The following is a 144,179-nucleotide window of genomic DNA, read 5'->3' on the forward strand; positions in this document are numbered from 1 at the left end:
CCGAAAAATCCCATGATTTATGCTACAATAATCACTTCCAAAACTATGTTTACCGCGGCTCCTATCAAATCGTCACTGATATTTTAAGTAAAAAACTGATCAATCTGTTCAGTTTAGTTGCTGGCTTGTGTGGTGTTCCTCGGCTGCTGAAACCATTCACGCCAATGCTACAATGACATAGACAAATGTAGATCGCTGAGCTCGAGCTAGTATAGTACTCTGCAGTTTCATTGAAAATCACACACTGAAAAACACGAAAAAGTAGTTACAAAATGAAGGGACCAAACACCTTCAGCACCAACTATTGTCTCGGTCCCAGCCGCGGTTTGTGTTCCTCCGTCACTAGACAAACCGTCTGACGACAACACGTGAAATGACGATCGCTGATTGGTTAACGAATTAATAAAACTGTTTTCAATTGGGTTTTTTAGCTTAACTTGTGTAATGGACGCTTCATTAGATATTATCGTTATCGTGGAAGGGGGAGGGGCTAGGGAGGTTTTTTTTCTCACTAGTGGGCAAAGATTTTTTCTCTCCCTCAATGATGCTAAATTGGGCTAAATTTTGGTCAACCACATCAAACTGAGGTAAATTTTGCAAAATTGTTTCAAATTTTGGTCAAACGGCTAAAATAGCCGAAAAAAAATGTGCTAAGAAAGTTTAAAATCGACAAAATGGTGATATATTTAGCAAAAATAATGTGCGATTTACCGCGGCGTTTTCTCATGTGACATGGGGCCTCTTACTTGGTATAAGCTGGATGATTTTACATGTAAACAATCACACATTTGATTTAAAATTATCTCATTTGGAAATGAATTTGGAGAAAACCTTCTGTTAATAAAATACTATGCTGAGCCACCAGCATGGGTGGCTCACGCTCCAGTAATTTCAGATGATTGAGCTCAGTAATATATACATCAAAGAATGTCTTCAAATTCATGAAAACAAAATAGATAATCAGCTTATCGGATTAAAAGCTTAGAGGGAAGGTCTTGCTGCTCAGCGAGTGTTTGTAATTATCAGAAGGTTTTCTCCAAATTCATTCTCTAATGTTGTTTTAATGCTGGGACAGTTAGGACGCTGGACAACCGATTGTTATTGTTCTGCAAGGCTCACTCAGTCATTTAATAACGCAATACAAACGATCGAATTTGGTATTCAAATGAACAAAATTTTGAGTTACACCTTTTCAGTGTAAATTTTTTTTCTCGGCCAAATGAAAAGCAATACTTTTCATTTTTTCAGTAAATGTCAGGAAAAACTGTAATGCTTGATACTGTATTTTTTTTCAAATCTTAGTGTTAAACTTAGTCTTGAAATTCAGTCATTTAGTGTAAGATTTTCGATTTTGATAGGCTTCAACTCTGCCCACGAGCATTTTTTGGATCACCCTTTTAGCTTTTCAAAGTAATATAGTTCGCTAAAGAAGGATTTTTTCCAACTTTTTAACGCACAACACCGTGACCGATATATCATAGTTTTGTCAGAATTTCCGTTTTGATTCCATAATTTTTGACTACCAGCTGAAAAATTTTCCAATCCACGCGTGAAATCTTAGGCTAATACTACCATTGTGGATCGATATCTCTGGGTGCCCGGCCTGGATAGAGTGTTGCCAGAACTTCAATATAGCAAGTGTTTCAATTGTCATGAAGGTGACTGGGTATAGTGCCTTTTGTTTGTGTTTGTTTGAAATTGCTTAAACCCACCAAAAGTCATAATGAAGCAGCCAAAACAATACAAGGTTAAACATGGAAGTTTATAACAACCTATTATAATGACCTAAAGGAAAAATCATTTATGGCAACAATGAGCCTTGCATTGTAAGTCATGGTTAAAATGTGTTGAGTACCCACCCCACCCCATAGGCCTACATAATATTACATACCGGTACCTTATAATATTTATATAGCACGGCTATAGCTATACATTTAGAAAGTAGGTCCTATAGCGCTAAATTATGACAAATAGGCCTACACAAACCCGAACGCAAGTCTGAAGGGTGTAATGAAAATGCCAACCCGCGATGGGGGGGGGGGTCATTCAAAATTCACCTGGAGATAGGAGGGACAGAAAATTAAAATCCCCTCTAACAACACGCGAATTTTTCTAGGTTTGGACAGTGGATTTCCCATGGACCTCATCCTAGGTAAATAAACAAACAAACAAACGAACAGACAAAATGGTTTTCATAATCATGGATTATTGCAGGCTATCACGGGAGCAAATTTCCAAAATTCACCTCATTTACCAGAATTGGGGATTTGGGCTACCAAATCGCTGGTCAGGCAATCCTGGTTTTCAATGGAAAAGGGACCTGGTTGACAACAATTGAAATATCGATTATTTCTGCTGGTTGCTCTCGAGATAAAGTACTGAGATTGACATTTTCGGAGCATGAAGGGAAAAAGGGTAAAATAAAACGGAAATTCTGACAAAACTATAATATATAGACCCACACGATGTGCTTTACAGAGGTGGGAAATATCTTTCTTTCGCAAACTATATTAGTTTGAGACGCTAAAAATGAATTCCGTAAAAAGCTCGCGGGCGAACTAAAGGCCTATAAAAATCAAAAATATCACACTAAAAGACAAAATATGATGCTTGAATTTTAACACCAGGATTTTAAAAAAATGTATATCCAAGCACTATGTCTTTAACTGACATTACTGAAGAAAAAAAAATATTGCTTTATATTTGACCGAGAAAATAAATTTCATAGCAAAAAGGTGTATCTCTGAATTGTGCTGATTTTAACATGTATCGATCGACTTTTATCGCCACTATGCATTTCTAAAGAATTGGTTGTCCTGCGTAGAGACTGGGGAGCCTATATAAAAATATTAATACAAACTCTATGGGTCTTTTTTTTATCTTTTCAGTTTTCGTTCTCGGTTTCAGATCTCGTTGTCATTAGCATGATAAGTGTGAACAATCCTTTTAATTTTATTCTAGTCTTTTGTTGCTCACTAAAAAGTTGACGGAAGTGACTGTTTGTTTTCGGTTTGTTGAGTTATGTCAATTTCTGACATGAAAACTTTAGATGAGAGGGTTGGTGCTTATCCAGACAATAGAAGTGTCTAATTTTTACGGTCTTAAAGGAACACTTCGGCAATCACAACATTATGCCTTATATGATTATAATGTAATTAATTAATATAATATAATTAATTATCAAGCACGTGGTTTTATTTGAAACAAACTCATATTGACCATGAAAACGAATTAAAACAGCCGTCTCTCAACACGCGATAATAATTCAAAATTCCCGGGCGCCGAAATTGTCCAGTGCAATGACGTCCCATTAATACAATGAAGGCTGACAACAATTGAGCACAAATAACCATGACGTCATTGCACTAGACAATTTCGGCGCGGGAATTTTGAATATCGTTATTTAAGTTATTTAAGCAAATGTCGGTCACATTTGCGATAAAACGAGAGGATGCCAATTATCTCCAAAATGTGGCGTGCAAGTGTCGATTTGGTAATCACGTTATATTGATATGCAAGCAAAGAAGGTTTATTTTATTTATTCGTAACAAAAGCAAATGCTAATCTAGCTGTCAAAGCTGATATTTGGTTGGGCATATAATTATGCGCGACTCGAGTTTATTTTAAATGTTTATTTTTTGCAGTGATTATACTGATAAATGTTTCAAAGGGGGGGTACTTGAGACTGACAGACTACTCAAACAAACCAAGAAAGGCGATTGTTTAAAAAAAAAAAAAAAAAAACTTTTAGTTCCTGCTAGTTTATTGTTCAGAAACGCAAGGGATTATATGTGAGTTGATCTGTAACTTAAATTCATTGTTAAGTTTGATGTTTGAAGTCCCAATCAGCTTATTTCAATAGAGGTGGATGCTTGCTGTTAATAAAGGCTGGATACGACAAGATTATGGAACACCCACAGTGTGTGGAACATCAGGTGTTTTAGTGGTCTTGCGCCCCTCTCGCTTTATATGTCCTCTAATACCTATAATAGGCCTTCGACAGGGCTGTCAACTCTCACGCATTGGGCGTGAGTCTCACGCATTGGGACACTTTCTCACGGTCTAACGCCGTAGGTTGCATACTATCACGCCTAGGTAGTAAATCTCACGCAAAAAGCTGGAAAATGAGTAAAATGTCACGCATCGTTATGAATAATTTGTTGTTCCTACATTGGAGTCAGCAAATCCTGGTACGCCTCTGTCTCGCGCCAAGCAATTCCAAAAAGTTGACAGCCCTGCTTCGATGTTGTTAAAGTTCACATTTATGTGACAAAATATCAATCCAAATGGAAAGGTCCACTTTTTTCTGTAAAAACGTTGAAAGTCAGCCCTTAAATTTCAAAAGGTCAACTTTTGAGCCGATCGCACCCCAATAAATCCTGGCTTCGGGCCAATGTCGCCCTTCCTTTCTGACTTGTTTGTATCAATGTAGCTCTCCCTATTTCGCTTCCTCCCCCACGAACCAGTCTCCCCTCTCCCTCCCCGCATAGGCGTAGATCCCGGGGGGATGGGAGGATTTATCCGCCCCAATATTTTGTCAGGGGGGATGGTCCATACAATCATCCCCCCTAATGTTGACACCTGTATGTGGGTTTCTGACCAAATTAGCCTCATATTTGTCCATTTTAGCCCCCAAAGTGCAAGTTTTTCGCGCTTCGCGCGAATTTATTCCCTTTTTGCACCATATTTCAACATTTTTGCTTCAAAATGGCACAATTTTTCCCTCGCTTCGCGCGCATTTGTACCATAAACTTATTTTGTCGCCAAAAGGTGCTGAATTCACTATACTTCAAAAAATTTTTCCAACCCCATCCCCCCCAATGTCAAAAAGAAATCCACGCCACAGCCTCCCCATCACATTCTCTCTCCTCTCGTGTTTCTCTTTCTTGTCTTTCCGTCTCTCCTTCTCTCTCTCTCGCCCCCTCTCACTCTCACTTGTTCAGCAAAAACTTGTTTGGCTCTGCAAAAAAACTAACATTTAAAATAAACTTGAGTCTCGCATATGTGCCCAACCATAATCAGATTAGCAATTGCCATTGTTACGAATGAATAGAAGGGCATTTGAGGTCAACTTGTGAAATAAGCTGAAAATGAAAAATAATCTCAAATGAATATTTTATTGTGCGTGGTGTTTACTTCCATGGCTTTGGATGATTGAACCGTCATCCCTATTGTTTTACTTCTTACCAAAAGCAATCGCGAAAGCAGACCGTTGCGAAAACAGGCGAGACTCGTGGCTCGAGAACTGCCTTGTTTACTACGTTGACTCCCGGGGAGGGCACTCGAATATGAAAGTGACGGGGATGTGCGGACACGACTCCAAAAGTAGGGGTCATTCGGTGACAGACTAAATGAAGAAAAAAGGAGGTCTTTCAGTGAGAGAACAAACAAAATAATGGGTCACTTGGTGAGGATGATAAAATAGGGGCGGGAATAGGGGGTCATTCAGTGAGAGCATTCTTTTTTTTTTAATGGGGTCATTCAGTGAGAGCATTTTTCCCTGAAAATGGGGTTTATTTAGTGCTCGAGCATTTATTTGGGATGGTTGTCATTCAGTGAGAGCGTTTATTTCTAAAAATGAGGGTCGTTCAGTGAGAAAGCATTTTAAAAATGGAGGTCATTAGGTGAGAGCAACATGAGCTAAATAAAAAGGGGGTCATTCAGTGACAGGTGGTTTGAAAATGAGGGTCAATGTGGCCGCACATCCCCGTCACCTATTTTTAGGGAGTGCACCCCCGCGGGAGTTGACTTAATCATGTGTTAATTTATCTTGCCATGTCGACATCCATTTTTCATTAAGTCGACTTGGCGTGATAATTTATCTCCCCATGTCAATTATATTTTTTACTAAGTCGACTAGATGTGATAATAATTCATGTCGACATACAATTTTACTAAGCCGACTTGGCATGGCAATTTATCTTGTCATGTTGACATCTAATTTTTACTAAGTCGATTTGTTGTGATAATTTATCTTGCCATGTTGACATAGAATTTTTGGTATTATATTGATAAAAAGTTGACATGTCAAAATAATTTATCTTGCCATGTCGTCAAGTCGGATGGCACTTAGACGCTTCTTTATATGAAAAACATTTTAGTGCATGATAAATTAAATGACAAATTTTTGATTCATAATTCATCGTGAATTTGTCATGCACCAAACATTTTTAGTTATTTTGCTATATATATAGTATAAATATTGCAGTCCTCTTGAACTCGATAAGGACCTCTCTCTGTTGATACACTTTCAAACCGACCATCCGCTACAAACGACTGGAGGGCGGAGTCTAATTTGCCGTCTTTAAATTCCTCTGCTCTCAGTAGATACTTATCAGCCACATTGAATATTATTACCCCACCTAAAATAACAATGATAACAAACATACAATCATCAACTGATATCCACGAAAAAAACTGAGTTCAAATAATACCGTAGAATTCCGTCTACAAGCATATATAAGCCTCTAAACGAGTTTTTTGTTGATGAAAGAGACGAAAGGCAATACGGTGACATCCCGCTATCTCTAAGGTCCGATATCTCTAAGGTTCGCTATCTCTAAGGTTCGCTATCACTAACGTGTAAAGTCTATGGAGACAGAATCCCGCTATCTCTAATAGAGAAAAATGTTCGCTATACCTAAAAAAAGGTCCGCTACTTCTAAGGTTCGATATCACTAATTTAAAATAAGGTTCGCTAGTTCTAAGGTTCGATATCACTAATTTTAAATAAGGTTCGCTATCACTAATTTAAAATAAGGTTCGCTATCACTAATTTTGAATAAGGTCCGCTATCACTAATTTATTGAAGGTTCGCTATCTCTAAGGTTCGTTATCACTAATTCCAATAAAGGTTCGCTATACCTAAGGTTCGCTATCACTAATTTTAAATAAGGTTCGCTATCCCTAATTAATTAAGGTTCGCTATCTCTAAGGTTCGTTATCACTAATTTCGATTAGGGTTCGCTATACCTAAGGTTCGTTATCACTAATTTTAAATAAGGTCCGCTATCTCTAATTTTAAAAATAAGGTCCGCTATCTCTAATGTTAAAAAAGGTCCACTATCTCTAATTTCAAAAAAGGTCCGCTATCTCTAATTTCAAATAAGGTCCGCTATCTCTAATTTTAAATAAGGTCCGCTATCTCTAATTTCAAATAAGGTCCGCTATCTCTAATTTCAAATAAGGTCCGCTATCTCTAATTTTAAATAGCGCCCGCTATTCCTAATTTTATATAAAGCCCACTATACATCTCTAATTTTCAATAAAGTTCGCTCTTTCTAATTTAAATTAACTATCTCTGACTTAAAAGTTATTTTAAATAAAGCGGGAAAGGCGCCCTCGAGTTGAATAGTTTATACGGGTGAAAATATACACATAAAGTACACGAACTCTTAAAAAAAAAAAAGCCGTTTCTTAAACACACTAAAACTAAATTACAAGATAAAGTAGTCAATAGATAGAGAATTTTGTCATGCATATTTTCATGGCCTGCTACTATAAACTTGATGTGGGAGTTACCACCTGTTGATGGAAGCAGGCTGCGGTCTTCGGATGGCTGGTAAAGCTGCCATTCCGAAGCCTGATGTGTTATTGATGTAACTGCTTTATGGTATTGGTAGGATGTTCCAAATGACACTGACCCCAAAGTGACCCCTTTTGTTGGGAAAAAATCCTTGTTTTCCTTTCCATCACATGTTGTTTGGAAGATATAAATTGCATAAAGGACCCCATGTTCTGATTTTGATGATATCAATGATATATTTAAAGATGGAAGTAACTCGACGTATGGCCTAAAAATGCGACGACCCCTATTTAGCTCCTAAAGTCTGTGGAAAGGTTTTTTTTGGGTGGTATGTACCATTTAAGGAGCATTTCCATGCGTTTTCGTGTCTTTATCTATTTTTAAATAGATAAAGACATAAAAAATGCACGTGAAAAAATGAGGACATCCACAAGCGCGTGCATGGACGCCACCAGGTTTTTCGCTGTACGTGCGTTTGCCGGGAATAGGCCTACATTCCTTTCCAATTTAAAAACAGCTCCGATTTTGGAAGAAGCTAGAAACCTTTTAATATGAGTAAAGAAGGGTTTAAAAATATAGAAAACAATGTTTATTGGTGTTTAAATTACAAAGAGACCTTTCAATGTTATTGTTAGCTGTTTTAACTATTTTTTTTTTTTTTTTTTGTAATTTAAACTCAAGTTTTGGCCTTCAATTTTGATTAAATTGCATAAAAATTAAGGTTTTTTTAATAATTCATATAGGTTTCTAGTTTGCTCTATCTATACCAATGTTTAGTGTGTTCCAAATTATTACTAATAATCAAAGTTGAATTTATATTAAAAATATCACATTTGCTTATTGGACAAATCGGGTTAAATCCGATGCTGGATGGGTGGGATAGGCCTGTTTGAGTTTCAATTTTTGATGATAGTACTTTTATTCCTAACATCTATTGATATCTTCATGAAAATTGCAAATCAGCAAATTTAATGCGTTGAATTCGCCAGCGTGTCTAAAGTATATATAAAAGAAAATAACCCAAAAATTAATGATTGTGAAGCAGTTTCCGGCAAAAGTTTATCACGCCTATAGTCCCAACTTTGCATAAAATCGTGTTTTACAGCTCTTGTGAATGTGATCTCTATAAATTTGAAAATAAAATTTGAGCAATGTTTACGATTATGTGCGCATGAACATACGAGTTCAAAACGTGGTTAGCAGTCAGATGTAGGGTCTAAATACGGGAAAATCTGTCGCTAATTTTCTTAAAAAGTAGGCCTAAACCTAAAAATGTGGTGTCATTTTCAGATATGCGGAATTTTGTTCTGATTTATGATATCAACAATATTATTATAAAGTTGGAGGTAACTCGACTAATGTCCTAAAACGCGACCCCCTATTTAGCACGTAGATTTAGGGAAAAAAGTCTGAAATTAATTGGCAACTTCTGTATTAAATTCAGACTTCCGTCCCCCATGGTTCATTTAGAATTGGGTAAATGAATCATGAAAGTACTCGTCCTTCGGAGGGGACGTTAAGCCGTCAGTCCCGTGTGCAGAGAGCCATACCTGTAGGCCTATATGTATTTCGCAGCCAGTTTCGAAAAGAGTAGGGTGTTAACCCCTGACTGTTCCCAACCCGTCCCGGTGTTCAAATGGAACCCAATGGAAATAAGCTTCAATAGAGGCTTTCTTGGGTTATCCAGGGTTGTCAAAAACCCGAACAAATCAAATCAAATAAAAAAAATTAGCATAGATTATCGTAGAGGGCAGTACACAGCCCACTGTTTTTTGCCAGGCTTATTGACAATAATCGTATGGTATTGCATATCGTATGGATTCCCCATCTCTTTTCCCCTCCTCTCCCTATCCCCCCCCCTCTCTTTTCCCCTTCTCTTTTTTCCTCTCTCTCTCCTTTTTCTCCTTTTTCCCTTCGCTAGGGGGCGGGGGCCCAAATAGCGCTAGGGGGCGCAGGGTCTGAGGGGGCGGGGGCCCAAATAGGCAATTTTTGTCATTGTCCCCCTGCCCCCCCCCCCACCGCATCACCACCCGCCAGGCAGCTACGCCACTGGATCAGAGAAGATATTCTCTGGTTTGATCAAGTAAAATAGGGTGAATAAATTATGATGCATCAAATGGCTTCAATTGGAATTAATTTCCTTAATTTTGGAAAATTTTCAAACTTCCTCAGACACCTCCCCTGCATAGACAATAGTGGATAAACAAGTCGCCGATTTCGTTTTTGTCACCCGGTACTTTATGTTTAACACAATTATTTTATAGGCCTACAATTATAACAGAAAAAAACTTGTGCCAAAATGGTCCACCAAATGACTTTAATTAGGTCTTCATTTTGGAAAGGTTTCTCACTTCTTAGGGGGACACAACATACATGTATATCCCCAACACCTGAGCGCAACGCGATCGGCTATCAATTGTAGGCCTATTATACTGGTACGCGACGGTGAACTGATTCAAATCTCTTTCTGGGTTGTTCGGACCGGACCAGTATACGTACTAGCGATCTTGCAAACTTTATCATGTTTATTAAAATAAAATTACTGATCATAGCGAACCTTACAGTACATTAGAAATAACGGGTCCTATTTTAAATTAGATGGACCTTATAGCGGGCCTTATTTTTAATTAGAGATAGCGGGCTTTATTTTAAAATAGCGAATTTTATTTTCAATTACAGATATGAAGCGGGCTTTATATAAAATTAGAGTTAGCGAACCCTATTTGGAATTAGAGACAACGAACCTTATTTGAAATTAGTGATAGCGAACCTTATTTAAATTTAGAGATAGCGAACCTTATTTAAAATTAGAGATAGCGAACCTTATTTAAAATTAGATATAGCGAACCTTATTTAAAATTAGAGATAGCGAACCTTATTATAAATTAGAGATAGCGAACCTTGTTTGAAATTAGAGATAGCGAACCTTATTTAAAATTAGTGATAGCGAACCTTAGAGATAGCGAACCTTAGAGACAGCGAACCTTAGAGATAGCGAACCTTAGAGACAGCGAACCTTAGAGATAGCGGACCTTATTTGAAATTAGAGATAGCGAACCTTAGGGATACCGGGATTGTTAAAATTAGAGATAGCGGACCTTATTTTAAATTAGTGATAGCGAACCTTAGAGATAGCGAACCTTCAATAAATTAGTGATAGCGGACCTTTTTTAAAATTAGAGATAGCGGACCTTATTTAAAATTAGTGATAGCGAACCTTAGGTATAGCGAACCCTAATCGAAATTAGTGATAACGAACCTTAGAGATAGCGGACTTTTTTCGTAATTAGTGATAACGAACCTTAGAGATAGCGAACCTTAGAGATAGCGAACCTTAGAGATAGCGAACCGTAACCAGGCAATACGTGTTTGTACAGCTGTCTGCAATCCCTCAGTGATCGAGTATAAATTCAGCTTAAGGGATCTGGAATTAGCGTTGTGAGCGTTTCGACAGTATTTTTTGTGGGACATGAGAGCACAGCAGACATATCGAATTGCATTCTGAATACGAAGAATGTCTTTCTGATATCAAATAATTTTCATTTTTTGAAATTCACGATATAATACAAATTTTATGGCAAATTATTAAAATTTGATATTTTTTACATTTTGATATATTCTTAAAGTGTATGTAGCTGGGAGGAAAAGCCGACGATCAATTGAAAATGTTGACCTTTCATATTGAAGATATGGATTTTTTCCCCAAAAAGGCCTAATTTGTTGGGTGTTTTGGGGAAAAAAATCCATATCTTCAATACGAAAGGTCAAAATTTTCAATTGATCGCCAGCTTTTCATCCCACCTACATACACTTTAAGTATAAATCATCAGATTTATAAAGTTTATTTCGAGTACTGTTAAATATCAAAATATCAATTTTTAATCATTTGCCATAAAATGTGTATTACATTGCGAATTTCAAAAAATCAAAATTATTTGATATCAGAAGGACATTCTTCGTATTCAGAATGCAATTCGATATGTCTGATATGCTCTAATGTCCCACAATAAACGTTCATACCCCATCCCTTAAGGGTGTGGTGGTGAAATTTTCAACCTACCTGGCTTTAGAATTCGAATCATTTCAGGCAAATGTTCAACTCCAAGATGTCCGGGAAGGAATGAAGCCGAAAAGAACAGGGCGTCATAAGTATCTTCAAAAAATAATGATGAAAAGCGAAAACTTAAGGCTGGTTGGAGGGCAGCTGGACCTATCGGTGTTTGCACTTAGCTATTCAGACAAATAAATCTGACACACAAGAGAATGGTATGGGTAATATAACGCTAGAACTATATAAGATTTTTTTTATCCGTCATAAAAAAATGCGCTTGTTTACGCCCAAACGACCTAAGCTAATTGCAGATCCTTTGCGCTCACTTTAATGACAACATTTTTTACCCCATCACCTTACCCGGGGGTACGACCGGCCATATCAAAAATGACCATCGAGTGGTGGTGGGGGGGGGGGGTGAGGCCCACCATTGGTTTCTACAGTAAAATCATTGATTTTCATGTCGCTCTTCTAAAATTATTCCAAGAGCTACTGACATTTTATTTGTAAGCTAGGTTGAAATAATCGTTTCCTTTTATATTTAGGAGAAAATTATGTAAAAATCGAATGTTCGTAGAATTTTTTGAAAAATCAATTTGCGTACACTTTTGTACATAGCCAGAATTGTCCAAATTTTAACAGGCGCGCTCACATTATGACGTCATAAAGACATTATGTCAAGTGGGGATTGTTTGTACTTATTTTGGTATCACTGGAGATAGAGGAGACCCACAGCTACACAGTGGTATCAAATAACGGTATATGACGTTTATAATTGAAAGCTGGTGGGAAAACAACTCCCTTCCGTAGTTCGTGTTACAAAATATGGTTCGGTAATACTTCTGGCGAGACGTCACAAGACAATTCTCCAAATAAAATATAACTGATATTAATCTACGATGTTACAAGGCCCGCCGATTACGAGCTGATCAAACTATAGTTTGACAACCTTGCAACGTACTCGTTTTGCAAATATTCGTTTTGAACAGTCTAAATAAAGATTAGATTGCACTACAATCTATGATGTTTCGTTTACGCATCAAAATAGGTCATGGTCATGGTGCTGGGACTTTTGGACAAAACATCCTAAATTCTGGAAACCATCTTTATTTGAATTGTTATCATTACATGATGATGATATGATATGTGATCTTTAGTCTGCACCAAATAGTTGTGAGGTAGACTCTTTTCATGCTCATTCACCTGTGTGAATTCACCACGTGAAATAGAGAAAGGGTTTAATAACCAATTAAGAGCAAGCTCTGAAATCCGTAAACAGTCTCATTTGCATAACAAGGAACCACTTAAGAGCCAACACCCTTTATATAAATTTAGTTGATTCCTGGTTTCTCATGATTTAATCAAACATTAAGAACGGTCAAAGGTTCAAATGCATTTTCTGAATCCTTATGAATATATGGTAATGGAATAAATAGGTATGGGTTTTCAGACAATTTAAGCAAATTTTGACATATGAAACTGTCTCTGGTTGCAGTGAAACTATGCCTCCCCCAAATGGTACCAAACCCCCCTTTTTCGGTTCTTCGATTTCAAGAACAAATTAATATTAACTTTTATACATATTTATTATGATGTTACGACAATCCATACCATCTTGAATATCAAGTTGCTTATCGGACTGGAAAGCGGCACAATAGATATGTTTGTAGATATTCTTGATTTTGGCAATATCCAGCATTCCCTGAGATGGTTCCAAAGCGTCTATGTTTGTAAAACCCTGCTGAAATACCTATATGAAAAAAATATGATGAAAAGTGTCGAGTTAGCACGCATTACCATTTTGCATATCGGTGGAATGCGCGGGTTATTTATTAGTGCAAATTAACGAGGTCGAAAACATTTTTTGTTTGCTGGGGTAGCACCTTTTTGTTGAAATTTGCCAAGACTTTGTACACAATACTTGCACAGTATTACTTACATATTCTGCTCCCGCTCCCGTTCCAGCACCACATTCAAGAAGTCGAGCACTTTTGTCGGAAACAGCTCTAGAAACAGCTCTTGCAAGGTGTTCTCTTCCCGGATTAGAACGAACCAATCCTCGAGTCTGTAAGAAAAACATAAAGAGTCATGAAGGGAGAGCGTTGCCTATAATATCAGTTTAGAGCATGAGGTTCCTATTTCTGAAAAAATGCTGCAATAGCAAGCAATCCGCCGTAGAAGTAGTGATGCACAGCGTCACCACCATGTCAATAATTACATTTGTACAGACGGAATCAATGTGTTCTCTTCCCGGATTAGAACGAACCAATCCTCGAGTCTAGATTTTGTAAGAAAAACTCAGAGTCATAATGGAGGACGTTGCCTATAATATAGTCTGTAGGTCTATACCTTTCTCTAGTCAGTAATTTAGATATTGTATTTTATTGTACTTTTTATTGTAGAGTATTTGAGCATAAGGTTGCTGTTTCGGAAACAAACGCTATTCAAGTTCAATAGCAAGCAATACAACACGTCAGGTGGACTTGCGGTCTTCTTTTTTTGGGTTTAACCACAACCCACTTTGTCACCCCACAGAGACCACAGTGTGGGGGTTTAGGTCTCAGTATTATGTGTGTATATCAATGGATGATTGATTGATTGATTGTTCATTAATCGATCAATTGATTGATTGTTGACTGATCGATGTACCTGCATGTCATGATGATTGACAACATAGTAGCTAGCCACCCGTCTACCCGTCATTTTAGACGTGCAGTTTGCTCCTGGGACGGGCAAAATTTGACAAATGCTACATTATAAATGTAGGTGTTGAGAAAGGCTAATAAGGAGTCTGCGAGTTCAGGGACTCTTTTTTTGTGTGGCCATTTTGGACTCTGTAAATCACAAATTGAAAGTGATCAAACTTACTTACTTACTTTACTTTAATCCACCACTTTTGCCTTTCATAGCGTCGTGGGAAATGTAACTTTCTTTCCTGGGCGAGTCGGGTAGCCTCACTCATGGGAATCCCATAACTTGCGAGTACTTCCTTTACTCCATCTGCCCACCTCTTCCTTGGTCTTCCTCTAGCCCTAGTTCCTGTTGTTTTGCTGTTATATGTTCTTGATGCAGGTTGGCTAGGGGCCATTCGCATAAGGTGACCGAACCATCTAACTTGTTGTTTTGCAACATATTCTGTGATTGGTGTGGTGCCCACCATCTTCCTGATGTCCTCATTCCTGATTTTATCCCTCCTTGACTTATTAGCTGCTCTTCTTAGGCATCTCATTTCACAGGTGATGAGCTTTTGGGTTGTTCTTTTGTTGAGAGTCCATGTTTGGCACTGGTAGCAGAGAGTTGGGAAAAATATGGCATTGATGAGTTTTGCTTTTGTATCCATCGGTATTGCAGGATGTGTAAGAAGTGGGCCTAGTTGGTAGATAATATTATTGGCCTTTTGACATCGTGTCTCTATTTCTCTGGTGATACTTCCATCCTCAGAAAAGATACTTCCCAAGTACTTAAACTCCTTTGTCTGTTTAAGCTTGCTGTTGTTGATGGTGATCAAAGGGTCCGATAAAAACTGTACATGGACTCCTTAATTTTACGATGCACGGAGGCGTAAATCAGTATACCCAGCAAACACAAAAACTTTAAAATAAGTTATATTTTGGCTTTTGGTTTAGGTAAAAACGTTTTAATAACATTAAAATGTCGGGTTATATAAAGGTCATGATGACGTTTTAAAACGTTTTGTATGAAAACACACTACAACAATATTTTTAAATGTTTTCAAAAATGTTATTGTAAACTATTTTTGCAAACATTTTTGTCAAATATTGTGCCAATACTTAAATAACATTATGTTAAAATATTTGAACCCAGCAAACACAGAAATGTTCTTAAAATATTTTTTTCAAAACCTTTTCATAACATTTAAATGTCGGGTTATAAAGGCTATGAAAACGTTTTTAAAACGTTATTGAAAATATTTTGGGCAAACATTTTTCGCAAAATATTTTTTCAACCCCAAAATAACATTCTGTTTAGAATGTTTTGTATAAAGTTTTCAAGAATGTTTTTGGAATGTTTTTGGAATGTTTTTGGAACGTTTTTGGAACGTTTTTATACCCTTTATATAACCCGACATTTAAACGTTTTCTGTAAAACATTTTTGTTTGCTGAGCAGTAGATTATCAAAAAATGTTTTTAAGGTTATGAAAACGTTTTATACTCTTAATATACCCTTTATATAACCCGACATTTAAACGTTTTCTGACAACCTTTTATAACCTTTTGCGAATGATGTCGAAAACGTTTTGTGTTTGCTGGGTAAGTATCGTTGATTTAAAATAAAAAAATAAAAAGATCAGTAAATCTTCCGAATTGCCATAGGCCAACGACACTAATAATTTCACTGGAATATTTGACCAGGTCCATAGTTTAGAATTTCGGACAAGTGGACTCCTTAAATTCTCGTTGAACCCCTAAAATATTGGTTTTGCAGATACCAAAGGGTCCAGAAAAATTAAATTGGACACTTTGATATTTTATACTCGCGCTACCCCTGCCCAGATTTGCAAAACAAGGGCATAGCAACACATATTTGAACTCTTTGAAGCCTAAATGGGCTGTCGAAGTCTCTCAAATGTTTTAAAAATCAAATTAGGACAGGCAATATATTCAAATGACGGGCAAACCTCAATTGCTATAGCTAATCTTTAAAATCTCAATAAAGGACTGCGGCTTCTGTTAGCAAGTCAACAAATTAAGGTTGATCTTAACCCTGGAATTATGGAAACTTTAACTGCTAAATTGATGGTCTGAAGATATAAAAGATATTTAGAATAGCAAAAACTTGATGAATCCATCTTTGAAGTTATATTTAACTGCTCAGTTTTGGAGAACATCTCCCAAAACTGATTTTTGACCCAAATTTCTTTCTGGAAAAATATTCTTGATTAAAAAAAAATCGTGGTTATGGTTTCGCTACAGTACGGTATACGTGGTGTGTCTTGAGAGAGCTTTTCAGTGATATGACATTCTTGACATAAAAATTCTGTTGAGCATTAGTAGTTAAGGTAGACTTTTTCGTACGCTAGGTCAAAGGTCACGATGACGTCACTTCCGGGTCAAAGGTCAACCGAGGTCAAAGGTCATGGGTCAAAGGTCACGATGACGTCACTTCCGGGTCAAAGGTCAACCGATGTCAAAGGTCACGGGTCAAAGGTCACGATGACGTCACTTCCGTGTCAAAGGTCATCAGGGGGTCAAAGGTCGATTTGCATATTCATGAGATGGGCGTGGCTTATATGAATATTCATGAGATGGGCGTGTCTAATTTGAATATTCATGATGTGGGCCTGGCTAATTAGCATATATGAATATTCACGAGATGGGCGTGGCTAATTAGCATATATGAATAAAATTTTGAAAAAAAATTTCAAATAAAATTTCAAAAAAAAAAAAAATTTCTAGAAAAAATTTCAAAAAAAAAATTTCAAAAGAAAATTTCAAAAAAAAAATTAAAAAAAACAATTTCAAGAAAAAAATTCAAAAAAAAATTTCAAAAAAAAATTTCAAAAAAAATTATAAAAACATTTGTGAAAAAAAAATAGAAAAAATAATTTTTTTAGAGTGACCCTTGACCCTGAAGTGACCTTTGACCCGAAATGACCCGTTTTTGTTCTAGAAACACCGAAATTTTAAAAATAAGGGAAAAAATGCCTAAAATAACGCGTCGTATCGGGCGTGTTACGGAAGGTATCGGCTTCAAACTCGGTATATACGGTAAGGGTCGAATTACGAGCTATCCGCGGGGGTCGAGGGGGTCGAAAGGTCAATGCGCTTAAAAAATTAATTTTGTCTAGGGAAATGTCGTATTTTTCGTTTTATATTACGTATTGAGGTAAAACTCCCTCACCATGCTACACGGAAGCAACCCTCGACCGGGAAGTGATGCTTGGCCCGGAGCGACCCTTTGACGAACTTTGATCCCTACGTGTCCACGTACTCGTATAAAATGACTTATGATCGGCGTGACATAGAACTGGATTAAAACCAGTTAGAACCAGTCCTACCACCTCCCACTACCACCATCACATACAGCAAAATACACCAATGCGTCGATCGCGTAATGAAATGATCGATCGCGTAATGAAATGCGTCAAAGCGTAACGAAATGCGCCGATTGCGTAACGAAATGCGCCGATTGCGTAATGAAATGCGTCAAAGCGTAACGAAATGTGTCAAAATGCGTCGATCGCGTAACGAATTGCATCAAAATGTGTCGATCGCGTAACGAAATGCGTCAAAGCGTAACAAATTGCGTCAACAATGCATCATTGCGTCCTAAAATACGTCAAATCGTAACAAATTGCTTAAATTGCGTAGTAACAAATTGCGTAAAAAATGCATCATTGCTTCCTAAAATGTGTCAAAGCGTAACAAATTGCTTAAATTGCGTAACAAATTATTTCAAAATGCGTCAAAAATAGAGTGACTCTTTACGTAATTTAAATCTGACATCGTTTCCGGTACAAAATGGCGCACTTCCGATACAAAATGGTGGAACATTTCAAAATGCACTTCCGGTTGACCTTTGACTCGGAAGTGACACTTGACCCCTTAATTGCGTCTTTACGTAACAAATTGCGTCAAATTACATCCATGGCGAGACAAAATGCGTAACGCGAAAGGGATGTTAGAGGTTTAAAATTGGGGTAATAACGACTAAAAGCGGCGATATTTTGTTTCTCTACTTTTTATTATCTTTAAAAATATTCGCGGGTTAATCTTCATCGTCTTCGCCCATGGTGGATTCCTCAACATCTTCATCATAATGGAACAGCCCATCAAATTTAGAGCGATGTTTAGCCATCGTTCTCAACACGGCTTTATCCACCTCGACGCCATTCTCCATTTTCTCCTCGAGATCGTCCGCGATCTCCGCGTAAACTCTGTCGTCTTTGAGAAGCGCGTGGCTTCGTAGAAACGCGCTGTACCGCTCGAAAAAGTCGCGTTTTACGGCCCATACCGTTTTCAAATGGGCCTTTTCCCTCGCCATCTCCGGATCCATGCCGTCGCCGACGTACTTTTCGTATTTTTCCCTCCTCATATCTTCCGTGGCTTCTTTAGCTCCCGCGTACCATTCCCGATAAGCCTCGTTGTCTTCCAGTTCGTCGCCGGATTCTCTGTCCGAGACAACCTCCGAGTCGTTATCGTCGGACTCCTCCTCCTCGTCTTCATCATCATCCTCTTCTTCTTCAAGGTGTACGTGTCGCTTGTGTCTCTCGAGATCGTACTTGCGCGAGAACGTCCTGCCGCACACGGAGCAAGGGTAAGATTTAAAAGTATTCATGTCGACTTTTCGGAAGTTAGGATCGAAATGATCGAAAGGTTTAAAATGACCGACTTATATACTAAACTTTTGCGTTACGCTAATCATTACGCAATTTACGCATTAAACTGCTTAATCAACGCATTTTAAAGCAATTTATTACGCTGTGACGCATTTCAATACGCAATTGACGCATTTTGTTACGCTTTGACGCATTTTGTTACGCTTTGACGCATTTTGTTGCGTAACTGACGCAATTTGTTACGCAATTGACGCATTGATTAGAGGTTAATAACTGCGCATCGGTTATTTGGAGGGCATTGTGAAAAATCTAAACATTTTGCCTTTGAACCGAGGAATATCCCGAGGGCGCAGCCCCGAGGATATTCCGAGGTCCAAAGCAAAATGTTTAGATTTTTCACAATGCCCGACATATAACCGATGCAAAGTTATTAACCTCATTCATAACCGTCACTTTGATCTTTTAACTTTACAAAATAACACAACATTTTCCTCAAAAGTTTGTAAAAATAAACAACTCTTACATCTTCCCTTTCCCAAAATCGATCAGGCTAAAACAAAACGACCAATAACAAAAGTGCGTATCAGAATCTGTGCAAATATGGTAGCGCGCAATCCAAATACGGCAGCCAGCGCGCGCGCAGTTCGTTGGACGCACAATACGGCGCACGCAGAAGTCAATTGTGTCAAGGATTCTCGAGTACTAATATACTATAGGATAAGCCACTCGTTTGCGCAAATGAAGTCATTCATTCAGCCTATGCGCCTTCATGCATGTGATGGCCTAGCTGGGCCCGGTACGTGTAGGAGTGTATAACCTGTGGAAGAGATGATGCAATGTTTACGTCATCGTTTCCAAAAAAATTAAATGGCGAAAAACGGCGAACATTTGGTCGAATCTTTCTATTACTATAATATCGTGAAAAACCAAATAGCTGAGGAGTTAGCTCAATATGCTAGGAATATATTCTGTTCGAGGACCCTATGACGAGACTGGCTAAATAAGCTGTATTTTTGCTGGAAGGGGTCCGAAAAATTGGCAGTCGATGGGCGCCATCTTGGATAAATTTGGTGTACTGAAAATGCCCAGCAACTGTCAATCAAATACGAACTTGTCAATTGAATATAGGATAAGTCTGTTCCACCGTGGCAGAAGTACGCACAACGTTGTTGTGCGAACCGTGCGTAAATTTTAGGCTAAGGTGCCTGAGCGTTACCAGGACGTTACTAGGTGTACTGAAAAAGCCTAGCAACTGTCACTCAAACTGCCGATGTGTCAATTAAGTTGCCGTAAAGTGACTTCAATTTTTATACAGGGTTTGAATACGAGTGTCACAGCCCTGATTGTGTGCGACATTGGAACAATTACGCATTATTTATTATTTATTTATTTTATTCATATTTATCCAGGGTAGCCCAATTCAGCCGATAGCTGGTCTTACATGGGGCCCTGCAATACATTTACATAACATTAAAAGGCAACAATTTTCAACATGCAATTTATATAAAATATACAACTATTAGTTACAAAATTAAAATACAGAAATATATACAATTTTCAAAGTAGAATAGAAATACATCATTAACAAGTACATGCTCAATTTTTTTAAGACTTGAATCTTTGCTTGAAAATCTGCACATTTATAGAACTTCTTACATCATTACTCAGTTTATTCCAAACCTCAACCCCACTGTATGAAAAAGATGATTTAAAGTACCCAGTGTCATAACCATTTGTGCAAGGCGGTAGAGCCAATAAATTGGACGCAGCTTGTCTGGTGTTCACATTATGTTTTTCATGTACATAAGAAAACCTGTTGATAAGGTACTGTGGTGATATATCGTTAAGACATTTAAACATTAACAGTGATTTGAAATACATTGCACGATTTGGAAGTGATTCCCAACCTAATATAGGAAACATTATATCAGAAGACGTAAGGTAGTTGGCACGCAATATTATTCTAGCACATCGCTTTTGTAAAACACATAATTTACGTACATCTTCATTGAAGCGACCAAACCAAACTACACTGCAATAGTCGAACTGCGGTTGGATAAGAGCCTTATAGGTCTGTCACACTACGACGGACTGGATCAACGTACATCACCGAATACAAAAATATTTTATTCGGTGGAAAAATCACCAGTCCGGCAGAAGATTCGGTGGGATTTTGGGTCCGATTCCCGTTCGTCTCTCTATGCGTTGTGGCCGCTAATAATCCTGCAGGCGTCTTATATCCGATCGTTCAACGTCCGACAAATGACCGGATTTGGGGTCCGATTCCCGTTCGTTTCTCTATGCGTTGTGGCTGCTAATAATCCTGCAGGCGTCTTATATTCGATCGTTCATCGTCCGACAAATGACCGGATTTGGGGGTCAACGTCCTACAAATGTCCGGATTTGGGGGTCCGATTCCCGTTCGTCTCTCTATGCGTTGTGGCCGCTAATAATCCTGCAGGCGTTTTATATTCAATCGTTCAACGTCCGACAAATGACCGGCGAATCCGTGGCATGTGGCACCAACAGGGACGTCCACCCTATCAGAAAAGTGGGGGAGGAGAGGGTGTTTGAGAGGGTTTTTGACCCCTTAGAGGCAGTGACGTAGCAAGCACTTTTTCAGAGGGTGAACAAAGTGGGGAAAAACAACTTTTAAGGGGGAAAACTTTGACGAAAATGGTCAAATATTGGCTAATAAGTACAAAAGGGCTACAAATCTGATATATCAGGGCAACCAGCGTCCGGGGGCAATAGACGTGAGAAACCTTTGGACAATGAAGGCCCAATTGAAGCCATTTGTCATTTTTTGGATCAATTTTAGCACTATTATTGGGTACTATTTTAGTTTGAAACAGCCGCAAATTGGTGAAACGAAAGCCCAATTGAAGCCATTGAAAAGTTTTCACCATTATGATTATTGTATAATATAAACAATTATTTTTAAAATAACACGTGGATGTCCATAGCAGAAGCAAAAAGGAAGACTTGTCCATTTTTCAAAATGAAGGTGCAATTGAAACCATTTGCATGGGCACTGTAGGGCCTATTTACATTATTAGGCCTAGGCCTATTGTGTAGAAATTTAGTTTTAAAAATGGAAAATTTGGTAAATTGTTTTTGGTGCATCATTTTTACACTATTATTGCCTTAACAAAAAACAAAGAAGGCCCGAACTGAATTTGCAAAATTTAAAATGTTACACTGATCCACTGACATCACTTAGATAAGACTTCAGACTCGTAATTTCAGGTAATACATGCATGGATTGATATGTTAAAGTCAGTTATAGACCTAAGTCCGTCTTAATACTGATTTTTGTGACAAAATGTCACGGGCCCTACATATCGACGGGCCGGCAGTATTTTTCACAGGCTTTTGGACCAAGGAACCACATTTAAGCACTGCCTATAATAATCACAGGCCTATACTTAGGCTTACTATATACTATCCTGGGCCTACTCAATAACGTACAATTTAACCTTTTCCATGTTTTCTCTTCTTTTTCTTTCTTGTCAATCACTAAAACTGGTAGGAATTTGATATTGCGTCCTCTACCCTTCAGAAAGTACCCTCCCTCAATACTACTTACATGCATGGTCCTACTAAATTACGTGCAATTTAACTTTTCTCTTCTCTTCTCTCTTCAATTTTTCTCACTTTCTTTTCTTTTTCTCTCCTTTCCCCTTTTTCTTCTTGTCAGTCACAAAAGTACTGGGGCAATATGATACTGCGTCACACACCCTTCAGAAAGTCCCCCCATGATCGATGCACATGTTCGCCATAGGCCTACATCCGGCACAAGCGCCTGCGAAACCTTGCAAACACCTGCGGTATATAAACGAAAGAATAACGAACAAACCCAGGGTATTATACAGAACAGTACGAACACACATCGGACAACTTCCGAACATGTGTATTCGGTACACTCCGTTTCAAGTTTTGTGCATGCACAAAACTTGAAACGTATTGTCGACGGACTAAACAAACATCACCTAACACGAAACGCATTTGGCGGATAATAGCAGGACATATGAAGAACATAAAACGAACATTGACGAACACTAACGGATTTGCTAAAATACCATCTGTTTTTTATACGGAAGACCGATCCGGTGTAGTGTGACACTAACACGGTCTGGGTCAACGTACATCACCTAATGCAAAAATATGCTATCCGGTGGTGAAGGCCTCACAGGAACGTATTTACAACGAACACGGGCCGAGTGCAACGAACAAAGAACAAACATGAACGAAAGGAGAACGAACAAACTCCGGCAATATGCAGCACCATACGAACACACATCGGATAAATACCGAACATGTGTATTCGGTACACTCCGTTTCAAGTTTTGTGCATGCACAAAACTTGCCGACGGACTTAACGAACATCACCTAACACGAAACGCATTTGGCGGATGATAGCAGGACATACAAAGAACATAAAACGATCATTGACGAACAACAACGGATTTACTAAAATACCATCCGTTTCTTGTACGGAAGACCTATTCGGTGTAGTGTGACAGAAGCATTATATAAAACATTAAGAGTGCGAACGTCAAGAAATGTTTTTAGACGTCTCAAGAGTCCTATTTTACAAAACAATTTCTGTATGACTGAATTAACATGATCGTGCCAAAGTAATTTAGAATCTATCTTTACACCAAGACATTTGGCACTATGAACTCTTACAAGTTGACAATCATCAATGGAAACTGAAAAAGCAGAGCATTTATCATTACGTAACTTAGGCTCACTACCAATGAGCATAACATTTGTCTTATCAGTATTAAGAAACAATTTGTTTACATTTAACCATGCCTTAATTGCAGAAAGATCGTCAGTGAGCTTTTTAGAAATAATATCAGTATCAGTACCACTGACAGACAGAGTGGTATCGTCTGCGTACATAGATATTTTCCCATGTGATATTACATTTGGCATATCATTGATAAAAATCAAAAATAATAATGGGCCCAATATACTGCCCTGCGGAACACCAACTTTTATTTCAAGAGAATCAGAGACAATACCCTTAAAAGTAACTCTTTGCTTTCTACAAGATAAATACGATGCAAACCATTTAACTGTATCTTCAGATGCCCCAATATAATGGAGCTTTCTAAGCAAAATATCATGATTTACGGTGTCGAACGCTTTTCTAAGGTCGATAAAGTGAGGTCAATTGTGAGATATTAATGACCTCGATTTGCGTTCGCGCTGGTTCGCGTTTTCACAGATAATAAAATATGATTGGATCGCACGCATCGCGTTTATTAATGAGGTTATGAATTCATTTTGTTGTATGTGGTGGTGGTGGGAGGGGATAGGAGAACAGGTTTTATCCGGTTCCATATCGCGATTCCCCTTCACAATCGGAATACGAATACTCCACACGGGTCTACGAAAGAGAAATATTCATGGTCAAAATGCACTACATTACCCAGCTCTTTGACTCATTTTGAAGCATTTTATCGTGCAATCGGTGTCACTTCCGGGTCGAGGGTCGCTTCCGTGTAGCATGATCAGGGCTTTAAGTTTTACCTCGATATGATATTTCCCTAGACAAAATTAATCATCGTCCTTTCGACCCCTCGACCCCCGCGGATAGCTCGTAATTCGACCCTTACCGTATATACCGAATTTTACGCCGATGGGTTTCGTAATACGCCCGATACGACGCGTTATTTTAGGCAAATTTTTTCCCTTATTTTTAAAATTTCGGTGTTTCTAGAACAAAAACGGGTCATTTCGGGTCAAAGGCCACTTCAGGGTCAAGGGTCACTCTAAAAAAATTATTTTTTCTATTTTTTTTTCAAAAATGTTTTTATAATTTTTTTTGAAATTTTTTTTGAAATTTTTTTTGAAATTTTCTTTTGACATTTTTTTTTGAAATTTTTTTGAAATTTTTTTTGAAATTTTATTTGAAATTTTTTTAAATTTTATTTTGAAATTTTTTCATTTTTTTTCAACTTTTTTCAAAATTTTATTCATATATGCTAATTAGCCACGCCCATCTCGTGAATATTCATATATGCTAATTAGCCACGCCCACATCATGAATATTCAAATTAGCCACGCCCATCTCATGAATATTCATATAAGCCACGCCCATCTCATGAATATTAAAATCGACCTTTGACCCCCTGATGACCTTTGACACGGAAGTGACGTCATCGTGACCTTTGACCCGTGACCTTTGACCTCGGCTGACCTTTGACCCGGAAGTGACGTCATCGTGACCTTTGACCCGTGACCTTTGACCTCGGTTGACCTTTGGCCCGGAAGTGACGTCATCGTGACCTTTGACCTAGCGTACGAAAAAGTCTACCTTAAGGTGGCTGTGTACTCTCAGACATGCATGTAGTAAAAGTGCAATAACTTTGTAATTATTCGCGCAAAGTATACATTTTTATGAAGGCAAGACATCAATAAATCTTAATATAAATACAGATTTGGGGTAAAAACAACAAGTTTTTGGCAATATTTGTTAGGTACATCATAACAAAAAACATTCTTTCCAAAATATTTTATTTTGTTTTTAGCTCAATCTTGAGGCTCCATTCCAAAAACGGTTTTTTATTTTTTGATATTGGCCTTATTTTTTGAGATATTGACCATATAAGGCATCAAAATGAACTTTTAAAATTCAAAAACGCCTATTTGCACAAAATGATGCCCAAAATCGGAAATAGACCAAAATATAAAAAAATGAGAAAACCGTTTCTTGAGTCGATCATGCTTTTTACGATGATCATATTTGCTTACCTATAGATGCTGTATTTATTGAGTTATCGTGTACCTAAATCGTCATTTTACCGAGAAAATGAACATTGAAAGAATGGCCGTTGAAGTTTAAAGTGGTGACATTATGCACTTTCATCGAATCTTACAGGAGAATGCGGCAGTTTTCGTTTTTCTACCTTATATAACGTGAACATCGGGTAAATCCACAGCCCCTTGAGAGGTTTGAGCGAAATCCATTCATAACTTGATATTTAAATCGGGGAAAGAACTTGAAAAACCCACATTTTATCAGCTAAAACGGAGCCATTTGACCGCTAGGTTTTGTGAAATCAGTGCTTCCGTGGTGCTTCCATAAGATGCGCCGCGCATGTAGGTACGCGTTGCGTATGCGTAGCGTATTTGTGCGTTAACAAATTGCGCGATACGCAACGCGATGCGCGGTTGCTCGCGTGTACCCTGCTGGTACAACAAAGATTTTCTTTCCTTTTCAATTTCAAATACGAGTGGAATAGTGAAATAAAATCCTTAAAATATTGCAGTTGGAGTTTACAAATCTGGATTTTCATTCCTTAAATTTATAAAAAACATAACAAAGTACAAACTTATCAAAAAAGCTCAATTTTGCGAAAGAAACCATGTCTAGAGTACACAGCCGCGTTAAGAAAACCTAAGGCACAACATCGAATTTGGTCTCATAGAACTATCGGTACCTGATTAGGTACCGATGATTCTTAACTTCACTCCCTGGAAATTGTATCAAGTACAATAATTAACAGTTGCAAAGTGTTATTGTTTTTCATTTAAATAAAAAATACATGCACTGTACAAATGTTCAGGGTACGATAGAAAGAGCCATCTGTGCCTTTTCGGGTACCGATAGCGCAAAGGACCAAAAAGATGTCGTGCCTAATCCTAACATTAAAATCTAACATTGACACTACTTTCATGAGTTGGTTGGCGGAATGCGGTTGCAGGGAGCCTCAGCTATTTCCTTTTCTTTTCAAATCAACGATGAAATAAATAAAAAACACAAACCTCCTCAAATTCCTTGGCATTCTTATTGTAGAATTCTATCAGTTCCTCAGCAGTACCTTCCTCTCCAATTTTGGCCAACCCATCGCGTATCCGTTGATCACGTTCCTCAACTTGTTCTTTCACTAAATTATCGCCACCATCGTTCAAATCGTTTGATTTATTCTTTGACAACATCGTTCTGATTCTCACCTGCGTGGATTGAAATGATGTGTTAGGCTATTTGAATCAGGGCCGTTCCGACCATCAGGCCAGGTAAGGTGGTTGCCTACGGCGGCAAACGTAGAGGGGCGCAAAAAAAGGCGAAAAAATAAAAAATGGGAATATAGAAAGGAAAACAGTTGTGGGCGGTATACAAATAGGTCAAAACCGATGAGTTTTCAAGGGGTACCCCCTTAACACTTTTTTGGTATGCTTAATTGGTAGGGCGGCAGGGAGAGGCTTTGCCTAGGGCGGCAAAATCCCTAGGAACGGTCCTGATTTGAATGTACGCATAGGGCTGTATAACCATACTAAAATTCTTGTCATTTGATTGATTGAATTCACGTCCCACATCAAAATATATAGTTAGGTATCTTAATAGTCTATAATACCAATGAATACGTCGATAAGAATAGAAAAAGAAAAAAAGTATCGGTATAGTTCCGGCATGTACGGGATAGCATCCGGTAGGTATTCTGGAGCTATCCGAAAATATCCGCTAGCGGATACTAGTTGGATACTAGTATCGATATAGTGATCTTTGTCGTTTGTGTGTTAATAACATCATCATTAACATGATCATCGTCATCATCTGTCATCGTCATCAACATCATCATCATCATCATCATCGTCGTCGTCATCATAATCATCACCATTTCCTCCACATCACCACACCAACAAAAATATAATTACGTGGTTTTCAGGTCACCAACAAAAATCTGAAATTGGTCTTGACATGATTTTTTTCACCACCTGTAGGTGACATTACGAACTATTTGTATGCAAATTTTTAAGTAACTACCTTTAACAAAACAAAACTTATGACCCAGGCCCAACGGGTAGAACTTTTTGAATGACCCTCGTACGTATATCAATCAATTTGCTGCAAGTCCTCAGATAAAATTAATATACAAAATATGTAAAATCAGGTTTTATTACAACGTATCTAACATAATACAAACACTTTACTGCTAAAGTCTATTTTGAAAATAAATATTGTTGTTATCAAAATTGCTTCAATGGCAAAATTTCTGTAGGTTTGCGTGTCGGATTCTCATCCTGTATTTTAGGTACTGCATTTATTCCTAAATTTTAGGTATACTCCATTTAGCATACATGTAAATATTAATAGTTTATTTAAGGCCAAGAAAAAGTCATTTAATAATAAGTAAATTAATTATCTTTTAGGGCCTTATTATACGGAAGCATATTAGTGCCAAAAAAAAAAAAAAAGAAAATTAGAAATATTATTGCGAATATTCGCAATAATTATTGCGAATATTCGCAATGTTATTGCGAATATTCGCAATGTTATTGCGAATATTCGCAATATTATTGCGAATATTCGCAATAATTATTGCGAATATTCGCAATGTTATTGCGAATATTCGCATGTTATTATGCGAATATTCGCAATAATTATTGCGAATATTCGCAATAATTATTGCGAATATTCGCAATAATTATTGAGTATAAAACTATCGACAGTAGATAGCTGGTGCAAAGTGTGAACATAAACCTATCTAGAGTAGATAATGTGTGAGTAAAAACCTTTCTAAAGTAGATAGCAAAGTGTGAATAAAACTATCAACAGTAGATATCAGGTTATGAGTATGACAGTAGGCCTATATATAGCAGATATCAGTGTGTGGGAATAAAAGTATCTTCAGTAGATAGTAGGTGTGATTATTAAACTATCTAGAGTAGATAGCAAAGTGTGAGTATAAAAGTATATTCAGAAGATAGCAGGGTATGAGTGTAAAACGAGCTAAAGTAGATGGCAGGGTGTGCGTATAAAAGAATCTTAAGTAGATGACAAGGTGTCCGTGTAAATATATCTACAGTAGACAGCAAAGCATGAGTATAAAAATATGTAGAGTAGATAGCAGGGTGTGAGTACAAAACGTTCTAAAGTAGATTTCAAAGGGTGAATAAAACTCCCAACAAGTAAAAAATCGGGGTGTGAGTATTTATAGTAGATATTAGAGTTTGAGAATAAAAGTATCTTCAGTAGTAGGCTGTGAGTATAAAAGTATCTTCAGTAGATTAGAGGACGTAATTATAAAACTATCTAGAGTAGATAGCAAAGTTTGAGTATAAATGTATCTTCAGTAGATAGCAGGGTATGAGTGTAAAACGAGCTAAAGTAGATGACAGGGTATGCGTATTAAAGAATCTGATGTAGATGACATATCTAGAGTAGATATCAGGGTTTGAGAATAAAAGTATCTTCAGTAGATTGCAACATGCAAGTATAAAACTATCTTCAGTAGGTAATAAAGTGTGAGTATCAAACTATCTATAAAGTTATAGAACCGTGACGCCGAAGCATGAAACACCGATTGCATTAATAAGTAGGCCTACATAATCAAACTGGTGGTGTGATTATTGCGAATATTCGCAATAATTATTGCGAATATTCGCAATGTTATTGCGAATATTCGCAATGTTATTGCGAATATTCGCAATGTTATTGCGAATATTCGCAATAATTATTGCAAATATTCGCAACGTTATTGCGAATATTCGCAATAATTATTGCGAATATTCGCAATGTTATTGCGAATATTCGCAATGTTATTGCGAATATTCGCAATAATTATTGCGAATATTCGCAATAATTATTGAGTATAAAACTATCGACAGTAGATAGCTGGTGCAAAGTGTGAACATAAAACTATCTAGAGTAGATAATGTGTGAGTAAAAACCTTTCTAAAGTAGATAGCAAAGTGTGAATAAAACTATCAACAGTAGATATCAGGTTATGAGTATGACAGTAGGCCTATATATAGCAGATATCAGTGTGTGGGAATAAAAGTATCTTCAGTAGATAGTAGGTGTGATTATTAAACTATCTAGAGTAGATAGCAAAGTGTGAGTATAAAAGTATATTCAGAAGATAGCAGGGTATGAGTGTAAAACGAGCTAAAGTAGATGGCAGGGTGTGCGAATAAAAGAATCTTAAGTAGATGACAAGGTGTCCGTGTAAATATATCTACAGTAGACAGCAAAGCATGAGTATAAAAATATGTAGAGTAGATAGCAGGGTGTGAGTACAAAACGTTCTAAAGTAGATTTCAAAGGGTGAATAAAACTCCCAACAAAAAAAAAATCGGGGTGTGAGTATTTATAGTAGATATTAGAGTTTGAGAATAAAAGTATCTTCAGTAGTAGGCTGTGAGTATAAAAGTATCTTCAGTAGATTAGAGGACGTAATTATAAAACTATCTAGAGTAGATAGCAAAGTTTGAGTATTAATGTATCTTCAGTAGATAGCAGGGTATGAGTGTAAAACGAGCTAAAGTAGATGACAGGGTATGCGTATTAAAGAATCTGATGTAGATGACATATCTAGAGTAGATATCAGGGTTTGAGAATAAAAGTATCTTCAGTAGATTGCAACATGCAAGTATAAAACTATCTTCAGTAGGTAATAAAGTGTGAGTATCAAACTATCTATAAAGTTATAGAACCGTGACGCCGAAGCATGAAACACCGATTGCATTAATAAGTAGGCCTACATAATCAAACTGGTGGTGTGATTATTGCGAATATTCGCAATAATTATTGCGAATATTCGCAATATTATTGCGAATATTCGCAAATTATTGCGAATATTCGCAATGTTATTGCGAATATTCGCAATGTTATTGCGAATATTCGCAATGTTATTGCGAATATTCGCAATAATTATTGCGAATATTCGCAATGTTATTGCGAATATTCGCAATATATTGCGAATATTCGCAATAATTATTGCGAATATTCGCAATGTTATTGCGAATATTCGCAATGTTATTGCGAATATTCGCAATGTTATTGCGAATATTCGCAATGTTATTGCGAATATTCGCAATGTTATTGCGAATATTCGCAATAATTATTGCGAATATTCGCAATAATTATTGCGAATATTCGCATGTTATTGCGAATATTCGCAATGTTATTGCGAATATTCAATAATTATTGCGAATATTCGCAAAAATTATTGAGTATAAAACTATCGACAGTAGATAGCTGGTGCAAAGTGTGAACATAAAACTATCTAGAGTAGATAATGTGTGAGTAAAAACCTTTCTAAAGTAGATAGCAAAGTGTGAATAAAACTATCAACAGTAGATATCAGGTTATGAGTATGACAGTAGGCCTATATATAGCAGATATCAGTGTGTGGGAATAAAAGTATCTTCAGTAGATAGTAGGTGTGATTATTAAACTATCTAGAGTAGATAGCAAAGTGTGAGTATAAAAGTATATTCAGAAGATAGCAGGGTATGAGTGTAAAACGAGCTAAAGTAGATGGCAGGGTGTGCGTATAAAAGAATCTTGAGTAGATGACAAGGTGTCCGTGTAAATATATCTACAGTAGACAGCAAAGCATGAGTATAAAAATATGTAGAGTAGATAGCAGGGTGTGAGTACAAAACGTTCTAAAGTAGATTTCAAAGGGTGAATAAAACTCCCAACAAGTAAAAATCGGGGTGTGAGTATTTATAGTAGATATTAGAGTTTGAGAATAAAAGTATCTTCAGTAGTAGGCTGTGAGTATAAAAGTATCTTCAGTAGATTAGAGGACGTAATTATAAAACTATCTAGAGTAGATAGCAAAGTTTGAGTATAAATGTATCTTCAGTAGATAGCAGGGTATGAGTGTAAAACGAGCTAAAGTAGATGACAGGGTATGCGTATTAAAGAATCTGATGTAGATGACATATCTAGAGTAGATATCAGGGTTTGAGAATAAAAGTATCTTCAGTAGATTGCAACATGCAAGTATAAAACTATCTTCAGTAGGTAATAAAGTGTGAGTATCAAACTATCTATAAAGTTATAGAACCGTGACGCCGAAGCATGAAACACCGATTGCATTAATAAGTAGGCCTACATAATCAAACTGGTGGTGTGACTATTGCGAATATTCGCAATAATTATTGCGAATATTCGCAATGTTATTGCGAATATTCGCAATAATTATTGCAAATATTCGCAATGTTATTGCGAATATTCGCAATGTTATTGCGAATATTCGCAATGTTATTGCGAATATTCGCAATAATTATTGCGAATATTCGCAATGTTATTGCGAATATTCGCAATGTTATTGCGAATATTCGCATAATTATTGCGAATATTCGCAATAATTATTGCGAATATTCGCAATAATTATTGAGTATAAAACTATCGACAGTAGATAGCTGGTGCAAAGTGTGAACATAAAACTATCTAGAGTAGATAATGTGTGAGTAAAAACCTTTCTAAAGTAGATAGCAAAGTGTGAATAAAACTATCAACAGTAGATATCAGGTTATGAGTATGACAGTAGGCCTATATATAGCAGATATCAGTGTGTGGGAATAAAAGTATCTTCAGTAGATAGTAGGTGTGATTATTAAACTATCTAGAGTAGATAGCAAAGTGTGAGTATAAAAGTATATTCAGAAGATAGCAGGGTATGAGTGTAAAACGAGCTAAAGTAGATGGCAGGATGTGCGAATAAAAGAATCTTAAGTAGATGACAAGGTGTCCGTGTAAATATATCTACAGTAGACAGCAAAGCATGAGTATAAAAATATGTAGAGTAGATAGCAGGGTGTGAGTACAAAACGTTCTAAAGTAGATTTCAAAGGGTGAATAAAACTCCCAACAAGTAAAAAACGGGGTGTGAGTATTTATAGTAGATATTAGAGTTTGAGAATAAAAGTATCTTCAGTAGTAGGCTGTGAGTATAAAAGTATCTTCAGTAGATTAGAGGACGTAATTATAAAACTATCTAGAGTAGATAGCAAAGTTTGAGTATTAATGTATCTTCAGTAGATAGCAGGGTATGAGTGTAAAACGAGCTAAAGTAGATGACAGGGTATGCGTATTAAAGAATCTGATGTAGATGACATATCTAGAGTAGATATCAGGGTTTGAGAATAAAAGTATCTTCAGTAGATTGCAACATGCAAGTATAAAACTATCTTCAGTAGGTAATAAAGTGTGAGTATCAAACTATCTATAAAGTTATAGAACCGTGACGCCGAAGCATGAAACACCGATTGCATTAATAAGTAGGCCTACATAATCAAACTGGTGGTGTGATTATTGCGAATATTCGCAATAATTATTGCGAATATTCGCAATGTTATTGCGAATATTCGCAATATTATTGCGAATATTCGCAATAATTATTGCAAATATTCGCAATGTTATTGCGAATATTCGCAATAATTATTGCGAATATTCGCAATGTTATTGCGAATATTCGCAATGTTATTGCGAATATTCGCAATAATATTGCGAATATTCGCAATAATTATTGCGAATATTCGCAATGTTATTGCATGTTATGCGAAACATTGCGAATATTCGCAATAATTATTGAGTATAAAACTATCGACAGTAGATAGCTGGTGCAAAGTGTGAACATAAAACTATCTAGAGTAGATAATGTGTGAGTAAAAACCTTTCTAAAGTAGATAGCAAAGTGTGAATAAAACTATCAACAGTAGATATCAGGTTATGAGTATGACAGTAGGCCTATATATAGCAGATATCAGTGTGTGGGAATAAAAGTATCTTCAGTAGATAGTAGGTGTGATTATTAAACTATCTAGAGTAGATAGCAAAGTGTGAGTATAAAAGTATATTCAGAAGATAGCAGGGTATGAGTGTAAAACGAGCTAAAGTAGATGGCAGGGTGTGCGAATAAAAGAATCTTAAGTAGATGACAAGGTGTCCGTGTAAATATATCTACAGTAGACAGCAAAGCATGAGTATAAAAATATGTAGAGTAGATAGCAGGGTGTGAGTACAAAACGTTCTAAAGTAGATTTCAAAGGGTGAATAAAACTCCCAACAAGTAAAAATCGGGGTGTGAGTATTTATAGTAGATATTAGAGTTTGAGAATAAAAGTATCTTCAGTAGTAGGCTGTGAGTATAAAAGTATCTTCAGTAGATTAGAGGACGTAATTATAAAACTATCTAGAGTAGATAGCAAAGTTTGAGTATTAATGTATCTTCAGTAGATAGCAGGGTATGAGTGTAAAACGAGCTAAAGTAGATGACAGGGTATGCGTATTAAAGAATCTAATGTAGATGACATATCTAGAGTAGATATCAGGGTTTGAGAATAAAAGTATCTTCAGTAGATTGCAACCTGCAAGTATAAAACTATCTTCAGTAGGTAATAAAGTGTGAGTATCAAACTATCTATAAAGTTATAGAACCGTGACGCCGAAGCATGAAACACCGATTGCATTAATAAGTAGGCCTACATAATCAAACTGGTGGTGTGATTATTGCGATTATTCGCAATAATTATTGCGAATATTCGCAATAATTATTGCGAATATTCGCAATAATATTGCGAATATTCGCAATAATTATTGCGAATATTCGCAATAACATTGCGAATATTCGCAATAACATTGCGAATATTCGCAATGTTATTGCGAATATTCGCGCAATGTTATTGCGAATATTCGCAATGTTATTGCGAATATTCGCAATGTTATTGCGAATATTCGCAAAAATTATTGCGAATATTCGCAATAATTATTGCGAATATTCGCAATAATTATTGAGTATAAAACTATCGACAGTAGATAGCTGGTGCAAAATGTGAACATAAAACTATCTACAGTAGATAGTGTGTGAGTAAAAACCTTTCTAAAGTAGATAGCAAAGTATGAATAAAACTATCAACAGTAGATATCAGGTTATGAGTATGACAGTAGGCCTATATATAGCAGATACCAGTGTGTGGGAATAAAAGTATCTTCAGTAGATAGGAGAGTGTGATATAAAACTATCTACAGTAGATAGCAAAGTGTGAGTATAAAAGTATATTCAGATAGTAGGGTATGAGTGTAAAACGAGCTAAAGTAGATGGCAGGGTGTGCGTATAAAAGAATCTTAAGTAGATGATAAGGTGTCAGTGTATATATATCCACAGTAGACAGCAAAGCATGAGTATAAAAATATGTAGAGTAGATAGCAGGGTGTGAGTACAAAACGTTCCAAAGTAGATTTCAAAGGGTGAATAAAAACTCCCAAGTAAAAATCGGGGTGTGAGTATTTATAGTAGATATTAGAGTTTGAGAATAAAAGTATCTTCAGTAATTATAAAACTATCTAGAGTAGATAGCAAAGTTTGAGTATGAATGTATCTTCAGTAGATAGCAGGGTATGAGTGTAAAACGAGCTAAAGTAGATGGCAGGGTATGCGTATCAAAGAATCTGATGTAGATGACATATCTAGAGTAGATATCAGGGTTTGAGAATAAAAGTATCTTCAGTAGATTGCAACATGCAAGTATAAAACTATCTTCAGTAGATAACAAAGTGTGAGTATAAAGCTATCTATGAAGTTATAGAAACATTTGCAAAGTATCAATGAGAAGCTCTGTCTTTCTGTCTTTTCAATATATATCTCATGATCATAGCACCTAAAATAAACAAGAGGAGTCTTTCAAAAGACACAGTTCACGGATCAGGTGTATAGTAATTTGTTCTAACTTTTCATTTTAATATCTAACCTACTCTGCACTGATCTTACAATAAATTAGTGATTTGACGCATAATGATACCTACATCCTGACTCTAGCTTATATAACTCTCCATCCAGCAAGAAACTCATTGAAATAGAAACTTTCAAATCACTTACACTATCATAGGCCTATTGAAATTCAATAAATATACCATACAGATAATAACCTTGGCCCAATAATTATTAGGGATCCAATTATGATAAGCTAACACCACTGGGTAGATAACAGGAACTAGATTTTGTCAGTTGGAAGGAATTGAGTAAATCGCCTGTATCAAAATAGTAGTGTATTTTTCATGCAGTAATATGCTCAGCCTTATCACAAAATAAACAATAGCATTGACCTTACCCACCAATCAGTAAAGCCTATTATAATCATGTGATGGCTCAATCCAATAGTGAACATGCTTAGAAAAAAGAAAAAAAATAGTCTTGGCTGCCATTGTCTCAATACAAGATAAGATGTGCTAAAAAGTCCTTATCATGTGGGGCAGGATTAGATAAAGCCGGATACAAACCTGGGTATGAGACATTAGGAATTATTTCCTAGCCTCTTAACCACAGGGTTGTTGGGCTACAATAGCTATTTAACACACAGTGTATATAAGGGATAAACTGTGCATATGAGATATGGGTTCAAGTGGGGAAAATGTTCACTCCGTGAACAAAAAGCGCCAAATAATTGGGCGCCAAATCCAAAAGTTGGTGACCACCATGTGAGATCCCTTGTTATAAGCTTTTATTGATATAAGTATCATCCTCACAGCAACTACAATAAAAGAGCGCCCCATTGGGAGCAAAAACAAAAAATGTGATATGATCAAGGTGAATGAGTCACATGTCGGCAATTTTCAATTAGAAGTTTTATTTTTACATCATTTTCTGGCAGTTTATGAATGCTACATTTTGGTGCAAACCCCATCAAAATCAGACATCTGGTTACTGAGTTATGAACAATTTACCAATGGCTGAAAAAATATAAAACAAATGAATTGGAACACTGTTTTTGCCAATATCTCAAAAACAATATTAACGACATCCGACTCATTCACCTTGATTATGTCACAAATTGGTGACCATCATGTCATCTCTTGCCCACCGTGACAACCCTTAACCCACCCTAAGACCCTTAAAGCAACCACACCCCTTGACCCACCATGGCAACCCGTTGATGTTGTCCCGGGATGTTGTCCAGGGAAAGAAAAGCAACTAGATGTCACAGCTGTGTTTGAGCAAACACGAATATATATGCCCGTGGCCCCCCTATGCTCACAAACGAAAACTTGGTGACCATCATGTAAAAGCCCTTGTTAAAAGCTTTAATTGATATCAGAATCATCCTCATAGCTCTTAGAATAAAAAACGCCAAATTGGGCGCCAATTCCAAAAATTGGTAACCATCATGTGAAAGCCCTTGTTATTAACTTTAATTGATATAAGTATCATCCTCATAGCACCTAAAATTAAAAAGCACCCAATTGGGCGTCAAATCCAACAGTTGGTGACCACCATGTGGAAGCCCTTGTTATAAACTTTAATCGATATAAGTATCATCCTCATAGCACCTAAAATAAAAAGCGCCCAATTGGGCGTCAAATCCAACAGTTGGTGACCACCATGTGGAAGCCCTTGTTATAAACTTTAATTGATATAAGTATCATCCTCATAGCACCTAAAATAAAAAAGCGCCAAATTGGGCGCAAAATCCAACAGTTAGTGACCACCATGTGAAAGCCCTTGTTATAAACTTTAATCGATATAAGTATCATCCTCATAGCACCTAAAATAAAAAAGCGCCCAATTGGGCGTTAAATCCAACAGTTGGTGACCACCATGTGGAAGCCCCAGTTATAAACTTTAATTGATATAAGTATCATCCTCATAGCACCTAAAATAAAAAGCGCCCAATTGGGCACCAAATCTAACAATTGGTGACCACCATTTGGAAGCCCTTGTTATAAACTTTAATTGATATAAGTATCATCCTCATAGCACCTAAAAATTTTAAAAGCGCCCAATTGGGCGCCAAAACCAAAAGTTGGTAACCATCATGTTGAAGCCCTCTTTATAAGCTTTAATTGATATAAGTATCATCCTCATAGCACTTAAAATTTTAAAAAGTGCCCAATTGGGCGCCAAATCTAAAAACTGGTGACCACCCCTTGCTCACCCCCTTACAAACCTTGACAACCCTTTACCCTCCTAACACCCATTAACCAACCACACCCCATGTCCCACAATGACAACCTTTTGAGGTGGTCCAAGGCACCAATATCAAAATGCCTACACATTCCCTTTTAAGGGAGTTTTTGTCAAGTGATCAATTTCCTTGACGTACGATTCAGGCCGTTATCATTGTAAACCCATGTAGCTAACGAAATGCTACCTATTGCGTTACACTGTGTTAATAGGTCGTACCTATTTTGCCTTTTAAAGCCTTTGAACTTTGACCTTTGGGGTTGCAGCTACCATAGGCTACATCTGGGGCCATGGGCCATCATTGTACCAAGTATGAACCCTGAGGGCGCTGTAGTTCTTGAGCTAGAGCTGTTTGAAATTTTACACATATTGGTCCCTGTAGCCCATGACCTTTGACCTCTGGCGTCAGGGCTACCCCAGGAAATTTCTAGGGGTCATGGGCCATCATTATTCCAAGTATGGGCCCTGAGCCTACTTTAGATATTGTGCAAAGTTATTGCGAATATTCGCAATAACATTGCGAATATTCGCAATAATTATTGCGAATATTCGCAATAACATTGCGAATATTCGCAATAATATTGCGAATATTCGCAATAATTATTGCGAATATTCGCAATAATTATTGCGAATATTCGCAATAATGTATGGGTGGCCGATAGCAACAAACACGTCTAAAATTATACGCCTGATCAAGATGCAATCTTGGACGTCCAAAAATTTCGCGGCAGACATAAATCGACGAATCACAGTGTCAGAAATCTACTGTAGATAGTTTTATACTCACACTTTGCTATCTACTGTAAATTCTTTTATACTCCCACCATGCAATCTACTGTAGCTCCTTTTATACTCACACCATGCTATCTATAATGTTATACTCACACTTTCCGATCTACTGAAGTTACTTTTGTAGTAACACTCTGGTATCTACTGAAAATTGTTTTTATACTCACACCTGATATCTATAGTAGATAGTTTTTATTCGCATCCTGCTATCTATTGTAATTTTATACTCACTTAAGTAGAGATTAAAGTGCGACAGGGTCGGAAATCTACTGTAGATAGTTTTATACTCACACTTTGCTATCTACTGTAGATTCTTTTATACTCACACCATGCAATCTACTGTAGCTCCTTTTATACTCACGCAAAATGCCATCTTTTGCACTATACTGTGTTAATAGGTCGAACGTCTTTGCTATTGACGTACGTTCAAATCCGTCATCATTGCAAATACAGGTAGCTACCAAAATGCCATCTTTTACACTACAATGCGTTAATAGGTTCAACGTACGACTCGTATTTGATATTGACGTACGTTCCAATCCGTTATCATTGCAAATACAGGTAGCTAGCCAAATGCCACCTTTTGCACTACTCTGTGTAAATAGGTCGAACGTTTTTTGCCTTTTAAAGCCTGTGAACTTTGACCTCTGGGGTTGCAGCTACCATAGGATACATCTGGGGCCATGGGCCAACATTTTACCAAGTATGAACCCTGAGGGCGCTGTGGTTCTTGAGCTAGAGCTGTTTCAAATTTTACACATATTGGTCCCTGTAGCCCATGACCTTTGACCTCTGCCGTCGGGGCTACCCCAGGAAATTTCTAGGGTCATGGGCCATCATTATACCAAGTATGGGCCCCGAGCCTACTTTAGATATTGTGCAAAGTTATTGCGAATATTCGCAATAACATTGCGAATATTCGCAATAATTATTGCGAATATTCGCATAACATTGCGAATATTCGCAATAACATTGCGAATATTCGCAATAATTATTGCGAATATTCGCAATAATTATTGCGAATATTCGCAATAATTATTGCGAATATTCGCAATAATGTATGGGTGGCCGATAGCAACAAAACACGTCTAAAATTATACGCCTGATCAAGATGCAATCTTGGACGTCCAAAAATTTCGCGGCAGACATAAATCGACGAATCACAGTGTCAGAAATCTACTGTAGATAGTTTTATACTCACACTTTGCTATCTACTGTAGATTCTTTTATACTCCCACCATGCAATCTACTGTAGCTCCTTTTATACTCACACCCCGCTATCTATAATGTTAATTGTTATACTCACACTTTCCTATCTACTGAAGTTACTTTTGAAGTAACACCCTGGTATCTACTGAAAATTGTTTTTATACTCACACCTGATATCTACAGTAGATAGTTTTTATTCGCATCCTGCTATCTATTGTAATTTATACTCACTTAAGTAGAGATTAAAGTGCGACAGGGTCGGAAATCTACTGTAGATAGTTTTATGCTCACACTTTGCTATCTACTGTAGATTCTTTTATACTCACACCATGCAATCTACTGTAGCTCCTTTTATACTCACGCAAAATGCCATCTTTTGCACTATACTGTGTTAATAGGTCGAACGTCTTTGCTATTGACGTACGTTCAAATCCGTCATCATTGCAAATACAGGTAGCTACCAAAATGCCATCTTTTACACTACAGTGCGTTAATAGGTTCAACGTACGACACGTATTTGCTATTGACGTACGTTCCAATCCGTTATCATTGCAAATACAGGTAGCTAGCCAAATGCCACCTTTTGCACTACACTGTGTAAATAGGTCGAACGTTTTTTGCCTTTTAAAGCCTTTGAACTTTGACCTCTGGGGTTGCAGCTACCATAGGATACATCTGGGGCCATGGGCCAACATTTTACCAAGTATGAACCCTGAGGGCGCTGTGGTTCTTGAGCTAGAGCTGTTTGAAATTTTACACATATTGGTCCCTGTAGCCCATGACCTTTGACCTCTGCCGTCAGGGCTACCCCAGGAAATTTCTAGGGGTCATGGGCCATCATTATACCAAGTATGGGCCCCGAGCCTACTTTAGATATTGTGCAAAGTTATTGCGAATATTCGCAATAACATTGCGAATATTCGCAATAATTATTGCGAATATTCGCAATAACATTGCGAATATTCGCAATAACATTGCGAATATTCGCAATAATTATTGCGAATATTCGCAATAATTATTGCGAATATTCGCAATAATGTATGGGTGGCCGATAGCAACAAAACACGTCTAAAATTATACGCCTGATCAAGATGCAATCTTGGACGTCCAAAAATTTCGCGGCAGACATAAATCGACGAATCACAGTGTCAGAAATCTACTGTAGATAGTTTTATACTCACACTTTGCTATCTACTGTAGATTCTTTTATACTCCCACCATGCAATCTACTGTAGCTCCTTTTATACTCACACCCGCTATCTATAATGTTAATTGTTATACTCACACTTTCCTATCTACTGAAGTTACTTTTGAAGTAACACCCTGGTATCTACTGAAAATTGTTTTATACTCACACCTGATATCTACAGTAGATAGTTTTTATTCGCATCCTGCTATCTATTGTAATTTATACTCACTTAAGTAGAGATTAAAGTGCGACAGGGTCGGAAATCTACTGTAGATAGTTTTATGCTCACACTTTGCTATCTACTGTAGATTCTTTTATACTCACACCATGCAATCTACTGTAGCTCCTTTTATACTCACGCAAAATGCCGTCTTTTGCACTATACTGTGTTAATAGGTCGAACGTCTTTGCTATTGACGTACGTTCAAATCCGTCATCATTGCAAATACAGGTAGCTACCAAAATGCCATCTTTTACACTACAGTGCGTTAATAGGTTCAACGTACGACTCGTATTTTCTATTGACGTACGTTCCAATCCGTTATCATTGCAAATACAGGTAGCTAGCCAAATGCCACCTTTTGCACTACATTGTGTAAATAGGTCGAACGTTTTTTGCCTTTTAAAGCCTTTGAACTTTGACCTCTGGGGTTGCAGCTACCATAGGATACATCTGGGGCCATGGGCCAACATTTTACCAAGTATGAACCCTGAGGGCGCTGTGGTTCTTGAGCTAGAGCTGTTTGAAATTTTACACATATTGGTCCCTGTAGCCCATGACCTTTGACCTCTGCCGTCGGGGCTACCCCAGGAAATTTCTGGGGGTCATGGGCCATCATTATACCAAGTATGGGCCCCGAGCCTACTTTAGATATTGTGCAAAGTTATTGCGAATATTCGCAATAACATTGCGAATATTCGCAATAATTATTGCGAATATTCGCAATAATATTGCGAATATTCGCAATAATATTGCGAATATTCGCAATAATTATTGCGAATATTCGCAATAATGTATGGGTGGCCGATAGCAACAAAACACGTCTAAAATTATACGCCTGATCAAGATGCAATCTTGGACGTCCAAAAATTTCGCGGCAGACATAAATCGACGAATCACAGTGTCAGAAATCTACTGTAGATATTTTTATACTCACACTTTGCTATCTACTGTAGATTCTTTTATACTCCCACCATGCAATCTACTGTAGCTCCTTTTATACTCACACCCCGCTATCTATAATGTTAATTGTTATACTCACACTTTCCTATCTACTGAAGTTACTTTTGAAGTAACACCCTGGTATCTACTGAAAATTGTTTTATACTCACACCTGATATCTACAGTAGATAGTTTTTATTCGCATCCTGCTATCTATTGTAATTTATACTCACTTAAGTAGAGATTAAAGTGCGACAGGGTCGGAAATCTACTGTAGATAGTTTTATGCTCACACTTTGCTATCTACTGTAGATTCTTTTATACTCACACCATGCAATCTACTGTAGCTCCTTTTATACTCACGCAAAATGCCGTCTTTTGCACTATACTGTGTTAATAGGTCGAACGTCTTTGCTATTGACGTACGTTCAAATCCGTCATCATTGCAAATACAGGTAGCTACCAAAATGCCATCTTTTACACTACAGTGCGTTAATAGGTTCAACGTACGACTCGTATTTGCTATTGACGTACGTTCCAATCCGTTATCATTGCAAATACAGGTAGCTAGCCAAATGCCACCTTTTGCACTACATTGTGTAAATAGGTCGAACGTTTTTTTTTTTTTTTTGCCTTTGAACTTTGACCTCTGGGGTTGCAGCTACCATAGGATACATCTGGGGCCATGGGCCAACATTTTACCAAGTATGAACCCTGAGGGCGCTGTGGTTCTTGAGCTAGAGCTGTTTGAAATTTTACACATATTGGTCCCTGTAGCCCATGACCTTTGACCTCTGCCGTCGGGGCTACCCCAGGAAATTTCTTGGGGTCATGGGCCATCATTATACCAAGTATGGGCCCCGAGCCTACTTTAGATATTGTGCAAAGTTATTGCGAATATTCGCAATAACATTGCGAATATTCGCAATAACATTGCGAATATTCGCAATAATTATTGCGAATATTCGCAATAATGTATGGGTGGCCGATAGCAACAAAACACGTCTAAAATTATACGCCTGATCAAGATGCAATCTTGGACGTCCAAAAATTTCGCGGCAGACATAAATCGACGAATCACAGTGTCAGAAATCTACTGTAGATAGTTTTATACTCACACTTTGCTATCTACTGTAGATTCTTTTATACTCCCACCATGCAATCTACTGTAGCTCCTTTTATACTCACACCCCGCTATCTATAATGTTAATTGTTATACTCACACTTTCCTATCTACTGAAGTTACTTTTGAAGTAACACCCTGGTATCTACTGAAAATTGTTTTTATACTCACACCTGATATCTACAGTAGATAGTTTTATTCGCATCCTGCTATCTATTGTAATTTATACTCACTTAAGTAGAGATTAAAGTGCGACAGGGTCGGAAATCTACTGTAGATAGTTTTATGCTCACACTTTGCTATCTACTGTAAGCTACTGTAGATTCTTTTATACTCACACCATGCAATCTACTGTAGCTCCTTTTATACTCACGCAAAATGCCGTCTTTTGCACTATACTGTGTTAATAGGTCGAACGTCTTTGCTATTGACGTACGTTCAAATCCGTCATCATTGCAAATACAGGTAGCTACCAAAATGCCATCTTTTACACTACAGTGCGTTAATAGGTTCAACGTACGACTCGTATTTGCTATTGACGTACGTTCCAATCCGTTATCATTGCAAATACAGGTAGCTAGCCAAATGCCACCTTTTGCACTACATTGTGTAAATAGGTCGAACGTTTTTTTTGCCTTTTAAAGCCTTTGAACTTTGACCTCTGGGGTTGCAGCTACCATAGGATACATCTGGGGCCATGGGCCAACATTTTACCAAGTATGAACCCTGAGGGCGCTGTGGTTCTTGAGCTAGAGCTGTTTGAAATTTTACACATATTGGTCCCTGTAGCCCATGACCTTTGACCTCTGCCGTCGGGGCTACCCCAGGAAATTTCTTGGGGTCATGGGCCATCATTATACCAAGTATGGGCCCCGAGCCTACTTTAGATATTGTGCAAAGTTATTGCGAATATTCGCAATAACATTGCGAATATTCGCAATAATTATTGCGAATATTCATAATAACATTGCGAATATTCGCAATAACATTGCGAATATTCGCAATAATTATGCGAATATTCGCAATAATGTATGGGTGGCCGATAGCAACAAAACACGTCTAAAATTATACGCCTGATCAAGATGCAATCTTGGACGTCCAAAAATTTCGCGGCAGACATAAATCGACGAATCACAGTGTCAGAAATCTACTGTAGATAGTTTTATACTCACACTTTGCTATCTACTGTAGATTCTTTTATACTCCCACCATGCAATCTACTGTAGCTCCTTTTATACTCACACCCCGCTATCTATAATGTTAATTGTTATACTCACACTTTCCTATCTACTGAAGTTACTTTTGAAGTAACACCCTGGTATCTACTGAAAATTGTTTTTATACTCACACCTGATATCTACAGTAGATAGTTTTTATTCGCATCCTGCTATCTATTGTAGATAGTTTTATACTCACTTAAGTAGAGATTAAAGTGTGAATAAAAACTTCATCAGTAGATATCAGGGTGTGAGTATGAAAGTATCTATAGTTCTATAGTAGATATCAGAGTGCGAAAATAAAAGTATCTTCAGTAGAAAGCAGGATGCGATTATAAAACTATCTGCAGTAGATAGCAGAATGTGAGTATCAAACTTCTAAAGTAGATAGTAAAGTGTGAATAAAAACTATTAACAGTAGATATACGGTTGAGAGTATAAAATTATCTACAACCAGATTTCGCGGTTCTCGGGTTGGGTGGTTCTCGTGACAGGACTATCTCTAATTACCCAACACCCGTTACCCATATAGGCCTACCTACCCTGACCTTTGAAACTACTATGATAATATACGTCTACTGTATGGCTTCTGTACGTGTGCCGTATTGAAATTGGGGAAAATAGGCCTCCGATGAGATGCACCTGCACGGTTAACCACACTGTTTGCAATGTTTGCCGATGCTCGCACTCCGCCCGTCGGTACCCTGCGCTGTAGTTGAAAGCCATCATATATAATATGTGGTTTTCTTTCCTTCATGATCTGCTTTATTCCTGGTTATAAGCCATCTTCCTTGTATGTGCCGCCCCATAAGCCACCTTAGGGCCTTTTATGTAGTGCCGCCCACAAGCCACCCTCCTTCTATGTTTCACGACGTAGGCCCATTACAGTAACACAGCGTGATATACCGTTTTCCACTCCCTCTTTTCTCCTGGTTAAAAACAACGTGCCGCCATTGATATGCGACTGACAAGCGTTTTCTCTCCTCCCTCCCTCTACTTTTGTCCTGGTTACAAGTCGCCCTCCTTGTATGTGCCGCCTCACAGGCCGCCCTTCTTCACCAGCTTTCACCTATATTTATAACGCCTGTTGTATTTTTCCAACCGCCCCTTTCTCTTGGTTACAAGCCATCATTTGCGGCCCTATACGTAGGTGGCTGATATGCTTTTTCTCTTCACCTCTTACTTTTTTCCTTGTTACAAGCCGCCTTCCTTGTACATGTATGTGCCGCCCAAAAGCCCCCATACTTCTGTGTGCTGCCCCACAAGCCACTCTCCTTGTAGTGCAGGCCCATAGTTAAAACGTGTGATCTATCTTTTCCTTCCTAGTATGTGCCGCCCGTCACAAGCCGCCCTCCTTGTTATAGGTCACCCTGTAGGCATATTACGGTATAGTTATAACGCTTGTTGTACTTTTCCATCCCCTCTTTTCTCTTGGTTATAAGTTTACCATGTGCCGCCCTTTATGGGTGACTGACACGCGTTTTTTTCACAAGCCAGCCTCCTTGTACCGCTCTTCTTGTGAGTGCACACCATGTAAATACAAGTCTCCTACACCCTGGGAGGAAAAATCAGTGTTTCAAACGAGGAATCGTGCCAAAACGACTAAATTAAATACATTAGAAAAGGCTTAAAACCCAACTATTAGGCCCTGATTCATATTTAATCCTCATTTAGGCCTTGACTAAACTTTCAAAATGTGTTACATTTCAGAAACACCAAGCTATTCGTAAGGTGGCGTAGGCTGCATGGGCTATAGGGTGATCTAGTCGGCATTTTTCTGGGAAAAAATGCTGGACTCCATATATAATTTCTACAATGGATGTCTTCATCTGACCTTCAACTTGCAGAAAGGGTAAGTTTTGAAGAACTGAGTCGCTCTGGAGTCAGTGCACCCTTGTATGTCGCCCCATAAGCCGCCCTCCTTGTATGTGCCACCCTGTAGGCCTAATAGTGCTCTCTCTCCTATTATTGCCTGATTACACACCACCCTACTTAAATGTGACACCAATATAGGTGATATGCGTAATTTTCTTTCTTCTTTTTCTTCAGGGTTCATACTTGATAAAATATTGGCCCATGGCCCTAGATGTATCCTATGGTAGCCGCAACCCCAGAGGTAAAAGTTCACAGGCTTTAAAAGCAAAAAACGTTCGACCTATTTACACAGTGTAGTGCAAAAGATGGCAATTGGGTAGTACCTGTATTTGCAATGATAACGGATTGGAACGTACGCCAATAGTAAACACGTTCAACCTATTAACGCAGTGTAGTGCAAAAGATGGCATTTTGGTAGCTACCCTTATTTGCAATGATAACGGATTTGAACGTACGTCAATAACAAATACGTTGAACCTATTAACGCAGTGTAGTGCAAAAGATGGCATTTTGGTAGCTACCTGTATTTGCAATGATAACGGATTTGAACGTACGTCAATAGCAAATAGTTTGATACTCACACTTTTGATCTACTGTAGATAGTTTTATAATTACGCCCTGCTTTCAACTGAAGATACTTTTATTCTCGCACTCTGATATCTACTATAGAACTATAGATACTATCATACTCACACCCTGATATCTACTGATGAAGTTTTTATTCAATCTCTGCTTAAGTGAGTATAAAACTATCTACAATAGATAGCAGGATGCTAATAAAAACTATCTACTGTAGATATCAGGTGTAGATACCAGAGTGTTACTACAAAAGTAACTTCAGTAGATCGGAAAGTGTGAGTATAACATTATAGATAGCGGGGTGTGAGTAGAAAGGGAGCTACAGTAGATTACATGGTGTGAGTATAAAAGAATCTACAGTAGATAGCAAAGTGTGAGTATAAAACTATCTACAGTAGATTTCTGACCCCGTGATTCGTCGATTTATGTCTGCCGCGAAATTCTTGGACGTCCAAGATGCAATCTTGGACGTACATGGTTAGGCGTATAATTTTAGGCGTGTTTTGTTACTATCGGCCACCCATACATTATTGCCCATACATTATTGCGAATATTCGCAATGATTTTGCAAATATTTCAATAGCTTTTCTCAAGATCTAAAGTAGGCTTGGGGTCCATACGTGGTATAATGATGACCCATGACCCCTAGAAATTTCCTGGGGTAGCCCTGACCCCAGAGGTTAAAGGTCATGGGCTACAGGGACCAATATGGGTAAAATTTCAAACAGCTCTAGCTCAAGAACTACAGCGCCCTCAGGGTTCATACTGGGTAAAATGTTGCCCCATGGCCCCAGATGTATCCTATGGTAGACGCAACCCCAGAGGTCAAAGTTCACAGGCTTTAAAAGGCAAAAACGTTCGACCTATTTACACAGTGTAGTGCAAAAGGTGGCATTTGGCTAGCTACCTGTATGTGCAATGATAACGGATTGGAACGTACGTCATTAGTAAATACGTTCGACCTATGAACGCAGTGTCGGGCGCAGTGTAGTGCAAAAGATGGTATTTTGGTAGCTACCTGTATTTGCAATGATAACGGATTGGAACGTACGTCAATAGCAAATACGTCTGACCTATTAACACAGTGCAGTGCAAAAGATGGCATTTTGGTAGCTACCTTTATTTGCAATGATAACGGATTGGAACGTACGTCAAGAGCAAATACGTTAGACCTATTGACACAGTGTAGTACTGGTAGCTATCTATATTAGCAAAGATAAAGGCTTAGAACGTACGTCTTGATATAAAACTTATATAAAATTCCCTTAAAGGGGAATGTGTACGCATTTTGCTTTTTCTTTCTTGGCGTCAATTGGGCGCTTTTTTATTGAGGTGCTATGACCTTGAGATATAAGAAATGAAAGCTTATAACAAGGGCTTCCACATCGTGGTAATCAAGTTTTTGTTTGAAGGCAGGGCAAGGGGGGGGGGAGATAACGGATATTATATTCGTGTTTGCCTAAACACAACAGTGCTTTCTCGTTATCTTTCTTTTTGTCTTTCACATCCTGCTATCTGATGTAGATAAATTTATAGTTATTACTTTTTATACTTCACCCTGATATCTACTGTAGATTATTTTTTATTCTTATTCAATGGGTGCGTCTTGTAAAGAATTCACGTAATTTGATTGGTTTTCTGGTGTATAATATCTCACAATAGTTGATAGTGATATTAGTCAGGGCGCGCGCCGCCACGCAACGGCGGCACGCTTGTTGCTCCTCAATGATCACGCGATAATGCGTTCGCGTAATACACGTGCGAGAACTAAGAACGCGATTCGGCGGCTTAGATGTTCGTGATGGTTTCGTTCATTTAAAACAACGGGGATGTCCATACAAAAGTAACTTTATTTTTGGCTGAAAAAAGGCAGTTTTTCTCGCAAAAATTACATTAAAACTGAATAAGAATGAGAATAAAGATAGGATTTTGTCTTTTGCCTATCAATATCGTGTCATAATGGATGGGCTGGCCAATATTTTATCGTAGTGGATACCGGCTGCGCCGGCATCCACTACTCAAAATATTGGCCAGCCCATCCATTATGACTGATATTATATAAACAAAATACAAAATTCTATCATTTATTCTCTAATTAACATCCTGCTATCTGATTTACTCAGACCACACTATCTATAATTTTATACTCTCACTTTGCTATCTACTGAAGACATTTTTGTAGTTACGCCCTGGTATCTACTGAAAATGGTTTTCATACTCACACCCTGATATCTGCTGTTGATAGTCTTTATTCACTCTTTACTATCTACTTTGGAAGTTTTACTCTCACAAGCCTGCTATCTACTGGAGATAGTTTATACTCACACTTTGCTATCTACTGTAGATAATTGTATTATCATACACTGATATCTACTGAAGATAGCCTAATTTAATCTCACACTCTGATATCTAGGCCTACTATAGATACTTTCATACGGTTGATAGTTTTATTCAAACTTCGCTTATACTCACAGCCTGCTATCTACTGAAGATACTTTTATTTTCAAACTCTAATATCTACTATAAATACTCACACCCCGATTTTTACTTGTTGGTAGTTTTTATTCGCCCTTTGAAATCTACTTTAGAACGTTTTGTACTCATACCCTGCTATCTACTCTACATATTTTTATACGCACGCTTTGCTGTCTACTGTAGATATATTTACACTAACACCTTGTCATCTACTTAAGATTCTTTTATATACGCACACCCTGCCATGCATCTACTTAAGCTCGTTTTACACTCATACCCTGCTATCTTCTGAATATACTTTTATACTCACACTTTGCTATCTACTCTAGATAATTTTATAATCGCACCCTCATATCTACTGAAGATACTTTTATTCCCACACACTGATATCTGCTATATATAGGCCTACTATCATACTCATAACCTGATATCTACTGTTGATAGTTTTATTCACACTTTGCTATCTACTTTAGAAAGGTTTTTACTCACACACTATCTACTGTGTATAGTTTTATGTTCACACTTTTGCACCAGCTATCTACTGTCGATAGTTTTATACTCAATAATTATTGCGAATATTCGCGAATATTCGCAATAATATTGCGAATATTCGCAATAATATTGCGAATATTCGCAATAACATTGCGAATATTCGCAATTACATTGCGAATATTCGCAATAATCACACCACCAGTTTGATTATGTAGGCCTACTTATTAATGCAATCGGTGTTTCATGCTTCGGCGTCACGGTTCTATAACTTTATAGATAGTTTGATACTCACACTTTATTACCTACTGAAGATAGTTTTATACTTGCATGTTGCAATCTACTGAAGATACTTTTATTCTCATACCCTGATATCTACTCTAGATATGTCATCTACATCAGATTCTTTAATACGCATACCCTGTCATCTACTTTAGCTCGTTTTACACTCATACCCTGCTATCTACTGAAGATACATTTATACTCAAACTTTGCTATCTACTCTAGATAGTTTTATAATTACGCCCTCTAATCTACTGAAGATACTTTTATACTCACAGCCAACTACTGAAGATACTTTTATTCTCAAACTCTAATATCTACTATAAATACTCACACCCCGATTTTTACTTGTTGGGAGTTTTATTCACCCTTTGAAATCTACTTTAGAACGTTTTGTACTCACACCCTGCTATCTACTCTACATATTTTTATACTCATGCTTTGCTGTCTACTGTAGATATATTTACACAGACACCTTGTCATCTACTTAAGATTCTTTTATACGCACACCCTGCCATCTACTTTAGCTCGTTTTACTCTCATACCCTGCTATCTTCTGAATATACTTTTATACTCACACTTTGCTATCTACTCTAGATAGTTTTATAATCACACCTACTATCTACTGAAGATACTTTTATTCCCCCACACTGATATCTGCTATATATAGGCCTACTGTCATACTTATAACCTGATATCTACTGTTGATAGTTTTATTCATACTTTGCTATCTACTTTAGAAAGGTTTTTCCTCACACACTATCTACTCTAGATAGTGGTATGTTCACACTTTGCACCAGCTATCTACTGTCGATAGTTTTATACTCAATAATTATTGCGAATATTCGCAATAATTATTGCGAATATTCGCAATAATTATTGCGAATATTCAATAATAATCACACCACCAGTTTGATTATGTAGGCCTACTTATTAATGCAATCGGTGTTTCATGCTTCGGCGTCACGGTTCTATAACTTTATAGATAGTTTGATACTCACACTTTATTACCTACTGAAGATAGTTTTATACTTGCATGTTGCAATCTACTGAAGATACTTTTATTCTCATACCCTGATATCTACTCTAGATATGTCATCTACATCAGATTCTTTAATACGCATACCCTGTCATCTACTTTAGCTCGTTTTACACTCATACCCTGCTATCTACTGAAGATACATTTATACTCAAACTTTGCTATCTACTCTAGATAGTTTTATAATTACGCCCTCTAATCTACTGAAGATACTTTTATACTCACAACCAACTACTGAAGATACTTTTATTCTCAAACTCTAATATCTACTATAAATACTCACACCCCGATTTTTACTTGTTGGGAGTTTTATTCACCCTTTGAAATCTACTTTAGAACGTTTTGTACTCACACCCTGCTATCTACTCTACTTATTTTTATACTCATGCTTTGCTGTCTACTGTAGATATATTTACACAGACACCTTGTCATCTACTTAAGATTCTTTTATACACACCCTGCCATCTACTCTAGCACGTTTTACACTCATTCCCTGCTATTTTCTGAATATACTTTTATACTCACACTTTGCTATCTACTCTAGATAGTTTTATAATCACACCTACTATCTACTGAAGATACTTTTATTCCTACACACTGATATCTGCTATATATAGGCCTACTGTCATACTTATAACCTGATATCTACTGTTGATAGTTTTATTCATACTTTGCTATCTACTTTAGAAAGGTTTTTACTCACACACTATCTACTCTAGATAGTGGTATGTTCACACTTTGCACCAGCTATCTACTGTCGATAGTTTTATACTCAATAATTATTGCGAATATTCGCAATAATTATTGCGAATATTCGCAATAATTATTGCGAATATTCGCAATAATTGCAATAATTATTGCGAATATTCGCAATAACATTGCGAATATTCGCAATAACATTGCGAATATTCGCAATAACATTGCGAATATTCGCAATAATATTGCGAATATTCGCAATAACATTGCGAATATTCGCAATAACATTGCGAATATTCGCAATAATTATTGCGAATATTCGCAATAATATTGCGAATATTCGCAATAATATTGCGAATATTCGCAATAATATTGCGAATATTCGCAATAATTATTGCGAATATTCGCAATAATCACACCACCAGTTTGATTATGTAGGCCTACTTATTAATGCAATCGGTGTTTCATGCTTCGGCGTCACGGTTCTATAACTTTATAGATAGTTTGATACTCACACTTTATTACCTACTGAAGATAGTTTTATACTTGCATGTTGCAATCTACTGAAGATACTTTTATTCTCATACCCTGATATCTACTCTAGATATGTCATCTACATCAGATTCTTTAATACGCATACCCTGTCATCTACTTTAGCTCGTTTTACACTCATACCCTGCTATCTACTGAAGATACATTTATACTCAAACTTTGCTATCTACTCTAGATAGTTTTATAATTACGCCCTCTAATCTACTGAAGATACTTTTATACTCACAACCAACTACTGAAGATACTTTTATTCTCAAACTCTAATATCTACTATAAATACTCACACCCCGATTTTTACTTGTTGGGAGTTTTATTCACCCTTTGAAATCTACTTTAGAACGTTTTGTACTCACACCCTGCTATCTACTCTACATATTTTTATACTCATGCTTTGCTGTCTACTGTAGATATATTTACACAGACACCTTGTCATCTACTTAAGATTCTTTTATACGCACACCCTGCCATCTACTTTAGCTCGTTTTACTCTCATACCCTGCTATCTTCTGAATATACTTTTATACTCACACTTTGCTATCTACTCTAGATAGTTTTATAATCACACCTACTATCTACTGAAGATACTTTTATTCCCACACACTGATATCTGCTATATATAGGCCTACTGTCATACTTATAACCTGATATCTACTGTTGATAGTTTTATTCATACTTTGCTATCTACTTTAGAAAGGTTTTTACTCACACACTATCTACTCTAGATAGTGGTATGTTCACACTTTGCACCAGCTATCTACTGTCGATAGTTTTATACTCAATAATTATTGCGAATATTCGCAATAACATTGCGAATATTCGCAATGTTATTGCATATTCGCAATAATATTGCGAATATTCGCAATAATTATTGCGAATATTTGCAATAACATTGCGAATATTCGCAATAACATTGCGAATATTCGCAATAATTATTGCGAATATTCGCAATAATATTGCGAATATTCGCAATAATATTGCGAATATTCGCAATAATTATTGCGAATATTCGCAATAATCACACCACCAGTTTGATTATGTAGGCCTACTTATTAATGCAATCGGTGTTTCATGCTTCGGCGTCACGGTTCTATAACTTTATAGATAGTTTGATACTCACACTTTATTACCTACTGAAGATAGTTTTATACTTGCATGTTGCAATCTACTGAAGATACTTTTATTCTCATACCCTGATATCTACTCTAGATATGTCATCTACATCAGATTCTTTAATACGCATACCCTGTCATCTACTTTAGCTCGTTTTACACTCATACCCTGCTATCTACTGAAGATACATTTATACTCAAACTTTGCTATCTACTCTAGATAGTTTTATAATTACGCCCTCTAATCTACTGAAGATACTTTTATACTCACAACCAACTACTGAAGATACTTTTATTCTCAAACTCTAATATCTACTATAAATACTCACACCCCGATTTTTACTTGTTGGGAGTTTTATTCACCCTTTGAAATCTACTTTAGAACGTTTTGTACTCACACCCTGCTATCTACTCTACTTATTTTTATACTCATGCTTTGCTGTCTACTGTAGATATATTTACACAGACACCTTGTCATCTACTTAAGATTCTTTTATACGCACACCCTGCCATCTACTCTAGCTCGTTTTACACTCATACCCTGCTATCTTCTGAATATACTTTTATACTCACACTTTGCTATCTACTCTAGATAGTTTTATAATCACACCTACTATCTACTGAAGATACTTTTATTCCCCCACACTGATATCTGCTATATATAGGCCTACTGTCATACTTATAACCTGATATCTACTGTTGATAGTTTTATTCATACTTTGCTATCTACTTTAGAAAGGATTTTACTCACACACTATCTACTCTAGATAGTGGTATGTTCACACTTTGCACCAGCTATCTACTGTCGATAGTTTTATACTCAATAATTATTGCGAATATTCGCAATAATTATTGCGAATATTCGCAATAATTATTGCGAATATTCGCAAATTGCGAATATTCGCAATAATTATTGCGAATATTCGCAATAACATTGCGAATATTCGCAATAATTGCGAATATTCGCAATAATATTGCGAATATTCGCAATAACATTGCGAATATTCATAATAACATTGCGAATATTCGCAATAACATTGCGAATATTCGCAATAACATTGCGAATATTCGCAATAACATTGCGAATATTCGCAATAATATTGCGAATATTCGCAATAACATTGCGAATATTCGCAATAATTATTGCGAATATTCGCAATAACATTGCGAATATTCGCAATAACATTGCGAATATTCGCAATAACATTGCGAATATTCGCAATAACATTGCGAATATTCGCAATAATATTGCGAATATTCGCAATAATTATTGCGAATATTCGCAATAACATTGCGAATATTCGCAATAACATTGCGAATATTCGCAATAATATTGCGAATATTCGCAATAACATTGCGAATATTCGCAATAACATTGCGAATATTCGCAATAATTATTGCGAATATTCGCAATAATCACACCACCAGTTTGATTATGTAGGCCTACTTATTAATGCAATCGGTGTTTCATGCTTCGGCGTCACGGTTCTATAACTTTATAGATAGTTTGATACTCACACTTTATTACCTACTGAAGATAGTTTTATACTTGCATGTTGCAATCTACTGAAGATACTTTTATTCTCATACCCTGATATCTACTCTAGATATGTCATCTACATCAGATTCTTTAATACGCATACCCTGTCATCTACTTTAGCTCGTTTTACACTCATACCCTGCTATCTACTGAAGATACATTTATACTCAAACTTTGCTATCTACTCTAGATAGTTTTATAATTACGCCCTCTAATCTACTGAAGATACTTTTATACTCACAACCAACTACTGAAGATACTTTTATTCTCAAACTCTAATATCTACTATAAATACTCACACCCCGATTTTTACTTGTTGGGAGTTTTATTCACCCTTTGAAATCTACTTTAGAACGTTTTGTACTCACACCCTGCTATCTACTCTACTTATTTTTATACTCATGCTTTGCTGTCTACTGTAGATATATTTACACAGACACCTTGTCATCTACTTAAGATTCTTTTATACGCACACCCTGCCATCTACTCTAGCTCGTTTTACACTCATACCCTGCTATCTTCTGAATATACTTTTATACTCACACTTTGCTATCTACTCTAGATAGTTTTATAATCACACCTACTATCTACTGAAGATACTTTTATTCCCACACACTGATATCTGCTATATATAGGCCTACTGTCATACTTATAACCTGATATCTACTGTTGATAGTTTTATTCATACTTTGCTATCTACTTTAGAAAGGTTTTTACTCACACACTATCTACTCTAGATAGTGGTATGTTCACACTTTGCACCAGCTATCTACTGTCGATAGTTTTATACTCAATAATTATTGCGAATATTCGCAATAATATTGCGAATATTCGCAATAATTATTGCGAATATTCGCATAACATTGCGAATATTCGCAATAACATTGCGAATATTCGCATGCGAATATTCGCAATGTTATTGCGAATATTCGCAATAATTATTGCGAATATTCGCAATAATATTGCTAATATTCGCAATAATTATTGCGAATATTCGCAATAACATTGCGAATATTCGCAATAACATTGCGAATATTCGCAATAATATTGCGAATATTCGCAATAACATTGCGAATATTCGCAATAACATTGCGAATATTCGCAATAATTATTGCGAATATTCGCAATAATCACACCACCAGTTTGATTATGTAGGCCTACTTATTAATGCAATCGGTGTTTCATGCTTCGGCGTCACGGTTCTATAACTTTATAGATAGTTTGATACTCACACTTTATTACCTACTGAAAATAGTTTTATACTTGCATGTTGCAATCTACTGAAGATACTTTTATTCTCATACCCTGATATCTACTCTAGATATGTCATCTACATCAGATTCTTTAATACGCATACCCTGTCATCTACTTTAGCTCGTTTTACACTCATACCCTGCTATCTACTGAAGATACATTTATACTCAAACTTTGCTATCTACTCTAGATAGTTTTATAATTACGCCCTCTAATCTACTGAAGATACTTTTATACTCACAGCCAACTACTGAAGATACTTTTATTCTCAAACTCTAATATCTACTATAAATACTCACACCCCGATTTTTACTTGTTGGGAGTTTTATTCACCCTTTGAAATCTACTTTAGAACGTTTTGTACTCACACCCTGCTATCTACTCTACATATTTTTATACTCATGCTTTGCTGTCTACTGTAGATATATTTACACAGACACCTTGTCATCTACTTAAGATTCTTTTATACGCACACCCTGCGATCTACTTTAGCTCGTTTTACACTCATACCCTGCTATCTTCTGAATATACTTTTATACTCACACTTTGCTATCTACTCTAGATAGTTTTATAATCACACCTACTATCTACTGAAGATACTTTTATTCCCACACACTGATATCTGCTATATATAGGCCTACTGTCATACTTATAACCTGATATCTACTGTTGATAGTTTTATTCATACTTTGCTATCTACTTTAGAAAGGTTTTTACTCACACACTATCTACTCTAGATAGTGGTATGTTCACACTTTGCACCAGCTATCTACTGTCGATAGTTTTATACTCAATAATTATTGCGAATATTCGCAATAATTATTGCGAATATTCGCAATAATTATTGCGAATATTCGCAATAACATTGCGAATATTCGCAATAACATTGCGAATATTCGCAATAATTATTGCGAATATTCGCAATAACATTGCGAATATTCGCAATAACATTGCGAATATTCGCAATAACATTGCGAATATTCGCAATAATTATTGCGAATATTCGCAATAACATTGCGAATATTCGCAATAACATTGCGAATATTCGCAATAATTATTGCGAATATTCGCAATAATATTTCTAATTTTTTTTTTTTTTTTTTTTTTTTTTTGGCACTAATATGCTTCCGTATTATTATGATCTAACAAACACTCTTATTAATTTTCGTGTGTTCTGTTTCTGTTTTTATTTTACAGATAGTTCTATTATCTCTTTTCTTCACAATGCTTGAATATTTTACTTATTCCGTTATAAAGTCTGCACAAGAAGTAACGCAGCTGTTATAAATACGCATATAGTTTCAGAACTATATAATTGTTTTCACAATATTTCAACATAAAATGCGGAAGGATAGGATAATTTATTTACGCACATTTTGATACCCAATTTGTCCAGTTTTGTTCAATATTTACGATACAGCATTGTTTTGAAACAAAGATACCCGAATTTATTTAGAAGTTGCAGCTATTTGTATTGATTTGAAGTAAAGCGCGAAGATAATGACGTGCTTTACGTGCTAACAGTGCTGGCATAATAACCATTGATCGCAGTAAATTGCAACTTTTAAATTCGGGTATTTTTCTTTAAAAGCCACAAGCACTACTGCGTTGTTAAGGTTAGCCGAGAGTTTTTCATGCGTTTGATTTCAGAGGGGCGTAAGTTCATAACAGAAACAGCCATGCAGAAAATGAACAAGCGTACCGGGACGTAGGCCTACTTACAATAGAATATCGATCCACGGTCAAGACATGAAAAGGCTATGAAACTTGGCTTAGCTCGTGCCCGGAGCTCGGATGCCAGGGGGGGCACAAGCCGTTTTCGGCAATTTTCACAAGGATTTTATAAATTTTAAAATTGATTGGGGCACTTCGTCAAGCTACGCCCTGGAAAATGTGTTGATTTTGAATTTATAGCCTTGATATCTTTGATGAAATCAATGCTGCTATTCCCTGATTACAATGTAAGGGTAGGCAACAACAACAATATCAAAAAGCAATTATTTGTAAATCGAATTTGGGATGAAAATCAACAAGACAGACTTAGCAGGCCTACAAATTTCTGAATTATATAAAGTGAAAAACAATCAATCACGATTCACTGCACTCAGCGAATCAATCAAATAAAACTAAAAAGAAAGGACTGAGCAAGAAAGAATAAAGAAATAGTGAAAAAAAGAGAAAGAAAGAGAGAAAAAAAAAAAAAAAAAAAAAGAAAGAAAGAAAGAAAGAAAGAAAAAAAAGAAATGAAAAAAGAAAGGGAGAAAGAAAAGAGGAAAGAAAGGAAGTAAAAATGAGAAAAGAGAAAAAAAGAAAGAAAATTCAGCCACACGGAGACTCGAACCCACAAAAATAGTTCATATTAGATTCCCAGTCCAACGCTCTATCCACTCGGCCATAGATCAGCTTACGCAATTGACTGTTCTCAAAGCGGATGATATTTCTATAATTGGATGCAATTACATGATTACAATCGCGTCCGCATTATGGCTCTTAGAATAAACACGCATGTCGGCGCTGAAATTTTGAACGAACTGATGGAGGAAAACCTCGTTTTTTGCAAAACTAGCTTCAATTTGGAGTGAAAATCAAATGGAATAGCAATTGGCAGAATGTTGAGAAATAATGTAGGTATTCAGATGTCTAAATTAACGTCTCGTAATCAAGATATCGATAATTTCACAAACCAGCTTTTTCTCAAGCAAATTCTCCAAAATTTCCCCCAAAACGGGCTTTTAAAATTTAATCGGTACTGTATTTGGTTCTTCCCCATGGCAACATTATTTCTTTGATCGATTTGTAATACAATACGAAAAAGAAGAAAAACAATCGCTCGGTGTGGATTTATACGGAGCGCACATTTGAAAAAACCTCATGGAACGTGTTTTTGATCTTGTGAACATGGTGGGTAAAAATGCTTTAAACGAAGGATTTTCAAATTTATTCTAATAATTTGTATATAACACACACAAAAATGTTAAGCTACATCCAATGCACCAACATTTCACTCGCTGCGATATTTGATTACTGAGAAAACTCTGTTTTAGAGAACAACTTTATACGTCTTTTATACGTTTTTTATACGTCTCTTTGTGTAACCTTAATGTTGGACGACATTTGACTTGTGGTATCAAAATTTGCGTAAATAAAATCCTCCTCCTCTCTACGTTAAAATATTGTGAAAACAATTACCAATTCTGAAGCTGTTATAGGCGAATTTATAACAATGATAACAGCTGCGTTACTTTTTGCGCAGACTTAGATCGAAGCTATGACTCAAAATAATTGCTCTGTTTATCAAACCCCCGGTATCAAACCCAACTTTCCATTTAAAATATGGCTCGTTCATGGCCATTTACTCAGTAGTAATGATCTATTGTCGATGTAATCATGTAATGAACAGCTGCCCTGTCATTTTATGCAATGTTGTACTCCAAAAGCGATATTAAGAGTAGATATCACAAAAACTATAATTATTCATAGTTTTGCGACCAACAATAAGCACATGGTAATGATGGTATTGCAAGATAGCCAAAGTGTCCGTGATGTTATTGAGAGAGCCGGTAAAACTGTATTCACACAGGGAAAATTCAAGCACGTTATGTAAAAAATACGATGTAAAACTATTATGTTATGTTGTTTTAAAAATACATTTTTGAAATATAAATTAATAGCTTTTATGTAAATTTAGATTTTACATTATGTAACATCCGCAATCTTGTTGCATTACCGTCAATTCCATGGCGTACGTGTCAGTAATGCATTCATGCGGAGTTCCCCCTGCGGAATATTTTGTTAAATTTCAACGTAAAGACATAGTTTGCTATATATAATTTCTTGATTGTTAAGAATAGTTTACTATTTAAGTGCAATATCAGATATTTATTTAGTAGGGTTGGCCACGGTCAAAAAATTTTTTCTTGCTGAGGTGAAAGGACCTTGGTTGGAGGTTACAAAAATGCATTTCAAAAATTCAGCTGAAGTCCGTTGCCATGGCAACGGCCCGATTTGTGTTTTTTACAATTTTCTCCTATTTTGGAGCTAAAAAAGTGAAAATTGACCTTAAATGGGCGCCTCGTTGCCTTAATATACAAGTTAGAATTTAAAAATAAATTATATCATAAAAAAAGCCCCATCCTTGTTCTATCTACAAACGAAGTTGTGTTTAGAGATTCGTTTTTTAAATATCGATTTCGGACCTGGCAACACTGCAAGTTTTTCAAATTTGAAAAATGCCATTTTTACCGATTTTGGCGATACGAAAAATAACTTTTGCGCTCACCTAGGATTTTGTCGTTATGGTTATAGGTAGAACATACCTTGCCCCCAACATATCTAATAAGAACAGCTTGGGGAAATTTATTTCTCTAAGGAAGGTGTTGCCAGAAAAACATACATTTTGTAAAAATTCAAAATTCTCATAAAAAGAAAATTTGCTGCATTTTGCCCTAGATTTAGCACATGTGATGTAATGAGTTGTATGTAGAGTCAGTTTATCATCATGGTCAACTATTCTGAATGTTTCGAAACAATAAATGAAGTTTAATTTTAATGCGGTGTTGCCAGATGCCGAAAATTATGAAAGCTACATTTCGCCAAATAGGTCTAAGTTTTCATGTATGAATGTAGTCAATCCAGTTAAATCACGGTCTATTATTATAAATCATTTTATCATAATTTCACCTGTTCTGAATGTTTGGAAACAAAAAAGTTCATCATACAGTGTTGCCAGATGCCAAAAAGTAGAAAAGATATGTACAATTCTGGTTTACCCTGTGTACCCTGTGTTTTCAATATATACAATTCTGGTTAACCCTGGGCACCATATTTAAAAGGATTTTTTTTAATTTGCCCCGAATTTAGTACATGTTATGTAATGAATTGTATGTAGAGTCACATTATCATCATGGACAACTATTCTACATGTTTCGTAACTTTAATTGTAATGCTGTGTTGCCAGATGCCTAAACTATAAAAACATATGACAAGTTTTTATGTATGATAAACAATTTCTTTGATGATGCATCTAAAATACAATTAATTTATAATAAATTACGATATGACCCCTTTAACCATGTTAACCTATCTGTTTGTCAGTTGTGAATGTTTAACATAGTGTTGCCAGATGCCAAATACTAGCAGACATAGGAGGATTTTGTAAAAAATACACCATACATGCCATACAATCTCAGAGCTTTTTAGACCTTGTACTTTACTTAAAGCCATATTATAACATTTTCATTCAAAATAGATAAGTATTTCTTTGCCATAAAATGTTAGCTTTTATTATCAGATATGTCCTTAATTTTGAGCCAAACAACCGAGGTAAAGCAAAGAAAATTGGAATTTACTACCAGCGCCGATGTCGCCAATGTGTATCACTCCGTCGGTTGTGTTACGGTACTATCCTTTGATGTGTATATCCGTCCCGCACGCAATGCACGTACTGTGTTGTCAATATCGTGTACGCGTTCGACTAATATTTCCATCGTAATAATAAAACGCTGATTCAGGCGTTTTATTCAAAATCTCGGATTTTGACAAAACTACAGCATCTATAGTCTTGATTTTTTCAGGGTATGTTAGTTTAATAAAGTACAACATAATCATGTAAAAAACAGAATTTTGAAAAACTATTGAGGGCGTTCTCCTCAGCAAATGTTATAATATGGCTTTAAGGGAAGGGGTATGAACGTTTGGACAGTATTTATTGTGGGACATTAGAGCACATCAGACATATCGAATTGCATTCTGAATACGAAGAATGGCCTTCTGATATCAAATAATTTTCATTTTTTTAATTTCGGAATGTAATACACATTTTATGGCAAATCATTAAAATTGATATTTTTGATATTTAACAGTACTCGAAGTAAACTTTATAAATCTGATGATTTCTACCTAAAGTGTATGTAGGTGGGATGAAAAGCCGACGATCAATTGATAATTTTGACCTTTCGTATTGAAGATATGGATTTTTTCCCAAAACACCAAAAAAATTAGGTCTTTTGGGAAAAAATCCATATCTTCAATATGAAAGGTCAAAATTTCTCCCAGCTACATACACTTTAAGACTATATCATTAAATTTATAAAATTTACTTCGAGGGCTGTTATCTCCAAAATGTGAAAAATATCAAATTTTGATAATTTGTCATAAAATTTGTATTATATCGTGAATTTCATAAAATGAAAATTATTTGATATCAGAAAGACATTCTTCGTATTCAGAATGCAATTCGTTATGTCTGATGTGCTCTGATGTCCCACAAAAATGCTGTCGAAACGCTCAAAACGCTCATTCCAGTTCCCTTAACCACTTTAACATTGACATAAACTTTCCAGTAAACATGTTTACAAACAAAATTGTAATTTCATTACTTTAATATAAGTCCTCAGTATCGCCAATTTTCATTTTCATTTCAGATATTGCTGAAAAGTTGGAAAAGAAATTGGCCAATCAAATCTTTTCAATACACATACAATCTTTACCAGTGTTCCAATTTCATGATTATATGACCAGGTATTTGATCAAAAAGTGTTCCCAGAACATAAGTTTGAGTTTAACAAGACATTCTTAATGTACAGGCGTGGGGGTATACTTGAAGTACAGGTAGGCCTATCTGAAGAGGGGAAGCAACAGGTTACCCAAAATCACAGCAGCAGTGGCTGGGCCGCCGAGTGTGAATAATTATGTATTTATTTTGGAAGGTTCGTGTTTGTTCTCAATTTTGGGGTGTTTTTCCCAAAATTTAACATTTTGGTGATATTTCAAAAAAGCGACATGCCAAAGACAAATCGTTGGGCACATACTTTGTTATTGATAATGCAGTTCATGTCCGCATACCTTTGTTACCATTCGCTTTGGTGATTTACTAATATTATCAATTTTGTGACTGCAATTTGGCGTTTTTAATACGTTTTAAGTTTACCAAGAAATTAAGAAAAATATCTGGTCATGGTCGTTTCAGAATTTCATTCTGATCTTCGGCTTTTGCAGGCAACAGAATGCAGATTGGCTCACGATCGATGTCGTATTCCTCTATGTGGGTCCCTTGATGATAAAATTATTTTGAATTCCTTGTAACAACATACAAATTTTCGTCTGAAAACAGCGGACCGTTCACAAACATTTGTAAGGGGGGGGGCATGAATGCAAAAAAATGTCATCGCAAAAATTTTTCGGGCCCCCCTTTACAGACCTCATAAATGTCAGTGCCCCCTTTTTGACATGAAAATTATGGGTCAACCCCATAGAAAAGCATATAAACTCAATTTTGCCGAGGAAAAATGGTGGTCATGGTTTTTTTACAGCCCCCCCCCCCCTTAGGAGGGTCAAAAATGTTCAGCCCCCTTTTTGCATCAGGCCCAGTAACAAGTGTTTGTGAACGGTCCCCAGGGTTCCAGTTTAAACAAATAGTTTAAGGGGTCATATCATAATTATTATAATTTAATTGTATTTTAGATGCATCATCAAAGAAATTGTTTATCATATATAGTTTAGGCATCTGGCGACACTGCAAGTTAAAGTTTCGAAACATAGAGAATAGTTGTCCATGGTGATAATGTGACTCTACATACAATTCATTACATCACATGTACTAAATTCGGGGCAAATTGGAAAAAATGTCCTTTTATGTTTATGAAAATAGAGTGCGCACGGTAAACCAAAAATGGTATTAAAAACACAGGGTGCACAGGGTAAACCAGAATTGTACCTTTTCTACTTTTTGGCATCGGGCAACACTGTATGATGAACTTTTTTGTTTCCAAACATTCAAAACAGGTGAAAATTATGATAAAATGATTTATAATAATAGACTGTGATTTGACTGGATTGACTACATTCATACATGAAAACTTAGACCTATTTGGGCTATTTTGCGTAATGTAGCTTTAATAATTTTGGGCATCTGGCAACACCGCATAAAATTAAACTTCATTTATTGTTTCGAAACATTCAGAATAGTTGACCATGATGATAAACTGACTCTACATACAACTCATTACATCACATGTGCTAAATCTAGGGCAAAATGCAGCAAATTTTCTTTTTATGAGAATTTTGAATTTTTACAAAATGTATGTTTTTCTGGCAACACCTTCCTTAGAGAAATAAATTTCCCCAAGCTGTTCTTATTAGATATGTTGGGGGCAAGGTATGTTCTACCAATAACCATAACGACAAAATCCTAGGTAAGCGCGAAAGTTAATTTTTAGTATCGCCAAAATCGGTAAAAAATTGCATTTTTCAAATTTGAAAAACTTGCAGTGTTGCCAGGCCCGAAATCGATATTTAGAAAACGAATCTGTAAACACAACTTCGTTTGTAGATAGAACAAGGATGGGGCTTTTTTATGATACAATTTATTTTTAAATACCAACTTGTGTATTAAGGCAACAAGGCGTCCTTTTAAGGGCAATTTTCATTTTTTTAAGCTCCAAAATAGGCGAAAATTATAAAAAAACACAAATCTGGCCGTTACCATGGCAACGGACTTCAGCTGAATTTTCGAAAAGCATTTTTGTAACCTCCAACCAAAGTCCTTTCACCTCAGCAAGAAAAATTTTTTTGACCGTGGCCAACCCTACTAAATAAATATCTGATATTGCACTTAAGATTTTGAAAAAAGGCACGAGGTAACTTTTAATTATTAATTAATGCATGTACTGTTTTCTTTATTTTGGAACAAGTCACGGTCCAATATCAACAGTACATTTTGGCGCGCGGATTTAATTATATTGCAATTATGGTTGATTTTTCCCGCAGGCGGGTATAATACGGAATTTCAGGGGGATAAAATATAATTATTTGACACATAATTGTGACTGTGGAAATTGTTTTTGTGTTTGGTAGCTTTATGTATAACAAGATTGACTTATGTAAAATTGTTGTTGTATATGCGTTGAGTTTGTGTACGATAATTTGGTAAAAAACATTCATTTTAATATACTATTTTAGAAACACACTCTGTCACTGAGCTAGACGCATGCGTGGTGTCAATTTTGTATAGAATTGGGCTCATTTGCATATGCATAAGTTCGTTGATAAGGTTGTGGCGTACTTAGTGATAGTAGAGTTCCAGTAAAATGAAGTTGCACGATTGCGTTTCGTGATATAATGCGTATATATTTAAACTGTTGAAACATTTGTTTTCAAATCTGCACAATGTCCAGGCATGTCGCAAATGGCAAATATTGTATTACGTGTAATAATATGTCCTAGTGTATTGTATTTGTTCGAAAAGTTTAGCCCCGCTAATATACTTCGCGCAAGGCATAGTTAAAGTTGGATAACTTAAGAGTAGACGAGGTATTGTTGGTCGAAGCAACCTAAAAATCGATTTTCATTATCTAGATCAATATATTATTGAAAAATAACACCGTGATGTTTTACAAAGGTTCATTCTATAAATCGTATACTTTGCAAACTTGCTTAATTTATTGTTGTTAATGAGTTATGTACGTTTTACAAAAGTGTTGTTGTTTCAGCCCTCTTTACAACGTAACTCAAGAACCGCAGCACCTATAAAAGTATATCTGTGATATTTTAATTCTTCTACACACTCGCTATGAATTGAGCAATGCAGTTTTTGCCAAAGCTCACTACCATTCGTAAGATGCTGTGAACTACCAAATCACAACAGTTTAAAATAATTAATAACCTTAATTCACGATAAAGGTAGGGATAGAGATATGACGTCATCGAAAAGTGATTTGTTTTAGATTGAGAAATAATGCATGTCAAGTGAAATTTTCGCTGACATTTTTATTTTACTGTTGTATTAATTGTTGTCAATGAAAGTGACAGTAACATTTCGAAAATAACCGTGCATTTATGAATTTATGTCATGTGACTATTTGTTATGGTTTTAATGCGGAGGGACATGGAGCTATAGAGGTCAGTAAACGTGAAATGGTCAAAGTCACGTGGACAGGCACATGGAGTTGCAGACACGTGCAATAAATTATGCATGTCAAATATAATTGTGTGAAATGTTAAATTGTTTTATATTGTCGTATACAATTGTTGTATAGGTCTACTGAAGCTGACAATCAATTCAAAGAAGATAATGAAGAATGATGAGGAAATGTTTGTCATGGGACTATATTTTGCTTTATTAAATGTGGAGGGACATTAAGTTAAGATAAGGATAATGAACTGAGTGCAATGCATTCGTCAAGATAATCGCACGCGCCGTGGAGTTATTGCATTTAGCTCGAGAGCCGATAGGCTCAAGAGCTAAATGCAATAACTCCATGGCAAGTGCAATTATCTTGACGAATGTATTTGCACGAGTACATTATCCGTCATACACTTTGAGTGTAGACCTATTAAAACAATAGGCAATATTAATTGCTGCATTCATTATATTAGTTTTAATATTAGGGAAAATATCTTACATTTTAAAAACACCGTCAGGACATTGACCAGCTACGTAGCATTTAACTGGTAAAGAAAATCAATCCCGTATAAGTTAGCTATCAATGGTATCGATTGCGCCATACGTCATACTTTAGTAACTTATTCACGCATGGTTTGTAACCAATTGACTTTATGTTGTGATCATTTAATATCGTGGTTTCGAACACAGAGAGCACTGAACCAGTTGGAAACGATCGATTTAGATGTCCGACTAGTACTACGGTGAATATCAACTGGACTTTATAGCTCTATAATTTGAACTTTAAAATCTACTTATATTAAAACACACGACATTGGGATTTAACAATTTGTTCAGTATTATCATAGGCCTTCAAACACATGTGTTTGAAGGCCTATGGTATTATAAAGCATGATCATGATATTATGCGCTAGTGTGTGTTTCCAGGCCCGGCTATGTTATTTTAGATATAGGCCTACATGTATTTCATTTGTAAAATGCTGAATATTTTGCAATGGTGTCATCTTGTATAATTATGATCCACCTGTTTTTGGCCCTTTTTAATTAATAGAAGCTCGATTATTCTCATTTGATGTTTGATTTATTTGAGGTCATTAATCATAATTTATGACAATGATCTGCCCTTTGCACGAGCGATTGCCGAATAGGGTGCAACTCTACTAGTCTTATTACAAGACTGCCCTACCCCAACCCTAAACCCTAACCCTAAACTCCGTAAACAAGGACTGGACTCAAGTCTAACGAGTTGCACCCTATTCGGTAATTGTACCCTATTATAGAACACCGTTTGTAACTATACCATTTTAACACCACAGAATGTATATTCGTACTTTTTTGATGGTATATATATCGAACAGACAATTATATAGGGTACCTGCAGGTAATATGGGACCATTAAGGACGTTTAGCTTATGTGCATAAAAACTGTAGAAGATATGCCCAAAAGAGATTGTTATGATGAACAACCTGTCCTTTAAGATTAATAAAACAGGCAATGTTATCTTGTTTTTATGTTTGTTTGGACGCTATGACGTCAAAATGACGTCATCGTCAAGTGTCCCATATTACCTGCATGTGCAGGTAATATGGGACACTGTGTTATCTCTATGGTGAAAATCAAAATGTTCAGAAAATCACTCTTTTGTTCTAAAAACATTGTTGTTACATGATTTTGAATGTTAAATGCAAATTTCAACAAGAAAATTCAATTTTCTATATAGTTTTGCTTTTCGCATTGACAATGCACACAATTTCCTATGTGTCCCATATTACCTGCACCCATTCAGTTGAAAATCAGAGAAAATAATCATTTATAAAAGTAAAGTGCCACTTTTCAGTGGAATTTTACCTGCTGATAAGCTTAACCCATCACCTAAAGATCATAAAAAGTGACAAATGCACCCTCAGTACCAGAGTATTTGGATACACAATCATAAAATGTGGCGTCATTGATTTTATATCAGGCCAAAAAACGACGTAAATTTTTGGGCAATTTCACTCTTTTGGCATTGATTTCCAAGAGTTTGATACACAGACTCCAAAACTGCATTTCTAGAAGCACAATTGATGTCTCTAAACACTTAACAAATCAACTTAAAGTGTGTACCTTCTCTAAGCTACTTTTTGTTAAAATGAAAACAGGTGTCCCATATTACCTGCTGTCCCATATTACCTGCAGCTACCCTAGTTATGTGACCTCTGTGTCGAAAGCGTCACCTAACTCTACTATATGGTTATGTGAAAGTAGTATTTCTAGTATTTGAGCGTGCACGTATTATCTAGAATCTATTGTTTAGCGTGCAGGTTTTAGATAATGCATTGTTTAGCGTGCAGGTTTATATAATTTGGGCTGTGAAGGGTAGTTCGCGAAAATAATGCACGGGAGAAGAATACATAACGATGAATAGAAACGGGCACTAGAAGTGTATCGTTCAGATAATGTGAAACGGTCATCTCGCACATGGCCCGGGCACATGGATGACACGTGAATTGAAAAAGTCTTTGTCTCCCGTTGTTTATTGCGAGTTATCGGCATGGTTCCGGGTTTGGAGTAAACTTATTTTCTCGTTTTACACACAACGTGTGATCACTGTGATGTAATCGGAAACCAGCGAATAACGGCTGGCGTAACATTTTGTGATGGGGTTAAAGGAGTAGTGGGGTTAATGTAGAAGCACAGTGATGTAGAAGGTTACCATGCGAAATGACTTGACCAGGTCAGCACGTCAGTGCATACTGCGAGTTTGTTATCAAGATTTTTTATGAACCCAAGCTCAAGTGCACTAATTGCTTCTTGTAGCATCACCAAGGCAAACATTCGCATGGCCTTGTAAGTTGTGCATGTTCTCTCACACAGTGGACTTGTCATGTACGTTCGCTGTATGCTGCTTTCAGCATAATTATAGACCTTTACAGGGTCTATGCTTTCAGTTGACAAAAATCTATTACTGTACTTAGAATGTACATCGCCTATTTCTATTACCAGTGCACACATGATTTATAAAGCGCGTTCATCTATGTGAACTGTTAGTATGCACACAATATTTGTGACGTGTCATGTCAAAAGGAGACACTGTGGGGCAGGATCGTATATGGAGAAATAGCCAAAAATCCGCTCTGGGGAGATTTTTCACAATTTGGGTTTGTTGCGAATTTGTGATGTTATTAATGTTTAAAATATTTTCTGATAGTTTCAGACCGGAATATAACTGGCATCTTGTATTTTTTGAGACATTTTTCTAGGTAATTCCTACTCTCAACATGGTCAATAATATTTTTAAAAGCCGATATCTCAATTTCCAATTTTATAATACTATAACTTACGAACTCAATATCCTCGCTTTGGAATGTCCGATTTCATTGGGGAAAACGGCATTGTGGAGCAAAATATCTCTATATTTAAGATATGTAAAAACCTCAAAATTGATAACCTGCCCAAAAGTGTCTCCTTTTGACATGACACGTCACATTTATGTTTAGTATTATAGTTTCAAGTATTTTACAAACCTGTTACTCAGATAAAAAGTATCATAACTCCAAAAATGCTGTTTTAAAGAAAACTAAAAACCACATTCTTGTGATTCCATTGAAATTAAGTTATGTGTAGTACTGATTTAAAAGCAACCCTTTGAACCCAATACAAAGTCTGTGAAATTCCAGAAGTTACGTATTAAATATGTGACACAATCTGATCATGCAGAACAAAGGAAGCATTTTTCACAATTCATTTCCCGGAGGGGGACACTCCTATTGTCGCCTGTACACCATCCGCGATAATCAACTTTTGAAAGCACCCTAAACAAGGATTTAACCCTTGGCGAACGACACCCTAAACAGGTAACATGCGCCTGTTTCACACCCTAAACAGGGATTTTATTCCTTGTATCAAATTTCATACCCTAAATTTCATTTCCGCGTATTAGCAATTGAAATTTTGCTACTTTTCCCCCAATTTTTCATGTTTTTTACACCCTAAACACGAAACGCGCGTATCGCGCCTACCCACAAAAAGTACCCTTTTTACGCGTTTTTATTATTGCGGATGGTGTACATGCCACAATGGGAGTGACCCCTACCGGGCAACCGCCATACTTCAACATGCTTGGTTCTAGAGTTCTGATGATTTGTAGTATCCATTTTCTTAAATGTTATTTTTGTTGGCCCCTACACCATATTTTTGCCTTGATCTCAATTACAAATTTGCCGGCTTGGGCCCTAAACCAGATATCACACATTGTTACAAAACATTCCAGCAACCTGTTATTTCAATTACTTGTCTTTATATGAATATACTAAAGTAAAGTCAAATAGGCCTACAGCATCTAACTCAATTCATACAAAATCTCAGTTTTGTTAGGCATTGAGTGTTAATGCTGTGCTGACCTTTCAATTAATATTAATTAACAACATTGACAACATTGAAGATAAACCTGCAGTGACAAAATCATTAAACGGAGACGAATATAACTATTCGTCTCAGATGTGACATGTTTTCATTCAAAGATTATTTATTCTATACTTCTCTTAAGTTAAGTGCTTTCAGTGATCCCAGCGAAAGTACAAAGAAAATTAAATTGTTTATAAATTATCTAAAAGTGAAGGATAAGTAATAAAATAGTCACAATTCAGATCTGAGTAAGAGTAAGTATGGCCCATCATATTGGAAATTTAATGATTCTTTGTGTGAGGATGTTATTTATTGTAATAAACTTAAGGAGAAGAAATTGGAGTGGATTAATAAGTATGATACTATAAATGATCATAGAGTACTTTGGGAGTTAATTAAATTTGAAATTCGATGTTTTACACAAAAGTATTGTACAACGGTAAGAATTAAAGAGTTGGAGAAAAAATTCAAGATTGCAGAAGATATGCTAAACAGCGATCCTACTGACGAGGCAAAAACTAGTTGGGAGAACATCAAATCTGAGATCGATGAACATTATGCCTCAGTCACACAGGGTATTGTAATAAGATCAAGAGCTGACTGGGTTGAAAAAGGGAGAAAAATAACAAATATTTCCTCAATCTTGAAAAAACTAATAAGGTTAAAAGCACTGTTAGATGTGTCCTTAATGATGATGGTACAGAGTGTGTAGATAACGAAAGTATTCTAAAAGAAATTAAGAAATTTTACTCTACATTGTATTCTCCAAAGGAAGTGAATTTTAATACACCTCATGCTCATGAATTTTTGAACAGTCCATATATTACTAAATTATCTGATGATGATAGTAACATGTGTGAGGGAGAACTGTCCTATGATGAGTGTTATAAGATACTTTGTAAAATGAAAATTGGTAAATCACCTGGCAATGATGGTCTTTCTGTATTATTTTATAAAACATTTTGGGTAGAATTTGGTGTGTATTTAGTTAATTGTTTAAATGCTAATTATCGTATGGGTGAACTTTCAAATTCACAAAAGCAAGGAGTTATTACACTCATTTTAAAAGATGGTAAGGATAAACGCCGTGTTGAAAATTATAGGCCTATAACACTCCTTAATGTTGATTTAAAAATAGGTTCCAGAGCTGTCGCTGAACGTATCGCCATGGTAACACCCAAGCTAATTGGCCCATATCAGTCTGCTTTTGTTGAGGGAAGGTACATTGGGGACTCTGTCAGGACTGTCGCAGATATGTTGTATTATACAAAAGATAAGAACATCCCTGGCATTTTATTGTGTATTGACTTCGAGAAGGCGTATGATTCAATTGACCATGAATTTTTGCATAAGGTTATGAAAGCATTCAATTTTGGAATCTCCATTCAAAAATGGGTTAAGACCTTCTATACCAATATCACCAGTTGTGTAATGAACAATGGAATGTCAACTGGGTACTTCCCCATTCAACGCGGTCTCAGGCAGGGCGATGCGCTCAGCTGTCAGCTCTTTAATCTGGTTCTTCAAATTCTCTGCATTCAGTTATACAATAGAGATGATATCAAGGGTATTCAAGTGGGTCCAAACACACAGGTGAAACTCTCTTGTTATGCTGATGATATGTGTTTATTTTTAAATGGAGTTAATGATGTTACATGTGTATTGCAGGTACTAAGGGATTATCAATCCTCTCGAGTTTAAAAGTTAATTATCATAAAACGGAAGCAATGTGGCTGGGATGTATGCGCAATAGTACGACAAAACCAGGGGATGTTCAATGGACAAATATTGTAAAGGTGTTGGGCATTTATTTTACGTATGATGATAATGAAATGGTTAATTTGAATTACAATGAGAAACTTAAGTCTCTTACGAAATGTTTGAATATGTGGAGAATGAGGGATCTTTCTGTTATGGGAAAAATTGTTATCGTGAAAACATTTGGGTTATCTAAATTTTTGTACACTTCGTCCATGATTGGAATGCCAAATAAGATTCAAAAGAAGGTGAATGAAATTATTTATCAGTTCATTTGGAGTGGTCCAGATAAGATAAAACGCTCTGTAAGTTGTAGAAAGTTGAATGAAGGTGGATTGAATATGGTCGATTTAAAATCAAGGGTCAATACTCAATCTGTTATGTGGCTCAAACGATTGGTGATGCCAAATGAGGCTGGCTGGAAATATATCCTTTTATCTTACTTGAATAAATTTGGGGGACAAAATATTCTCAATTGTAGTTACGATCCCAAATCACTATTTGGTATACTTCCTCCATTTTATTTTCAGTGTTTTTTATTGTGGTCTAACCTTAGTTTAAATAACCCAAAAAATGCTAAAGAGGTGTGTCAACAAGTTATTTGGAATAATAGATTTATTCTCATTGGAAATCAGTCTGTTTATTATGCAAAATTTGGGGAAGCAGGTTTCCACACAATATATGATTTCTTTGATGATAATGGTTATATAAAGAAGCCTGACTTACTTGGTGGGTGCAACTTTAGCGGCATTGATATTATTAAGTGGTATGGTCTTATTGATGCAATTCCTAAACATTGGCGTGATATGATCCGAAATGAAGGTATTTTTAGACCTAATAATATTGATGAGGGCTTGACCCTATCAAATGGCACAACACCAATACCACTTATCAAATTAAGATCAAAATATATTTATTCTTGTTTCATTGATGATATCAAGAAAGAACCAGTGAGTCAGTCTTCTTTGAAAAGAGTATACAATCTTTCTGACAGTGAGTGTTGTAAAATTTTTATTTTGCCATTCAAAACTACTCTTAATTCAAAATTGAGGTGGTTTCAGTATAGAATTATCCATAACATCCTTCCAACAAACGCCTGGCTTTTTAAGATTAATTTGAAGGACATTGATGTATGTACGTTCTGTCATAAAGAAAGGGAAACTATTACACACATTTTTGCATATTGTGAAGTTGTTAATTTATTGTGGCAAACAGTTAAGGAATATTTTGATGTGATACCTGACCTTACAGCTTTTATTAAATTGTATGGTCTTATTGATACAGATTCGGAGGATTCTCTAATAATCAACCAAATCATTCTCATTGTGAAATATTATGTTTATAAATGTAAATGGGATGAGTCTAGATTGTCTTTTAATGCTGTTAAAAATATGATTGCTGATGTAGAAAAACTTGAGAATTATTGTGCTAAAAGAAACTGTAAAGAAGAATTTCACTTGAATAAGTGGAGCCCTATCATACATTTGATTTGAATATTGAATTCGTTGCTGGGTGGACGTGGTGGCGTGATACAGCTCCAATGGTCGTTGAAGGGACACAGTGAGGTATCGGCTTATATCTTTTACCTGATGCGTCACTGTGTAAATTCAGCGACTGGATCGCTTTTACGTCGCTGCGTCTTTTCGGCGATGAATTAGTCTTATTGTTATCTCATTAATTGTTTTTAAATTTCGGTAACGTATATTTGTAATGTATTTGTAATATCATTTCCCATGTTTTAATGTGCCATTTTGTTGCAAGAGGAAAATAAAAGCCCTGTTTGGGGCATGAGAAACAAAAATAAAATAGTCATTAGGTATTTTTGAAACGAAAAAACTGTGGCCCATTCAAATCATGTCTTATTTTGTCTTAATTAATGGCTTTCAGCTGAATTACTATGTTAGCACATCTATGACAATGCAAAGGTACCAAAATCTGAATTTTGATGACTCACGATACGATCGTCCAAATGAGCAAATCGCCGAATGGGCCTTTAAAACCTGTTACCTTTAAATCAGTGGCTCCGGAACCGAGGCAAATCCATCATGTTTCCTTTAATCACTGCGTTGTCTTTTTTAAAGACATTTCTTGTTTGCATTGATAATAGTGCAAGGTGTTCTTTGTTTGCTCAGCATCAGAGAAAATGTCAAATAAAAATCAAATAATTAAAAATTTCGCAATTCTTAATTTTGGTTGCGGGAGGGAAACAATAAACTCAAATTCAATTGGAAAGAGCCTACCCAGCAAACACAAAAACGTTTTTAAAACGTTTTAAATAAGTTATATTTTGGCTTTTGGTTTAGGTAAAAACGTTTTCATAACATTAAAATGTCGGGTTATATAAAGGTCATGATAACGTTTGAAAACACACAACAACAATATTTTTAAATGTTTTCAAAAAATGTTATTGTAAACTATTTTTGCAAACATTTTTGCCAAATATTGTGTCTATACTTAAATAACATTATGTTAAAATGTTTGAATCCAGCAAACACAGAAATGTTCTTAAAATGGTTTTTTCAAAACCTTTTAATAACATTTAAATGTCGGGTTATATAAAGGTCATGAAAACGTTTTTAAAACGTTATTGAAAATATATCGGGCAAACATTTTTGCAAAATATTTTTCAACCCCAAAATAACATTCTGTTTAGAATGTTTTGTATCAAGTTTTCAAGAATGTTTTTGGAATGTTATTAAAACGTTTTTATACCCTTTATATAACCCGACATTTAAACGTTTTCTGTAAAACATTTTTGTTTGCTGAGCAGTAGATTACCAAAAAATGTTTTTCAAGATTATGAAAACGTTTTATACTCTTAATATACCCTTTATATAACCCGACATTTAAACGTTTTCTGACAACCTCTTATGACCTTTTGCGAATGATGTCGAAAACGTTTTGTGTTTGCTGGGTATATAAACCAGGATATCGTTGGACGGTTTAATTTAACACCATGAATTCAGGGTGTTTTAGGTGCTGGCGTCTTCTTCGGAAGGAGGGGGGGGTCCCAAATTTACAAAAAGTTGGCGTCAATGAAATTGCGACCCCCCCCATTACCCCTACCCATCACCACCACTACCACCGATACATCTTAGTCCCTAAACAAGCTAAAATTGTATTGAAATCAGTCTTTTTGAATAAAATAAACACACTATCTGTGGTCATCTTGTGACTCCCTTCATTTTTTTCATTCCAAAAATGTATGACCCCAGTATAATTGGGACCCCCCCCCCCACTTCCGAAGAAAATGCCAGCCCCCTTAGCGATTCCGTTCTGTCCAAGGCATTAGGGACCGTTCACAAGGGCACATTTCAGGGCCCCTTTTTGACATGAAAATTATGGGTCAACCCCATAGAAAAGCATATAAACTAAATTTTTCCAGGAAAATTTGTGGTCATTTTTTTCAGGGCCTCCCTTAAAAGGGCATTAGGCCCCCCTTCAGCCCCCCCAACAAGTGTTTGTGAACGGTCCCTTATGCACCATAGACAGTCTCTGCTGTCTATGTATGCACACAGTATACGTAGGCTTACACTGTAAAACAGGGAAGTGCCACTAGCTTCCCTGGTATAAAAGCTATATCATGCTAGCATAGCATAGCCAATCCAAAATGAGATGTTATCAGCAAGAACTTAATGCATTTATAATATCACAAAATATATAGGTCTACATACCTTGCTATAGGATCGATCGTCCGTCTAAATATCAGAGCAAAGATACTCAATTGATCCAGGGAAGTGTACTTCCCTGATTGATCAAAGCTTAGCTATCAAAACAAATACTACTAGTAACAATTTTACTTTGAATATATCCCTGGAATATGTCATAAGCCGGGGGTCATAAGTTAGTCAGCTAATACACTAGACCTATATGTGGAAGGTCGAATATTCTCAACTACCAGGACACAGTTCGTTAACCTCAATACGACAGAATGACCTTTTAAATGTGTTGGGTACAAAAAACTCCCAACAGCAACTCCCAAATTTTGAGCTATGGTTATTGCATCAAGGTTGAACAGTGGCACAGAAAATGAGGCTAATTTGACTCATTGTTTCGGGAATAAGGTCACGAGATGAGGTCAAGATCATCTTTGGTTATTTGTTGTAATCATTTACCTATTAATCTGGTCATGGAGGTCTCTACTACCTCCATGATCTGGTGTTCTTTGTGTGAAACTCTTTGTTTTCATCTATAAAATGCCCATTATTATTGTTCAGCCTTCTTTATATGAGTATAATATAATGTCTGGGTAGATATGGCACGGTTTTTAAATGATATCACAGTTTTATTAGCATGAACTGACTTTCAAATCACCCCGCGGCTAGTTCTGAAAAAAAAGTCCTCAAAAAGGACAAATTAGTTCCGCTGATGGCCTACATAATATATAAATTTATATAAAAAAAACATAAATCTACTCTTTCTTGACTCATAGCAGTGAATTGCAATCATTTTGTAGTGATATGCGATCCTGTACACTGTCAGGGGTTAGTCTTCACACTTTCCTGTAATGCGGGTCCTGTTGCACATCAGCTGATAATTTATGTAATATGTAGGCCTTCTCATATTTTCACTGATTTTCATTATTAAATATTCAACTTATTTTCACCCTTAAGAGTAAGACAGGAAAAATGATATTTAACCTACATAGGCCTAAATGTTACTTTTACTAACCTTTGGATGAATTTAAACCATAAAGTAAACATTTTGTAATGATAGTCAATAATTATACCAGTATATAAATATATGCTAATAATAATCCAAATGTGGATTTAGGGCAGGTACGTGGGTTAATTACCCACCAAACACAAAATGTTTTTGACATCATTCGCAAAAGGTTGCCAGAAAACGTTTAAATGTCGGGTAAAACGTTTTCATAACATCCAAAAACATTTGTTGATAACCTACTGCAAATACTGATATAATGTTATTTATAATAAGTGTTTGCAAAATATTTGGCAATGTATGTCTGCAAAACATATTTTACAATATTTTTTGAAAACATTTTAAAAATATTGTTCCAGTACAGTGTGTTTCATACAAAACGTCTTAAAACGTTTCCATGACCTTTATATATAACCCGACATTTTAATGTTATTAAGACGTTTTTCTCTAAACCCAACCCAAATGGATGATGGTGGAAATAAGGATATCACTAAGGTGAGTGGAGACAACCATTTATGATGAATCAAACTCCAAGTTGGATGAAGGTGGAAGTAAGGTTGTTAGTAAGATGACTTTGGATGTACAGGGTCTCCCAAAAGTAACTTAACATTGTAAACTTGCCATAACTTGCGTTGGGTTAATAGTGTTGTCACAAAAATTGCACAGTATGTAGATAATTCCTTTAGAAATGTTATGATACCAAACATGTCTATGTGGTCATGGCCCTTTGGCATGAAATTAACGGATATCTACCGTACCGTAAAACCCACTTTTATAAACGCAAAATAAGTCTCGTCATTTGAGACATGATAACACGATATAACGTTTATCGTTTTAAAATCTGTTTTGTTTAATTTTGCTATGTTTGTTTGATTGCTTGTTTGTTTGTTTGTTTGTTTTCAATGCATAATATTAATGTTGTGTATTATCTGAATTTATTTGGAAACTGCTCTTAAAAGATCTTTTCTAAAGATTCGATGAACAGTTGTACGCGGTACGTTGTTCTCCATTGAAAGTCGACGTACTGATCGTCTTGGGCTTTTCGCCACGGCTCTCCGTATGACATCGATGTTTGTAGCCGATCTTCCTGTTCTTCCACGTCCTGCCCGAGATAGATCATGAACAGATCCAGTTGATAGGAATTTCTGCACTAGTTGCTGGATTGTATTTCGGCAATTCGGCTGGTGCATAATCTATAATAAAATCTTCCTTAAACTTTGTCCGACTTTGTCTTGGCAAAGAACCATACGATCTGAATCCGTTGATCTATAGGAAACTCATCTTCACTTCAACTGTTTTAAAGTAAAGTTTAATATTGTCAATATAACCTATTTATAATCTAAAACAGCAGTCACGCTTACGCTAGGCCATGTAATCCATGAATGTTCATACCTAAATGTAGCGTGTGCAGTGAGTGAACCAACTCCATATCGTTCAGGGAAACACATCATTCATGTGCTTGAACAAGGAACATAATGATCGAGCTTGCTTTTGTGGGTTTGATACACACATATGTACAGTCGCACAGTAAGGTCAAGGGGTCATCAATAATGCTGTTTTTGGTATCAGAATAATTCTAAAATATCAATCTATGTGAATATGTTATCCATTTTGGTATGAAGTAGGAAATATTTGAGATATGGCAAATTCACAATGTTAAGTTACTTTTGGGACACGCTGTATAATGAAGCAATGAGGAAAGGTACGAAGAAATGTCACGCATGGAAAAGATATAGTAATACCAGGCAGTACCAGGGGGACAGGTAAATGGCGAGTTAAGAATGGGCGAGTTAGATGAAAAGCGAGTTAGATTGGCGAGTTACCCCCTGCAGAGATTAATGAGTGACCCCTGCTGAGAATACGACAAGTCCCATTGGCGAGTTAAGATTTACAACAAGTCCTGCTGGCGAGTTACGACAAGTCCCATAAGCGAGTTAAGATTTTTACGGCAAGTCCCACCGGCGAGTTAAGATTTTTACGGCAAGTCCCGCTGGCGAGTTAGCATTTTTACGGCAAGTCCCGCCGGCGAGTTACGATAAGTCCCATTGGCGAGTTATGATTTCAAATACCAAATGCTTTATATATATTTAATTCTCACCATCTGTTGTTGTCTGCCATTTTTCAAGATAAGGCTAATTATCACATGCTGGGTAATTAATGATGGTTCAGGGCACCTATGTTCAGGGTAATGTATTGGGTAACCTTTGAGCAAATAATAATTTTAAGCAGGAACCACTTGTCAGAGAGGCCCAGCAATGTAATAATATCAATTAACAGATCTGCAAGTATGGTGAGAGTACATGGATATTTATTATAATATTACAAGGTAAAACATTACTTTCTGAATTGAAGACCTCACAGGAAAAACCTACATCAAGTCCTACATGTAACTCGCCAATGGGACTTGATGGTGTTGCTGTAACTCGCCGGTGGGACTTGACGGCATTGCTGTAACTCACTTACAGGACTTGATGGTGTTGTCGTAACTCGCTTGCAGGACTTGACGGTGTTGTCGTAACTCGCTTGCAGGACTTGATGGTGTTGTCGTAACTCGCTTGCAGGACTTGATGGTGTTGTCGTAACTCGCCGGTGGAACTTGTTGGTGTTGTCGTAACTCGCCTTTAGCTTACTTCGTGGGGGTAATTGACAAAAACCTAATCTCTGTGAGGGTAACTCGCCTTTTAACTCGCTTTTCTTTAACTCGCCTTTTTTTAACTCGCCTAGTTACAGCTCCCCAGTACCAGGACTTAATTCGTGAACTACCTAACGACCCAAATATTACAATTACCATCCTTTCCCTATACGGTATAGGTGGGAGTGGCGTTGCGTTAGGGCCAGTGGCGTAGACTTCTTTTTGACATGGGGGTGGGGGAGAGGTAGGGTGGAAAATATTACTTGAAGTATAGTGAATTCAGCACCTTTTGGCGACAGAATAAGTTTATGGTACAAATGTGCGCGAAGCGCTTAAATAATTTTGGGATATTGAAGCTAAACTGATAAAAATATGGTGCAAATGCGGTATAAAATCGCCCGAAACGCGCACAAATTTGCCCTTTTGGGGCTAAATGGCCAGATATGAGGTTAATTTGGTCAGAAACCCACATACAGGTGTCAACATGGGGGATGATTGTATGGACCACCACCCGTGGCAAAATATTGGAGGATTTAAATTGACAAAAGAACTGGGTAGTCTTGAATGTTTATTTGCTTGTACACCATATTTGAATTGATAATGGGCGGGGCTATCATAACCAGGGGCTATTCCCGGTGGGTTCAGTTTGTATTTAAAGGTAGGACGTATGACCGTTCCAGGATTTGAAAATGACTCCTATTTCACGGGGAATCAAGGACATTTGCAGCAATTTTACCCCCTATTTTGCGCGAAATCAAGGAAAATTTGCCTCCAAATACCTCCCCTATTTTTATCATTTTGAGGACGCATTTTCATTTCACCCCCTTATCTCGAGGAATCAAGGACATTTTTTCGAAATAAATACCCCTATTTTTATCATTTCAAGGACGCTTTTGAATTTTCCCCCTATTTCACGGGGAAATGAGGACAATAACGAAAACTGTAGCGGTAAAACGCGGACGAAAGTCCTAGAAATACACCCTATTTTTCATTTCAAGGACAATTTTGCTCCAAAACACCCCTAATTTGGACAATCGCGAACAATTTTGGCCTCGAAAATTCTGCGGACATTTCTTGAAAAGTACCCCTAATTGGAACTATTATGACTCAGATTTCATGTGAAGATCCACTAACCAGTTATCTGATTACTAGAAATTAAACCAAATACATGGCTAGTAGATCCACCATCTGAGACGGGGAAAGACTCAACAGAAACAAACGGAGAGCAAAATATAACTTCACAAATAAACTTTAATTTCTCATCAACAAAGTGATCACAATAATATAATAGATGAGTGAAATATTCTTCGTTCCTTCTCCGGCTGTGGCTGGCTGACAACTGCCCAGAATAATAGTCCGGGGTAATTGAGGAGAGGACGCCGCGGAGCGATATATATTTAAATTAGCTATGGAAAGCAAATAGCGTCATAACACACGCTCTGCCTTTCTTGAATTGGCGCCTGACAATTCTAATTTTAAGAATATAACTTTTAAAATAGCAATTTGAATTGATACAACATATGATTTAAAATTAATTATATATTTTTAACATAAACTTTAACATCAGACATAACATTCATCAAGTAACTGCATGACTAATAATTAACTGCATCTTTTTATCTGAAACATTTAACTCCAAAACACAATTGGATGGGGAGAAAATTGTTTTTAAAAACAACATCTTTTAAAACTCTGAAGCTCGTACAGCAGACAAGGAAAAGGGGAAAAGGGGATGACAAACTAACACAATTCGGAAAGACATCGACCAAGACCTTGCACAATCCCCAAACTGGGCATTTACAATGTCAAGTTCCATGTGTTTCAGAAAGTGCGAAGATCTTACTCTACACCTTAAACTACACCTTAAAATTAACCCTAGAGTTCATAATCTTGAATCGCTGAATCCCTGGCCAGTAGATCCACCGCTGTCGACTTGAACCCATTCGCTGCACTGTACTTGACGCTGATCTTGACGTTGAACTTGACACTTGCGTGATGAACTTGACATTTAATTTGTCGGTGTGATTCAGATCATGTTTTCCATAAAATTTTAAACATGACGTAAGAATTGCTTTTGCAATTAGACGATAATTGATGACGGATGTCAATATAAATAACAGAAGAATTAATTTCTTCATACAATTGCAGTTTTCAATGCACCAACATTGTAAAATAAGACGCAGTTCCTCCCGTAGATACAGTACTTGACGAACACGACAAAACAATTCCACACGACGGAATTGCACTTAGACATTCAGCGCTGAAGACCAATACCTTGATAATATTTGATTCAGAATATAACGGGCTTACATGAAAATCGTATGCAAAGTTCTATAGAAAAAGGTTTTAAAGTTGCAACATACTTTGCATAAAATGATGTCATGTATCAGGTCACAGTTAATAACCCGTATAATATTTCTTTATTTCTGAATCAAATCTTATTCTGGAATCACACAAATATTGTACTGACGAAAATTCACAATCATTTCAGAATCACACATATTGCATACCAACTGGAACAAAATTCTTCTGTGTCAAGTTCAAATCCAAATGCACCTATTGTTCAGATGATTGACCACGAAAATGACCGAAGAACTCCATAATCCATTCAGCACGACTCGAATTCTCTGAAATATAAACTCAAGCAAAATACACAGTATAAGTATAACACATACATACTATCTCATTTAGCATATTTCTTAATTCCATAATCATAAGAATACCGTATACCATATACAATATAACATAATTTATACCGTAAAACATCATAACATAACATACGCTGCCTTTCTTAAATTCTTCACAAATTTTGAAAAATTAACACAGCCAAAATTCCATAAACACGCAATTTTCAATTCAAAAATTCATAATTGAAATTACAATCTGCTTTATTCTCCACATAATTTGAAAAATGAATACATCCAAATTTCCATAAACACAGTTTTCAAAATTTCATAAATTACAATCTGCTCTATGCACAACATTAGTATTACAAAATTTAATTGCAACACATTCATCTGCTTTTGCCAGATATCTTCACAGGATTACTTTTCAAAATTCCTAAGCAGCTGGGTTTAAATTATCAGCAGGCTCCCAAGTATTTCTGGAACTTGGGAAATCACGCCACTTGATAAGATACTGAAGCTTGTTGTCCCTGTACCTACCACGTAAAATTTTCTCTACTTCATACTCACTACTTGTGGTAACAGGAGTCAAAGGTAGACCGGTATAAAAGATGTGCGCTTATCCAATTCCTGGGATGCCATAAGTGGGGCAAACGAGTCATCTGGACAATCAGCATCTACAACATCTTCTAGAGGATCCCTTTGCACAAAATCTGATGGGCATGGCATTGCCGTATATTGCTTTTCTGTCGAATTTTGCACCATTTGTTGAACTTACGTATTTGATGCTATGAATCGAATTATATATAGCAGAGACTTGCTCATGAACATTGGAAAAGGTGTGATAAACAAGCATTATCCTCGTATACTCCCTCAGACGTGGCATAAACTTCGTGCCCTTAACATACTCGCAAATGAAACCAAGCGAGGGTGTCGAGGTGGTATAAACAAGAAACGATCTATAAGTGTACGCATCACTGCGAGAACTCAAAACATAAAGTTTCAAAGAAATGCACGCTGGGAAGAAAAAGACACTTCACGCTTCGTCAACAAGCATAATCTGGTTAAAATCAAGCATTGGAATGCCCGTTCGCTTAACGCTAAGCACAAAAAAGGACACAAATCAGCCTCTTTCTGTGATTTCGCTATTAATCATAAACTGGACATTTTTGCTGTTACCGAGACATGGTTTACTGGAGGCGTAAAAGACCACCGCACTCTTGCCGATATCGGCAATACCCTTCCAAATTTTAAACTGCACCATGTTCCACGGACTTTTAAGCGAGCAGGTGGAGTTGGTGTGCTTATCCGTGATGGGGTGTCTTTTAACATCAATGATAGCCCCACATACAAAGCGTTTGAACACATGGATGTAACTGTTCAATCAAATTCCACCTCGATGCGTCTTGTTGTTATTTACCGACCACCAGAAAACAGCGAAAATCAACTCACTTTCCGCATGTTTCTGGATGATTTCTCCACACTTCTTGAGTCGTTGGTTGTAATTCAAAATCTCCTGATCATTGGTGATCTTAACGTCCATGTTGACGATACAGATGATCGCGAAGCTGCCTTGTTTTCCAATCTACTCGAACTATCAGGTCTTCAACAACATATCACTGGACCTACCGATGAGAAAGGACATACGTTGGATCTAATCATATCAAGAAAGGATGACGATCTCGTGATGTCCCCCTCAACGCACCATGATTTGCCATCGGATCACTCAGCAATTAAATGCTTTGTTAACATGTTACGACCAGCGCCAAGTGTTAAACGTGTTGAAACCCGAAGAATTCGCAGTATCGATACTGAAACATTCACCAAAGACATACACGAGTCAGTTTTGTTAACCTCTCCGTCAGATGAACTAGAAGATCTTGCACATCAGTTTTCAACAACTCTGTCAGATATTTTGGACACACATGCTCCGTTACTTCAGCGTTCTGTAATACTCAGACCTCATGCTCCATGGTACACGGACACTCTCCGTGCTGCTAAACAAGAGAAACGTCGTCTTGAGCGAAAGTGGCTGAAATCGAAACAGTTTAAGCAACAATGTATTCAGTACAAAGACCTTCTGAATAAAGCGAAGAATGAATTTCATCGTTCTCAGATAACTGACTCAGAGCCTAAAGATCTGTTCAGAGTCGTCGACAAGCTATCTAGTCCTAAGCCCGAAGAAACCTTGCCGTCATATGATTGTCCTAAGGCACTTGCTGACAGCTTCGCACAGTTCTTCGTTGACAAGGTGAAAAACTTCGTGATAGCTTAGACAATGATGTTGACCTGCCAATTTCGACTGAAATCCCGGAAATCTGCTCTCATTCATTCTCCGAGTTCTTGACTGTTTCAGAGGAAGATGTGCTAAAGATCATAATGTCTGCTTCAATTACATCATGTCGCCTAGATCCCCTTCCAGCTTCGCTTTTAAAGTTGTGCTTACATGACCTGCTGTCGACCATTACTACCATCGTAAATGAATCTCTTTCCACTGGCGTCGTACCCTCGTCCCTTAAGCATGCTTGCATCCGTCCGCTGCTAAAGAAACCTGGCCTGGACAGAGACGTGTACGCCAACTATCGTCCAATCTCCAATTTGCCATATTTAGGCAAAGTTATTGAGAGAGTCGCCGTTCTGCAGCTACAATCTTATCTTACGGACAACCACTTACATTCCCGCATTCAATCCGCTTACAGACGTCATCATAGTACGGAAACTGCTTTATTACGTGTCCAGAATGACATTTTAAGCGCCCTTGATCAGCGCCAAGAGGCTTTTCTAGTCCTCTTGGATTTCTCGGCGGCATTTGATACAATTGATCATGGACTCCTGTTTCGCCGCCTTGCCACACGCTATGGAATACAAGATACTGCCTTAAGCTGGATCCAGTCGTACATGAGTGGACGTACTCAGTCTGTTAGCATCAAAATGTTCTCTCTGACGCACTGCCATTAACCTACGGTGTCCCCAGGGATCGGTTGCTGGGCCGCTGTTATTTACACTCTATAGTGCGCCCCTTCATGACCTCATACAATCGCATGGTGTCAGTAGCATAGTATACGCAGATGACACTCAGCTATACTTGACATTCAATCCTGAAGATCGAGAGTCCGCAATAAAGAAGATTGAAACCTGCATTGCTGATATACGATTTTGGTGTTCAACCAATAAGTTGGTTCTCAATGATAAGAAGACTGAGTTTATCCATTTCTCCTCTCAGTTCAGCAAGTCACCTGCAGTGCATTCCCAATTATCCATCGGTGAAACCGTGATTCAATCTTCACCACGAGCTCGTAATCTCGGAGCTGTTATGGATTCTTCACTTCGTATGACAAATCACGTGGATAATCTTTGTAGATCTGCTATGTGTGCCATCAGAAAAATCGGTCAGATACGACAATATCTGGATAACAGCACGACTTGCAGACTTTCGTGCTTTCGTTACATCGCGGCTGGACTCCGTCAATTCCCTCTTGTATGGCTTATCTCAATCTGAAATCGCGAAGATCCAACGTGTTCAAAACACCGCCGCTCGTCTTGTTTTGTGTGCATCTCGCCGTGAGCACATTACACCTCTGCTCTGTCAACTGCATTGGTTACCTGTTGAATACAGATCTATGTTTAAGATCCTGTTGCTCACATACAAAGCCATGAATGAAATGGCGCCTGCGTTTATTTGTGATCTTGTTAATCTGTATGTTCCTACAAGACCGTTGCGATCGTCATGTGCAACACGTCTGCAACTCGCTCGCTCAAACACGAAGTTCTATGGTGATAGATCATTTGTAGTCGCTGCAGCAACTCTGTGGAATCGCCTGCCTGCAGTTGTCCGTCAAGCTACATCTCTGCCAATGTTCAAGTCAAGATTAAAGACACATCTTTTTCGCCAATGTTTTCATGCTTGATATGTTTTTGCTTTTCGCGAATTTACAATTGGAGCTCTTTCATGCATTATTTAGTGTGCCACACCAGGGTGAAGTGCTAGTAACCTCTCCCTGGTGGTTTTTGTCTGTGATTTCGTCATCTGTTGCTCACAGTTTTGTGTGGATTAACCATCATCACAACACTTGGGTGACGTGCTAGTAACCTCTCCCCTTGTGTCACTTATCGCTTCATTTTGCATACAGTATATCATTTCATCTGCTTCTGTTTAATTTTTGCAATATTATTCTGAATTAACTAGAGTGAAGTACTAGTAACCTCTCCTCTAGTTAATAACGTCAATGTTATGCATCATGTTTGCTTTGCCATCATTTTCTGTGCTTCGTGTAACTCCGTGTTACTCGCGCATTTCTCATCATTTGGATTTTGTATACTCATTGCCTGAACAATTACATCGTATTTTGATATTATTGTATTATGAATTATTAAGCAATTGTTGATATGAATTATGTTTAAAAAAGTGTGCAATATGTTTCGCATAATATTTTGTCTACACCTCGTATAAGTTATTTTTCTTGGTTGCTCTCGTGGTGTGTCTTGCTCTTTTCATTTTGAGCATTATACCTGGTGTAGATATGTTTGCTTCGCTCGCTACTGTGGTATTGTTTGTTGATATTTTGATATTATTGTATTATTGATTATTATGCAATTTTTGTTATCAATTATGTTTTTAAAAAAAATGTGCATTATGTTTCGCATAATATTTTGTCTACATCTCGTATAAGTTTTTTTTTTCTTGGTTGCTCTCGTGATGTGTCTTTATACCTGGTGTAGACATGGTAGATATGTTTGCTTCGATATTATTGTATATTATTATAATTGTGCAATTTTGGTTATTAATTATGTTTATAAAAGTGTGAAATATGTTTCACATAATATTTTGCCTATACACCTCGTATTTAACTCATGTTATTTTCTTGGTTGTTCTCGTGTTTGCTCTTTTCATTTGAGTATTATACCTGGTGTAAATATGTTTGCTTCGCCACTTTGGTATTATTTGCGTTAGAATTTGTTTAGAATTTTTCATATTCAATTTGATACTGTGTTTTGCCATTTTTGATATTACATTGAATTGATCATGTGTTATATTGCTTCGCTGTATACTTCATTTTTTTTTTTTGTTTTCTACTCACGTGTTATCTATGTAGTGTACAGCTTGGCTTTAAAAAAACAACAAAAAAAACAACAATTTCGTGTTTTATGATTCTAATTTCATCTTCTGTTTGATATTTGTAAGCAGTATATTGCTGTTTTTTATTTCAAAATTGTTGTCTGGTTAAACTTATTTTGCTTTATTGCTTATGCCGTCACTTTGAACATTTCACTTAGTTGTTTCTTTGCTCATTTTGCATGTATTTTTCCGTGCAATACCTTTTGTGCAATGTTCATCGTGTGCCTATTTCATTTGTTTCTTATTTCTTAATGATGTATATTTATATTTTATTGGGTATTTTGTTTTTACGTACACATGTTTTAATTGTAAAGCGCCTTGTGGTCTTTGATGTAATGCGCTATATAAGAATAAATTATTATTATATTATTATTATTTTCTGGTCTGGCATATCGATCATAGGCAAACTTCATTCGATTAACATGCACTGGGGCTGACATCAACTTATTGTTTGTCAGATTTCGAACACGGAAATTCACGGGCCCCGTTTGCTCTACGAGTAAGTATGGTCCTGACCAAAATTTCATGAGCTTCTTTGACAAGCCTGGTTGAGTGGCTGGAATATATAACTAAATTGTATCACCCACCTAAAACTGTACATCACTTGCATGTTCATCATAACGGTCTTTCATGCTAGCTTGATTAAGTTCAAGATGTTGCTTAGATATTGATTCAACAAACCATAACCCCGCTTCTGGATATCGTTTGAAGTCAAATGATATACTATTTTAAAGCTTATAATATATATTTTCTAAACACGAAATAAAACAAAAGTGACCGGGGCCGACTTTACGGCTGATTCGTAGTGTCCAGTCAGGCACCTTGCTTTCATGCCCTGCGGAGCTCTTCTAAATTGGAATTCTGTTGTAGACAGAACATTTCATACTTTTACCGCTTTAATATTTACCCCTCAATTTCCCCCATTCTTCATGCCCTGCCCGTGTGTGTGTGGGGGGGGGGTGGTTGTGGTGGTGGGGGAGGGTAATAGTTTAAGCTTGGTGGATATTCAAAGCCAAGTTTAAGTGGACTTACTAGCCCTGCGGGCCAACCTTGAAAAATATTGTTTTAAAACGCTATTGTTTTTGTGCTATATATATAGTATAAATGTTGCAGTCCTCTCCCAATCGATAAGGACCTCTCTCTGTTGATACACTCTCAAACCGACCATCCTCTACAAACGACTGGAGGGCGGAGTCTAACTTGCCGTCTTTAAATTCCTCTGCTCCCAGTAGATACTTATCAGGCACATTGAATATTATTACCCCACCTAAAATGAAAATGATAACAAACACACAAACATCAAATTATTCACGAAAAAAAACTTTCCAAAATGATTATTTCAGTTGATTCTGACATCGAATTTACGAGTTGCACATAATCAATTACGTGATTAGGGCTATACAGATTATCTTTTTTATGTATTGTATGTCAATGGTATGTATGGGTTTTTCAAGAATAAAATGTCCATCTGAAACATAGGTGCCTGTGATTTAAGTGTAAGGATGTGGTAGTAAAAAATATAACCTACCTGGTTTTAGAATTCGAATCATTTCAGGCAAATGTTCAACTCCAAGATGTCCGGGAGCGAATGAAGCCGAAAAGAACAGGGCGTCATAAGTATCTTAAATTATAATGATGATAAGAGAAAATATTAAGACGGGTCGAAGGGGGCTTAAATATTGAGACAAATAAAGCTGACACACAAGAGGAATGGTATGGATCATATGAAAGAGATCCCAATGCTTGATTAATATATGGGGTGTCATTTCCGAGCCATGAATCAAATTTTGAAATTTGACTCTGTGTATTGTTTGATGGCAAGAAGCAATGTGTGAAATTCGGAAAGTTCAACATAAGTAATGGAACTGTAAATGCAATTGAAGCATTGTACAGGGTGCACCGCTCAGTCCAACAACACAAATTCCCTATACTTAGGGGTGTGTCGGTCAAAAAATGAAAAACACTGCGCTAGTCCGAAAAAAAACATGCACTAGTCCGAAAATGAAAACCACTGCAGCAGTCCGACACGCCGCTAGTCCAAATCTGAAAAGCACTTATTCAGATCGAAACGCCGCTAGTCCGAATCTGAAATACACTGTTGTGCTAGTCCGAACCTGGAGAACACCTCTTCAGTCCGACACTGCGCTAGTCTGAATCTGAAAAACACGGCGCTAGTCCGAAACTGAAAACCATAGCACTAGTCCGAAACTGAAACCGCTAGTCCGAATCTTAAAACACTACGGTATTCCGAATCTGAAAAACACTGCGGTATTCCGAATCTGAAAAACACTGCGCTAGCCCGAATCAATATTTGGACTAGCGCAGTGTTTCGCAGATTCGGACCAGCACATTGGTTCACAAATTCGGACAAGTGCAGTGGTTCACAAATTCCGACTAGCCCGTGCTATTCAGACTTCAGCATATATGATTAACGTTCACTCAGTCAGTGGCGTAGCCAGAATTTTTGTGTGAGTGGGCAAAACCAAATTTTCGTCCCCATTTGTCAATTTTTGTCTAATTTTTAGTCATTTTTAGTCATATTAAGGACACTTATCGTCCCCATTTTATCCTTGAAAACATTCCGTGGTTGCACTCTGCCCCCTGCCCCTCCCCTGGTTACGCCACTACACTCAATTAAAGAGTTTATTTAACTTTTTCTCCAGTGTTTACATGCAGATAATGTAAAGTGGTATTCATCTATCTGCCTCTCTATTATACGTTGGCTGTTCTGCCTCTCTCATTATCTCTCTCTCTCGTTCTCTCCTCTGTCGCAATATCGGAATTGGGACAACCGGAATTGCCACACCCGACACAATTGACAGCCGTGACAGCCGCCGCAATTCCAGAATCCTCTTTGCCCAAATTATCAAACTCCGAGCGTGGTGTTTTAAAGGTAGCTCAAGAAAAATATCTTTGATCGGCCACCCTCTCCTTTCAAAAATCCTGGTCTTGCACCTACAGATATTTTACATAATTATTTATAAGCATTTGAACATTATGTGTCCTTCGGGTATCTGAAAATCATAATTAGAGACAGGGCGAGAGGGGAGAACAGATAGAGAGAGAAAAATACCATACCAACAAAAAATACCATACAAGAATAAGGTGTAGCCTGAAGCTGAAGCTGATTGACAGTTAATTAGAAATTCTTAGGTCTGGAAAACACTGCGCTAGTCAGTATATCGCAGTGTTTCCTAATTTTCCTAAAGTGCAGCTTTGCCACCCCAAGTGGTACCAATACATATTTATTATGATGTTATGACAATTCATACCATCTTGAATATCAAGTTGCTTATCGGACTTGAAAGCGGCACAATAGAGCTGTATGTAGATTTTCTTGGGTTTAGCAATATTCAGCATTCCCTGAGATGGTTCCAAAGCATCTATGTTGGTAAAACCCTCTTGGAGTACCTATATAATAAAAATGATCAAATGAAGTGCCGTGATCAAGTTAAAATCACAAATTTGGCGATTGCCCATCGCTTTCCAAAAGCGGTGCATCGCAATCGCCCGGCGATCTAGTATAAATTCAGCTTAACACAAGCAGGGATATGAGACAACATATCCCTGACACAAGTCACCCAATTTCGGAAACGGAACGCTGAGTGTACAATCTTATGACTATTGATTCGCAACATTTTTCAATATGTCAGCGCTCTAATCGGACACAAAAGGTCATTATAGATGAAAAGACGCTGATTTCCGTTGGGTAGTCATACAGTACAAAAACCACATGGGGTACTCCCTCCTATTATTTAAAACTCCTTGGTATAACCATGGACTGTAGTCCATAGCAGTGGCGTACCGTGGCCGCCCCAACCCCGGGGGGCTGAAGAAGAAACAATTTTGCCGCCCCTTCCTTAACAGCCCGAAAAGGTTGACCCAATTTTTTTTCACGGTCGTTTGAAAAAGTGAAGAGCCAAAAAAAAAAAAAAAAAAAAAAAGGAATTTAGGCGCTAGCGCCCTAAAAGCAACCTTTTCTCAAAATTATAAAAATAAAGTTATAAAACGTTTAAATGTTGAGTGACGTGTGAAAACATTAATGTTTGACAATGTTTTCAAAATGTTATTGCAAAAACTGTTGCAAAAGTTTAAAAATAGACCTTCCTGTTTTCAACTTCTTTACACTAACATTTATTATGTTGCAATATTTGTGGCCAACATTTTATTAAAGGTTTTATAAACCTTTATTGTAAACTTGACTTTTACACAGTTACTGACAACCTTTGTGTGTTCTATGTTACGAAAACGTCCTCATGGTTCTGGGGAAAACGTGTTCGTGTTAGCTAGGCGTTAGTGGCGTTACGTTATGTCTACTGGGTAACACCTTCGAAGGTGCTTGGCAAAATTGTCTACCAAACATGACCAAAATGACTTTCAATGAATCTACAAACATATTGGGTTAAAGAACTGATGCAATGGGGAGTGATGTTACTTTGACTGCAATTTGAGGGCCAGTAGTAGCATAGTTCAATAAACCTCATTCAGCAATCATATCTCAAAATCTGACCCCCAGTTGTGGAGTACGAGTTCTTTGGTTGTGACATGGCATCACCATCAAAATTTCATCTTCATCGCAGTTGTAAACAGTAGTGGTGGAGCCATGGTGGGGGAAATCGTGTGACTTCCATATGGCCTGGGCATTCCCTTTTAAAAGTGTTTTCGCCAGCGCATAGGGCGCTGGTACCTAATTCTGAGATGGGGTTTGTGTACACTAAAGATTAGCTAAGATTATAGCCTTCTTCTATTGGTATGAATTATTTTTTTTACTTCTCGTGGTGGAAATGTTTTTGATGTCTGCTAATTCGATTTGCAAGGAAAAGAAAGTATGTTTTGCCGTTTCAACGAACGAAAACGATTGAGTATTGCCAAAGTTATGTTTGAATTAATTATGACTTAAAAAGTTATCATAGGTTAGGCCTACACATATAAACATAAACTTGTTCAGCAATCAGCATATCAAACAAATGACATGGTCAAAGCGGGGGAATGGTCACGAGGTCATATCAGTGGTCATATCATATTACTGAGCATAGCATGATGTTTGGTTGCCTGTGAGTGCATAATTGATATGTTGATAACAGATCTAATAATGTTGTGGAATCAAAATCTTCATTATATGGACCACATTGAAGTCAAAGTAATTATCTATCCTTTCCTGTATCGTTTTATGGATAAAATTGACTCAAAATGTTATTGATGATATTATTGCTATCTTTAACATCAGTTTTGTCTTTTCAACGGGAAAAATCCGATTGAAAATAAAGTTTTTAGGGGCTAGCTATAATATTGAACAATATATCCCATATTTTGACATGCACTTATAGAAAATAAATAAATTATTGTCTTACTTTATAAATGATAAATACTGTTAAACGACACATAACTAAAGTGAGGCCAATTTCTATCTTTTTTATTTGATTCATAAAATTACATTCAACAAAATGATTGAAGACTGAGAAAACACACAATCAGACTACAGAATGGAGTAGGTAAGATGCCATGTCCATAGCTTTGCAGGAGTTTCGGACTAACAATCAACACATTCAAAAAAATACAGTTTAAAAGTGAAGATTGTAGTGAATGATCAGTCCTTTATCATGTGCTTGCCACTATCTACTTTATAGTAAACTATACATTGCGAAATAATATAAAATTATTTTAAAATAAAATGTGCATGTAAGTTGAGTTAACATAGCGAATTAACTAACAACTGCAGTGTATTTCTTGATTTTTATAATAAGCATGGGTAAAAAGCAGTAAAGACAAAAATACAGAACAATTTGGAGTAATGAATTAAAGAGTTGACAGGAGTTATAGGAGTTAATGTGTTTTGCTGTTTCAGTGTGCATGTTCTCACCATTGATGGTTTGGTGAACTGTCATGTAACATGGATGTAAGCGTGATCCTAAAAATGCCTTTCACGGTGACCCAAACTATTTACAAGACCTCTTCTGCATTGACGCTGGCCTTCCCTTTTAAAGGGAATTTTTATTATTGTTAATGTTGGAATGTTAGATTTGTATACTTAGCACAATATTGCTTACATATTCTGCTCCAGCTCCCGTTCCGGCAGCACATTCAAGAAGTCGAGCACTTTTGTCGGAAACAGCTCTAGAAACGGCTCTTGCAAGGTGTTGTCTCCCCATATTAGATCGAACCAATCCTCGAGTCTAGATATTGTAAAAAAAACATAAAGAGTCATGAATGGAGGGCGTTGCCTATTGTTCGGGATTGAGGACGCTGTTTCGACATTCTGTTCAACTGCAATAGCAAGCAATATTCAGATGGGCTTGTTGGGCAACTCATTTGGGCAGTGTGGAAGCATTAACATTTAGGGTGGTCGGGACACGAGCATATTTTGTTCCGGTCCTACTGGGATTTTTTGCGCGCGAAAACAGGACGTTAAGTGTACACTCTCATGAATATTGATTGGCAACATTTTCCAATATATGCCAGCGCTCTAATCGGAAACAATTTATGAATATATGTTGCAGTCCGTTGGTATTAGTGGCTAAGATATTAATGGTTTACTAGGCATATTTTCAGCTTTTCACCTGGCAAAAGACTGATTCTGTCCGAAACTTGTGGTCCAGGACCACAACACCGCAATGCTCTAGTGGAACACCATTAGTTGCAAGTCCTTACGGGCAGGGCCGGATTTACCATTGGAGCCCAGGGCCCCCAAAATGTGAGGCCCACAAATTGCCCTTTGCATGTTTTGGACCAAAATATGGAAAAATTGCAAAATGTTGCGAGCTTCACACCCACTGGCCCTTTATATAGCAAAATTCACCTTCATTTTGGGCTATAGTCTGAAATCCATTCAATTTTCAACACTCACTTTTTGGTAAGGTTTCAATTTCTACTCAACAACTGTGAAGAGTACCTGACATTTCATGCACACGAGATCAGCCTCAGGGATTGGATCACATAGCTAAATCCTAATCCTTTAGCTGGCATTGGTAATAAAAGTCAAATTTAAATATTATGTCAATTTATGGAAATAATGGCAAACGCAAAAACATAAAATATTAAAATTATGAGCTAACTCTAAGCCTATATCAACATTTTGAATGCTTATACCTCCAAAATTGCATGTTTTTGGCCTATTTTCCCTCAAATTGCAAAATTTTTAAAATTCGACTTTTGCAGCAAACATAAAACGTTTTCAACATTATTCGTAAAATGTTAGAAAAGGTTGGCTGAAAACGTTTAAATGTCGGGTTATATAAAGTGTGTTAAACGTTTTCATAACATTCAAACACATTTTTTTGAACACTTACTGCAAAATATTCTAACATAATGTTATTTGAGTGTTTACGAAATATTAATAAAAATGTTTGAAAAACATGACAATAACATTTAGACAACATTGTTAAAATGTTGTTGTAGTGTGTTTTCATAACCTTTACCTTTTTAAAATTTAAGGAAGAATGATACGTACGAGGATGTTTATAACAAAAAATAAGTCCGCAAACCGCCCTAACTACGGTAACACTAAACTTTTCGGGGCTCCCCTAATTTCAATAACGCTAATAAAAAGACACCCTCACTACGTAGCGCTGTTGGCAAAAATGTTTGCAAAAATAGTTTACAATAACATTTTTTGAAAACATTTAAAAATATTGTTGTAGTGTGTTTTCATATAAAACGTTTTAAACGTTATCATGACCTTTATATAACCCGATATTTAATGTTATTAAAACGTTATTACAAAAATCAAAACCCAAAATATAACCCGTTTTAAAAATGTTTGTGTTTGCTGGGTACTAAAGGATTAGGATTTAGCTATGTTACATTATTTGACAAAGCAAGATAATATTTTTCTTTTCATTCCAAAATATTAGTGCTATATTTTTCTAGAATTACAGTAGTGTCTATCAGTGATATGTCATTCTTGACATTTGATTGGAGCTGGTTTCAAAGTTCAGGCGCCGCGTGATAGAAGGGTCTTTCGCTATAGGTGACATTATTGGCTTTTCTTCGTTGCAAATGGACCCGGGCAAATGGACAGATGAATTTGACCCAAATTGACCACTGAGAGCGTGAAGGTTCCTTGATGGTAAATTATGGTCACATCCGGGGGTCATATCCTTATCATGTAATTAATTTGGAGCCTGCCTGGTAGCTTTAATGTAAACATGATACATTTGTAAATATGCGTTTATCCACAGGCAGTCAGAATTGGTGAGTGAAAATCTTAAACCACGAGCTTCTAAACACCGGGGATATCATAAAGGCGCAGGATTGGTCATTGCACAAATAGCCTTCAATTGCAAGAACGTTTGCAATTTGTATAAATAGCACAAATAGCCCTAGATAGTTGCAATTGATGCAATCTACGTCGGATAAATTGTATAGATAGCCACAGGTGTTGCAATTTGTGTGATTTATGTCACTAAATTGCACGAATAGCCTACAGTTGCAAGAAAGTGTGCAATTTGTACAAATAGCACAAATAGCCACGTATGTAAGCAATTTTTACAAATTGCATAAATAGCCACAGGTGTTGCAATTTGTGCCATTTATGTCAGTCAATTGCACGAATAGCCTACAGTTGCAGCAATTTTTACAATTTGTACAAATAGCACTAATAACCATGTACTTAAGCAATTTTTACAAATTGTAGAAATAGCCACAGGTGTTGCAATTTATAAAAGCAATGATGATAATATCTGAGTTACTTCCAGTAAGCGCTATTTGTGCAATTGGTGGAAAGAAAATTTAAGGAAGAATGATTGACACAATATTTGGCAAAAATGTTTGCAAAAATAGTTTACAATAACATTTTTTGAAAACATTTAAAACTATTGCTGTAGCGTGTTTTCATATAAAACGTTTTAAAACGTTATCATGACCTTTATATAACCCGACATTTTTATGTTATTAAAAACGTTTTTATGCCTCCACCGGAGGTATTATCCCAGCAAACACAAAAACGTTTTAAAAACGTTTTTAATAAGTTATATTTTGGCTTTTGGTTTACATAAAACGTTTTAATAACATTAAAATGTCGGGTTATATAAAGGTCATGAAAACGTTTTAAAACGTTTTGTATGAAAACACACTACAACAATATTTTAAAAATGTTTTCAAAAATGTTATTGTAAACTATTTTTTTATTTTTTTTTTGCCAAATATTTTGTCAACACTTAAATAACATTATGTTAAAATATTTGCACTCAGCAAACACAGAAATGTTCTTAAAATGGTTTTTTTTCAAAACGTTTTAATAGCATTTAAATGTCGGGTTATATAAAGGTCATGAAAACGTTTTTAAAACGTTATTGCAAATATTTTGGGCAAACATTTTTCGCAAAATATTTTTTCAACCCCAAAATAACATTCTATTTAGAATGTTTTGTATCATGTTTTCAAAAATGTTTTTGGAATGTTATTAAAACGTTTTATACCCTTTATATAACATTTTTGTTTGCTTTTCAGTAGATTATCAAAAAATTATTTTTAATGTTATGAAAACGTTTTATACCCTTTATATACCCTTTACATAACCCGACATTTAAACGTTTTCTGACAACCTTTTATAACCTTTTGCGAATGATGTCGAAAACGTTTTGTGTTTGTTGGGATGTTTCCTGGTTGTCCGTCCGTCCGTCCATCTGTCCGTCTGTCCGTCCGTCCGTCCGAGTTTGCGAGTGCAATTTCTCGGAACTGGTAAGGCGTATTGTGATACAATTTGGTAGAGGGGTGGCAATTGGTGGTCTCCAACATTTAGCAAAATATGTTAATTAAGTACCTAATTTGCATAATTTATGCATATCAAGCAAAATAACCTTGTGTAGAGATTATCTGGAGATCTGTGCGAGTTAAAGTGATGAAACTTGGTGGAGAGTAGCACAGCCAGAGGTTCTTGACCTGATTTGCGTAATTGCAAGGTCATTGTGAGGTCATTGGGGTCATCCGGGGTCAAATCGCTATATATTGTTGCAGGTTCATGAAATTTGGTGGGAATGACTGCTGTAGGAAGAAAAAAATGTCAATGTCATTTTGGGGTCATCCGAGGTCAAATTGCCATAGATTGTCGCAGGTTCATGAAATTTTGTGGGGACGACCACTGAAACAAGGCAAACATGTCAAGGTCATTTTGGGGTCATTCGAGGTCATCTGGGGTCAAATCGCCATAGACTGCTGCAGGTTCATGAAATTTTGTGGGAACGGCCACCTTAGTGAGGCAAATAATGTTAAGGTCATTTTGGGGCCAAGTGAAATTGCACTTGTTAAAATGATGGGCGTCAAGGTGGAGGCATTGTGGCCGACGTTTTGCGTCGAGAACCGCGCAGGTCGAGAACCGCGAAATTCTAGTTACCTAAACCAAAAGCCAAAATATAACTTATTTAAAACGTTTTTAAAACGTTTCTGTGTTTGCTGGCCGCTTTCATATAAACCAAGAAAATTTAAGGAAGAATGATACGTACGAGGATGTTTATAACAAAAATAAGTCCGCAAACCGTCCTAACTACGGTAACACTTAACTTTTCGGGGCTCCCCTAATTTCAATAACGCTAATAAAAAGACACCCTCACTACGTAGCGCTGTTGGCAAAAATGTTTGCAAAAATAGTTTACAATAACATTTTTTGAAAACATTTAAAAATATTGTTGTAGTGTGTTTTCATATAAAACGTTTTAAAACGTTATCATGACCTTTATATAACCCGACATTTTAATGTTATTAAAAACGTTTTTACCTAAACCAAAAGCCAAAATATAACTTATAACAAACGTTTTTAAAACGTTTTTGTGTTTGCTTGGCGCTTTCATATAAACCGAGAAAATTTAAGGAAGAATGATACGTACGAGGATGTTTATAACAAAAAATAAGTCCGCAAACCGCCCTAACTACGTAGCGCTGTCCGAAAACCGCTCTAACTACAAAAACACTCAAATCTAACAAATTTCCTTATTTCAATATTAAACGCATTCATTTAGCCCTTATTTCCCGGCCTTATTCCCGCTAATAGCGTAATTAGACTCCCAAAATAGCGCTGCCCCATTGCTTTCGAGAACCGCCTTATTACAAACCGAGAAAAATTAAGGAAGAATGATACGTACGAGGATGTTTAGAAAGAAAAAACAAGTCCGAAAACCGCCCTAACTACGGTAACACTAAATTTTTCGGGGCTCCCCTAATTTCAATAACGCTAATAAAAAGACACCCTCATTCATTTTGTCCTTATGCTTAGGCTTTGTCGGGGGAATGCTAATACACAAAATTTCGGTAACACCACTGTCGGTAACACTAAACTTTTCGGGGCTCCCTTAATTTCAATCTACCATGTCTATGGTAACACTTAACTTTTCGGGGTTGCTTTAATGTCAATAACGATAATACAAATACACCCTCCAATAATTGCACAAATAGCACAAATAGCACAAATAGCGATCATTGGAAGCAACTCAGATATGAAAAAAATCCAAGTTGATAATTGCATAAATTGCACAAATTGCCGATGGCTAGAAGGGACTTCGGGATGAATGTCATAATTGCTTATATAGCCGGTACTTTAAGGATCTTTCCACCAATTGCACAAATAGCACAAATAGCGCTTACTGAAGGCAACTCAGGTATGAAAAAAGATTCTAAGTTAATAATTGCATAAATTGCACAAAATGCTGACGGCTAGAAGGGACTTCGCTTCGGAATGAATGTCATAATTGCTTATATAGCCGGTACTTTAAGGATCTTTCCACCAATTGCACAAATAGCACAAATAGCGCTTACTGAAGGCAACTCAGATATGAAAAAAGATTCTAAGTTCATAATTGCATAAATTGCACAAATTGCTGACGGCTAGAAGGGACTTCGGATGAATGTCATAATTGCTTATATAGCCGGTACGTTAAAGCCCTTAACCCTGGTCAATTACATATACTTCTAGCTATTTATGTTATTGTCCAATTTATAAGTGTGGCAAAATGTAAAATTTCCCTATACCTTAAGTATGATAAGAGACCAGTCACGCGGGTCCTGATCCTTCACCCTGTGAAGAGTACCTGACATTTCATGCACACGAGATCAGCCTCAGGGATTGGATCACATAGCTAAATCCTAATCTTTTACAGGGGGTTCTTCGAAGCCTTCTGGATGCTGACTTTGTTGCTGTTTGCACCCCATCAGTATACCAATTTTTTTTACAAAAAGCACCCAAATTTTGCTTAATTGGGCTCTGTTAAGGGCTCTTTTGGGCCCTATCCATTGTCATCAGTTTATTTACGAACAATTTTGACATTGAAATAATGAAAGTGCAAAAAATTATTATTAGTCAAAACGTACACTCCTACTCCGGGCTCGGCGTACACTCATACAGTCCTGCTTTTTTAATCTTTTATTTCTTCTGAAATTGTCTATAGCTCGACGGAAGTAACCAAACTATGATTCTTACCCTAAAACCTAACCTTAAACATTATTAACCCTTCTTTCACGGCACGCGGTTGCAGGGAGCCTAAACTATTTCCTATTCGTAAATATAGGGTGTAACAATAAAATGTGTACAATTTTGAAAATAGAATGACACAAGTATGCCACTAATTTTGTGGTTTGATATTTATATTTCTATCAAGATATTTTCTTTAGCCACCAGATAAGCTTTGTTCCAATAAAATCGATGGTATACAAGTGAAGATATTGCTAATAATGTAACCTAGTCTTAAAACCGCTTGGGCCACCTTTGTCTAAGTGTTACAAAAGTGACTGAATAGATTTGAACCATGGACCAGTTGGACGGTGCTCTTATAGGTAGTTTTAAACAATGGGGTATTGGGATTCGAAGTGGTAGAAATGATTACATAATAGAATATCTCCTTGAGTTGTTGAAAGTCACAACTAAGCACTGACATAACAACCTCATTTACTAGAAATCGTGGCTGCAGCTCAACAACTTCAACCCCAATTCACACGTTGGAAGAGCGTATGGTATCATGGTATACGACATTCGGTAGCACATGGAGTCAAGCAGAAACCATAAGATTGTTTATAGCTCATTTTCCAAACTCAGGAGCTACTAACCAGCAAACACAAAACGTTATCGACATCATTCGCAAAAGGTTATAAAAGGTTGTCAGAAAACGTCTGAATGTCGGGTTATATAAAGGGTATATTAAGAGTATTAAACGTTTTCATACCCTTAAAAAAAAAAAAAAAAAAATTTTGATAATCTACTGCTCGGCAAACAAAAATGTTTTACAGAAAACGTTTAAATGTCGGGTTGTATAAAGGGTATAAAAACGTTTTAATAAAATTCCAAAAACATTCTTGAAAACTTGATACAAAACATTCTAAACAGAATGTTATTTTGGGGTGAAAAAATATTTTGCGAAAAATGTTTGCCCAAAATATTTTCAATAACGTTTTAAAAATGATTCATGACCTTTATATAACCCGACATTTAAATGTTATTAAAAGGTTTTGGAAAAAGAAACATTTAAAGAACATTTCTGTGTTTGCTGGGTTCAAATATTTTAAGATAATGTTATTTAAGTATTGACACATTATTTGGCAAAAATGTTTGCCAAAATAGTTTACAATAACATTTTTTGAAAACATTTAAAAATATTGTTGTAGTTTGTTTTCATACAAAACGTTTTAAAACGTTATCATGACCTTTATATAACCCGACATTTTAATGTTATTAAAACGTTTAAATTACCTAAACCAAAACCCAAAATATAACTTATTTAAAATGTTTTTAAAACGTTTTTGTGTTTGCACCTAACGATAAAACAAACAAAACAAAATACCAACCTCCTCATATTCCTTGGCATTCCTATCGTAGAATTCTATCAGTTCCTCAGCAGTACCTTCGGCTCCAATTTTGGCCAACCCATCGCGTATCCGTTGATCAAGTTTCTCAACTTGTTCTTTCACTAAATTCTCGTCACCATCTTGCACGTAGTTCCTGATACCGTTCAAATCGGTCGATCTAGGCATATTATTAGATCTTCTTTGACAACGTCGTTCCAATTTTCACCTGCGTGGATTGAGATGACTTGGACATATTTGAAAGTCTATATATTATAGCCATACTAAAATCCTTGATTGGTTGAATTAATACGTCATATGACCTTTACTCATATCGTAATTTATGCAAATAAGAAAATATTATTATTATTATTATTATTATTCCATAGTTAGTCAGCTATCCACTATAGGGCAAGGCCTATATGGATGGTCGAATATTCTCAACTACCAGGACACAGTTCGTTAACCTCAATACTACAGAATATCCTTTGAATTGTGCTGTGTACAAAAATTCCTATCCACAACTTGAGGTCAAATTTTGAGCTATGGTTACTGAATGGCGGTTGATGAACTGTGGCACAGAAAATAAGGCTATTTTGACCCATTGTACCGGAAATGAGGTCAACAAGATGTTTTTGTGTGAAACTCTTCGTTTTCTTGCATAAGTTATGCCACCTATTATTGTTCATCCATCTGTACATTAGTTATTAATATAAGGCTCATTGTACCGGAAATGAGGTCAACATCAATTTTGGTTATATATTTTTATTACCTATTGACCTGGTGTTTTTGTGTGAAAATGCCACCTATTATTTTATTTATTTATTTTATTTATTTATAACATTTGGCACAAGGCCGGCCAGGCAGATCCAATATTGACTACACAATAAATTGAAGGATTGCCCTTACATTAAAATCAAAACACTACTAGAAAATACATATAATCAATACAGAATAAAATAAAACAAAAAATAAATTATGAGAACTGGTTAGAGGAGGTGGGACTGGATGGCCAATTTGAAGGCCTGGAGGGAAGAAGCATTGACAATAGCCTCAGGGAGATAATTCCAGATGGAGGAGGCAAACGGATTAATGATCTCTGTTATATGTCTATCTATCTGTCATATTGGTCTGGGTAGAGTTGGCAATGTTTTAACTTCTATTGTTATATCACAGGTTTATTACCCTGAGCTAATTTTCAAATCACCCCTGGTTCTGGAAAAAATGTGAATAGCAGGAAATTAGGCCATAACAGCATGAAACTATTACCTTACAGAGACTGCTTACAGGTTTACGCCCAGATTAACCTTCTTGCTGAAGCTGACCCGAGGTCTGATAATGCAGATGTGCGCAAGGAGATCATTCAATATACATGGGTACACAATGTTGAAAGGTTAAATTGAGCTGTGCAAAACGACACAACATGGCATATGTCAGTCTGTAACATACCAAGCTCTAAAATGGATGATGGTGGAAATAAGGGTATCACTAAGATTAGACTATGCCATAGTCGATTTTTGATAAATAAAAGCATGTTATTAATGTTAATCATGATGAAAGCATTCAGTTGAACTCGAAATTATACTGATATTTATTACATCAAAATACTAGTGTAAAATTGTTATGAAAAAGTTCATATAATTATATTACTGACAGTAAAAGTAAAGTGTACGTTGGCTTATATTATTGAATGCAACATATCATAATGTCATTATTGTATTGGCACTTCAATACTGAACAATTCTGATTTTAGAATCTGCCAGTTTATTAATCGCGAAATTCCAGGTTAAAAATCGACTGTGGACTTTCAATTTTAAACGGGATTTTGAACGGGCAAAGTCCCTAACACTCACACTGTCAATCATACTTGTTTATCAATCAAATTTAACCGCAAGCAAATACAAGACGCGCTCATGCACTTACTGACGCGTCCATGCAATTACACAACACAAAGGCAGCATACTTGTGTACCATGTAGTTATTAATGGTTATGACAGGTACCCGGAGGATTTAAACCATAACGAGATCTGGGCGACCAATCACAAGCCAGATCCATTTAAAGATGCATTACATCATGGCCAATTTTAGTAGGCCAGATTTCCGACAAGCTCATCCATAGAAGCTCAAAAGACAGCCGTGTTAAGCATGTAAACCGCAATCCAAAGTCAGTAGTCCACTTGGGAAGCCAAACAGAGGGAGTAGGATGACTGAAAAGAACCGATGTGAAAATCTATCAATTGTGCACACATTAATTAAATCAGAGTTTTAAGCTTAAATACAATATCCAGAGAATGCACAATGGGCAAGTGGACTACGGGGTAGTCTACACTAAGATGAGTGGGGGACAATCATTCTCAAACTCAAGATAGATGATGGTGGAAGCAAGGTTATCAGTAAGATGAGTCAGTGGCGGATTTAAGCTGTCAGCAAGTCAGCAAGTGCTGATAAGGCCCCCTGTTATTTTGGCCAAAGGGCCCCCCTTTTTTTTTTTTTTTTGTTGCTTTAATTGTTTTCTGCAAGGTTCAAAAGTCCGGTGGGTAGAATAGTACTGAAAAGGTTATATATGCCCGTGCATGCAAGAGGACATTCTATTTATGCCTGCCAGAGGCGGATTTAAGGAAAAGGGCGCTGTCAGCAAAATATCCTGGGGGCCCAATGGTAAAGAGTTGAAATGAGGAACGTACCTGAATTTTTGTCGGGAGGAGAGTTAGAACAAAATTTAATAGTGATCATTAGTGCGCAAACATTCATTCCATTTCATACTATTTGAAGTAAAAGTTGATGTAGGCTTATATTATTTCGGTAAATTTCGCGCGAAGCGCTAGAAAATTTGCAATTTCACACTATTCTATACCCAATTCGAGGGTTTATCAGATTTGTGAGTGTTTAAACGGTACTTTACAACGAGGAATATTTCCTTTTCTGTTTTTGCTTGATAGTCAAGAAGCAAGCAAAATCCCAGATTAATGGTCATAAGCTGATCTCAAGGTCGAATACGAAGCCAATACGTTGCTACGCGTGAATTTTGACATTTAGGGGGATGGGGTTGGAAACAAATCTTAAATCCAGGACTTTTTGGCGACAAATTAAGTTTATTACACAAATGCGCGCGAAGCGCGCGGAAAATGTTGTCATTTTGAAACTAAACTGTTAAAATATGGTGCAAAAGCTGCCCTGGGCCCGGCCAAATTTGGAGGGGCCCAAACTCACTGTAAGGAAGGCATATAATGCACTCAAGTGGCTTTAATTTGATTTACGTATAAGATTGCGGCAGAAGCATAACAATTTAGAGAGAGTCGGGCATATTTTGTTTTCGATTTTACTATGACATCTGTGGGTGAAGCACGAAAAAAAATTAAGGTGAATAAATTTGGCTATAATATAGGGCCAGTGCGCGCTTCGCGCGGGCTAAATTATACAATTTTACCCTATTTTGGCCCAAACCATGGTGTTTTAGATCTAAAAAGGAAGGCGCACAGGGCAATTGGGAGGGAGGCACATTTTTGGGGCCCGGGTCTGGGCCCATTTGGGCTCGTGTGTACCCAATAATACCGGTATTTGACATTATAATGCTCATTATACCCATGTAAAGGTACACTGCCCAAGTGATGAACCATGAACTGTTATTGCTTTAAATTACTTTTTAAAAACATTTTAGGCCCCGGGGACCTATAATATTTGACCTTTGGAACTCATGAATAGTTATTGAGAAACGACAGGCCCTTTGTATTGACATTTGGGCCCCCGGGAACTCTTGATCTTGGGTATCCGGGCCAAAATTCATATCTAAGGGGAAAGACCTTCAGGCTTTTATTGAAGCCTGAAGGTAAAGGTCTTTCCCCTTAAAAGTGCATCACGGTCCACATACGGGGTCCTTTTGTAGTTTTAGAGCCAGCTTTGATGATACGCTAAATATCTAACTAGATGACCTACTTGTATGTGTAATGCACCAATTCGTAGTCCTGATTCTATAGAATTTGGGCAGCTAGGGCCCTTGACTTAGGATCTCTTGCTGTGGCCAAAACGGGCAAAATTTAATGAAACTTTTCAAGAATCATAAATACAGACATAAATATATAGAATGTCCTCTTGCATGCACGGGCATATGTAATCTTTTCAGTACTATTCTACCCACCGGACCTTTGAACCTTGCAGAAAACAATTAAAGAAAAAAAAAAAAAAAAAGCAGGGGGGCCCTTTGGCCAAAATAACAGGGGTGCCTTGTCAGCACTTGCTGACTTGCTGACAGCTTAAATCCGCCACTGGTACCAACCATGCTTTGAAGCACAACCATATGGCGTCAATGTTGAATCTTCAACGCACGGGAGTAAAGGTCAAGATTTACTACCTTGGCGTGAGATTATACTACCTTGGCGTGAGACCGTGAGAAAGTGACCCAATGCGTGAGACTCACGGCCAATGCGTGAGAGTTGACAGCCCTGTTAAAAGTTGTTCTTGTATAAGCCAAAATAAGTGACGGATTAGGCCGAGGAATGTAATGATGATTGATAATGGACAGGGGTCGGTTCGAGGGTTCCCAGCTGAATAGAGACCCTAGCTGCTCCTCCGAAAGTCAGAAAAACACACCTCTAAACTGCTTTAAAAATGTAACACAATTAACTCAGAATATTAAAAAACCTACAAAACATCTTTAGTTGGTTGTTAACTGGCTGAAATACTGTTCAGGGGGGGAGGGGTGATCCCAAAATATGGGTGACCCCACCCCCCAATGATTTCTGTAACTTTTGTTCTTGATCGATGAAGATGACAATTGTTAAAATAACGGACACTCTATGGCTGCTCATACGAGCCAATACATTAACTGAAGGCTGAAAAAAACACTCCAAGTCCCAAATGCAACACTTTGGGTATATTCTCTCTCGAAACTATTGCCATGATCGACGAGTCCATCAAGACTTACACCTTTAGGGGCTGTGCAATAATTATGTGTACCCCCGGGTGGTGAATTCTCAAAGTGGTCTGCCAAAATCGCTTGGCCCCCCTTTCGACGTGCCAAAAATCTTTGCTGCCCCCTTTCGACGTGCCAAAAACCTTTGCCCCCCCTTTCGACGTGCCAAAAAATCTTTGCCCCCCCCCTTTTACACACTAAGATTTTGGGGAACCCTAATTTATAACCTTAAATTGTCTTATCATATAATGCGAGCATAGCGAGCAGGAAATTGTGCATATTTGAACGTGTTCCTAATGTTTTCCAACAGCATTTTAGGGCGTAATATAGAAACGATGCCCAAAATATCTGTGCCAAAAATCGCTTGCCCCCCCTCCCTTTTCGACCTGCCAAAATCGCCTGACCCCCCCATTTCGACTTGCCAAAAATGCTTGCCCCCCTTTTGGCCTGCCAAAAATCTTTGCCCCCCCATAATTCACCACCCCGGGGTACACATCACCCTTAAAATCAATTGGCAAATGTGATTATCTCAGGAAAGTTTTTTTTTTGCAAAAACGTCAAAATATATGTGACCGTTCATGGCGAATGAGCCGTAAATTCCTCCCCGGTCAATTTTGTTTTATTTCGTGTTTAAAAATAAACATCATAAACTTAAAAATGGTATATCATTTGACTTCAAACGATATCCAGAAGCGGGGTTATGGTTTGTTAAATTTTGCTCCTTCAACAAAATTATAGCTTTTACGTTTTTACATGTGTCTCTTTTTCCACATTGCTGGCAATAAATATCAAACAGTCATAATTGGCGGTCATTTCAAATCATCCCCAAGTCAACGAGGTTTAAGAAAGTTCTCTCATTTGTTAATTGTTGGTTATGCATACCTGTACAAAATACAATGCCTGGTAACCCACCACTTGAACAGGATGTAGCAAAAGCAAACAAAGACCAGACCTATTAAAAGTTCTATAGCCATCTAAGATAGAAGCTTATTATCCACTTCAACAATAGGATTATTGATTAGTTTTTGACTATAAAAATGAGACAGATGTCGGGCCAGCTTAGGTTACCGATGAATACGACCTTCGTACACATTTTACACCGTAACTCAGAATACAATTTAGGGAATTTACGGCTCATTTGTGCTGCCGGGTCACATATCTTCTTATTACCATTAATCCAAAATATTATACTATCATTACGTCGATTTAAAAATCTATATTCGGCCAAGATACAAAGATGTTTTGGCTAAATTCAATCTGCGATAAACTTGATGCATTGAATAACCGGTGTATTCCAATAGACTACTATACACGCAGTATGTACGTCCAAACCTGGTTCGCAGAGGTCGAAGTTTTAGAAGACGTGGGCTGGCTGAATCGGGTTGGAATTATAAAATTTGTCAATTCAAATGCCAATTTTAAGTACAAAATTATTATACACTATATTATTCAATTAAAAACTGAGGTCCAGCATTTTTCACAGTTTGTTGACAGACAACTGAACTTTTCTTTTTTTAATATTCCAAAGGAAAATAAATTCCCACATTGACATATTTAAAGTTCCATGGCATGGTATACATTCTTTCATGGGTATTCTTGTTTGCTGCTGTTGTTTCTGTTTGAATATTTAAATTGCTTAATTTCTCACCCCATGTTCATAATGATGTGAAACTTGTACAATGAAATTAGTAAAGCAAGTTTTTATTCATGTATGTTCCTGTCACTTGATCATCTTGATGTAGAGAAACTTTTCATGCCTTCTCTTTTCATGGCTATTCCTGTTACCCCTCTGTGAAAAAGTCATAACACAGTACTTACAACGGAAAGGTTTCTCTTTGGTATGTGTTCTTTCATGTTGGGTTCTGGAATCCGCACGTGGAAATCTCATAACACAGTATCTGCATGGAAAAGGTTTTTCTTTTGTATGAGTTCGTTGGTACTTCTCTGTGAGAAACTCTTGTTGCAATATTTACATTGGTAAGGTTTGTCTTTAGTATGAATCCGTTCATGCATACTCTTGTGGTACGATGCTGCAAAACTCTTCTCACAGTATGTGCAGTGGTATGGTTTCTCTTTAGTATGAATCCTTTCATGTTTAGTCCTGTGACCTGTCTGTGAGAAAGTTTTGCTGCAATATTTACATTGGTAAGGTTTCTCTTTGGTATGAATCCTTTCATGTACAGTTTTACTACTTGATGACGAGAAACTCTTCACACAGTATCTACATTGGAAAGGTTTTTCTTCGGCATGAATATTTTCGTGCACATTCTTTTGACCTGCTGCTGAGAATCTCTTGAAACAGTATTTGCATTGGAAAGGTTTTTCATTGGTAGGGTTCCTTTCATGTATAGTCCTGGCACCTGAACTTGAGAAACTGCGATCACAGTCTCTACATTTATAAGGCTTCTCTTTGGTATGAACCCTCTCATGTACAGTCAGTTGGCTTAGAGTTAGCCACCTCTTCGTGCAGTATTTACATTGGTATGATTTCTTTCTTCTATGATAGTTTTCATGCGATTTCTTTTTAGCTTGATGAGAAACTCTTCTTGCAATATCTACATTTATAAGGTTTCTCTTTGGTATGAACCCTCTCATGTACAGTCAGTTGGCTTAGCTTTGACCACCTCTTCGTGCAATATTTACATTGGTATGGTTTCTTTCTGGTATGATACCTTTCATGTGATTTCTTTTTAGCTGATGATGAAAAACTCTTTACACAGAATCGACACTTGTAAGTTTTCTTTTTGTTATGAGTCATTTCATGTCCATATTTAGAATTTGTGTCTGAGAAACTCTTGTTGCAATATTGACATTGGTACAGTATTTGCTTGGTGTGTTGAGTGGTGCTTTCATGACTAGTCTTGTGAAACAATGGGCAATAACGGTATTGATATGGATATGTATACCCTAAAAACGCACAATTTGTGCTGCCTGTTGAAAGGAACCATTCCTGTGCAGATGTATCCAGTTTTCATGCCGCCTTAAATGAAGCAAATATCTACTAGGATCATAATAGAATCTTTGTCTGCAATACTTGCATGTATGACTTGGTAAGCGGTCCACCCAATGAGCTGATAAATTCTTCATGATCCTGCAAACACAATGCAAGTACAATGGAATGTTAAATTGTATTTACAGAGTAATAGACGATTTACAAAGTAGCCACACTATGGACCACAATGGCCTCATCCCAATGGCATAGTTTAATAGCCTCAATTAAACAATCATAGTGCAAAATTTGACCTCAAGTTGCAGAGTACGAGTTTTTGTACCCACATTTTCAAGGGTCATTGAATGAATATACAAATATACAAAACTTTAGATAATGCAAATGCTAAAACCATGTATAGAACTATAAACACGCTTCTCAATTCATCACCTCATAAACTTCCTGCGTGTAGTTCCAATGTAGCTCTTAGCAATCAATTTGCGCATTATTTTAGCGATAAAGTGTCTAATATCAGCTGAGCTTGATGGACAGTTTATTTTGCAAAGTATTGACGATGTAAGTGTTATATCTAGTTCAAACGAATTTATGGTTTGTAATATTTCTGATTCTATGAACATGGTGGAGGATGCTTCTTCTGAAATTGATTGTCAAATTGCCAATGAATTGCCAAATGTAAATAATGGTTTGTGCAATATTTCTTAAGAAAATAAGAGTAACTGTGTACAGGTTTTAGAGAGTTTTGCTAATGTGAGTGAGGATGAGGTTAGAAAAATCATTTCTAAGCTTCCCAACAAGACCAGTCCTCTTGATCCAATCCCCACTTGGTTATTGAAACGTTGTGTTGATACATTGCTGCAAATCATCACATCCATTATCAATAATTCTTTCAGAGTTGGTTCATTTCCCCTTTTGTCAAGCAGTTGTCACACCTTTGATTACAAAATCCACTCTCAATCCTGATTTATTTAAAAATTACCGTCCTGTTTCCAACCTCCCTACTCTGGGCAAAATCATAGAGTATCCGGCTGTTTCTAGATTCTATAATCATCATTCAAAGGTCGGAACAAAATGGCCATGCGTGGCTGTGGATTCAACCTACCATGGCGATTTCTGCCATGAAGGTATCGGGGCGATGACACTGTATATCACTTAGCTTGATTTTCTATGGCGATTAAATTAGGATTATCATTTTCTTCGGAAGGAGGGCATAGGCGGATGAGAGGGGGTGCACCTGGCGCACGCCCCTAATTTTTGCAGAGCAGCGTCGCACCCATCTATTTTGCAGAGCGGTGCCTTAGTACAACAAGTCATACCTAGAATATTTTCTCAATTTGAATTTTATCCTTTCTAGGTAGGCCTATCCGCAAATAGGTATGACTGCTTTTGCCGTAAAATTTACGTCACGTTTTTAGGCAAAGAAGGCGCACACCGAAATTTTACATTATATAACTAAAGATTGTGAGCACAGTACCGTAAGTTAAAAGAATGCGCGCACAGCGCCCCCCCACAAACTTTTGAGTCACCAGCCCTTAGGGGTGGTGCAATAATTATGTGTACCCCTGGGGGGTGAATTCTCAAAATGGTCTGCCAAAAATGCTTGCCCTCCCTTTGGCCATGCCAAAAAATTTTGCCCCCCCTTTCGCCGTGCAAAAAACCCTTTGCCCCCCCCCCTTTTGACGTGCCAAAAAATCTTTGCCCCCCCCCCCTTACACATGCAAGATTGTGGGGAACCCGAATCTAAAACCTTAAATTGTCTTAACATATAATGCGAGCGCAGCGAGCAGGAAATTTTGCATATTTGAATGTGTTCCTAACGTTTCCTACGCCTTTTAGGGCGTAATATAGAAACGGTACCCAAAATATCTGTGCCAAAAATTGTTTGCCCCCCTTTCGACCTGCCAAAATCGCTTGACCCCCCTTTGACCTGCCAAAAATGCTTGCCCCCCTTCTGGCCTGCCAAAAATCTTTGCCCCCCCCTATAATTCACCCCGGGGGTACACATAATTATTGCACCACCCCTTAATTATAACCCTCCTATTTTTTGGTGTCAAAAAATTATGACCCCTCTGTTTATGGTCTAAACATTCTATGACCCCCTCCAGTATATTCATGATATCCCCCCCCCCATCCCCATTCTGAAGAAAATGACCCCGGAGCGATTGCCGAATAGGGTGCAAATGTAATACGTCTTTTGGGAATTGGTTTGTCGCAGACGTATTGGGCTTACTTATACATTGTTATCAAGTGCATAGGAGATATTAAACTACAATTGTTTTAATGTGTCTGTGACAATGTGTCACGATCATAGTGTGTTGTGTCTATGCGTCAGCGTCAATGTGAAACGATTATAGTGTGTTGTGTCTATGCGTCAGCGTCCGAAAATGCATAAGAGATATTTGTTTGAATGCGACTTGTTCTGGGCAATTTTGTCAGTGACGCATTGGTTTTTATAAAGGCTGCGTAGATGTGTGCCGAATTGACGCATGCATGTGAGACTTATATGTGTGCTATTTAAAATTTGCCTGAGTTGACAGGCTTTAAACCCCTGAAAGTTTGTGACGCTGACGTATTGTACTTAAATACGCCTAAAGCCTGTTTTGAAAAAAGTTTGTCAGTGACGCATTGGTTGTACATATCGCCACGTGTTATTTCTCATAAATGTTACAAAGGCTCCGTAGATGTCTGACGCATTGACGCATCCATTGTAGGCTATTAATTTAGTTTGTGACGCTGAAGTATTGTACTTATACGCCTAAAGCCTATTTTGATTTTTTTTTGTCAGTGACGCATTGGTTATATATTGCCACGTGTTATTTCTCATAAATGTTACAAAGGCTATTATAGCTTCAGTTGGGTAACCGATTATAAAGGAAACGCAAGGAAACAATGGTATTTGGACCTTTGTTCACGAAATGAGACAATGGTCTGCTTTTTGTTAAACCATCATTCTTGAAAATGAGCAACATAATGATTGTTGACTTAACACGGTTTGGAAATAATTTCTTCATATTTTTTGGTGTTATCTGTCGTTTACATATCCTTCCTAAAACACCAAAGTACGAATATTTCCAAACATCTAAATTTGCTAAAAATTTAGGACATGTTACAAAACTATATTTTCTAGAATTTTAGAAGAGTACTTTTAATATTGGCCGGTTATTTTTCACACAGCGACGTTAACTAGGCAAATCCCCATACTATTTGTAGAGGTCACGCGTCAATGGTAAGAGCACTGTGTATTGTGTATAGGAAAACGGACAGTAACTGCAGTATGAAACGCTTTGACTTACCATGACACTATTGACCAGGCATAATAGGCTTTGACCACTGTTGCTACATTGATTCACTGTGACACCCATAATCAACTATGACACTCTTGACCCACCATGACACCCACTTACTCTCAATGACACCTACCCGACACCCCTTCACCTCCTGAGCCCATTTATCATTGCACATGATAACAAGGATCCCCTCTTAAAAAAAGTAACACACACGTCTATTTATAAAGGAATTTAATCAATAAACTGATATTTTCAAATTGACGTTTAAGTGACGTCCCGGAGTGACGTATATTGCTTAAGCTTTCCAGGCTTAAATATCAAAAAATATCAATTTTTAATAATTTGCCATAAAATGAGCATTATTGCGAATTTCAAAAAATCCAAATTATTTGATATCAGAAGGACATTCTTCGTATTCAGAATGCAATTCGATATGTCTGATGTGCTCTAATGTCCCACAATAAATACTGTCCAAAGGTTCATACCCCATCCCTTAAGGGAACTGGAATGAGCGTTTTGAGCGTTTCGACAGTATTTTTGTGGGACATGAGCACATCAGACATATCGAATTGCATTCTGAATACGAAGAATGTCTTTCTGATATCAAATAATTTTCATTTTATGAAATTTACGATATAATACACATTTTATGACAAATTAATAAAATTTGATATTTTTCACATTTTTGTGATATAACAGTCCTCGAAGTAAATTTTATAAATTTAATGACATACTCTTAAAGTGTATGTAGCTGGCAGGAAAAGCCGACGATCAATTGAAAATTTTACCGTTTCATATTGAAGATATGGATTTTTTTCCCAAAAAGACCTATTTTGTTTTGTGTGTTTTGGAAAAAATCCATATCTTCAATACGAAAGGTCAAAATTTTCAATTGATCGTCGGCTTTTCATCCCACCTACATACACTTCAAATATAAATCATCAGATTTATAACGTTTACTTCGAGTACTGTTAAATATCAAAAATATCAAAATAATTTGATATCAGAAGGACATTCTTCGTATTCAGAATGCAATTCGATATGTCTGATGTGCTCTAGACTTCTCCGTAGTCCACTTGCCCATTTTGCATACTCTGGCCATTACATTTAAGCATAAAACTCTGATTTATATTGATTTGTGTGCAACTGATAGATTTTCACATCTGTATCTGATCTTTTCAGTCACCGCACTCCCTCTGTTTGTTAGCTTCCTAAGTGGACTACTGACTTTGCCTTGCGGTTAAGATTTTTAACACGGGACTCTATGGAGAGTTAGGCCAATTTCTGGCCTAACTAAAATTGGCCATGATGTAATGCATCTTTAAATGGATCTGCTTTGTGATTGGGCGCCCATATCTCGCTATTGTTTAAATCTTCCGGGCCCGCGCCATTACCATTAACTACACCGTACACAACTCTCTGTGGTATTTGCGGCGCTTTTGTGTTGACGCGAAAGTTAATCTCTCATCAAACATCTAGCGCGTCTTGTACTATACCATGCTTAGTACTTGTGGTTAATGGACTGATAAACAAGTATGCTTGACTGTGTGTTTTAGAGAGCAAAGTCCCGGGGTAAAGTTCTGCTTAAAATTCAAAGTCCATAGTCGGATTTTCGGGGTTCGCTATCAATAAACTGGTAGATTCCAAAATTGTTCAGTATTAAAGTGAGCCATTATAATTATGCAAGATAATGTTGCATTCAGTTACTTTTATTGTCACTAATTATCTGATATTTTTAACTCTTTATGACCATTTTACTATTGAATACTTTAATTTTAATAAACATCAGTATAATTTTGAGTTCAACGAAATGGGTTCATCATGACTAATAATAACATATTTTTAATAAAATTCGACTATGGCATAGTCTAGATGTGCTCTAATGTCCCACAATAAATACTGCCCAAACGTTCATACCCCTTCCCTTAAGGTATAGGGAAATTTTACATTTCGCCACATAATTATATAAATTGTATAAATAGCACAAATAGCTAGAAGTAAATGCAAAAGACAAGGGTTCAAAGGGCTTTAACGTACCTGCCATATAAGCAATTTTGAACTTAGATTATTTTTCTCATATCCTAGTTGCTTCCAATGATCGCTATTTGTGCAATTTGTGCAATTGGTGGAAAGGGCTTTTATTAATTATTTTAAACTGTTGTGATTTGGTAGTTCACAGCATCTTACGAATGGTAGTGAGCTTTGGCAAAAACTGTACTGCTCAATTCATAGCGAGTGTGTAGAAGAATTAAAATATCACAGATATACTTTTATAGGTGCTGCGGTTCTTGAGTTACGTTGTAAAGAGGGCTGAAACAACAACACTTTTGTAAAACGTACATAACTCATTAACAGCAATAAATTAAACAAGTGTGCAAAGTATATGATTTGCAGAATGAACTTTTGCAAAACATCAAGGTGTTATTTTTCAATAATATATTGATCTAGATAATGAAAATCCATTTTTAGGTTGCTTGTGGAACTTGTTGTAACTCGCCGGCAGGACTTGCTGTTATTGTTATTTCACTCCGGAAAATTGATTTCAATTCGATTCAAATTCAATTATTTCTACACCCGGAGTCTTGCTATTCAATTCCAATTCAATACACCTTGCTTTACAATTAATTCAATTCGATTCCAATTCAATTTTTCATTTTTAAAATCATTTCATTTCAATTCCAATCCAATGCAGTGAAATTAACAGCAAATCAATTTCAATTCAATTCTAAGCATTCATTTCAATTCCAATTCAATTCCAATTCCAATACAGTTGCAGTTTGTGTTAATTGACTAAAGGCACACTGCAAAAAGTGTGTCTAGAGATTAAACATTTTTTTGTCCTCGATTTGTAAACACACGTAACATCTAAACACAATTTATGTCAAACTTCAAAACATCAAGTGTTTAATATCTTAACACAAGGCATCAAATTACAAAACTTTTGAGCATTTAGACATGTTAACAAATTGAGGACAAGATTGTGTCTGGAATGGTGTTTAATATCTAGACACTGTTTTTGTAGTGCATGTTTTAAATTTGACTACCAATTTTATAACACTTGAGTCAGCAGCACAAAGTCAAAATCAAGTACACTACTTTTTTAGTACTTGTCACAAAAGCATTTCAACAGATGACACTTTATTGTTATGTTAACTCACTTTTCACATTCAAACAATGCGAGTGATTCTTGATCTCTGGGTCCTATTTTATGAAACTTTGGAACTTCTTAGTTCTTAGGTGAACTTCCTACAATGTTTTTTAACTTCTTGTCCACCATGCACATTATTGTCTAAACTTAAGATATGCGGTTAAAGATGTCAAAAATCAAGGGTTTGATACTACTTGTCTCCTGCTCCTCCTAAGATTTTACATCCAAAATCCATGCACTTTTGAAAAAGTGTGAAAAAAGCTGTCAAAGATATAAGCATTTTCTTTAATGGTTTTCTCACAATTTGTTCAAATCTACATTGACTTTTGAGCATAAAAATTAGGAGCTTGAGAAAAATTGGGGCTTTATGATTGGTGCCAAAAGTTTGAGATCTTCGGCAATTGGGGGGAAATCTCATACTCACATTATCGATCATATCAAGCAATAAAAAACATTGGAAATGTTAAGAATCAATTTGCATCATATTAGATGATCTTAGTGTCTTTATGAACATAGAACCTATAATTTTTCCACATGACAAGAGAGACAGTAGATATTCTTCTAAAGAAAGATTAAGAAGAACTTGATATCATATATTTTGATGATATCATATATTTTATATACTTTTAATTTTCTTCAATGTGTATTGCTATCATTTTTAAATGAAAGCTTTCCAGAATACTTAGTTGCAATATGTTTTGTAACACTTTATGTTTATGTTTTGTACCAGTTTATGGTGACCACTGTTTCTTTTTATTTATCATGTTTAGGAAAAACAGTTTGTTTAAATGGAGCAGAACTTCACGTTCTATGTGATCTATTGATGCTAAATTTTTAATGTGTGTCTCTTGTGTGCATAGACCTGGAAGTGCATCAGAATTCAGAACAGGGGAATGGCACTTTTTACAGGTGGAATGATCTGGAATCACAGACATCTGCTTGTGAATTGAAATGCTGAATTGAAATCAAAGCTGAATTTCATTTCAATTCCACTTCATTCTTCGTCACTCAACATGATTTTAATTCCAATCCAATTCAATTCTTCATTGCTCACGATGATTTCAATTCCAATCCAATTCAATTCATGCCCAAGCCCACTCATTTCGATTCCAATTCAATTCCAATGCATTGAAATGAAAATCGCCCAAAATTCATTTCAATTCAATTCGATTTCTATGCATTGAATTAACATTACTTGCTGTAACTCGCTGGCAAACCTTGTGGTAAAAAGTTTAACTCGCCGGCAGGACTTGCCGTCAAAATCTTAACTCGCCGGCGGGACTTGCCGTATGATGCCTATAGGATGATGATGATGATGAGGATGATGATGAGGATGACAAAATGCCGATGCCTCAAATTAAGTATGACTCGGATGATGAATTGGATATAATGATGATGCCTAGGATGATGATGACTCCGATATGATGCCTAGATGATGATGACTCCGATATACTGATGAATATGATGATGATGATGTTGACGACGATGATGATGATAATGATAATGATGATGACGACGATGATTACGCTATTAGCGGGAATAAGGGCTAAATCAACCGGGAAAGTGTCATTTTATTAGCGTTATTGAAATTAGGGGAGCCCCGAAAAGTTGATGATAAGGATGACAAGATGCCGTGCCTCAAACTAAGTATGACTCGGATGATGAATTGGATATAATGATGATGCCTAGGGTAGGGGGATAATAGGGGCAAAAACATATTTTTTGGAATTTAATTACGCCCACTTCAGGGGTGGTGCATTGAGTAATTTGAGAAACCTACATACCAAATTTGGGCATATTGCATGAAAAAAAACCTTGCCCCCTGCCAAAAAACGAAATGTGCAATTTACCCTATGAAATACACACAAAATCCCCATTGTACGAATCTATATGACACAATGTACTGCTATTCAATCTGGTTGCAAAGTGCTGGCAACATATGTGTTCTAAAATATTTGATGTGAATGATTTGTTCGTGTCCTGAACCAGGTTGGCAACATCATTATAATGCATATTATGTAATAAATACCCCCTTATGTAGCATCCCACTAAAGATAAGGGATTAATTCAGAGATGTACTCCCTGGAAACACCAACAGGTCAGCTCCTTTGTGGCACTCATACTACACTGGGCTTCAACAGTGCAATAAATAAGGGCATGAGGTTGGTAGAGGCAGATATGAAGATGGAAGAGGTGTTGAAGGGTTTTTGTTTTATGGTAGATTTAGAGTTAGACAGTAAGAATGCCAGTCTAGCAGGGCAAGCACTGGACATGTGCCTCAAGCTGATAGCTCCTGAAGGGCTGAATACTCTCACAAACCTTTGAACCGCTACAAGGAATTCCTTCTCTTCCTGGAACAAAGGCATGAATCCAGTGTACTGTTTGCCTACAAGGATAGCAAATTTGGATGCCTCTCCAGGGCAGGAGCAGTCCTAATCTATAACTATGACCACTTGACAGTCAGAATCCTCACATCAACAACCATTTAGCCTGCCTTGTCAGAGAAGTTATGGAGCTTCCTTACCTTAAAGTAGCTCTTGTGGTGTTTGCCTGCCTGGGTATGCACTTGGTGGTGTCATTCTATGCTAGAACAATAGAGAAAGTTGCTACCCATACTCAACTCCAAGAATTCTACAAAGGACTGCATGCAGGTTTGGGTCAGCTATCAGTGAAGACTTTACAAGATTCATCAAGCCTGATTACCCCGGGTTATCTGATGATCTATTCTCCGGTGTGAAGAAGACTAAATCCTGAAGAAGCTGATCCACTTAATGCTACCCCACCTGCAGACTGTCCTAGCAAGGCAGAGGAAGGACAATATTGGCATGGAGAGACAGTGTGGGACAGTAGATTATAGGCAGAGAAAGCTACGCACTTTGAATGCAGTCAGCAGGTAAGTCATACTTCAGAAGAGCCTTCCTTCCACGACTTCAAGGCAGCAGCAGAAGCTAAGCGGGAGCTTGAACTCAACTGGAGTAAATACATGAAGGACAGATTTGAAGTAGGTGCAGAACATAGACAAGAAATGGCTCAAAGGAATAGGCTGGACATGCTGGACAAGCTCAAGTCGTGCGGTGGTCCCTTCGTTTGGGGATGCCCTCATGGCCTACCTGGGGAGGCGAAGTCACAGGACACTATCATATTATGAGAACTTTCAGCAGACTCTCAACACGCTGGCCTGTTTGAGCAATTGTTTATGTCAAGAAGTGAACATCATTTAACAAGGTGGCCCTACTTATCAGTTTATTTGAAGTACACCTACTTAAAAGTATATTTGAAGTCCCCATGTAATTACAAACTATACACTTTCTGTATTTGCAGACATATGGGCACATGAGAGTGGTGGGGACCCAATGACCCCCATAAAGTGGACATATATTCTAAAATTTTGGGGTCTTAGGGTAGTAGTGAGGTCTGAAGACCCCCAAATCTATTTAAAATACAAATCTGCTCATGTGAGGTCAAGTAGTATACATAATTACCTTAGTCGATTTCATGAACGTGTTATCCTATTGACTCATGTACTAATTTATACAGTTTTTGGGTGTTTTGGGGGCAATTTTTGATTTTCAAGGGGGCAAGGGTTTTTTTAAAGCCACAACATTGCTGATGGTCTCAAAATGCTTGTATTGATGGTCTTAATCATTTCCCAAATGGGTGTCTCAAAATTCTGACCTTGCCATTTATCCCCCCAGGCTACATGATAGGATGATGATGACTCCGATATGATGCCTAGATGATGATGACTCCGATATGATGTTACGAGTTGTACTTGACTCAAGGCCAAAATCACCTTTTACCCGAACTCACACGAATGCACAACACAAATACACTGTTTGATTTTAAGCTAACAAATCTAAGTCTTAAAATTGAAAATAGAGTATGCTTGGTACATATAACAACAATTACAATAAAATCACACAATCAGTTTTATTATATCGGTACTTAACCAGCGGTCTTCTTGTTGGTGATTCTAGAGTTCTTGCAATGTTCTGGACGACTGATGTAATATATCCTTATTCACTTGTTCTGCGAAAATCAGCGAAGTACATCGTACACTTGCATTTATAAATCCTTGCACATAAAATCCTCATACGAAAATGATGATGCTTCCTCCAATCTCCTTTGCGCTGCTATCTCCACAAATATATCTCCGTGCGCTGCTTTCTCCACGAATGTATCTCCTTGCGCTGCTTTCTCCAAAAATGGTGTTTCTTTCACCATTCTCTCTTTCTCCAGGGAACAGGTTTCTTTAACACAGCTCCGCTGTTTTTTGACAGATGCGTGGCCTTCACAAACCCAGCAAACTCCAGCAATTTGACAGAAGAACTTTTAATCCTTTGATGAGGAAGAGCACTTTTGTGTGCTCGCTGTCTTCTTCGTTGCTGTATTAAAATTAGCTCAATTATTGGCTATATAAACTGGTTAAAATGTACTTCTTTTTTGAAGCACGAAGACCATCACACACATGTGGAGTTTTCAATCTCCCATGGCATTCTGTCAAGTCCCAACAAAAGCCTTCAGCTTTTTATATCAGTACTCATGCAAAAACCCATCATCTATTAATAAACCATTACTTCAATCACATTTTCACAACATTGCTGCAATCTTGGGATTTCCCAAGATTAATTATACACATTCACCTTTCACATTACATCACTTCCTGGGGGGTTTTCCTGACTATGGTGCAATATACTGAACTGGGAATTTCCAACTTCCAAACATAGATCTGACTTTGTTTACAATAATTTGGGGAATTCCAAAATACAAGGGGTTTCCCATCTCATGAAATACTTTCAGCTTGTAAACAAAGTTAAATAATTAAATTAAATCAAATTACTCAGGGCACATCACACCTCCCCTTAAAAGAAGAAAGTTCGAATGTAATGAAAACTTTCTTAAATGCTTTCTTCTTTTACATCAACTTCAACATATTATCAACTTTGAGTATTCAACTCATCATACACAGTGACTACTTGTCACACAAGTTCCCTTTTAAAAGGAATTTTTGTTTATCAGCCCTTTTTATGCAATTCTGGACAGGGCATCAGCCATTACATTGTCTTTTCCCTTAATATGTTTGATGTCCAGATTGTACTCTTGCAAGGTCAAACTCCACCTCACCAGTCTTTGGTTTTTGTTCTTCATCCTGTTGATGAAGGTGAGGGGATTGTGATCTGTGAAAACAAGCACAGGGCACACCGTCATCATCCCTATATCTTCGTGTTAAAAATTGCCGTGATAGTACGATGAATCCTTACGTTTTTCAACATCTGCATCTTAATAATAAGTCAGTTCGTACTTTTCATAAACTACTTTTTGAATCATAACTTTCGTGACCGAGGATATCTTGCAACTACGTGACGCTCGTCTGGCAAATTCTTAATTAATAAATTCGCTTCACGTAATGAGTAAGTCGTACTTAATTAGTCAGTTTTACCTCCGAGTAATGAAAAACTCTAACATGATCATGATTGGTCAATTTGGCTCCACGGAGCAAAAAGTCAGCTACGCGTAGCAGCTCCACGTTGTGGCGGTTGCGGCCTACCATATCAGTATCCCATATGATATTTCTATTGCAAGAAAATTTTATTTGTTGTCAGGTTTTATCTTAAATACACTAACTGGAAATTAAATACACTAATTAGTGAGGACCGGTATTTTGCTGTGGATATGTTTAACTGCAATTTGCGGGTAAAAATTTGAAATCCTGAGTAAAAATTTTGATCATATTCAACTCTTTGAGAAAAAATTTATATAAAAGAATGCATGTAAAATCCAGCTGCAATACAATGTACATTATTGACACACTATCACTCTCTTTATCTACGGCAATAATAGAATATCGATTTCAATCGAATTGAATACGATGCTCAGTTTTGAGTTTGTAGTTGACTACTAAGCGACCTAAGCGATCGATTGCTAGCCAATCAGATAGAACTCCTTTTCTTGCGTTCGGTGAAATACCAGTCGCCTGTCGCTCACCAACGGAGTATTAAATTTATATTTATCGAATAGGAAGTCGACACTGTGCAGGGTATACTGTAGTACCCAAATACACATCAAAATGCAGCAGTGCTAATAGCAATGCTAGACACTCCTTCTCAATTGTGGAGTAATTTCTCTGGTGCTTGTTGAATTTCCTTGAAAAGTAACAAATGGGGTGATCTATTTGATCTTCACCCTCTTGCATCACAACACCTCCACAGCCTATGTCACTGGCATCAACAGTCAACTTGAACTGCTTCTGAAAATCAGGCGCAGTAAGCACTGGTGAACTCATGAGTATCGATTTGACTTTGTGAAAAGCATTTTCACACTGTTCTGACCAAATGAATTTTGCATCTTTCTTCAACAAATCAGTCAAAGGACTTGCTATCTCTGAAAAGTTTGGGCAGAACTTTCTATAATAGCCAACCATTCCTAGAAATCTCATGAGTGCCTTCTTGTTTACAGGTGTGGGGTATTGCTCAATTGCTTCAACTTTGGCTTTGATAGGTTTCACCTGACCTTGACCTACAACATATCCCAAGTATGTGACTGTGGCATGGCAAAACTCACTTTTTACCAGATTGACTGTCAACTGTACTTCAGACAGCTTCTTAAACAATTGATGGAGTTGTTCCATGTGTTGTTCCCAAGTTTGACTGTAAACAATCAAATCATCTACATACGCTTCACATCCCTCTATGTCTGCCACAATTTGGTTCACCATTCTCTGAAATGTTGCTCGGGCATTTTTCAACCCGAATGGCATAACTTTGTATTGGTAAAGACCAAATGGTGTACAAAAAGCAGAAATCTCTTTGGCACGGTCTGTGAGTGGAACCTGCCAGTACCCTTTCAAAAGATCAAATTTGCTAACAAATTTTGCATTCCCAATTTTGTCTATGCAATCATCAATTCTTGGAATTGGGTACGAGTCTGTCTTTGAATGAACATTTGCAGCTCTCATGTCTGCGATATCATTGTCTAGCATATAATTGATCTCATTTTTGAGATGTTCCATTTTCAATGGATTGACTCTGTAAGGATGCTGCTTGATTGGTGTTGTATCACCAACATCTACATCATGAAATGCAGCATTTGTTCTACTTGGCGTATCAGGAAATATATTGTCAAATTTGCGAATCAAATTTGCAATTTGACTTTGTTGATCTTGAGAAAGATGACCTAACTTTGAGTCCAAATTAGTGAGCACATCAGAATTGTTCAATTTTACATTATACTCTTTGTGCTCCAGCTCTTTATCCTGGTCAAATGTCAGAATTGTCATCTTTACTCTTGTCTACATTGGCGATTTTGTCTACATCGGCATGTTTGTCTACATTATCAGCATGTTTTACTGTACACACAGGTTTTGGAATGCCACTGTCACTTCTTTCAACACACTCTTTGAGCATATTTATGTGGCATAACTGCCTGCTCTTGCGTCTACCAGGAGTCTTGATAATATAATCTACTTCACCCACTTTTGACTCTACCTCACATGGGCCATGATATCTGGCTTGTAATGGGTGTCCTGGAATTGGAAACAGTACTAGAACTTTGTCACCTGGTTTGAACACTCTCTCTTTGGCATGTTTATCATACCATTGTTTCATTTTGGCCTGACCCTGTTTCAAGTTTTCTTTGGCAATATCAGTTACTCTGTTAAGCCTATGCTTAAAATTGGAGACATAATCCAATAAATTGATATCTGATTTCTCATTGAGCCACTTTTCTTTCAACAACTTTAAGGGCCCGCGCACTGTGTGTCCAAACACTAACTCAAAAGGACTAAATCCCAAAGTTTCCTGAACAGCTTCCCTAGCAGCAAACAACAACAAGTGTACTCCCTCATCCCAGTCCCTCTGAAATTCCAAACAGTATGTCCTGATCATGTTTTTCAATGTTTGGTGAAACCTTTCTAGTGCACCTTGTGATTCTGGATGGTAAGCACTTGAGGTATACTGTTCTATACCTAATTGATACATGACCTGCTGAAATACTCCAGAAGTAAAGTTTGATCCTTGGTCTGACTGTATGGACTTGGGGAGCCCCACAAATGTGAAGAACTTGGTTAAAGCTTTCACTATGGTCACTGCTTTAATATTTCTCAATGGTATGGCTTCAGGAAAGCGTGTTGACGCGCACATAATTGTCAGAAGGTATTGATTACCTGACTTAGTCTTTGGTAGGGGCCCTACACAATCAATAATAACCCTACTAAATGGTTCATCAAAGGCTGGAATTGGCTTCAATGGAGCAGGAGGTATTTTCTGATTTGGCTTCCCTACTACTTGGCATATGTGACATGTTTTGCAATATTCAGAAACATCTTTTCTGAGAGTGGGCCACCAGAAATGTCTCAGAATTCTTTCATGAGTTTTCTTAACACCCAAATGCCCTGCCATGGGACTATCATGTGCTATGTTAATTACTTCAGTGTGGTATACTTTTGGTACCACAATTTGGTGCACTACCTTCCACTCTTCATCGGCAGGTGCATCAGGGGGGCGCCATTTTCTCATTAGCACATCATCTTGTTTGTAAAAACAGACAGAATTTTGTTCTGCTTCTTCTAGGGTCAATGCCCTTTGATTGATCTCTTTGAATTCTGGGTCATTTTGTTGCTCCAGAATCAGCTTGTCATGACTTAATGGGTCTTTCATGGTTTCCCCAATTTGTTCATGCTCAGAGGCTGTGTCACTTTTAGGGGTATTTTTATCCCCAGGAGAAAGAAGTTTATCTTCTTTCTCATTCAACTTTGACACAAATGTGTCTTCCAAATTGTAGCCTAAGTCATCAATTTGGTTGTCCTCAATTGTTTGTAATGAGGCCTTCTTACTCATTGCCCGTGTCACTGCACATGCAGGAAATATCTCCTCTTCCTCACTATTATCATCCTGTATACAGGGCTTATCTGTGACTATTGGGTCAGGAAAAACCTTCCCCCCTGCCAGATCATTTCCTAGCAACATGGACACTCCCTTGACTGGCAATTCATGTCTAACTCCTATGGTTACAGGACCAGAAACCAAGTCAGATGTCAAGTTAATTTTGTGGAGAGGTACACTAATTATTTCCATCCCAATACCCTGGATCAAAGCATTACCTGCTGAACTATCCTCATTAAAGGGCAAAGTTCCTTCCAGAATCATAGACCGTGCACAACACGTATCTCGCACAATCTTAATGGGCTTTGGACTACCATTATCACCAAGTGATACCACTCCCTCTAACACAAATGGTTCAAATTCTTCACACACCTTGTCTGTCTCACTTCCCTTTTGTGGGAATTCTTGTTTCTTGATTTGACTGACTTTTTTCTTTGACTCAAGTGACACTGCACATCCTACAGTATTACTAGCAGTTTGCTGCTGTTTTTGTGCGTCTTGTCTGTCTACAATGAGTACAAGCACAAGTTACTTTGGCTTTAAATTCAGTCCCAAATTTTGCTCTGTTACCTGAACTCCATGGGGTCCCTCTACCACCAGCACTATGCTGTGAATTAGACTGAGGTTTCACTTCTTGTGTACCACCCTGATTTGCTCTAGGTTGGTTATGGCTGAACCTGTTTGAATAACTTCTGTTATGACCAAATCTACTCCCATTCAATTTGTGAGTTAAGCCATAGTCGTCCGCCATTGTCGCCGCTTCGTTTAGCGTCTTAATTTTGCTAGCGCTTTCATCCAAATGGGTTTTTATGTCAACGTGGACACATTTCTTGAATTCTTCTATAAGAACTAATTGCTTAAGTTGACCGAAATCATCTTTGACTTCTTTTGACCCAAGCCATCTGTCAAACATTTGTTCTTTTACTCTAGCAAATTCTACATGGGTTTGATCTGCGTGCTTTCTTGAATCTCTGAACTTTTGTCTGTATGCTTCAGGCACCAGCTCATAGGTCTTAAGGACTGCCTGTTTGACTTCTTCATAATTATTACACTTCTCTATTGGTAGAGCTGAGTAAGTCTCCCTGGCCTTCCCCACAAAACTACTTTGTAACAGTAGGGTCCAATGCTCTGGAGGCCATTTCAAATTTGTAGCTACCTTTTCAAAATGTTGAAAGTACTCGTCAACTTCTTTTTCGATGAATTTAGGCACAAGCTTCACATACTTTGTAACATCAAACCCCGACTTTGAGTTTGAGGAGAAACTTGATGAGTATTTGTCACCTAGTTTTGCTAACTTCTCTTGTTCAAACTCAATTTCTTTTTCTTTCAAATGTGCTTCCATTTGAAGCTAGTTTTTCCTTTTCTTCCATATCCAATTTTTGTTTTTCAAGTTCTAATTTTGCTACTTTTTCCTTTTCTTCTGTTTCTAATTTGTGGTGCTCAAGCGCCATCTTTTCTTGGCGTGCTTTTTCTTCCATTTCTAGTTTCTGTTGTTTTTCTTTATTTTCATTCTCTAACTTGATCATTTCCAGTTTTTCTTTTGGTCCATTTCTATTTTCTTTTGGTCCATTTCCATTTTCTTCATTTCTAATTGAATTTCCAGCTCTTTCAATTTAAATGCCGAATCCTCCAATTTCAGTTTCTACTGCACGTTTCTCTTCCAAATAGGAATCATCAAAATATCTTCCCGACCAAAACATCAATCAAGGCATTTTTGATTATTTGCTTTCTTGTAGCTTGCTTTACTTTCAAGTCATAATGTTTAGCAAATGCTAATAAATCAGGCTTCTTCAACTCATCAAACTTCTCCCAATTTATAGTTTCAAGAAACTCTTCTGCTTTGAACTCTGCCATACTGTACTTTCACTTTTAAGACTCAGTAAATTAATGTTAACTTTTTTTACAGTGTATTATCCCGGACGAGCCCCCAATTTTTGTTACGAGTTGTACTTGACTCAAGGCCAAAATCACCTTTTACCCGAACTCACACGAATGCACAACACAAATACACTGTTTGATTTTAAGCTAACAAATCTAAGTCTTAAAATTGAAAATAGAGTATGCTTGGTACATATAACAACAATTACAATAAAATCACACAATCAGTTTTATTATATCGGTACTTAACCAGCTGTCTTCTTGTTGGTGATTCTAGAGTTCTTGCAATGTTCTGGACGACTGATGTAATATATCCTTATTCACTTGTTCTGCGAAAATCAGCGAAGTACATCGTACACTTGCATTTATAAATCCTTGCACATAAAATCCTCATACGAAAATGATGATGCTTCCTCCAATCTCCTTTGCGCTGCTATCTCCACAAATATATCTCCGTGCGCTGCTTTCTCCACGAATGTATCTCCTTGCGCTGCTTTCTCCAAAAATGGTGTTTCTTTCACCATTCTCTCTTCTCCAGGGAACAGGTTTCTTTAACACAGCTCCGCTGTTTTTGACAGATGCGTGGCCTTCACAAACCCAGCAAACTCCAGCAATTTGACAGAAGAACTTTTAATCCTTTGATGAGGAAGAGCACTTTTGTGTGCTCGCTGTCTTCTTCGTTGCTGTATTAAAATTAGCTCAATTATTGGCTATATAAACTGGTTAAAATGTACTTCTTTTTTGAAGCACGAAGACCATCACACACATGTGGAGTTTTCAATCTCCCATGGCATTCTGTCAAGTCCCAACAAAAGCCTTCAGCTTTTTATATCAGTACTCATGCAAAAAACCCATCATCTATTAATAAACCATTACTTCAATCACATTTTCACAACATTGCTGCAATCTTGGGATTTCCCAAGATTAATTATACACATTCACCTTTCACATTACATCACTTCCTGGGGGGTTTTCCTGACTATGGTGCAATATACTGAACTGGGAATTTCCAACTTCCAAACATAGATCTGACTTTGTTTACAATAATTTGGGGAATTCCAAAATACAAGGGGTTTCCCATCTCATGAAATACTTTCAGCTTGTAAACAAAGTTAAATAATTAAATTAAATCAAATTACTCAGGGCACATCACAATGATGCCTAGATGATGATGACTCCGATATGATGCCTAGATGATGATGACTCCGATACTGATGAATATGATGATGATTGATAATGATGATAATGATGATGATGATGATGATGTTGACGACGATGATGATGATAATGATAATGATGATGATGACGACGATGATTACGCTATTAGCGGGAATAAGGGCTAAATCAACCGGGAAATTTTGTGTATTAGCATTCCCCAACCAAGCCTAAGCATAATGACAAAATGAATGAAAGTGTGATTTTATTAGCGTTATTGAAATTATGGGAGCCCCGAAAAGTTGAGTGTTACTGTAGTTAGGACGGTTTTCGGACTTGCTTTTTCTTTCTAAACATCCTCGTACGTATCATTCTTCCTTAAATTTTCTCGGTTTGTAATAAGGCGGTTCTCAAAAGCAATGGGACAGCGCTATTTTGGGAGTCTAATTACCCTAGTATTAGCAGGAATAAGAGCTAAATCAACCGTGAAATTTTGTTGATGACGATGCCTCGGATGATGAAGACTTGGATGATCATGATGACCATGATGATGAGGATGACAAGACGGCGAAGCCTCAGATTCAGTATGACTCGGATGAGGAATTGGATCTAATATCATCACACTGAGCCCCGAAAAGTTGAGTGTTACCGTAGTTAGGACGGTTTTCGGACTTGCTTTTTCTTTCTAAATATCCTCGTACGTATCATTCTTCCTTTAATTTTCTCGGTTTGTAATAAGGCGGTTCTCGAAAGCAATGGGGCAGCGCTATTTTGGGAGTCTAATTACTCTATTAGCAGGAATAAGAGCTAAATCAACCGTGAAATTTTGTTGATGACGATGCCTCGGATGATGAAAACTTGGATTATCATGATGACCATGGTGATGAGGATGACAAGACGGCGATGCCTCAGATTCAGTATGACTCGGATGATGAATTGGATATAATATCATCACACTGGCCACGTAGTCCTGCCAGCAAGACTTCAGTCTTTATCATAAACATAATGCCGTCTACTGACCTGAAGCAAGGGGGTGACACTAACTTCACGGTTGTTCTATTATCAACGCAAACCTATGACAAATCCCGCTGGTTTGCTATTTAGAAAATGAGGCCAGTTATCGATCGGTTATGAATAATTAATTTCGATCCCTTTTAGGGTTGGCAAATAACGACGCCGTTAGTTTTGCGAACTCTGCCTGTTCAATGCGAGTACCAAGCTTGAAAGTGCGCCAGCTAGCAGAGCAGGGAGCAATCCGGTGATGGCGCACTAGTATTTCCCATCAGGCACCAGTGATTTGTTTTTACAGAAAGTCTACTAATTTGATAATGGAATAACCTTTCGCAATAGTAATGTCGAAATTAGGAATTGGTGTCAATAATACGACGGTAGTGTATCACTTGAATTTGATACGATATTCAGCCAGCGATTTAGCGATAAAAAACCTTTGACCACTGACCTGACCTGAAGCACGTGAGGCGCCATATTCGTTTGTTTTATTTCCTCGTGTGATAATAAATATCATTCAAACTATAGTTGTCGGCCGTGAACGTAGTTTATAACTGGCCTAAGAAGTTTGTTTTAAAAATAAGTAAATAATCATCACTCACCGTTCTATTTGATCTTGTGGATTTCCCAACACGTAATAAATTGAAACGCCACTACCGGATTGCTCTCAGGTAGTAAAGCGGGCGCACTTTCAACCTTCGAAGCTTGCTATTCACTACCGGTAGTAATATTAATTAAGTGATGTCACTGATGTGCAGCGTTTCTGGAATAGCACTTGCATCGTGCATGTATAATTTGAATGTAGCTTGCTGTATTCAATATGTGCATGCATATTACAGGAGCTTAGGTCCATAAAAAAACAATAATGAATAATTTAGGAGATTATCAGGGGCTGTGAATAATTATGAGTCCTGGGAGGGTAAAATTGGGGTGAGGGTGCGATTTTGGCCGTAAAACGCTTTAAAAGGCTTAGGATAACCAGGGGGCGGGTACTTGGATTATTTTTCGACGGAGATGTGCGGCCTGAGCTTCCGAACCCATAACCATTTCTAAGGGTCACGATTTTACCGAAAATAGGTAGGCCCCTACCCATATCTAAGGATTGTCAGGAAAGTAAGGACCCATATCTAAGGATTTGAGCTTGAAAATAGTAAAAGCAACATGTTTTCCGGCATGTTTTTCACACATAGCACCGAAAATCTAAAAGGGAGACCCATGTCTATGGATTTTTCGTGGAAAACCTTATACGTGAGTACCCTTCTGGGGGAGGGGAGGATAATAGTAAAGGTCCGGAAACGCTTATGATATGGAAATTTTATTTTGAACAAAAATTCTTTAATCACCATTGACGGTTTCGCCTACCATGGTCAATAATGAGTAAAATATCGGTTTAGTTTTTAAAAAAAAGTTTTTTTTACTGTAGGCCTACATCTACAAATCTGATGTATTTAATCATTATTTGGGATCCCAATAATTTGAATGTGCAACAGGGGGGTGGTCACAATATTTTTTGCAGGCTGAGAGGGGAAAGCGATTTATTTATTTATTTATTTATTTATTTATTTATTTATTTATTTATTTATTTATTTATTTATTTATTTATTTATTTATTTATTTATTTATTTATTTATTTATTTATTTATTTATTTATTTATTATAATTATTAAGGCTTGTTCAAGTAACTCACCTCTAACATTTCACGCACTCACTTGCACCGGCTCAACAAATCAATCAATCAGTTAATTAATCAATCAATTCACAAACAATGAATATGAATAAATTATATGATATTCAATTTCAATCAATAGACATATCATATTCCAAAATACAAGGGGGTTTCCCATCTCATGAAATACTTTCAGCTTGTAAACAAAGTTAAATAATTAAATTAAATCAAATTACTCAGGGCACATCACAATGATGCCTAGATGATGATGACTCCGATATGATGCCTAGATGATGATGACTCCGATACTGATGAATATGATGATGATTGATAATGATGATAATGATGATGATGATGATGATGTTGACGACGATGATGATGATAATGATAATGATGATGATGACGACGATGATTACGCTATTAGCGGGAATAAGGGCTAAATCAACCGGGAAATTTTGTGTATTAGCATTCCCCCAACCAAGCCTAAGCATAATGACAAAATGAATGAAAGTGTGATTTTATTAGCGTTATTGAAATTATGGGAGCCCCGAAAAGTTGAGTGTTACTGTAGTTAGGACGGTTTTCGGACTTGCTTTTTCTTTCTAAACATCCTCGTACGTATCATTCTTCCTTAAATTTTCTCGGTTTGTAATAAGGCGGTTCTCAAAAGCAATGGGACAGCGCTATTTTGGGAGTCTAATTACCCTAGTATTAGCAGGAATAAGAGCTAAATCAACCGTGAAATTTTGTTGATGACGATGCCTCGGATGATGAAGACTTGGATGATCATGATGACCATGATGATGAGGATGACAAGACGGCGAAGCCTCAGATTCAGTATGACTCGGATGATGAATTGGATCTAATATCATCACACTGAGCCCCGAAAAGTTGAGTGTTACCGTAGTTAGGACGGTTTTCGGACTTGCTTTTTCTTTCTAAATATCCTCGTACGTATCATTCTTCCTTTAATTTTCTCGGTTTGTAATAAGGCGGTTCTCGAAAGCAATGGGGCAGCGCTATTTTGGGAGTCTAATTACTCTATTAGCAGGAATAAGAGCTAAATCAACCGTGAAATTTTGTTGATGACGATGCCTCGGATGATGAAAACTTGGATTATCATGATGACCATGGTGATGAGGATGACAAGACGGCGATGCCTCAGATTCAGTATGACTCGGATGATGAATTGGATATAATATCATCACACTGGCCACGTAGTCCTGCCAGCAAGACTTCAGTCTTTATCATAAACATAATGCCGTCTACTGACCTGAAGCAAGGGGTGACACTAACTTCACGGTTGTTCTATTATCAACGCAAACCTATGACAAATCCCGCTGGTTTGCTATTTAGAAAATGAGGCCAGTTATCGATCGGTTATGAATAATTAATTTCGATCCCTTTTAGGGTTGGCAAATAACGACGCCGTTAGTTTTGCGAACTCTGCCTGTTCAATGCGAGTACCAAGCTTGAAAGTGCGCCAGCTAGCAGAGCAGGGAGCAATCCGGTGATGGCGCACTAGTATTTCCCATCAGGCACCAGTGATTTGTTTTTTACAGAAAGTCTACTAATTTGATAATGGAATAACCTTTCGCAATAGTAATGTCGAAATTAGGAATTGGTGTCAATAATACGACGGTAGTGTATCACTTGAATTTGATACGATATTCAGCCAGCGATTTAGCGATAAAAAACCTTTGACCACTGACCTGACCTGAAGCACGTGAGGCGCCATATTCGTTTGTTTTATTTCCTCGTGTGATAATAAATATCATTCAAACTATAGTTGTCGGCCGTGAACGTAGTTTATAACTGGCCTAAGAAGTTTGTTTTAAAAATAAGTAAATAATCATCACTCACCGTTCTATTTGATCTTGTGGATTTCCCAACACGTAATAAATTGAAACGCCACTACCGGATTGCTCTCAGGTAGTAAAGCGGGCGCACTTTCAACCTTCGAAGCTTGCTATTCACTACCGGTAGTAATATTAATTAAGTGATGTCACTGATGTGCAGCGTTTCTGGAATAGCACTTGCATCGTGCATGTATAATTTGAATGTAGCTTGCTGTATTCAATATGTGCATGCATATTACAGGAGCTTAGGTCCATCGAAAAAACAATAATGAATAATTTAGGAGATTATCAGGGGCTGTGAATAATTATGAGTCCTGGGGAGGGTAAAATTGGGGTGAGGGGTGCGATTTTGGCCGTAAAACGCTTTAAAAGGCTTAGGATAACCAGGGGGGCGGGTACTTGGATTATTTTTCGACGGAGATGTGCGGCCCGAGCTTCCGAACCCATAACCATTTCTAAGGGTCACGATTTTACCGAAAATAGGTAGGCCCCTACCCATATCTAAGGATTGTCAGGAAAGTAAGGACCCATATCTAAGGATTTGAGCTTGAAAATAGTAAAAGCAACATGTTTTCCGGCATGTTTTTCACACATAGCACCGAAAATCTAAAAGGGAGACCCATGTCTATGGATTTTTCGTGGAAAACCTTATACGTGAGTACCCCCCCCCCCTGGGGGGAGGGGGGAGGATAATAGTAAAGGTCCGGAAACGCTTATGATATGGAAATTTTATTTTGAACAAAAATTCTTTAATCACCATTGACGGTTTCGCCTACCATGGTCAATAATGAGTAAAATATCGGTTTAGTTTTTAAAAAAGTTTTTTTACTGTAGGCCTACATCTACAAATCTGATGTATTTAATCATTATTTGGGATCCCAATAATTTGAATGTGCAACAGGGGGGTGGTCACAATATTTTTTGCAGGCTGAGAGGGGGAAAGCGATTTATTTATTTATTTATTTATTTATTTATTTATTTATTTATTTATTTATTTATTTATTTATTTATTTATTTATTTATTTATTTATTTATTTATTTATTTATTTATTTATTTATTTATTTATTATAATTATTAAGGCTTGTTCAAGTAACTCACCTCTAACATTTCACGCACTCACTTGCACCGGCTCAACAAATCAATCAATCAGTTAATTAATCAATCAATTCACAAACAATGAATATGAATAAATTATATGATATTCAATTTCAATCAATAGACATATCATATCAAACCATCAAACAATGAATAAATGAACTGATCGACCAAGAGCCCTTTTTTCTAAAGAGTGTGAGTGAGTGATTAAACAAAATAAATACAAGCATAATTATTTACATAAATAAACAAATAAATAAATAAATAAATAAAAAAGAAATAAATAAATAAGAAAAATTTGAACAAATGGTATCGTAGCATTGCATTCACAAAAACAAACATTGCTGACAGGAGGACTCGAACCAACAACCTTTGCATCACCAGTCTGATGCTCTACCACTGTGCTACGACGTCGTCTAGTGGTGAGGACCTAGTTTTTAGCCTATATAGTGTTCGTCTGTGACAATGCCGCCTCGTGAAATGAATTTAAAGTTATTTTGATATCAATCTTTTTTTTTTCAATAGGGCCGTAACATTTTGTTTTGAAGATCTCAATTTTTATTTTCTTTAGAGCAGAGACAAATATTTCCCCTTTTCTACAATTTGAGCCCAAAATAAGAATCTACGTCTTTTATTACTGATTTAATGTTACACGTCTCACAACAGATATTTAGCTGGTTTAGCGGTCTTGCACTGTGCTTTTTAACCGGGAGGTACCGAGATCGATTCCCACCTCTGCCTGTAATTTTTTTTCAAGCCTGGGAAATAATAAGTTTATTTGGCTTCACAACGCTAAATTATTCATGACTTGCCCAACCTGGTGGTGTAAAGTGCTCCCCATAACATATGAATATTAAGCAATAACACAATGGCTAATTTAAATAAGAAAGCGTCACATGCAAATGAGGGATTGCCCTCTCCAGGAATTGCTTCATGCCTGAAGTCTTGAATTTTGAACCCACCCAAAAGATGAGATCAATGTAGATCAATTACCTTTGTGAGTATATACTAGTACAGTGGGATTAAAATCATCAGTGCATGCCCAAACTGTCCTTGAGAAAGTTCCTCAGCTACATCCTTGGAGCCCAAAATGAGCCCACATATTGTGATGTTTCTTATTTGTCAAATAGATATTTATAGAGAGAACTGTAACCACGGAATAGGCCTGGAAGCGGCGCTAGAAATTAGCATGAGGCCACATTGATATGTAAATAGCGTATTGTTATTTAAATTTGCGCCCAGACGTATTGAGGGCGACAGTCATGTTATCCAGACGGAGAATGGCTGCATATATATATGCCGGGCATGTGAATTTGCTGAGTGAAGGCTGATAATCACCTTTCTGTATAGGTGATAAGCTAGTATTTTTCATGTACCAGTTGGTTATAACAAAAAATTAGTATCTTATTAAATATATTAAATGTAGCCTATAAACTTTGAAAGTTACATGAATTTGAAGAGCAGAGCTTCGAAATCTAGCTAAGTCAGGTGATGTGAAATTCTGCTGCGTGACCCCCTCTGCGTGGTAGAATTATATTCATAAAACATTGAATTTAACAGATATCATGGGCAGCCAACCACGCTTTATCAGCATTTAAAATATATGTTAATTAACAAAGATAAATAATAAAGAGTACAAATGGCAATTAACTAGTAAACAAGCCTGAAATCTTAAAATGTTGCCACGTGTTTTCCCGAATACATGATATGTCATCATGTGACCACTATTCAGATTTACCGTAAATATTTGGAGTATGCTTGCACATCATGCACATACACTGTGCATTTCTTTACCTTCGTATAAAATCAATAATTCATGCTGGGAGCCAAGTGACATTGTCTGCTCAGCGCAGATTGGTATTTTATTTTACTAGAGAGCATAATAGAAATACATAAAACGAATCATGGCGCCATGATGGAAGGTCAGGTCGGGTATCAAAGGTTATTATAACTTAAATACTACTTGTATTTCCCACCTTGCCCCTTGCCTCATATTTCCTTCATATTATTGACAGCAAGTCCTAATTTTGACTTTGCTACTGCAAAATGTCATTTCATATCAAATTAGTAGACTTTCTTTGAAAAAACATATCACTGGTGCCTGATTGGAATACCCGTCCGCCATTTCATTAAACTGGATCGTTTTCGCCTGGTTTGTGCCCAGATGTATTGGGGGCGTGCTATACTCTCATTGAACAGGCAAAGTTCGCAAAACTAACAACGTTGTTATTTGCCAAACTCAATTAACATGATCCAAGGGGTCGAACATGAATTATTCATAACGAGCTATAACGGATCGATAACTGGCCTCACTTTCTAGCTAGTAAACCAGCTGAATTTTTCATAGATTTTGCGTTGCTAATAGAACAACCGTGAATTTAGTGTCACCCCCTTGCTGTAACTCTAGGTACGACGAGTTACAGTTACTGGAACTAACTGGCCACGCAGCTTTTGACTATAATGATGTAGGATGATGATGACTCCGATATGATGCCTAGGATGATGACGACTCCGATAATGATGAATATGATGATGATGAATATGATGATGATAATGATAATGAGGCTGATGATGATGATGATGATGATGATGATGATGATGATGATGATGATGATGATTAAGGCAGCCCCGAAAAGTTGAGTGTTACTGTAGTTAGGGCGGTTTTCGGACTTGTTTTTTCTTAAACATCCTCGTACTTATCATTCTTCCTTAAATTTTCTCGGTTTGTAGTAAGGCGGTTCTCGAAAGCAATGGGACAGCGCTACGGTGATGCCTCAGATTCAGTATGACTCGGATGATGAATTGGATATGATATCATCACACTCCCCGCGCAGCTTTTGACTATAATGATGATGCCTAGGATGATGATGACTCCGATGTGATGCCTAGGATGATGATGACTCCGATAATGATGAATATGATGATGATGAATATGATGATGATGCTGCTGCTGCTGCTGCTGCTGCTGCTGCTGCTGCTGCTGCTGATGATGATGATGATGATGATGATGATGATGATGATGATGATGATGATGATGATGATGATGATGATGATGATGATGATGATGATGATGATGATGATGATGATGATGATAATGACGATGATGATGATATGAAAGCGGTTCTCGAAAGAAATGGGCAGCGCGAGCCCGGAAAAGTTGAGTGTAACCGTATATAGTTAGGGTGGGTGATGGATTTTTTGTTTTGCTTATAAACATCCTCGTACGTATCATTCTTCCTTAAATTTTCTTTCCACCAATTGCACAAATTGCACAAATAGCGCTTACTGGAAGCAACTCAGATATTATCCTCATTGCTTTTATAAATTGCAACACCTGTGGCTATTTCTACACATGGTAAAAATTGCGAACGTACATGGCTATTTGTACAAATTGCACACTTTCTTGCAACGGTAGGCAATTTGTGCAATTGACTGGCACACACCGACACCGCCTGGCTAATAATTATTTGGTGCAGAAGGGACACTAAAATGAATACACGGGATCGATACACGTGAATTGCTATGCACGATTTTGATATCAGACGAAAATCTTCTGATACCGGGTTAGAAAATGATGAATATCTCCCGTCATGATTTTTTTCTCAAGAAACCAGATTTGGTCTCATAAACTTGGAAATACGTGTTGAACAGATATGATAGTCGCTAGAATGCGCTTTGAAAATTGGCCGTGCGCTTTGAACTCAAAATTTGACCATTTTATATTGCGTTGGTCCTGTTATGGACTACAGCGTGCAGCGTGTAGTACAGCTGCACTCACTGTAGGCAGTATAAAAGTCGATGACCATTGACCTCAATGGGGTATACAAGCTTAATCACGCACAACCAAGATCGATTACCCGGCTATTGTGAGTAGCCTTAGTTATGTCCCTCGACTAATTATTAGTTTAAAAGAGCTTTAAAGGTTTGAACCAAATGGCTAATCGTGGCTGTGGATTTAACCTACCATGGCGATTCCTGCCATGAAGATATAGGGTCGAAGACACTGTGTGGCATAAATGGCACAAATTGCAACACCTGTGGCTATTTATGCAATTTGTACAAATTGCTTACATACGTTGCTATTTGTGCTATTTGTACAAATTGCACACTTTCCTGCAACTGTAGGCTATTTGTGCAATTAACTGACATAAATTCCACAAATTGCAACACCTGTCGCTATTTATGCAATTTGTCCGACATAGATTGCAGAAATTGCAACTATCTGTGGCTATTTATGCAATTTGTATAAATAGCACAAATTGCACAAATAGCCAGTTGCTTTTAAAAAAGCAACTGGCTATTTGTGCAATTGTGTTATTTATACAAATTGAACACTTTCTTGCAATTGAAGGCTATTTGTGGAATGACCAATCCTGCGCCTTTATGCTGGGTAAGAGGTGGGTGAACTACATCCTACATGTATGCAACACACTCTGTGTTAGGGTAGTTATGAATAGGCCTACATTTAACATAACATGATTTGATATTATTTCAAATATTTTGTAAGAATCTGGTACCAGCTAATTAATAGGCACCTGATCGAAAAAAAAAACATGATGAACACTAGGCCCATGTTTTGTTTAAAATCATGCATGATAAACTAGAGAGATAATAGCTATATTTTGCTGAATAGGCCTACATCAGTGTCAATGGGATTGATAATAATTATGTCTAAGCGGATACGCGTCACTTTCAATGTGACTTAAAAATAATGAGGTATAAACAAATAAAATACGTCAAGCGACTTAAAATACGACAGTGTCATTATACGAAAACGTCAGTGTCAATGCGATAATACCACATAGTGGGCGAATGCGTCAGTGTCAATGCGATAATACCACATAGTTTAGGCGAATACGTCAGTGTCAATGCGATAATACCACATAGTGGGCGAATGCGTCAATAGCAATGCAATAATACCACAAAGTGTGCGAACTTATGCGTCAGTGTCAAGTACAATGCGATAATCCACAAAGTAGGCGAATGCGTCAGTGTCAATGCGAAAATATCACATTTTCTTGTAGGCGAATACGTCAGTGTTAATGCGATATTACCACATAGTGGGTGAATGCTTCAGTGACAATGCGATAATATCCAATAGTTTAGGCGAATCATGACGTCAGTGTCAATGCGATAATACCACATAGTAGGCGAATGCGTCATTGTCATACGATAATACCATATAGGCCTAGTAGGCGAATACGTCAGTTGGCAATAGCATTGATAATATGTCAGTGGTGGAATGCGTCAGTGTCTGTAATACTTCTAATGGACTGAATACGTCAGTGTCATTTTCAGTTCAGAAGGCAAGGTTAGCCTATAGTTGCACCTTATTCAGGGCCGGATTTACCTTTTTGGGGGCCCTGGGCCAGGCCAAAATTTGGAGGCCCCAAACGTGTCGTGAAGAAGACATGTGCTCTCAAGTTGCCAAGTGTTTAGATTTTACTAGTATAATTGCGCGCGAAGCGCGCTAAAAATTTCAATATAAGACTATTTTACCCAAATTGAAGCTGAAATTTGCTATATAATCAGTGATAATGGGCCAGTGCTCAAGTTTTTTTGTACCTATTTTGGTAAAAAACATGGTGTTTTTCGGCTAAAATTTGGGGGCCCTGGGCCCGGGCCCATCTGGCCCTATGGTAAATCCGGCCCTGACCTTATTCAGCAATTGTACCATGACCCCAATATCATTTTTTTTAAACATAATAATTTAAATATGCTTAATTATTTGCCGTCTCTGATTATCATGTCGACCACCACCTGGGCAAGCGAGGGTTGCTATAGCCTAAGTCTCATGTATCCTCTCATGAGGCTAAAAAAGTACAATGCCGGTTGCTCGTTTGGGAGTCCTCCGTATGACAACAAGGACTGGTGGAATGATTCTAGGAGCGTCCATAGCTACAGCTGCAAGACTGTTGAATTCGACGATGCGTCGTGAAATTCATACTGCAAAATGATCAGTGATGGTAAACTTAGTTGGAATTCATGCAAAGAGGAAACAACTACTATTCCCAGTTAACACTCTGAAAGGTATTTAAATATTAAACTTTTACTAAACGGGCGCGTGTGATTCAAGTGGGCATCAGAACTGTCTACTTTAAAAGTATAAAATAATCATACTGTGAGCATCATGTGAGTGGGTATACCCTGACCCTGTTAGTCTTAGTACTCAGTATTAGTAGTGCCGTTACGCTGACTTTCGTATTAGGCGAGGACGATTTCGACCTCCTGGTTTGTTTACAAGAGAGGTAGACAAAAGACCGTGCCGCTTGTCCAATTTTTTTGCCAAACACTCAAGTATCAGAAGGGTGGTCCACAAAAGCGTGATTCACGTAACATGAATAGGGATTAAAAAGCTGTCACGTCATAGAACCATGACCATGTGCTTCTATTGTCCAATTTGCCATCAAGATTTCATATGGAAACAGTTCAGACCCAGAACACAATCATGTCAGAAATTAATATTTTGTTCTGGGTCTGAAATATTCGGACTAACTGTGACTGTCACTGTCACACTGACACTGACTTGATCGAGAAATCTATCTACTATCCACGACGACATGATGGTTAATGTGTGGATAGAAGATAGAGATTGCTGGTATACCACGGCCAGTCGGCGTAGCGTCTTCAGTTTACAACGCATCAAAACAATTGTTTAGATTGTCCAATTTGGCTTCAATTTAGCTTGGCTAACATTTATGTATCTTAGCTGAAGTGTATGCTTACTTTTAACCGGAAACACAGGCGCTGAAGTATAAATTCCGACCATATAATGAGTCCGTTTAATTCGGCAACCTTGCTTGATCATAGTTGTTTTGACAACTGCCAACTGCGCCGGTGATTAAAGATTTGAGAAAATCCAGTGCTGGGCAAATCAATCCATCTCCCGATTTGCAAAGGTTGGCTTGTCATTGCAAACTGATGGTGATACCCTTCCCCGGTACCCTTCCGGTTCTTGAACATGTGAGCCCAGCACTACACGTGTTGATCACCTATTTACAATGGGGACTGTGTGATGTGTGGCGATCACTCGAGAAAAATTGACACAGAATGACGTTTTTCGTGAGTAACGTCAAGGTGAATTGATGAAGGAATATAGCACATGTGTCACTAATATTTCAATAACAATATCCTCATATTTTTGAGACAATAATTAACTTGAGGAAGAAGTTTTTATTCATATGCATGATATTGGGCCCTGGATGGCAACCGTGTACATGTGCCAAACAAGGTACGTTACATGAGCACGTATACTTCCACGTTCTAACTTACGTATCACAAGCTATCGGTTGTTCATACGAAAGTTAGAAATTTTCGAACAAACACTGACTGACAGACAGTGTCACACATGCACAGAGTCAGATCGAGACAGGCCTTGCTCGAGAACTCTAGCCAAGAATTTGCTCACCGATAGCTTCTCATTCTAGGCTAGAGACCTTTGCATTCAAAATCTAGTCGGATTCGCTGAAGCATGACACCGTGTAAAGCAATGGAAGGTCAGAAGTAAACACAGCCGATCACGACAGGCGATTGCATCAAAAATGTTGCTAAAATTACACTTCAGCAAAATTTTAGACTGTCCAAAATACGCAAATCTTGCTCAAAAGATACAGTTGATTCATCGAAATAACTTTCATTCAAATTTCAACATTTACAGAATAAATAACCTCCGTGTAAAAAAAAATTGCACCGCTGTCCGATCGAAAAACCATAGTAAAGTACTCTAGCATCGAATGGGTAACTATCGTGTGCAAATTCGAAGCTAGAGTTCTCGAGCAAGACAGGCCATGGATGCAGGCATGACCTGTGGCAAAAAAGTAAAAAGAGAATGGCCAGATTTCTAGGGCTATCACCACGGCACTGGTACGTGGTATCTGTATCTGTAGCAATACTGCTCAACACTTCAGGTGAAGCCAGACGAACAGTGGTAGAGATCAGTGGCTATCACCAGGCCAGGGTCCAGCAATTTTCGCGGCGCGAAATAGCGCGACGCGCCATGAAATTTCCTGTTTCCTATAAACTAGGAAGATCGAACTTAGACATGATCATTTGGACGTTTAAATGAGCTGGTACCGTCCAGCAGATAATACCCAATGTAAATGTAAATGTCGTCACGTTCTCAGTTACTGGGACTACGTTCTCCATGCAATTTCATTTTCCCCACGAAATTAATGTTTTTCCGCCCAATTCACTATGAAATGTGAACAAAAATGGTCTTTTGTTTGTCTATTTGAAAAATCAGCCTTGTTTGAAGCATCTCAGTAATGTATAGATTAAAGCAATAGTGTGTGATTCGCTGATTTGCATAAAGAATAGATTCCTATTTAAATGTTTGTTTTCACTGATCACATTATCCCCTTTTAATTTCGAGCCAAACAAATGAGGTACATGTATAACAAAGAAAATTGCTAAATTTCATTCCAGCGCCTACATGCGTGTACTACGCTTGCCGATCGTAACATGTAATACTGCACGTAGCATCGCGCTCGACGTGTGTACACATATTTAATAAAGCTGACATCCGCGGGAGATGTTAACAAGCAGTCGATCAATGAACTTGACCCGGTTTTAATATAAAAAGTTAAATTTTACTGTTATTAAAGCACTTCAGGCTTAGTCTTTTGCGTGGTATTTTAGTACAACAAATTATAAAAATGACGATGCGTGAGATTTTACTCATTTTCCAGGGTAGGAACAACAAATTATATATGACGATGTGTGAGATTTTACTCATTTTCCAGCTTTTTGCGTGAGATTTATTACTACCTAGGCGTGAGATTATACTACCTTGGTGTGAGCCCGTGAGAAAGTGACCCAATGCGTGAGACTCACGCCCAATGCGTGAGAGTTGACAGCCCTGTTAAGGGTAGTTTTACTGAACAACTTCTAGGGTATCTTTTCAAATTTTTGGTAAAGGCCAAAAAAAGGGTACATTTTTTTCATTTTTACTAGCCAAAAAACACATTAGGGGGTATATTTTATATTAATTTGCTGGTAGGGTAAAACTCGTTTAGGTGGTGTTTAAAGAAAATATGGTCACGCATGTGTACACTATCATACTTGAGTGGCCCCCCTGTACATGTACCAGTACCGGTACAAATTACATAAAATGTCTTATTTTGTCAAATACATGGCTTTTGGCTGAACCAATAACAGGCTATGTTACCTCATCTATGATGATGACAAAGGTACCAAATTAAATCTGAATTTTGATGATTTTTACGATCGCCAGGATGAGCAAATCACTGAATAGGCCTTTAATTTACTTTTCTTTTCTATATAGTCCAAGTAATCCGTCAACAATGAATCGACATGCAAGAGCATCTAGTGCCAACATGGATAACAAAGCCTTTCGGGAAGCAATCTCAAGAATGCGTGTAGAGGTTCTTGAGAGCAAGGCAGAAACGCAACGAGTACAAGACCAACTCAACTGTCTGGTAATGTTGGTGAAAAGGTACGTTGAAGTTTTCCAGTTGAAATCCATCTACCCCTATGGCGACATGACCTTAATCTCCCACACAGGGAGTGTAGATTTCAAATGGAGTCATTTGAAATTCACCCTCATAGCCCAATTTTGCCTCAATCTTCTTAAAAACTTTTGAAATTTCACCAAAATTTGGGGGGAAATTTGTAAAAACTAAGACATTTTGGGTTAAATTTGGCTGCAATTTTGACTTATGTTATATCGATGGGTCCAAATTTCTTGACAAATTGGTATTTGGGTCCACTTTCAAATTCTCAGCGGCACACCCCTACCAAAACCAAACTTGAGTACCCTCCTGGCATTTCATAGTACCGATAAAGTATAAATTTATTGATTAAGGGATTGGATAGCAATTACGTTTGCACAGTATTTTTGTGGGACCTAAAATTTTCCCAAAAGGCCAATGAAAGTTAATTCCGAGTTTATCGTCCCTTTTTTTTCCCAGGTTGGTGAGGTGACTTTTTCATTTTTCATTTTTCATTATTTCATCAGATTTCATTATTGACCTAAAATGCGTGTTGATTTAAAGCCACACTCATACATGTTATTTATAAACATGTTTTTATATGGGTAGGGACTGGAAAAGTTAGAAAAGGGCCTCGCTTTTGCTTCCAAGTTATGAATTTATGGTTTTACAAACAAAAATATATGTTTCCAATTGCTAAAACTGGTGAAAACACTGATACTTTGAAAATAATGAATTATTTTGGCATTTTTGAAAATTTGACGCGGGTGTTTTTGGTTACCAAAAAGTGACGCGGGCGGGGGACGATAAACTCGGAATCGACTTTCACTCGCCAAAGACCTAAAAATTGTTGGTCTTTTGGGAAACAAAATGTATACGGTATATCTGCAATATGACACCTTTTCAAATGATGGCAGGCTTTTCTTCCCAGCTAAATACACTTTAAATACCGGTACATATCATTAGATTTATAAGTTAACTGTTATTATCAAAATTTCAATAATTTGCCATAAAATTTGTATTATATCACAAATTTAATGAAATCAAAATTACTTGATACCAGAACGACATGCATTCCTCATATTTGGTGTGTCTGATGTGCTCTCAGGTTCCACTAAAAATACTGTGCAAACATCACATACGATGCATGTATGCAGCAAGTTTGAGTCTCTGTACCCTCAAGCTTTAAAATGAAAATGCAAAGCGTGAATTATATTCAACAGTATTTATAACTGGGGGGGGGGGAGGGGCTCTTTAAATGACCATATGGGTATGCTACCCCAGAAACTCCCCCCCCCCCCCTTAATTTTACAAAAATAGAGCTCCAAAAGACCCTAATTTTTTAAGTTAAAGATTCCTCATTCCTCACATTTTGTTCAGGTGATTTTCAACCAAAAAGCAATGAAATACCCTTGATTTTGAATGTTTGCAAAACACCCTGTTTTAGCAGTTCACAGTTCCAAAAGGCCCCCTTTTACTGGTACAATGTCAGCTCCCAAGCAAAGACCCACCACCTTAAAATTCTGGGGGAGCATACCCACCAAAAATGCATGATGCGCAAATTTGTGTGTAATCCCCCCCAAAACAGTGCTGTCTGGAATCGTGATTGGGGTAGGTCTTCATTTAAACTGCTCCTTTTCTTGCTTATTTTAGGGCATGGATGGGAGACCAGGCAGCAGCAATGCATGTTGCAAATATTGTTGGTAAGAAATATCTACCAGATAACTTATATTTAAAATAATGATTTGTGTAATTATAGGGTCTGTGGTGTGATAGTTTTATAAGGATTGAGTACATGGGTATAATGGTGAGTGGATGAGTGAGATCATTGAGTTATAAGGAGTGAGTGAATTAGGAGTGAGTAAGTAAATGAATAAATCTGTGAGG

General features: G+C 37.0%; 4 protein-coding genes across 4 annotated transcripts in view; 2 read left to right on the forward strand and 2 right to left on the reverse strand.

The window, feature by feature from the left end:
* Positions 1-5,101: 5,101 nt before the first annotated feature.
* LOC140146807 (methyltransferase-like protein 27) lies at positions 5,102-75,984 on the reverse strand. The gene is made up of 6 exons (XM_072168687.1): positions 75,891-75,984; positions 26,660-26,848; positions 13,516-13,641; positions 13,188-13,326; positions 11,586-11,678; positions 5,102-6,362 (listed from the first exon to the last, which is right to left on the reverse strand). The coding sequence occupies exons 2-6, from the start codon at positions 26,831-26,833 to the stop codon at positions 6,175-6,177; spliced, it is 720 nt and encodes a 239-aa protein (XP_072024788.1). The 5' UTR covers positions 26,834-26,848; positions 75,891-75,984; the 3' UTR covers positions 5,102-6,174.
* Positions 75,985-82,957: 6,973 nt separating this feature from the next.
* Positions 82,958-84,409, forward strand: LOC140144519 (uncharacterized). The gene has a single exon (XM_072166346.1). The coding sequence runs from the start codon at positions 82,958-82,960 to the stop codon at positions 84,407-84,409; it is 1,452 nt and encodes a 483-aa protein (XP_072022447.1).
* Positions 84,410-88,171: 3,762 nt separating this feature from the next.
* Positions 88,172-101,236, reverse strand: LOC140137566 (demethylmenaquinone methyltransferase-like). The gene is made up of 5 exons (XM_072159285.1): positions 101,015-101,236; positions 93,298-93,423; positions 90,523-90,661; positions 88,779-88,871; positions 88,172-88,517 (listed from the first exon to the last, which is right to left on the reverse strand). Exons 1-5 carry the CDS (start codon positions 101,198-101,200, stop codon positions 88,324-88,326), a joined length of 738 nt encoding a protein of 245 aa, XP_072015386.1. The 5' UTR covers positions 101,201-101,236; the 3' UTR covers positions 88,172-88,323.
* A 37,165-nt stretch (positions 101,237-138,401) lies between these two features.
* LOC140146808 (uncharacterized) overlaps positions 138,402-144,179 on the forward strand; it is a 13,313-nt gene continuing 7,535 nt past the window's right edge. The window contains exons 1-3 of the mRNA XM_072168688.1: positions 138,402-138,873; positions 142,127-142,297; positions 143,946-143,995. Coding sequence (XP_072024789.1) covers positions 142,146-142,297; positions 143,946-143,995 — 202 coding nt within the window. The 5' untranslated portion in view covers positions 138,402-138,873; positions 142,127-142,145. The remainder of the gene's footprint in view (positions 138,874-142,126; positions 142,298-143,945; positions 143,996-144,179) is intronic.

The sequence above is a fragment of the Amphiura filiformis genome, chromosome 2 (assembly GCF_039555335.1).
Source record: "Amphiura filiformis chromosome 2, Afil_fr2py, whole genome shotgun sequence".
Lineage (NCBI taxonomy): Eukaryota > Metazoa > Echinodermata > Ophiuroidea > Amphilepidida > Amphiuridae > Amphiura > Amphiura filiformis.

Bases quoted from the DNA above. Each gene is read 5' to 3' on its own strand.
- LOC140146807 (XM_072168687.1), bottom strand. From the start codon at position 26,833: ATGTTGTCAAAGAATAAATCAAACGATTTGAACGATGGTGGCGATAAT. The intron at 13,327-13,515 runs GTAAGTAATACT...TTTTTCATATAG, and splicing joins CGGGAGCGGGAGCAGAATAT to GTATTTCAGCAGGGTTTTAC. The intron at 11,679-13,187 runs GTATGGATTGTC...TATTTTTTGAAG, and splicing joins GCAACTTGATATTCAAGATG to ATACTTATGACGCCCTGTTC.
- LOC140144519 (XM_072166346.1), top strand. From the start codon at position 82,958: ATGAACATTGGAAAAGGTGTGATAAACAAGCATTATCCTCGTATACTC.
- LOC140137566 (XM_072159285.1), bottom strand. From the start codon at position 101,200: ATGCCTAGATCGACCGATTTGAACGGTATCAGGAACTACGTGCAAGAT. The intron at 90,662-93,297 runs GTAAGCAATATT...TTTATTATATAG, and splicing joins CGGGAGCTGGAGCAGAATAT to GTACTCCAAGAGGGTTTTAC. The intron at 88,872-90,522 runs GTATGAATTGTC...TTATAATTTAAG, and splicing joins GCAACTTGATATTCAAGATG to ATACTTATGACGCCCTGTTC.